At 38.5% G+C, this 136,681-nt stretch overlaps 4 protein-coding genes across 8 annotated transcripts in view; all 4 read left to right on the top strand.

The window, feature by feature from the left end:
• Positions 1-606: 606 nt before the first annotated feature.
• slc25a10b (solute carrier family 25 member 10b) lies at positions 607-14,116 on the top strand. Of its 2 annotated transcripts, XM_026170249.1 has the most exons (12): positions 607-638; positions 1,356-1,575; positions 5,944-6,063; positions 7,759-7,873; positions 8,117-8,165; positions 8,251-8,292; positions 8,379-8,422; positions 8,510-8,580; positions 9,795-9,887; positions 10,176-10,253; positions 10,355-10,411; positions 11,207-14,116. In XM_026170249.1, the coding sequence occupies exons 2-12, from the start codon at positions 1,486-1,488 to the stop codon at positions 11,306-11,308; spliced, it is 861 nt and encodes a 286-aa protein (XP_026026034.1). In that variant the 5' UTR covers positions 607-638; positions 1,356-1,485; the 3' UTR covers positions 11,309-14,116. The 2 variants fall into 2 exon arrangements, with proteins under 2 accessions (XP_026026034.1, XP_026026033.1); XM_026170248.1 differs by lacking the exon at positions 607-638 and having other exon boundaries at positions 664-1,575.
• Positions 14,117-28,864: 14,748 nt separating this feature from the next.
• On the top strand, positions 28,865-84,764 carry gcgrb (glucagon receptor b). 3 transcript variants are annotated; one of them, XM_026170251.1, is made up of 14 exons: positions 28,865-29,146; positions 71,898-72,041; positions 72,159-72,255; positions 72,337-72,444; positions 74,857-74,945; positions 75,227-75,333; positions 75,444-75,600; positions 77,550-77,709; positions 79,507-79,567; positions 79,759-79,828; positions 80,893-80,981; positions 81,186-81,330; positions 82,391-82,432; positions 82,738-84,764. In XM_026170251.1, exons 2-14 carry the CDS (start codon positions 71,988-71,990, stop codon positions 83,137-83,139), a joined length of 1,581 nt encoding a protein of 526 aa, XP_026026036.1. In that variant the 5' UTR covers positions 28,865-29,146; positions 71,898-71,987; the 3' UTR covers positions 83,140-84,764. The 3 variants fall into 3 exon arrangements, with proteins under 3 accessions (XP_026026036.1, XP_026026037.1, XP_026026038.1); XM_026170252.1 differs by having other exon boundaries at positions 75,230-75,333; XM_026170253.1 differs by lacking the exons at positions 28,865-29,146; positions 71,898-72,041; positions 72,159-72,255 and having other exon boundaries at positions 72,343-72,444; positions 74,857-74,940; positions 75,230-75,333.
• Positions 84,765-121,538: 36,774 nt separating this feature from the next.
• Positions 121,539-124,883, top strand: LOC113023846 (tubulin beta-4B chain-like). Its single transcript, XM_026170255.1, has 5 exons — positions 121,539-121,790; positions 122,782-122,890; positions 122,990-123,100; positions 123,303-123,547; positions 123,631-124,883. The coding sequence occupies exons 1-5, from the start codon at positions 121,734-121,736 to the stop codon at positions 124,441-124,443; spliced, it is 1,335 nt and encodes a 444-aa protein (XP_026026040.1). The 5' UTR covers positions 121,539-121,733; the 3' UTR covers positions 124,444-124,883.
• A 670-nt stretch (positions 124,884-125,553) lies between these two features.
• The window catches only part of dennd1c (DENN domain containing 1C), a 15,549-nt gene continuing 4,421 nt past the window's right edge, over positions 125,554-136,681 (top strand). The window contains exons 1-21 of one of the 2 annotated variants that reach the window (XM_026170258.1): positions 125,554-125,900; positions 126,324-126,388; positions 126,988-127,031; positions 127,547-127,596; positions 127,690-127,809; positions 127,930-127,999; positions 128,419-128,499; positions 128,594-128,659; positions 130,322-130,375; positions 130,503-130,613; positions 132,106-132,206; positions 132,311-132,356; positions 132,471-132,572; positions 133,974-134,099; positions 134,306-134,407; positions 134,708-134,798; positions 134,893-134,933; positions 135,016-135,066; positions 135,184-135,231; positions 135,319-135,426; positions 136,505-136,587. In XM_026170258.1, coding sequence (XP_026026043.1) covers positions 125,884-125,900; positions 126,324-126,388; positions 126,988-127,031; positions 127,547-127,596; positions 127,690-127,809; positions 127,930-127,999; positions 128,419-128,499; positions 128,594-128,659; positions 130,322-130,375; positions 130,503-130,613; positions 132,106-132,206; positions 132,311-132,356; positions 132,471-132,572; positions 133,974-134,099; positions 134,306-134,407; positions 134,708-134,798; positions 134,893-134,933; positions 135,016-135,066; positions 135,184-135,231; positions 135,319-135,426; positions 136,505-136,587 — 1,577 coding nt within the window. In that variant the 5' untranslated portion in view covers positions 125,554-125,883. The remainder of the gene's footprint in view (positions 125,901-126,323; positions 126,389-126,987; positions 127,032-127,546; positions 127,597-127,689; positions 127,810-127,929; positions 128,000-128,418; positions 128,500-128,593; positions 128,660-130,321; positions 130,376-130,502; positions 130,614-132,105; positions 132,207-132,310; positions 132,357-132,470; positions 132,573-133,973; positions 134,100-134,305; positions 134,408-134,707; positions 134,799-134,892; positions 134,934-135,015; positions 135,067-135,183; positions 135,232-135,318; positions 135,427-136,504; positions 136,588-136,681) is intronic. The other variant, XM_026170259.1, reaches the window with a different exon arrangement.

The raw sequence follows: 136,681 nt of genomic DNA on the forward strand, positions 1-136,681 counted from the left end.
AGATCACTCCCTCAGCTACATTAGTTTCTTAATCTTTTAGGAGACGCCTGTTGAAGGCCAAATGGTTTGTTTCAGATTTCACTAATGAAAGAACTCTTCGTTTTGTGCCTTGAAAATATGTCGCTGAGATAATCACAATTGTAGCTGAACTGATAAACTACACAAAGGATGCTTCTTCACCCAAGGGCAGGAAGACGCTGCCTTATCTTGGTCTGTACTGGTTTAAACTGATAAATCTGCTGTCTCATGAATTTTACCCTCTATATAAACTGTTGTACTTGTGAATAAAGTTGAGTCACTTTGGGAAGACAATCTAAAGCAGTCTCTGTTTTCTTGTTCTCCCAAGCTGCTCCCGAGCTCGTACTAACACGCTGAATGGCATGCTTGAATATTACTTGAGAATATATTTGACTGTGTTACAGACTAAGGGACATTCTCTGCTGATAGGTGAAGGTACATTCTCTGCTGATAGACGTCCACGCCTCGGAGGAAGCCGATCCACGGAGTAGGCCTTGGAAACCGTTTCCTTCAGTAGCCACAGCCACCCTGGGGCGCACTGACAGAGGTGAGGCTGCCGGACACTGGCGCCACCGAGCCCTCTGACCACCATCAGTAGGCAACGGGTGAAGTAACCAAAGGTAATATTTATCTGTCTAGGGATTAAATATTTATGTTAAGGCCTGCTATTACCCACACTACGCCTCACTTATATTTCGTTTATTTTACAGTCCTTTAAGCGTATTCTTTCTCTAAATATTAATATTTAATTGTCTGAAAAACAAACAAACACCAAACAACCATTCAGAGACACGTGTTTGGACATGCTACCCCCTCCTGCATGACTAAATTACACTTTTTAATCACCTGAAGTGGTCTCGCGTGATAAAACGTTGTCTTATATGAACAGTATCCATCACCAAACTCTTTTTTTTTTCATGGCTCGTTACCGCTTGAGTGAGAATGTCGACAGTTGTCTTCTTAAAGGGACAGTGCGACACTTCGTCTTGTTTGCAGCTGCGCAGAGGACGCCTGTCGCTTTAAAAAGCGTGACAGTTCATAGATGCAAAAGTGGGCTATGTGAGTTTTTGCTGTGTCGGGGGCTGTAGCGTTCTCATACCGCTGTCGACCTTTGGATCTCGACCCTCGGGGACAGTAGGCAGATCCGCCGTCCTCACTGACAATTGGCTGTGCTCCTCTTCTCTTGAGAACTACTGATTCCTATTACGCTTCAGCTCGAGACCAAAACACAGAAGAGATGTGGCGCGAGTGTGCGCGATGCTGCCAAAGTCCCCGGTCCTTAGCGCAGGCCCTTATCGCAATGTTTGAAGATTAACGAGGTTATCCGTGTCCTCTAGACCACCAGAGATACAGCAGCTGTTCCCAGCAGGCCACGAAGCCACCCTAGCAGCCGGACAGCGTGTCGAGTCGGACTGACAGGAAGGAAGTAACCGCTGTATCTGCACGGGACAAGCAGAGCCTGGTAGCATGACTGAAAAACGAATGTCGCGGTGGTATTTCGGTGGGCTGGCATCATGTGGAGCCGCCTGCTGCACGCATCCTCTGGATCTCCTTAAGGTGAGCGGCGTAAGGGGCACAGTAACCTTCCGCCGCGTGTGCAGGCCTTGACACATGGGTACAGCTGTTCCCAGAGGCAGTACTGGGGAACATGACATATTAGTTATTCGCGAATAGCTCATCACAGAGTGGTTTTCAGATATCATTCTGTGCTTTCAAAAGCTGCACACCTTCAGCCTTTATTAAAGACAGACAGACTTCGAGGTACCATGGTCGAAGACAGATGTGTTAAACATCCGGTCTGGGAGCCCGAACTGGGCCGTCGGATTGCTTGCCCCATCGAACGAGTCTTTAAAGTGTGAAACCTGCAGTGAAGGCATCGATTACCCCAATGTTTCATTTAAATGTACTGCTAACCCTTCGGCGGAGATGTTGGGCTTAATTACAGGAGTAAAAATGGGATGAAAATTCAAGTATTACAATATTTAAAAAGCTTGATTAAAATAAAATAAAAACGTACTATTGATTAGCTACAAAAACTACATGTGAAGATTTTTGTTCCTGTCATCTGTAAACTGTAAGCATTGTGCAGTGACAGTAGTCTCATTAAATGTGGAAAACTGAAATATATTTTGGAAATTGTATTTATCTCAGGCTGCTAATTGTTTTGTAAATGGATAAATTATACTTTTTATTTTTATGACAAATTTTAGAAGAGTGGCGTTATTGTTCAGGCCCACTCATGACACATATATGACTTATGAATTAAGATAAGTTGGGACTAGACTTCCAGTCTAGGATATACAGGTCTAATTAGCAAAACATGTTGATTACTTGAGTAAAATTATAAAAAAAGTGGTGTTACGACAGGGTGGCATTAAGTCCAGGGGATACTCCCGCCTCTCGCTTTATGGTAGCTGAGTTAGGCTCCAGCTGCCCCAAGTGTGAAATGGATAAATGGAAGAGAATGTATGTTCGGATATCAATAGATTAAGTGCAATTTAAATCACACTGAGAAATAAAAAAATAAAAAAAACTTTTGCCACATACTCTCCTTGGTGGAGAATGCAGATCTGTGAGTGTTTGCAGGGACATGCTTGTTCACTCTTGTTGATTTCGTCACATTGCTGCATGGAGAAGTAAATTTGTACATCTCTAACAGATTACTCAAATTCTTTCTTATGTTACTCCCTTTTGATTGCACAGAAAAAAGCAGCATGTGAGCCTAATAAGGCCAACTGGTCCTCAGGAAGTCCTGTGGTGTGTAATTATGTAGTTAAGGCTTGCAATTACCCCACTGCAAAAAATGCCATGAAGTGCTCTATGTGTGTTAGCTTGTGAACTGGTTGGAGATGTTTTTGAAGTGTAGCTTCATCTTCGTAGTTGGCACACAAATTATGGGAAAGATTAAAATACAAGTTTATGGCAGAGGAAAAATCAAGGCACCTTTCATGACAGTGATGAACCTTTGACCTCTAAAAGTATTATTTAAAACATAAATTATAGATGCTTCTGTTCAGTTCAGTTCAATTGTATTTATATAGTGCTAAACCAAAACAAAAGTTGCCTCAAGGACTAGTTTTCGGGAAATGATAAAAAAGTAGTCAACATTTGTCCCCCGTGGGGTTTTTGTTAGTAACCTGATTTTAGTTAGTTTAAGGTGATTTTGAGATTTATTACTGACAAGCTATTCTTGTCTAACATGATAGTCTACATTAGTGAACAACAAAGTGATTTCACTGTGAGACAATAGAGTGACTGTGCAAGTTTTTATTGTGTTGTATACAGTACTGTGGTTATTTCCATAAACTGAGGGCAAGTAATTGCAGCTTATTTCCTTGTTGTGGAAATGAAAGGGTGTGTTCTGAAAGCTAATGGTGATGCTGTTTTGCTCCATTGTTATTCTTTGTGTCAGAGTGAATTGGATCCCATGTGGGAGAATTGTTTGTTTACTTAACAAAAGTGAATTTCACTGAATCTGTTTACTTTTGATATACGGTTGAAGTGAGTCGCATTCCATGTTTGCTTGTCACTGCTTGTCTTGCTATCTTTTAGCATAAAAACAGATTTAAAGTATTCAGTCTGTTGTTCAGAGCATTGAGCGGTGTTCCACTGCAGCCTAAATATGTCATCTTTACTCCTCTGTAATAACCTTCATTCCCCCACGAGTTAAATACCATAATAACAACTTTATAGGTTTTGTAGGGAGCTGTCATTGGATAAAGAAAAGAAAGGATACGCTTATAATTAGTGCATATCATACACAAAAGAACTGGGGGTTTATTCTGTAGTTTGTAACCCAACATTAAGGCAGTTTGCGACTTTGCAACTTACAAAGCCAACGCATACCAACAAACCACATTTCCATAAACGTTAACAGCAGGACATCTGCATTTAGGAATGACGTGTATCACCAAACCCACGTCAAATAAGAAAACTGCCTGGTCATGCCCTATCAGCATACTTTTTTTGTATGTGTGTTAATCAGGAGATCTATTACACCATCAGATAAACTGTTTTTTGTTTTCTGAACCTATACTGGAGAGTTGCTAAACAAGATTTTTCTGACCTCACCTAAAAAGACAATAATTTAGCCAGACTCTTATCACCTCATCCTGGTGTAATATTTCAACACGATGAGTGTGCACAAGTGTTTCTTGGCTTGTGAATGCGTGTTGGTTCACTGATAGCTTAAGTATAGTAACCACTGAGGACAAAGCACGTACAGCAGTGTTGGCATAAACAAGGAACAGAATGGAAAAGTTCCTCAAGTGCAGCCATGCTTAAAATAATAAAAATAAGATTCCAGAAACATGCAAAATGTTGTCGAGTCCAGTTTAACTCAGCTTAAGCCGGGGTAGTGCTTGTGCAGTTAACACCCCAATACTACACCAAAAGTTTTCACTTACAAGTCATTGAATTCAGGTGTTCCAATCACTTCCATGGTCACAGGTGTATAAAATCAAGCACCTAGTCAGGCAAACTGCTTCTACAAACGGTTGTGAAAGAATGGGTTGCTCTCAGGAGCTCAGAGACTTCCAGGGTGATACAGTGATAAGCTGCCACCTGTGGAACAAGTCCAGTCAAAAAATAAATATTTCATGTTCAACTTTTAGTGGTATTGTAAGAAAGTGGAAGCTATTTGGAATTGCACCAACTCAGGCCACAAAGTGGTAGGTCACATAAAATCACAGAGCCAGATCAATGGATACTGAGATGCATAGTATACAGAGGTTTGTCATTTTCTGTAGAGTCGATAGCTACAGACCTCCAAACTTCATGTGGCCCTCAGATTAGCTCAAGAACAGTGCGTAGAGAGCTTTGTGGAATGGGTTTCCCTGGCCGAGCAGCATGGAATGGAGTGATGTAAAGCATGCTGCCAATGGACTCTAGAGCAATGGAGATATTTTCTCGAGAGAGACTAATTGTTCTTCTCCATCTGGCAATCTGATGGACAACTCTGGGTTTGGCTACTGCTAGGAGAACGGTATTTGTCTGACTGCATTGTGTCAAGTATAAAGTTTGGCGGAAGGGGGATTATTGTGTGAGGTTGCCTTTCAGGAGTGGAGCTCGGCCCTTTAGTTCCAGTGAAAGAAATTGTTAATGCTTCACCATAAAGAGACAATTTTGAGAATTTCATGCTCCCAACTTTGTGGGAGAGTTTAGAACAGCAAGACATGACTGCGCACCAGTGCACAAAGCAAGGTCCACAAAGACATGGATTAGAGAGTTTGGGGTGGAAGAACTTGGCTGTCTTACAGAGAGTCCTAAGCCCAACCCAACAGAATTCAGTACAGACTGTCAGTAGTTCTCCATGTCACTGCTGATACTTTGAAAAGCTGTGATAAACGAGATACTGAGAGCTCCAAAGTAAAACTAGGAAATGAATATTAAATTTCCCATTTGACTTGAACTGTGCTTAAAAACAGTCTGTCAGTGTAAACCAGCAGGATGGTGATTAAACAAAAAAGCGACTCAAGGAATCATAACTATTTATACATCTATTTTACTGCAGTAGACACTGACAACAGTTTCATTTGAAGGCTCAGTGACCTTCATGGTGTAATCTTGGTAATAACATAGGATTAAAGCCACATTTTGGACCATTGACCTTCTCTGATAAGAAAAATAAAACAAGTATATCTTGGTAACACATTTGGAAAACTTCTTTATGATTGCCTAAATTGCACGTATTATCATGACTTATCCTCCTCTTACGACTGTCTCATCAGAGCTTGGTGAGTGTTTTAGAGCTTTACTAATACCAGAGAATTCAGATTATACAGAGTCACCCCTTGTGGTACAAGTTGTTCTGTAAAACTAAAAGTTCGTGAGGTTGCTGTATCAGCCACAATAGACACACATTATATCAGTTTCTTCATTATTTGCTGTGTATTTACTGTGTGATCTTCATGACTGTCTGTCCAGGTACACTTACAGACGCAGCAGGAGGTAAAGAAGAGGATGATTGGAATGGCTGTTCATGTGGTGAAGAACGACGGAGTCCTGGCTCTATACAGTGGTCTATCTGCTTCACTATGTAGACAGGTATGGGTGCCTGTGTGCATACCATAGGATTCTGTGTGTTTGTGTGTGTTGTTTTCTTCATTGGTTGTTTCTCTCACTAAAACAGAGTGAGACATTTACTTTAAGCATGTAATTTGGTACCTGTAGCACATGCATAGTACTGAGATTAAAAATGTTACTATTTGAACTTACTACACTGTAGTGCTGACTATTATGTGAAGTTAACTGTGGTTGATGAATAAAATAACTGGTTTATTGCAGCAGGATATGATCAAATACGTCACTGGTGAATTGCAAGTCTATAAATGTTGCAGAGGTGTGACCACGGTGAGAACGAAGAGTTGTCAATAAAGGGTTGTTCAAGTTTAATCCTGTCAGACCGTAAGTGAACTAAACTCTCCTCTCAACCACCCTGTAATTAAAGGCGCACGCACCTAAGCCATACCAAATACACCCAAATGTTTAAATGAATTAGTAATTATGAAGTTCAAGACAATTTTGAAAATGTTTTATGTAAGTAAAATAAACTATAATATCTGTATCCATTACAAATAAAGAGAAATATTTCAAATATTTTTGTTTTAACTTTAATTATTATGGATAGAGGCTCATAAAAATCAGAAATCCAAATTATCTCAAATTATTAGCGTATTTTATTTAGAGTTTGTGTAAATTTAAACAGTAGTAGTACTGTGCACTCTATCACATTCAGCCACAGTCATGGGAAACCTGCTGACTTGACAGTTGTCCAGTTGACAAAGGTGACAAAGCCTGGCTGCAGAATGCTGTGTCGATGCATTGATCAATAGAAAGTTGACTAGAAGGGGAAAGTGTGGTATCAAAACGTCAACAAGCAGCCTGAATGACCACAACCGTGAGAGGATTGCCAGGAAAAGTAATTTCAGGAACTTGGAAAAGCTTCAGAAGGAGTGGACTGAGTCTGGTGTCAATGCATCAAGGGCCACCACGAACAAACATCTTCAGGAATGGAGCTACAGTTCATCATGAACCAGAGACAGTGTCAAAAACATCTTACTTGGGATAAAGAAAAAAGAGCTGGACTTTGGTTTAACGGTCCAAAATACTCTTTACAGATGAAAGTGATTTTCATTTTATTTCCTTGTTTTATGTCAAGGTCATACAGTCTGGAGAAAGTGCAGAGGGACAGAATCTAAAGTGTTTGAAGTCCAGTGTGTAGTTTCTGCAGTCTGTGGTGGTTTGGGGTGCCATGTCATCTGCTGGTGTTGCTCGTGGTTTTATCAGCAGAAGGACTTTAGAGGACTTCATGCTTCCTTCTGTTGCCAAACTTCATGGAGATGTCAGTATCATTTTCCCACAGGTCTTAGCACCTCTCTGTACTGTCAAAACTCTTAAATGGTGGTCTGACCATGTGATTACTGATTGACTCGCCTGATATCAGTCCTATGTGAATCCTGAAAATGAAAAAAACAAAACAAACTAAAGGTTTGAACTATTTTACTTGGGACATAATAAATGAAGAATTTATGAAAGTTCACTAATGTAAAGGCTGCTTTTAAAACTGCTTTGCTTTAGGTAGGTAGGTAGGTCTGTCCGTCCGTACGTACGTACTAGTCGATTTACAAAAGAAAACAGAAAAGAAAAAGGGGGGAAAGAACCAGAATACAAAATTTTCAATAATTAAATAAAGAATTCTTTCTCTTCTTGTCTTTTTCTTTGTTTTCTTTCTCTTGTCAGATGTCATATTCCCTCACCAGATTTGCCATCTATGAAACAGTGAGGGACATGATGGGCAGCACGAACCAGGGCCCCATGCCTTTTTACCAGAAGGTCCTGCTGGGAGCCTTTGGAGGTTGGAACATGTATTAGGAGAAAAGCTTTTATTGTTTGAAATCGCTGAGAAACAGAAGAAAACTGCTTTTACAGTTTGGGTCAGTGGTCAGTTACCTAAGGACCCAACTGTTTATAAGTTTAATGGAGTTAAAACACACACACACACACACACACACACACACACACATAAATATTTTGTTACTTTTTTCTATAACTCGGGCTTTCACAAACACGCATTCCAACAAGGTTTCTCTGCCAACAGGTTTCACTGGTGGGTTTGTTGGGACCCCTGCAGACATGGTGAATGTCAGGTAACATACAGTTACAGTTCTGTATCCAAATTACTGCAATCACTAGTTATTGAAATCAGAATATATGAAATGTGCTTGTCCCTAGGATGCAGAATGACATGAAACTACCACCAGAACTGAGGAGAAAGTGAGTGTTGTAACTCATAGTCTAAAAAGTTCGGCTTGAATGTTTTTTTTATTAATTTAATGCTTTTTTTTTTTTTTTTCCTCCAGCTACAAACACGCCATTGATGGACTTTTTAGAGTCTTCAGAGAAGGTAAATACCAAATGGGATATACTATAGCTTCATGTTTAGCTCTCACGGGTATCACGTGTGACTTCTGATTTCTATCCTGTCATGCAGAGGGCATCAGGAAACTCTTTTCAGGAGCCTCCATGGCCTCCAGCAGAGGAGCAATGGTTACTGTGGGACAGGCAAGTTACGGTAGTACAAATGTGCTCGCAGGCTACAATTTCCTATCAGGAAACATTGTCTGTATTTTTTTTTAACAATACCAATTTTAAACAATTATCACAATGTCTGAAAATGTTAGAGACCTTAATAGTTCTCGGGTCAATGATGGGCGATTTGCATCTATTTTAATTTTTATTTTAATATTGGTGGGTTATTGATGTGATATTCTTATTTCCTGATAGACGACATTATTTGTATTTAAAATCATTCAGTCGATTTGTGATCTGAAGAGTCTATTATGTGAAATTCAGTTTAAATGTATTTTCACTGCATTTAATTAATATTCTTTCACAGTCAAGGGACTAAAAAAAACTGTTAAGATTGGTGCTTAATTGATCAAAAATTTTAAATGAATTATTCAGACATGACTTAAATTGTTGGAATAATCAAAATCGGTAACTATGAAAAGTTTGATAGTTGTTTAGATACTTGAAATAATTTTGTCCAGCAATTTGCATGCATTCTAATGTCAGAGTAGCACAACCATAAACATTTCTGAATGATTTTAATTAAAAGTAACAAGGTAAAAAGGATATTTCGTCATACAGTGGACCCCATTTGTTCTTTTCTGGCTGAAAAGGTTTGTAACTCTCACTTAAATAACATTCAAAAAGCAATGTAGCGCTGTTCTAACTGCTCACGTCTAATTATTCTAAAAGTGTAATCAGAAAAATGTAAACTGTAAGTCAGAAAATGACTTACATAAAGTACATTTTATGTTCGAGACAGATCATTGAAGGTCTGCAGCAGCAAAACATCAAGCAGCATTTCTGTTGTATAGAGTGTAAGAAGAAAGCAAGAATATTTTGACAACATGCTGTGCTTGTTACATTGCATTCTCCAAGCATGACTGATCGCTGTGTAACTGTTACAGCCAGCTGTCTTAATATTTTTACTCAACACTCCCACCTGTTGACATCGTCTTTTTTTCTTGTACTACCACTAGGAGGAGCCAAACTCAAAATGTACATTTTTGACTGTATTTTGGACTTGTTTGTTTGTTTTTTGTAAAACTAAATTCTAGGATGTCACTATCTTTTGGGCAAACAGTGTTTTAAATAATCCAAATTGCAGCCAACTATTTAATTCGAAAGTGGTAGGAAATTCAGAAAGGGCACATTATTTCTTTTTACACTAACACTCATTTTCTTCCTCTTATTTTCTTCTTCTGTAGTTGGCATGTTATGACCAAGCCAAGCAGCTGGTGTTAGGAACAGGCATGATGGGAGATAACATATTCACACACTTTCTTTCCAGCTTCATTGCGGTAAGTATCTGGTTTTATTTTAGTCTAATTCAGTTGGTATAAAGTCTTGAGAGCTTTAGTAAGTAAGTGGACTTTGTCAGTTTTTAAAACTGAACGAACCTTTATCTTAAGATGCAAAATGTCTTCATCCAAGAAGTGAAGTGTCTTCACCAAGTTAGAGTTCAGTGGCTTCCTTTTCCAAGCTCTCAAGACTACCACGATCTTGATAACTGATCACACAGACATTTTGCACTCACATTTTTGTTGATTGATCTTCACTCATATGAACTGCATCTACATCATTTGCAGGGAGGCTGTGCTACATTCCTGTGTCAGCCTCTAGACGTACTGAAGACGAGGCTGATGAATTCAAAAGGAGAGTATAAAGTGAGTGGATCATTCATTATCACTTTTTCATTTCTCATACTTTCATCCCTTAATCCTGGTATTTGCTGGTATTCAGTTTTAATTAATGTCTCTGTCTTCAGGGGGTGATGCATTGCTTACGAGAAACAGCCAAACTGGGTCCACTCGCATTTTACAAGGTAAAAGACACACAAAACAAAATACATTTAAAACCTAAATGTATCACTTCAGTTATTTTACTCTCTTTTAAAACAAACATTTTAGAGGTGGTTGTATGACCTGAAATAAACTTTATCAACCTCAGAAATGTCTACGTTTTAAATTTTTCAGAAATCCCTCAGTCAGAACATGGCATATTATTTAATCTTATTTTTTGGGGGGATACTTCCCGCGTACCACTAGAGGGAGCCCATGTACAACCGGTGGTACGCATGCCACAGTTTGGGAACCACTGACCTACAGCAGCTGAGGTTAACAATGGCTGCTACCAGAGGATATAGAGACATGACAGACTTTCAGGTTTCTACTTGCTGTACTTCCGTGCATTTCATCATTTCAGGGCCTTGTATTGATTATGTTGCTGAGATCTGGTGGATGCGGGGGCAGATAATCTTTTACAGTACTGCTTATTCTTGTTGTTGCTGGGGATAATTGTTGATGACGTTGGCATTGTGCATAAACACAAACTGCAACATTTTTATGTATTAGTTTATTCAACAGGGCAGCAAAGATGAATAAAGATTGCTGCAAATGACTGAGATCACCAAGAAGCTATTTTTCATCTACAGCCTCATCTGTACCTGTGACCTCCATGAAATTAAAATAAGAAAAAAGAAATACCCTTACAAAAATAATAAATAAAATATTAAAAGCATTGTTTAGTTTATTGCCTAATCTCATGTAGGAGCTCTAATTGAATAGATTTGTTAGAGGAAACTTGCAAATAGTAATCTCTTGGTAACTTTTGTTTACAGGGACTTGTTCCTGCAGGAATCCGCTTGATTCCCCACACAGTGCTCACCTTCATCTTCCTTGAGCAGCTCAAGAAACACTTTGGCATTCGTATCATCTCCTGATTGCCCTCTGACCAGCCGCTCTTAAGCCACCCTTACTGCCTATCACTACACCCACAGTCACTCTGCTGTTCATCAAAGGAAAGAAGGGAAGGAAGGAAGACACACACAGTTTGTTATGGCTTGTGTATGCTTTCCCTCTCCTTTAGCTCTACCTCTACATTACAGCTAGTAGTTAAATTGTTTTTTTTATTTGGAGCACCAACTTCCAGTAAGGAGCTAATCCTCTTCTGATTATCCATAAATACTAATGATATGATATTAGTTAGAAATGATTTAATCAAAAAGGTCTGTAATGGGTTATTAGAATGACAGATAATAAAATTAATGGATATCCATGATCATTTTAGCTACAGATGGGTACGTGATTGTAATAATTGAATTAAGAATTGTTGCTTAAATAAGTCCTTTTCTAACCGTTGATTGTTATCATATTATACCAAGACATGTTTAGGATTTATAGAATTGTAAAATCTACTTATGAAGCTTAAAAACAAACCCAGCACGGCCTTGTCCTCAGTGTGACTCTGATAGACCGTAACAGTAAATACCAAAGCCATTACTGAAGCATGACTAAACAAGCTGTTACGTAATTCCATAATAACCATTCCAACCAACGTTAACCATGTGGGCTGTACTCTTGGTACTGATTTATTTGTTATCTTCCTTGTTGATTAATTTATATTTTAGAACTGGAAATCGACTTTTCGCAGGTTAAAGTTACATTATCGTTTACCAGATATTTTGTATTTTACTTGGTTCCTCTGTTAGCATTTCACTCTCAGATCAAGAGAAGATAAGGACCAGTCTTGCTAATGCTGCATTTTCTAAGTGAGAAGGAAATTAGTGGAGAAAGTGTGAACCAGAGGAGGAGGCTGTTAAAATCCTAATGAAGATAGAGGCTGTTTTGTGCAGAAGCCCTCGTGGCAAATTGAGGGCTTTGCACATTATCTAAAGTCTTAACTCTCCTGTATTTGACTAATTGGAATTTCTTTTGCCAGAGTAATCTTTCTTAATTTGTTATTTTACTGGGGGAAAAGTGTTTTGCAGTACTAATTTTGGCCACTAGAGGTATCTCTATTCCATGTTATAAATAAAACTAAAGGCCCTCATGTTAATTTCAGCATTTAGTATAAACACGAGGCACTTACATTGTGTGTTGGCACATTTCTAACATTACTTTTATGAATTTCCTTTGGATAGAAATGCATCATAGCTCGTTAGGGGTGTGTTGGGTTTAACTTGAAGTAAAATGGGTCTAAATCACCACCTTTTCTTATCTGATACAGTCATCAGTGTTACTGTTCTTTGCACTCATTCTCACATAAGAGTTTATATTCCATTCAAAACACAGGGACAACCTCTTGACCAAAAATCGTACTGTACAAACACATTGTGAATTTGGGGCAGATTAAAAAAAAAACAAAAAAAACAACCCAAAAACCCCAAAACAGTTTTACCTTCTAACACAGTCTGTTTTCTTTCATCTGTTCTCCCATATGAATAATATTAAATATAGAATATCACTTTTTTTTTCTTTTTCCTGCCTGTTCTTAAGTCATAAATCAATACATTCTCATTCACAGGTGTCAGATAAAGCACTACTGCTAGTGCTGCAGAGATACCCATAAAGTGTCCTTTTGGCATCTGTCCCTTTATGCACTGGCTGAGGCAATATTAGGTGCTGAGACATAATGGGTCCTCTTTTAAAGGGCGACAAAATATGCTTTCTGAGGTTAAAGGGGATGTGAAAGAAGTCACGAGTTTGTCACCCAGGAGACTGCAGTTCGCGCCACATTTCAGAGCTCGGTGTCTTCCACTTCCTTCTTCACATTTCAAAAGAAAATACATTTCTAAGCTTTTGCTTTTTTTCTAAATGCTATCACCCACTGGTTACATCTAACCATCAAAAACTACTTGCTATGGAATGATCACACTTTTTACAAGATGACCCTTCACATCATTAACACTCTACATTCAAGAATAAAACTTACCACGTACATTCAGATGTGAACGGAGTAGTTTGTTCATCCTTATGTGACAAGCTGGGAACGACAGCCACCAACTAATGCCATAATCAGTGTGTCAGTACATCAATGCCAACGGACACTTTGTGCGTATTGTGTAAAATGACTGCATTTGAAGCCTTGGGAAGGAGAATGAGTTGCTTTAACACAGGAGTGACAAAAAAGAAATAGACCACCCTTTTAAAAATCACTGGATTTTTTCTTTATTTCTGTCTGACTGGCTTCTCAGAGCTTCTGTAGTAAAATTTTCAATAACCACTTGATATCTTACAATTCTTTTTAAATCTATAAAGATTCCTGTGAAGAACTGCTGTAGCATTCTTTAATCCTAGTGTTTTCTCTAATTAGATGCATGTCAGAGTTTGTCTCAGGATGCTTCTCTGTTTTATGAGATGACCCTTGAAATCATTATGATTGACCTGCTGCTTAGAAACACATGCTGTATGTTAAAGCATGTTCTAAAAGTAAAGTTCTGGTTAGCAACGTTAATGTCTTATCCCAGTTACTGTTCTGTGACAACTTTCACTTCGGTTCAGAGAAATGATGCATCTGAAGTGCTTTGCCTGCTCTGTTAACAGAACTTGTAAAGTCATGTTGCCTTAAAGTGTCTGTCCTGCAGAGGGCAGCATAGAAACGTGTGAAGCGTCATCCAAGTGTGCATCCAAGTAACCCTGCATCTTCATCCTAGGATGAACTGTGAAAAAATGAAACTGGAGGATCAGTGTGATGAGTTCTGATTTAGATTTTAACAAATGTTTTTTGGAATTAAAGTACTAATTTAAAATTGGTGTTTTGTATTTATTACATTATAGTAAAGCTTTATTTTGGAACAAAATTAAGGTGCTGTTAGTCATGCCGTATTTTTTGTGATGATTATTTTTGACATTTAATAAATTAGCTGCAGACCCACTGGGCTATATTAAGTCTATGTCATAAAACAAACAGGGTAGTCTTTGTGTTGATGCTTTTTCTTGTGCCATAGGCTCACACTGTGAAATAACAGTGGCTGTGATTGTGAAATAACTTCATCTTCAGGGATTTGGCCTCAATAGAACAAGGACATAGTTTAATGCCTCTCAACACCCCCACCCCGAGGCTTTAGATCACTACTTCCTTTGCACAATTATGTGGTTAAGTTATTATATTCGGACATAATCATTAACGAACGAATTAATCTAGGTGCCCTTTACATTAATAATACCATCCTTCACAGTAGTGATTATGATCTTTAACCTCTGCGTTTTCCCTGCTCACGTACATATTCAAGAGTGTTACTTTTCCACAGCTATGTAAGCCATCTGTGTGTACAGTGGTGACAAAAATCCTTATTTATTTTCAGGAGGCCCATCACTTCATTAGCTCTCAGTCAATAAACACTGTTCCTCACAAATGTATTTGTTCAAAAAAAAGATTCAACATTTTGACTAAAGTACATTTTGTACAGGGCATTCAGTACTTCCAGCATCATCCAGGGATTCGAGGTTTGTTCTGTGTCCAACTGTTGTCATATTATTTATTTTTCTCTTTGGGGAACAGCAGATACTTATGATAAATGAGTCTTTCTAAACAGTCAATTTATATTTTTTTTAGCAATTCACTCATTTGTATTCTGTATTTCTGGCTTTTCATTCGTGTCCAATTTATTATACTGTTGTGTTATGTACCTTCTAGGAACATTTCCCCAATTGGAGGACATAAAGTACAGCATCTATTTTTCTAGCAACAATGAAACTTGATGGAAGCTACACAGGGCGAGAGGCAGGGTACACCGTGAACAGGTCGTCAACCTGACACGGGACTAACAACCTGGCTGTAGTTAAACCTTTACTCAAAAAGCCATCTCTAGACCCAGCAGTCTTAGCTAATTATAGGCCAATCTCCAACCTTCCTTTCATATCAAAAATCCTTGAAAGAGTAGTTGTCAAACAGCTAACAGATCATCTGCAGAGGAATGGTTTATTTGAAGAGTTTCAGTCAGGTTTCAGAGTTCATCACAGCACAGAAACAGCTTTAGTGAAGGTTACAAATTATCTTCTTATGGCCTCTGACAGTGGACTCATCTCTGTGCTTGTCCTGCTAGACCTTAGTGCAGCATTCGATACTGTCGACCATAATATCCTATTAGAGCAATTAGAACATGCTGTAGGTATTACAGGTACTGCGCTGCAGTGGTTTGTATCATATCTATCTAATAGACTCCAGTTTGTGCATGTAAATGGAGAGTCCTCTTCACACACTGAGGTTAATTATGGAGTTCCACAGGGTTCAGTGCTAGGACCAATTCTGTTTACATTATACATGCTTCCCTTAGGCAGCATCATTAGAAGACATAGCATACATTTTCACTGCTATGCTGATGACACCCAGCTCTATCTGTCCATGAAGCCAGATGACACACACCAATTAGTTAAACTGCAGGAATGTCTTAAAGACATAAAAATCTGGATGGCCGCTAACTTTCTGCTTCTTAATTCAGATAAAACTGAGGTTATTGTACTCGGCCCTGAAAATCTTAGAAATATGGTATCTAACCAGATTCTTACTCTGGATGGCATTACCTTGGCCTCCAGTAACGCGGTGAGGAACCTTGGAGTCATTTTTGACCAGGACATGTCCTTCAACGCACATATTAAACAAATATGTAAGACTGCTTTCTTCCATTTGCGCAACATCTCTAAAATTAGAAATATCCTGTCTCAGAGTGACGCTGAAAAACTAGTTCATGCATTTATTACTTCCAGGCTGGACTACTGTAATTCATTATTATCAGGATGTCCAAAAAACTCGCTGAAAAGCCTTCAGCTAATCCAAAATGCTGCAGCAAGAGTACTGACAGGGACTAGAAAGAGAGAGCCTATTTCTCCTGTTTTGGCTTCCCTTCATTGGCTTCCTGTTAAATCCAGAATTGAATTCAAAATCCTGCTCCTCACATACAAGGTCTTAAATAATCAGGCCCCATCTTATCTTAATGACCTTGTAGTACCATATCACCCTATTAGAGCGCTTCGCTCTCGCTCTGCAGGCCTACTTGTTGTTCCTAGAGTATTTAAAAGTAGAATGGGAGGGAGAGCCTTCAGTTTTCAGGCCCCTCTTCTGTGGAACCAGCTTCCAGTTTGGATTCGGGAGACAGACACTATCTCTACTTTTAAGATTAGGCTTAAAACTTTCCTTTTTGCTAAAGCATATAGTTAGGGCTGGACCAGGTGACCCTGAATCCTCCCTTAGTTATGCTGCAATAGATGTAGGCTGCCGGGGGATTCCCATGATGCATTGAGGTTTTCCTTTCCAGTCACCTTTCTCACTCACTATGTATTAATAGACCTCTCTGCATTGAATCATATCTGTTATTAACCCCTGTCTCTCTTCCACAGCATGTCTTTATCCTGTCTTCCTTCTCTCACCCCAACCGGTCGCAGCAGATGGCCGCCCCTCCCTGAGCCTGGTTCTGCCGGAGGTTTCTTCCTGTTAAAAGGGAGTTTTTCCTTCCCACTGTCGCCAAAGTGCTTGCTCATAGGGGGTCATATGATTGTTGGGTTTTTCTCTGTATCTATGAAGCGCCTTGAGGCGACTTTTGTTGTGATTTGGCGCTATATAAATAAAATTGAATTGAATTAACAGAGAAACAGGCTGACATTTACACTCACGTTCACAACTACGGGTATTTTAGAACCACCAATTAACCCAAATCTCAGTAACTACATGTCTTTGCACTGTGGGAGGAAGAGGAAGCTGGAGTACATAGATGGAGCATATAAAATGAAAATTAAAAAAGCATCTAAAATGGATCCTTGAGGGTCGCCACAGTTATTGGAAGCTGAGGATGATGAGCAGTTTCCTATTTGGACAATAAAGGTTCTATCTTTAAGCTAAGTTGGAAATTGGTGTCGAGCGTATCCATCAACAGTACAAGAGTCAGAATCAACAGTGCACAGATAGATTCATTCAGCTAGGAGGGTTGGTTTTCTGGAATTTAAGTGGAGCTATGTTGTTGATTATAATGGAGCAAGACATGTTAAAGAGAGTCATGAGATACTGCCTGATTGTGTAAGAGGCATCTATGCTAGATTTTTGAAGGCACAGAAACTTAAGAGTAAAAGCAGCTGGAATAATGAAACAAGAAAGGGATTGTGGCTGGAATGTGGCACGAAGCGTAGACTCACATGCAATAGCCTGAGATACAGATATCAACAGTTTCAAAGTTAACAGAAATGCCAATAAAACAAGATCTGCTGTGTGGCTCTGCTGATAGATGGGACAGATCTACTAAACATACTGTGAACCACAGTATTAGCAAATATTAAAATCCACTAAAATTAAAAGACTGAGTGAGAAATCATCCAAGATAAATGCTCTGAAAGCTCTTGAATAAAGTAACTATTCCCTTTCATTTCCATAAAAGAAAATAAGCTAAGGATAAAGGACTGATTTAGATTCTGTGACAGTAAACGCATCACTTTTTTAAAAATGAAAATTTGAAGAACAGTTTTGAATTTTGTTTTCATAAGATTTCAATTCACTTTGGACCAGTAAGTAAAATTATTAATATGCAAAAGACTTTGAAAGAGGTGACAAAGCTACAGAGGATTGTCACTAATTTAAGAGCTGCAGAAACTTAGTGAACAGCAGTTTTCAACAAACACATTAAATACATTCCATTCAACCATAGGCAGTATGAAAAAAGATGGACATAGCTTCTGGGACTGAAAAATGAAGCCAATGCAGGACTGCCTTAAACTTGCATTCTTTCTAATGGCCTGGAGAGGTTGACTCCTCTGGTTCAAATAGAGGTCAATCTATATAGAATCTTTTGCTGTATGACCTCAGTAAATACTTTCCTGATATGATTTCATAATTTGAAACTTTATTGAATACGCCGTAGAAGTCATTTTAATTTTGTTGTGTCCAACATTAGAGTAAACAAAAGAGGATAAAATAGGGGATGTTTTTGAGCAGGCCTACCTTGTGACTGAGAAGTTTCCTCCATATCATTATGACGCACCCGCTGGTTTTCTCCATGAGATTAAAAAGCAAAGCTTGAGTCTTAACGAGACTTCACTAACAAACGAGGGCAACACACATAGCAAAATTTTAACTTTAGCTAATACAAAGTTAAATGCAACTGTCAAAGGAATAAAAATCCAGTGCTGCTTTTATTTACTCGCCTCTGTTTATCACATGCATCACCTGATTTCATTCAGCAGTGATTTGGCTTATAGACCGTTATGATAGTTTTAGAACTCTGAGGATGGATGAGACAACAATTACCCACTTTTCTGACCACTATGTTGCTTTAAAGGCCAGCTGCGGTTCAGTTTGATCTCAGCATGGTCAAGAGCTCAGTGAAAAGTGATTGCGGGTTCTGGGCTGAGTCTAGATGGAGGAACAGCAGGAAATGATATTAACTCAAAGGTCACGGTGAAACTCTGGCGACAATGAAAGCGATCTAAGAATGAAAGTTTTTCTTCCATGTTACTTGGCACTCGGTAACTCATCTGGTAACACAGTCCACACCACAAATATTCATCCCTCAACCTTTGTGGCTCTACAGGGTTAGCGGTTCAGTAAAAGTAGATTGTAAAATGATGGTTATCTACTGATTGTTATAAATTTAATCATGTTTTCTGACTAGATCACTTGATGATATTGCTTGTCTTCATCCTAAAAAAACCTCTTTGGTTACACTGGGCTTATATTTGCAGCCATTACTGATGATATCATGCACTGAGTTTTGTTGCATTTGGTTCAGTCTGAGCACACAGAAGTCTCCTGCACCACTGCATTCGTGTTTCTTCCACCGGCACTGAAATCATCAATAAATGTCAGGTTCCACCAGCAAACCATACACACTCAGTAACAGAAGCACCACCATATTTGACAGATGAGGTGTTGCTTCGGGTCATGAGTTGATCCTTTTTTCTTACTCTTTCTTCTTTCTGTCATTTTGATCGAGATTTAAAATTTTGGTTCAATCCACAGGACTTTGTTCCACAACTCTACTGCTTTCTCTCTGGTTTTTGTTATTTTCAACACCTTGGCCTTCATGTAACCTTTCATTCATCTGCATTGCATTAATGATTTTTTTTTCTTTTTCCCTCAGTGTCATTCACAAGGAAACATGAATGCTTACATTCAGCATCAGGTACAGATACCCAATAGGTCTTTAATGCCCAAGTTTTTGCTTTATTGAAAGATAACAAAACAAATGATTAAATAAATAAGCAGAAACAAGAGGCAGTAACTATAGATTAATAATTACAGGTCACAGCTAAATAAATGGCAGTAAGGGATATGTCCCTCCTGATAACTTTCATCCTCACAAGTCCTTTCACTAACACACTGTGACCCTCCCCATAGTTATGTAATAACTTTAATTCCCATCGCAATCAAGAAAGTTCATTTAAGTCATTTAAGACTACTCGTATGAACAAGAAATCCATAAACCAGTGATGCCGACTGTATAATAACTCTGAGATAATAATGAACCTTTTTTTTTCCCTCAGTCACAGTCAGTGATGTGTTGCTTTAAGATGTTCTGATTAGACATACCAACATCAGGATTAGCGTTCAGTAAGTCCAGTCTGTTTAGCTGTAGATACAGTGGATTTGTCTTTTTGTGAGCACATCCACAAAAGGCTTTTTAGATTTTGTTACTAAAGAGAAAGGCAAGCCAAAAACCAATGGTGAAAAGCAGATTAAAGTTGTCTTCAAAGCACAGTGCTGTTCTGCTTACAGTAAGAATTGGGTTCATTTTATTTTTCTTGTTAATTTTTTTCTTACTCTGTTTTATTTATTCTTCCATTTCAGGTTTGAAATTATAATGAATTACGCAAAGCATAACTTTATTGCTTTATTTCTGAAGTTCAGTGGTTTAGCACAGCTCCAAATGTCTACCATTTTTAATGGCCGTTTGCCATTTGAAAATATATCCACTCAGTTCACATTATTTAAGTTGCAAGGCCATAACATCTTCACCACAAACACTCTGTAGGACCTGATCAATAGATTGGATGACAGATGTTTCAGTTCTTTGGTCATATTTCCTTTTACATTAGCAAGATGGAATGAGGTGCTTTGCACATACGAGCCGTCAGGCTCTAACAACATTCATCTCAAGACTTCTGCCACTGGCCGTTGGATACAATGAGGTCCTTGCAGCTCAGCAGCAGCTAAGATCACACACCAATTAAAATAGATAGCACACGCTATTGCGTTAGTAATATTTTTAGAGACGGAAACAGCACTACCCCAAGAGCTTCCTACACTTTAAACTGCACGCTAAAACTCATGCTCTCCAGTCAAGGAGATAGCATGTATTAACTGTAACATCAGTAAGTAAAAGGTCTTACATTACTTCAGCTCTATTTTAATGCCTTAGGACGTGTAAAGTACTTCATCATATAGTAAAAAGAAATAATATTAAATCATTAGAAATACAGAATATTCCTGTGAAGAACACAAATCTTGGATGACACGTACTTAAAACCTCTCTGTGATTGAAAATGATGCTACTGACCTTGGTGAAGGCAGATGGCCAAACACTCATTCTTTAAGGTTCATTTAGTATGTTATGTATCACATGATGTTAAATGTACATAGTTGATCATGCAGGTTGACAGTTTTTTTGAATTATGAATGTGACCTTCTCCTGGCTTTTAGCAGTTTACTAGGTTTATTTTCTCTCTCTGTCCTATAACTTGGTTTTCAGCAGTTGTAGCAGACACCTGCTTTTAAATGAAAAGCTCAAAAAACCCAGTATGCAATATCTGCACTGCTAAACAGAATTTAAGCACTGAACAGATACTTCCCCAGGTCTTATTAGACATCAACTGAGCTAAAAGAGAAATAACATTCAGTAACACAACTTAGTGTATAATCATCAGGTATATCTATGCAGCTATTCATTTGTTTGGATCCAGATGATTTTTTTTACCTAGCTATCCAGCTCCACGGGTTCATTTGGAAAATGACATCTTTCATGGTTCTGCCTGAATTGAAAAAACATGATCATGCTGCACAGAGTCGCTCTCCACCACACCTCCTCTGTAATGTTGACCCAGACTCACTCTGCATTCCTGCCACAGATCAAAAACAGCGTCAAGGGTTTCAAGACAAATTGTCTGAGTTTGGTGTTACTATTAGTCTTCTCTTACGTGACACATTTAACTCTGACTGTGTGTGTGCATAAGGAGGAACTGGTGGTGAATCATATTGGTGGTGGTGGGGGTGAGTGAGAGCCTCAGGAAGGATTAGAGGGATTGTGAGAAAAGACAAAAAGGGAATCCATCTCTTGTGGGTGTGCTATATATGTGCATGTCTGCTGGTTGTTTAAAAGAATACTGAGGATTCATCGATGCATATTTCTGACTATGCTATTAGAATTAAAGGTAGCTGAAACAATTTGTATCTGTCAAAAGTCAATCGTTAACTTTTTGATTTTGGATCTGTGCTTTGCTTCTTCCACAGCACATTTCCTTTATCTCTACATTTCCTACTCAGAGTTCAGGATTTTACTTTCATGTAGTCAGTGTGGCTGTAAAGTGAGCTGTGGTAAAGGAAATGTGGGCTTGAGGAATATCATAACATTCTAGGGCATTAATTCAATAAACCGGATTCCTCATTCATGCAGAAAAATATGCACAGGCAAGAAAAGAGAGCACAGACAATTTCCATATATGCATATGATGAGTTTGTTTGGGTTATATTCATCACAAGCAAATTTAATTGGAACTCCATAGTAATAATAATACCTTTAGCAACTCAATTAGTTTTTAATGTATTTCAAGAAACTTCCAGGAGAGCTGGAAGTTGGGCTCAACTTTCAGGAGGGTTGAAGCCCAAAAAAAAATTAGTTGCAGGACTTTAAAAACATGAAATCAAGCAGCCATCTTGGTGGGAAATATGGTTCATTGATGCCTTGGAAGTTTGAAACAAAATTGAATAGAATCACTTAAAATGAAAATGCAAAAGATATATGGAGCATTTTATATGCTTATATTGGCTTTAACACTTTGATATATTTCATCAGTATAATTTCTTTGATAAACCACTTACACTTACACACCAAATACAAATAGGAAAATGTGCTATAACCTCAAAGTGCCTTAAAATGATTTAATGCAGGTTTTACCACATACATCTTTTCATCTGCAAGTAAGTATTGATTACTTGCAGAGGTGAAAATAGAGCATGATAAAGTGTTAACACAAAGATGCTAGAGAGTCACTGCATCAACTGCAGTAGCTACAGACATTACAAATGGGGCAAAGCGTAGAAGGGCAGAATACAACTTAAAGTCATGTGCCAAACACAAGAAAATAACTGTGCCAGTCACAAGATCCTCACTGCCTACGACTGAAGGAAAGTTTTATCAACACCTCAAAATACAGCAAAAAAGAAAACCAGCTGACTCGACACCTCTGGCTGTCCCAGTTTATGTTAATTGATGTAGTACTGTATGACATTAAAGTCATGAAGACCCAAAGTCTTTCTTTTCTTTTCTTTTTTAAATTTGACATTAGGTGCTCATAAAAAGCACAAACCCATAATCCATAATCCATAACAGCAATCCCATACTGAGGATGTGTTTTAGTAGGATGCTATTAGATAAGCTGTAATATATCACAGACATTATTAATTTATATCTTCTTTATCTTTTCAGAAGAAAATGTTTTCATTGCTACAAACACATAGACTTAAGGGGCAGCATGATGGTCTGGTAGGTAGTGTAACTCCCTTACAGTAAGATGAACCTGGGTTCAACTCCACCATCTTCCTTGGCTTTTCTGTGTGGAGTTAGTGTTTGTGTGGGTTCTCTCGGGGTGCTCTGGCTTCCTCCCACAGTCCAAAGACAAGCAGTTAGTGTGGTTAATCTGTGATTTTAAATTGACCATAGGTGTGAAATTAAGTATGAATGATTGTCAGTTTCTCTGTGTTGAGCCCTGTGACAGCCTGGAGACCTCTTCAGGGTGTACCCTGCCTCTTACCTAAGGCAGCTGGGTGGGGAATTGGAGTTCATTATGTTTGGTTTAGTTAGGTTTTGTGTGTTTTACCCCTTTTCCTGTTTTTGTGGGCTGATCAGCCACTATTTAAGTTTCCCCTTTGTCTCGTTCAGTTGGGTCAGTTTGTCTGAGTTATCAGTTGTGTTGTTAACTTTGAGTAGAGTTTTGTTAGTTTGACCTCTTTTATGGGCCCAAGATTTTGATTCTTTTTGCATGAGTTAACCAATTATGTTTTTTGGGTTAAATAAAAAATCATTTTTTGGACCTGTGCCTAAGTTTCCTTCACTGCTCGGTCCATCACACCGCTTTGTAGCTTTTATTTGAAAACCAATGCCCAGCCAAACAGCAGTCTCATGCTCCATCACTATTCCATAACAGCCCACAGGTCATATACTGATGCAGTATAGCCTGATGTGAGCAGGATAATAGTTACAAGTGAGTTTGGAGTAAAGTGGTCTTCATTTTCTGCAAAGGCCCAAACTTTTAAGGTCTCTCCAATAAAAAATATATTTTCACACTTTTTAAGTATTGCAATTAAATTGCAATTAAATTTTCTGTCATCCTTAATCCAAGCACTTTCAGAGTTTTTCAGCGCCTTGTGGTCCTAACACTGGTTTGGAAGCCAATTAGTTACTAATAGTCAAGTGGAAATTTGACTTTTCCGCACCACATACATGGAGAATGGATCATCTAAGTGACCTCAAATAGTGGTTTCCACGAATTGGTTAAACTTTTGAAAGTCACAATATTTGTCTAGTAACTGAATAAGGAAGGGGGGGGGGGGGGGGGGGGGGGAGTTATCCTTTTGTTATGTTCTCTCTTATAACTTAACTGGTAAAGTAACAACACCGTTTTGGTTGTTAGTAACTTACTTTAATAACCATGTTGTGGGAACGCACAGGCATATCAATGCGCACATGCACCACACTTGGTGTTCTCTACTTTACACAGAAAGTAGTACCACAAAACTATAAACTGATTTTACTAAATACATAACACCTTCTTTTGTGGAAAAAATGTATGAGACAAATTTTGATTCAAAACAGAGCATGTCTGGAAGGGGGGGGGGGGGGGGGGGGGCAGAGAGGGACCGATGTCATAAATAAATGATTCTTTGTTCATTGATTAAACTGCTCTCAGCTGACTGGAAACTAGATGTTTCTGGGAAATATTTTTTACACGTTAATCATTCAGCTTCCAACTCTCTGTGAACCTAAACATTCAATTCAATTTCACAGCTTGAATAACAGTTTTTTTTATCATTCGTATTGCAAAAAATAAAACGTAAAACACTGCTGCTAGTATTCGTCCTTGCCCAGCATACGTTTGAGAATCGTGCTTTAAGATGAAGCTTTAGCAGCTCAAGGTCAGAGGCAACACTTACTGATTTGCACCACCTACAATACGAGGAAAGAGGAGGCAGACTGAGGAAGAGGAGAAAGACAATAATGTCTAACATGAAATAAGAGGCTAACTCAGAAAAAAAAATATTCAGACATATCTGACAGATTTATGAAGCTTTTTTGTGACTTTCATGCAAAGGCTGTGGCAGCTGACGGCAGGCTTCTCAGCTCAAGGTCCTGCCATGTGATTTAAAAAATAAGCCTCATCGCTCAAACCCATTCCAGAATGATGAATCGTGATGTGACTGGGCTGGATTTCATTCCTCAACTCTTATCATGGTTAATTAATTACCACGAGGAATTAAAGTGACAATCATCAGAAAACAAACGATTTTAATGGCATAATGTGGAAAAGAAAATTCAGGGAGTAAATTAAACTGGCAGATAGTCAGACATTTTTAAAATCTCTGTGTTTAAACCACTCATTTGGAAGAATAAATGCGCTTCAGTGTACTGTAAATGCTTTTGTATGCACAACAACATTTCGGTTCGATATGTCTTCCTTCTGACGTACTTATTACTCTGCCAAGCAATGTTTTCGCTGCTGTTTGTCTGTTTCTCTTGAAAATTGATTGGTAGCGCTCAAGCCTTCTACAGCAGACCCCTCGCTGGTCAGCTAAGTTTTGGCACATTTTACTTCTTACTGCTTCATTCTCTGTACCATATTGCTTCATTCATTACTCCAGTCTATCCGTGCCTCATGGCCCATTCATTTTCCCCCTGAATCATCGTGTTATCAGTTTAAAATTCACATGGCGGCTCTCTCCTGACCAGCATCACCGATGCCAACGTACAGCACTCACCTCCTCTCTTTACTTTCTGTTTATCACTGTCTGTAAAAAAAATAAAGGCTGCAAATGTTCAAGAGAAATGAGCAAAATTTAATGCTAATTTGTCATTTTTATGAGCATCATCTGTGACAAAAATGTCAGCAGTTGAAACTGTATGTCCTTTTTGACACAGAAGAGGCAAATTTTCTTTTAAAATGAACTGAACTTCCATTTAACCATATTTTCATTTTCCTGATGGTTGAGGACCCTGTGTTACTGCAGGCGTATAGCCAGTTTACAGAGCTGAAATTGAAGAGACGGGATAATAAACATGGTTTCCAGTATCATTTCCCTCATGAATCTTGTTGCTTTATCAGCATGTGGGTTTTCTACATGACCCCCACTTTCATGCTTCAGTGGTCTCAGTCGCCTACAAGCATGTTATCTAACTTGTTTCTGTATTACCACATGGTGAAATTGTTTTTTGAAACAGCTTATTTAAAAAACTTCTGTATGATATAAAATATGAAAACTGATATTGTGTCATTACCTATTCTCTACACTGCCAAACCAAAACTGCCTCATGGACATTCAGGAAGGCAGGGAAGTCAAAGGAATAGCTGCAGACATACTGTCTGTAATAAAATAATAAGAAAACATGTTCATTATTATATTAGGCTCTGGAATACCTAAATAGATTACTTTTGTTTGCTATAGTTATCAATGATGAGCTCAATATCATGAACAAAGTCTTTGAAGTCTTGTTTTATTGTACACAAAAAAAAACCCCATGTAACGTCTTCTGTGTAAAGAAACAAAGGTCAAAAAGAGAAACGAAAACCTTGCTCATATCACACGTTTGCCACACGTTTGCCACAGAACCAAGCAGGACAGCGCTGTCCTTTGATTGGTAAATGCCACGTAAAAGTAAATGCTTAATTCAAAATGCAAACTGACATTTAATATTTCTTACATATAAACTTCTGTCAGAATTCTAATGTAGTGCAGATGTTTAGGTTGTTGTCTAAGTTCATTTACTCTTTCATATATCATGCAACAAAACACAAATCAAATGTCATTTTGGTTGCTTTTGATATTTGACTTTTTTCCACTCTTTTTTACTTCCTCAAGCTGTGATCAACTCCTGGGAGTAGAAAAGTCTGAGCAGTTTCTCAGCTGCTCTTATGAATGCATTGTTCTTAATAGAGAAATCAGATGAGCTATCAGAAATCTTTTGAATTCACACCCCTAATATCCTATTCCTGCTGGCACCCATTGGAAAGGGCTTCCTGTGGTATTCTATATACCATATACTTGCTATTTTCTTTTTCTTTTCTTTTTTGTTCTCTCGTGTTGATGGGTAAATTATGCTTTGTCCCATTCAAAGTATTTCTGTGCAGGTATTTCTGAGTTGAGTTGCCTACAAACATCTAGGATTAGAGGGAGGTAGTATACCTCACACAAACACACTTTAAAACAATAAAACTCGGTTATTTTCTGACCAGTATGACTATGAAAATGACTTCCTCATTTTGCAGTGTATTTTTTATTGCAATGTTGCATGTAATCATGTTTTTAATTGCATCCATGGCTAAGAGTGGACAAGATTTACTTACTTAATTATTTATTTATTTATTTATCAGCTAAATGCCGCCTCTTACTGACGTTTTCTGTTTTTTGTTTCCCTTTTAGGATACTGGGGGCGGAATCGTGATGGATTCCTTACTGCCAGCAAACCACTGGAGCTTCAATGTTACCAAACATTAAAAAGTGCACACAACGAATCTCTTAAGATGTGCTGACTTTGGAGTCATTTATTCGTGTTACCTCTTGAGTCTGCTGGATAGTTTTATTTTATTTTATTTATTTATTTATGTATTGCATTTATTTAATGATGTCTATTTTCACTTCTTCCCACCCACTCCCCACTCCAATCACTGAGTGTCACTGGTAACCATCAAGTGATTACTTATTTAGTATTTTATTTTTATTATATATATTCCAGATGGAAAACTCTGCTGTGATCGCCTCTTCAGGGCCAACACTTGAGTTAGAAAGGAAAAACATTCAATCACATTCAGTTAAAAGTACCGGTGGGAACGGACCTACATAAAGCTAACCATGTTTAGGAATAAGCCTCCCGGAAGTTAAGCGAATTTCGTTTCATAATAAATCAAATCATGCCAAATTAACTTTTGTATATGGATTTACGAGGGAAAGGTGTAAAATTTATAGCCTAAATAAAATATCCATCATACAGTTGTACTAAGAAAGTATCTGCAATCGAAGCGAATACCAGTTTTACAGGTATCACAACATGTTGCGACATTTGGAAAAAGAAAAATGAGGAAAATTAAACACCTTTGAAATAAATGTATGACACGTTATATCGTCGGCTTTACCTAGACCCTGGTTGTCACTGGGTTTTATATTTCTGACCTTTTTTTCTTTTTCTTTTTCTTTTTGAGAACAGCACGATGGCACGGTGTAGTTAGCAATGCTGCCTCATAACAAGCAGTGGGTTCAAATCCACTGTTCGGTGAAGGCTTTCTGTACGCATTTTGCATGTTCTCCATTTATCTGCGTGACTTTCTCTGGGTTCTCCAGCAACTGGTGATTCTGAATTATCCATAGTTGTGAATATTTTGTGTCTCTCTGTGTTAGCCCTGCACAGACTGGCCTATAGTAGCTGGGATAGGCTACGTTCCCACCGACCATGAACTGAATAACTGGTAAGAAATGGATTGATGGACAGTTATTTCCTGGTTTTGTCCAGTCATTTTATTTGTTATACCTGTTATTTTTTTCCTAATTGTTTTTTCTAACTTTACTTGAACAATATTTTATAATATTTTATAATATATATAATATATTTTGCATTTTTATTCATTTTATCATATCATATCATATCTATCTATCTATCTATCTATCTATCTATCTATCTATCTATCTATCTATCTATCTATCTATCTATCTATCTATCTATCTATCTATCTAGCTATCTATCTATCTAGCTATCTATCTATCCCCGCAGGCCTTTTTTTCTCCAGCATCTTTTTTCCTGCTCATTTTATTCGTGCACCTAATGTTAAATCACCTTCTATTGCCACATTCATTTGTTAAAGTCTAATCATTTTTATTTATATGGGTAAATAAATGTCACCACCGAAATTATTACAATTCTGATAGTGCTTGTGCTTATACAGACTGACTCAGGTATAGAAACACACATACATTGTTCCTGCCGTTCATCATGTGGAGTTGTATTTTGAAACTTGACACCGGAAGTTGGAGTCCTTGTTCTACATCGCTTTCTGTGAAATACAGGAGCGCGGAGCGCCATTAAGAGCGCAGCGTTGAGTACAGCGCACAGCGGACCGCACTGCAAAGAGAGCGACATTTACTTTAAAAAGTGATTTACAGACATCAAGAGTGAAAGAAACAAAAAGACCCAGTGCTGCTTAACTGGACTAGAGCTAATTTGAGAACTCACAGGTTGTTTTTTCGTTCTTACTTTATAAATCTGCCTCTGGACACTGTAATACATAGTCTGTCTGCTGTGGACCTACCTGCTGTGATGGGCCGGATGAACAGCGGGCAGTGTGGGGGTGCCAAGAGCGCAAGAGGAGGTCTGGAAGCATAGGTAAAAAAAAAAAAAAGAAAGAAAAGAAAACAAACTGGTTGGAGTTCGCACTGTTTATCTGATTTTCTGGTTTCTGTCATCACAAAAAGTGATGACTGAAAATTCTGGTTGTCACATGCGAGTTTCTCTGTTGAGGGACATTGTTTAAGTGTTATTCATTTATTTTTTTGGAGCCGGCATAATTTTTCTCCGGCATCATTGACTGAAATGTGAAGCTCAGCTTTTAGAAGTGTTCTACAAGCTGAGGCTTTAGGTGATTGTTTCCTTTTTGCTTTTAAAGTGTTAGGACTGTTCTTATTGAATGCATTTACACAGTTGCAATCCTTCTTGTCATTCACAAAGTCCTTCTTGTCTTCCACGCCTCTGTGCTCTTGTATGACTGATTCTCAAGGATATGTGAGTGCGCCGGGCACATGAAGGGACTGGCAAACCTTGTTAAATGTGCCTCTTCTTCCGTCAGTTATCATCGGAAGCACAGATAGCCTTTAATATAAATTCGGACCAGTTAATTTGGGCTGTTCTAAAGGGATGGGACATCAGATAACTAAATAATATGAAATGCCAGTGTTAGTTTATCTCGTGTGGTTTGTTAATGTGGAACGAAAGGTCCGTGATCACTTAAATCGGATTGTGGAAAAGTTGAGTTGTGATAAATATCTCTAGCAAAGCCATGAAGTAGACAAGCTCTTCCAGCAAAGCAAGTTTTAGTGTTTTGCATTAACACAAAACTGCAAAGATGTAAGTTGTATATGAGACGTATTTATATTTCCTTTTGCTTTACGGCAATGTTATTGCTGTATGTGCCTTAAAAGTTCCAGTTTCCTAACATTTTTCATCTGCAGCTAAGGACCATGTAACATCAACAAGTAAGGTGTCTTCTCTTTAACTGTAAATTTATTGTTCTTATGTAATCACTTGATTAAAAAAGAAAAAAGTGACAGTAAAAATCGTCAGACCTTAGCCAATATCTGCCAGGTAATTTACAGCTTTCATCGCAGCTGTCTAATGCAGCTTCAGACAGAGCTCATAGTGCAATATGTCAGTGGAGGCTAAGAGTGCCCCTATACAGATAAACCAGTCAGTGTTGTAGTTCTGTAAGGGTCTAATGTTGAGCTTTTTGTGATCATTTCCTTGACTGTGATATTAAAAAAAGAAGAGAATTACAACTAAATAGAAAACTGTGACTGCAATTTAAATTATATAATGACCTCACAAAACAGTCAAAGCTTTTTATAGCTGTAATAGGATACATTTTAGTATGGTTATGTATTGTAATTGTCTGATCCTATTTAGAAAGAAAATAGAAAGAAAGAAAGAAAAGAAAATAGTTACATAGATGCTTTTCATGGTTATTGTATTTGATGTATTTTTTATTTGTGTTTGCGCCTGAACGCTCTGCACACCGATTGGTTTGCCCTTAGAGAAGCCAACTTGGACTCTTGTCCCGGGGGCATTTTAGATTAGGTTATGACTGGCTACTTTCAGTCACAAGAACACTGTATTCATTTCATCCATCCTTAACACCATATATACTATGCACAGATAGACCTGCTCTGAATTGTAGTCTTCTGAACACAAAATACCCCATGTTTGTTCTGATGCTTGCATCCAATTTCTTAAAAATGGAACCTTTTCTCTCCTCTTGTGTCTTCTTGCCCTCTTATATGTTTTTTTCTCTTTTCAATAAAAAAGAAATGTCTTGGCTGAGGGCTCGGTGCTTTCACCCAGACATCAGACCACTCTTTTGTAATGGTATGATGGCCAGAGATTTGATTTGCCTGGTCAGGATGGGCCAACTGTATGCAGGGAAGATTTATAAAGGACAGATATTGATTCACAGACACTGATCTACAAACATGAAAGCAGGTGAAGTAAGCTAAGGATATTTATCCATTAACCATTTCCACCTGCGGCAATCATCGATGTTAAAGTCTTAGGGCTTCACTGGCAGAACGTTTTCAATCAATAGTCAAAGACAGAAAGGGTTTGCAACCCAAGACCGGGGAAATCTCATCAGTTGGATTTTACATGGAACCTTTCGAGTCATTTATGATATAAGACTGATTTTATTTTATTTAATAAACCCTTCTGTACTGCTAGAAGGTACAGTTAGGTCCATAAGCATGGCAAACTTTGTGTAATTATGCCTCTGTACAACACAGCAGTGGATTTTAATTCAGACAATCAAGATGTGATCGAAGTGCAGTCTTTCAGCTTCAGATCAAAGTTGTTGTTTTTTTTAAAAAGCATTGCATTAATAATTTATGTTTGTGGGTATCTACCTTCAGTTTTCTCTTCAATATCTGAAAAGTATGTTTTTTTGGGTTGCGATCAGGTGACTAGTTTAGCTATAGATGGTCACCTGATCATCTATCCCATTCCTTTTCTTTGCCTTGAGCAAGTCTGGGTGTGGTTTGCTTCCACAGTATGCTTTGGTTCATTATTCATTTTCACAGCATTTGTCGGAATCAGACCAGAGACAGCAGCTCTGTACATCATCAAAAAACACTAGTTCATTGTTTCCACTGGCAGCATTGGCGTTTGTTAATACATTATGTTTGCTAAACTCTGAAAGGCTGCCCTACAGTCACATCTTAAATGCTTAGTTTAAAATCCACTGCACAGTTGTCCAAATCTTGTCAGTGTATGGACCTCTTCATCTTTCTCAGTGGAAGTCAAGTTAAACATATTTTCGGTGTGTGATATTTAGAGGTCTAGCCCTGAAGTTGTACAAACACACTCTCTTGTACAAAACAACACATCTCAAGGACATTTTTACTATGAAAACAGTGAATGTGACTGTGAGGCTGTGAAATGATTGTTATAAAAACTCTTCACAAACTACACCTATGATACTCAAGTAGTCTCACAATTCTTTCAGATAATGACATATGTTAGGCATTTACTTGTATCTACAAGTCAATTATATTTATGTTTTTTTCCATGCTTGGAGATTTCTATGGATTCCTGGACTTTTAACAGGCTTAACATTTGTTCCTCTATTCTTCCTTCTTCTTAAGCTATGCAACCCTGTGCTCTGTTTCTCTTTAGTATGATATCCATACTAAGTGACAGAGACCACTTTACTCCCAAACCCAACTAACTACCCCAAGATATAAAGGCTGTGAAGGTTGTAAACCACAGATGTAAATTGTGCAGTTGTGGTTTGACAGAGTGACTTGTTAGGATTTGCCACTATCACCCCATGTCACAGCATGCCAATTGTGTAGAAAATCAGCGCTTACTCCCTGGAATGTCATATCCTAACCGTCATACCTTGATTGCTTTTTCTGTCTGCGTGGCAGGAACAGTGTGTGGGTGTCAAATTCAAATTCAAATTCAAATTTTTATTTGTCACGTACACAGTCATACACAGTACGATATGTAGTGAAATGCTTGGACAACTGCTCGTGACCTAAAGAAAACAAAAAAGGAAAAGGCTATGAATAAGATAGGAAATAAATATGAAAAATTAAAAAGGGTAAATTTAACTAGGAAGGAATAAAATATAAATTAAGGTTAAAAATGAAATAACTGTACAACACAAATTAGAATGAAGGGTAAATTTAACTGGGAAGAATAAGATAAAATATATAAATTAAAGTTGAAAATAAAATAACTGTACAACAAAATACACAATACACAATATAGAACTATATAAGAATGTATGAAGGAATCTAAATATAAATAAATATATACACAATAACAGCAGCTGTACAAGTATTAACCGGAAATGAAGAATATAGTGACCAGTGTTGTGCAAAACCAAAGTCCAGAAAGTCCAGTGTGTGTGTAAGAACCATATGTGTGGGTCAGTACTGTGTGGTGGTGTGATTGAGAGACCGTATCGCCTGCGGGAAGAAGCTCCTCCTCAGTCTCTCTGTGTTGGTCTTCAGGGAGCGGAATCGCTTTCCTGACCTCAACAGAGAGAAGTCAGTGTTGCAACTCAAGTGATTTCATGCTTAGGGACTGCATCCAGTGAGTGATGGCTGATATGATACTTGATATTTTCCCGGGAAGTACTCCAAGAATGAAGCTAGGGCTACATACAAAGCCGATTAAGGTTTTTAGCCATTCTAAACATGCAACTCTGAGTCAGTATCAATGGAGCTAAATAAGACTTAAGGTTCGTTCACTTTCAGTATAATCACACCACCACCTGCACATACTGGCCATGTTACCTGCCCAGACATACATTCAGCTCCTACTTGTGTGATTTTGCTTTCTTTTCAAATCTTATTGGTTTGGGAGGTGTGATCCATATGCATACAGGTGGGACAGTCTGCGTCTTCTTAACAGATTTAGACATGCATCGGTTTACTTTGTGCGGTTGTGGGATGCAGTGTTTTATTGTTAAAATTTGATAAAAAATGATGGAGTGTGAAGCTTGAACTTTTCTTGTTGGACTTTTGAAAATGAGGCATGTCAGGTGTAAAAAGGTTTTAAACTGCTGTATTAGAGTAAAGCAAAAGACTGTGGAAGGACCCTGAATGTTACTGTCCTCTATGACACTGTATGCTATTATAGTTGTACTTAAGCTGAATGCTAACATTTTCATGCTGTCATGAAAGCGTTCACAAGATATTAGTTAGCTTTTGTTGGCTAAAAATAAAATGCAGCTGAAACTAATAGCTAGGGCAGGGCAATATGGCCAGAAATATTTATCATGATATATATTTGAAAATTTGCGATAACGATATTACTGACAATATAATTGATGCGAGACAAAATACTTAATAACTCATTAACTTTATTTGTGGAAAAAAACCCATCAATGTATTTTCACTTAAACAAGCAGCTGTTTTTTATGTGCATTAAAGCTATATAAAAATGTAACAGTGCAAATGCAAATTCCTTGCTGACAGTTTAACAAAAAGGCATTTCCAGTGGAAATTGGCCGACATATTCTGAGCGTAACCATGCATAATACCCACAAAACTTAAAAGTTGGTTATATACACACAGTGCGGTAATATTATGTTAAAGCACAGTACGTATCACTCTGCGAGGCTCCTGACTACAGTAGCAGTAATGCTCCGACAATCCATCAAGCGGTACGGCTTCGTAGCTTAGCAAAGTCGTACTAAAACATTTTTTGAGCGATTTTTTAGCGCCGCGTACCACATAAAATTGGTTCGTAATAACGACGGCCCGCTTGCATGCTCTACCAAAAATGTGCTTTGGTGTGCATCTGCCAGACAAAAGCCAAACCAGTTCCACACCACTGAAGTTACATCATGTTTACAAACCAATTGTAAACATGGTTCATCTGTTTCATTCAACGATACGCTTTCGCCCTTCTCATTCTCTGTCGCTGCCGTGCTTTTTCCGCCATGTGCGTATGAACACAAAGGCACTGCGCGTGCGTTTTACCCATATTCTATCGCGATATCTCATTTTCTAATTTTTTCTCATTTTCATTGCCTAACATTATACCGGTATTACCGTGAACGGTATGATATGGCCCAGCCGTACTAATAGCAATTGCTTTTTATGACCATGCTTTATTTGCCATTATACTAAGATTTTGAATTGAATATGGACCTGGAGACATAATATTACACTACTCTTTACATTGCTTTCACATTACTTCATATGGTGATCTGAAATGTTTACTCTGGGTTCTTTACTAGCTTTCTGTGCAGATTCTTGCAAAAAGCCGGAGTTGTTTTTGCAGTAAAATCCACTTATTTCTGTCCTGGATCCAGTTTTCACTTTACCATTGTGCTCCTGTTCATTCGACTGTTCACTCCACTCCTCAAAACATGTAGGGGGAGCAGTCTACAAGTTTTTCACTCCTCAAAAGGTGTAGACTGCTCCATTATTTTCCTTCTCCTGCTCTTGAACTAAAATAAGATTACTGTAGCGCAAGATAAAGGCCATGTTTGAAGTTTTTTTTTTCTATCCACTTGCCATGCAGATACAGTAAATTCAGAACCTCTGTAATGCAAGTAACGACATAATTGCAGTTGTGTTGTGATTACTGAATTTAACACAGTAGGACATTACATTACTCTGTTACTGAAAAATGTAATTTGATGAAAGTAATGCAATACTTGCATTACTTGGTGCACACAAAAGCACGGGGGCCGTAAAGTTCAAAACCTGCCACTTGGTTTTCCATGAATTTACAGCTGAGGCAAAACAAACAAACTGCATTTAAGGTTTTTTTTAATGTATAGATTTAAAAAAATATCTGTTATGGGATTGCTGACATTATGCACAGAGAATATTTATTAAATGCATAAAACACCAAAGTCCACGAGGAACAGCTGAGATGTGTTATGGCTGTTGATGAACTGGAAGGCTTAATTAATACTTAAATTACTCCACTCTAGAAACAGCTATAAATAAATAAATAGTAGCTCCACTGAAGGCGATAAGATGTTCTCCTGTTTGCTTGTGCAAGGATGAACTCCAGTCTTTTCAGCAACTGTAAAGTCTAGCAGGTAAACTACAAGGAGCTGTGTTTGACTTCTGGTTTAAGCAGAAAGGATGATATAAACACACACTGACATTTGCCGCTTAGTTGAACAGCCAGTTATTATTCTCACTGTCTTTTTTATCTGTGGCATCACGCAAGAAAAACAGAGGCTCACGATAGCATTATAAGAAGTGAATGGAAGCCCAAATTACAACATATTCAATGATGCAATTAAACCACAGGCTAGACTTGCACTCTTTTCTGAACTCCACGAGACCTAATTACCAAGATTAAATCAAACATCATAGGTTACCTCACATCAGAAAGCATAAATACACACATGCACAGGAGTGCATTATTTTCTGCATTACATTACACGTTCAAAACAAAATAACCAACTGCTTAATGCTGATTGGATGGTTTGTTTTTCTTGTGTCGAACTTCAAAGTCCCTGACTGTTGTTAACATGCTGAGAAAGAGAAGGTTTATGTTAAAGCCAGCCTTGCGTATTTCATTTTTCTTTTCTTTTGTAGAGTCCTGTATTTGATCCTGCATTTGTTATTATTTCATTACAATGAGTTAAAGAACAGAGAGAGTGATTACACTCAGAATCTCTTATTAGTCATTCTCTCCTGCATACAAATGTGCACATGTACATTTCAGTCAGGAGCAGTTTGGTCAAGAGAAGACTGTTCCAGTTCCTTCTGCAGTAATTTATATTTGGCGGCATGACTCTGTTCTTGGAAATAAGAGCACAGAACCCTCATCCAGGACATCGATTACGTTAGACAGCATGAAATGGATACGCTAAGGTGAAGTTGGATTACCGAACCTGGTGGTACATTGTTCAACAAACTTAAATGGTGTGCCCACTATAATATTTGCCAATTGGATTTGTGAAGGGTAGTTAGTTGAGCCATCAGGAGATACAGGCTGGCACTGAGATGGGTTGTGTCAGCTAATGTACTGGGGTTGCTGGCTGACTTGGACTTTGTGACTTGCCTGAACTAATACTGATACTTTGTGTGCCAGCTGTGTCACCACAATCCTGTCACCGTTAATACTGGAGCTCCAAACCTGATGCAGTACTCGGCTGAATGAAAGGTGTCACCACTCAGTAGAAGAAATCAATTCAAAAAGCAAACAACTTTTTTCACAGTTTTCTCCAGAACCTTTCATCTTTTCAGACTGTTCCAGCATCTCCCTCTGTGAAATCTAAAAATCTCTGGGCTCCATTAAACTGGCGACAATGACGGACACAGAAGTACAATTATGTCTTTAACTTGCCCACGCCAGCCTCCCCGCTGCTCTCAGCACTGCACATGGCAGGTTACAAAAAAGTGAGAGGTGCACAAAAAAGAAAAACACCAGCAAGACTCTGGCACAGTTTACAGGGTGACAATGGTGTTACAGGCATTGCTTTCCCTCCTTGAGTTTTCTCATTACATCAAGGGTCCTGCCTTTTTGTTTTCTTCCCTCTGTTATGGTAGAACTCAGTATGAACCGTGCAAAATGTCAATTTCAGCAATGAGCTTGAAAGAAATGTACTAATCTGAGATTCTTGTGAATTTCCATTTATTTCTGAGTGGAAAATTGTACTAAGCTGATACCCATTAACATTTATTCTGTTTTAAGAGGGAACATTTGCTTTGTTTTCATTAGTTATGAAATAAAGACAGGATAGCAGAACATGCTGAAGGGTGAAACTTTGTTGATCTGCGGGTATTCTTTTTATGCATGCGTGTTGAAAGAAGGCCTGCTATATAAACACAGTTGTTTAATTCATCAACACTGACCTAGAGTGGCTCGTGACGCATTCTGTACACACACACACACACACACACGCACACACACACACACACACACACACACACACACACACTATAAGCGCAGATTGCCCCAGCTTGCTGAAACAAAGTTGGTGTACGTCAGCTAAAATCACAATAATTTAACTCCTCAATCTGATGTCATCATCATGAGACACCCTTGTGGCTATTTAACTGGCTGCAGGGCAATGTGGCATGAGGCCTTACAGATGTCTTAAATTGCTGAACTTTTAGTGTGTTTCACAAACACAGTTTGCTTACAGGGATATACGTCCTTGTGACTGTCAAAAATAAATTAATGGGAATGTGTTGGGAATGGGGGTATAAAAGAAAAAAAATGGAATTGATACAATTTTGTTGAACATATGCAATGACAATAAAAGGCTATTCTACTCTATTCTAAGTAACACACGGTGTGTGAACACTGTCTCTGAGTTGCTAATTGCTGAATGGTACAGAGGGAAGTGTGCAAGAGTACCCATGGGATGTTTGGGAGTGTTTAGTGCATTTTTTTTATTTAAAAAAAAAAAGCCATTAAAGAATTATGAAAAGTTACTAACTCTTGCTACAAAGTTTGTGTTATGTGTAATGAAGCATGGCTATCATTTCTGTGAGTGAGAGGGATGTCAGGCAGACAAGCTGAAATGACAATAATAATAAACGCTCAGCCTGTAATTACATCAAACAAAGAATCTTGGCAGATGGCCTCATATCTAATTTTGAAATTGTGTCATTTTCTAAGAAAATTGCCACATATGAGTTAAAGATAATGGATGTGCTGTGATTTGGACTAGAGTCACATCTAAAATGATCCCTGCGATAACAAGTCAGAAACAGCAGAATATCTCTGAAGAAGTAATGTTATGTGAATAGGCTGAAAATGTAAAGTTGTTGCAACAGTATTTTTTCCAAATTGAAAAGCACTGAATTGAAAATGTACACTAAAGAAATTCCTTTCTGCATTTTCTTAGCTGTTTCACCTATTTAGTCTGCTGTGAGGCAACAGTACTAACTACTGCGCCACTGTGCTGCACATGCTGAACAAACAATTATCTGACTAGTCTAATATGTGGGCACAGACCCAGACTTTAACATTACTATAGCTTAAACACAACAAAGAACAGTAAAGGATTTTCCATTTCCAACCTATTTGCATATCCTCATTATATCCCCTCCTGGAGACCACGGCGGGTCTGGGCCCACGCTAGAATAATAGCGCAGGGCAGGATGACTGCTGTGTTTCCTTCGGATTACTCCTCACCCCCTACCCAACCCTGTGGCTTGTCACGTGCTCCATAATGTTGTACTGTGGACATTTATGAGCTCTCCATGCAGAGGAGTTTTTTTGTTTCCTGTTCTCATGCTGTCCTCCTAGGAGCCCAGTATGAGTGGAGGTCTCTTTTTCCTCTTCTACTTTCCCATTGTTGTGTACTTTTTCAGTGTTTTTCTGTAACGCTGCCGATCTCCGACCTGTATTCCCATGTGATGTCTATGTTGTGCGTGTAAGTCGGGGGGGGGGGGTTCTAATCCACTGCGGGGCAACCTGCATGTGGCCAATAAAGCCTTGATTCATTCATTCATTCATAAAGGTTTTATCTTTGCAGTGAATTCATAATGACAAAAGTGGAAACGTTAAAAACTCTGTAAAACCTCATGTTTCCACCACTGTACAATGTTATAAACACATGTCAAAAAAGAGAGATGTGTATATACAGTATTGTCATCAACAGTACATTACACTCCCTTTTCTCTATGAATGTCATTTTTAGAAATGTGGTGCTTAATATAGCACATACATGATAAAATTAAGACAGGGTCATCATTTCATGCTTGTTACACTCATTATAAATATAGCTAACAGCTTGTTAACTCACAGCAATTAACAACAGTAATTTTTGATGGCGGCTATTAGCTATATTTAGTTTTATTTCTTTATTTATTTTATTCTGTGCAGCTAACTGTGACATTCATGCATGTGCCTGTGATGCCACTGTGGCTGCATTCATTAATGACTCTCTGTCCATTCTGGAAGTTTTTCTAACTGGCAGCAAAATTGAAAAGAATAGGACCTTCACATTTATCACTACCTGCGTCATCCCCTGCTCTATTGTGTCAATCTTACTCTTACTGTTTCTGGACTGCATCTATTACCCTGTTCACCCATCGGTGGTAATAACCCTCCCTTTTTAAATCTAAAGGATTGGGTTAAACACACTCCCGTTGTTGTTCGGCTGGATTTCTTCCTTTTTCAGTTTCCCCCTATTTCCGTTATCTCTTCACACTCTACAATAACCATCTCTGTAGCCTCCATTATGCTCTCCCACACCTCCCGCAAGTCTTGCTTTCAAATTACACCACTAGTATTCTTCCAATATGTTTTTTCATTCTCTTTCTTGGTGCGTAAAATTGAACTTCTTCTGTCTCTAGCCATCCCACAAACGGAATTGTATGTGAGTGGGTGGTACCTAAATCCTTGCCCTTGACTTTCATTTGACCCCACAACTGGAAGTTTTGCAGTGGGAGAATGTGTATACAATCATACAGAGCACAAGAACATTTTCACAAGACTCTATTCAGCCTTGTGAAAAACTCAGTATGCCTCATGATTTAATAGCTTGTAAAACTTTGTAGAGAGATGAAGCTTTCTTCTGACAATCCTTCCAAACAAACCATTGTTGTTCAGTCTATTTAAATGAACTGTCATGAACTTTAATGTTTAACAAACTGAGTGTGAGTTCTAGTCTTGTTTTTTTCTGAGCTTTGCATGCAGTGAATTTGCTGGAACATCCACTCCAGGATTGTGAGACTGCATTAACACAGACCTGAGTAAACCAGACCAGCAAACAGCCAAACTATACCAGAGTTTGTTGATGATCTCTTAATCAAGTGGATTTGTAAATGTGCACTTAATCTTTCACAGGATTGCATAGCATTCTGTGGAAATCTTCTTTTCTACATGACTGTAAAAATTATATATAGCGTTCTCTCTCTCGTGTCTAAGCTGATTGACAGAAGTAATTATCAACAACAACTTCATAAAGAGAAATGAGCAAGAAAATCAGCTTTTAAAACTTAAAATGTAAATGTGTTTGTTTCTAAAAACTACATTGTATTTGTTTTTTATGTAGTAATAACTCATGTTAGTGTTCAAAAAAGATGCATTTTTGGATTTCACTGCAGATTTTAATGCTACATTTATTTGGTTGCAATTATTTGTTACAATATTGTTTTTAATATTGCTTCAAATCCAGAAGCCACACAGGAAGCCTATCAGCTGGTGGATAATATAATATAATACACAAGTTCCTCTTCCATTATGTCTCTGTTAGATACTTGTTAGTACACTTTTATCAGGTACACTGTGTATATCAGCGGTCCCCAACCCCCGGGCCATGGTACCAGGCCGCGAGAGTTGAGGCTCGGGTGTGAAATGTATGGTTTTCAGGGTTTTTATTGGTTTTTAGCGTTATTTTGTTATCGTTTTTATTGTTAACTCGGTTTTCCTGGGTCTTTTCAAGTGTGTTATGAATAAATATTCTTTTTTTCGGTACCGGTACTAGTTTTATTTTGTTGTATTTATCCATGACACTTTAAAGGCCGGTCTGTGAAAATATTGTCGGGCATAAAACGGTCCATGGCGCAAAAAAGGTTGGAGACCGCTGGTGTATATGATTCACTTACTAATGTAGTATAGTGATAGGATGGTGACGATGGAGTTGCTAGGCAGGAGGAAAAGAGGAAAACCACAGAGAAAATTCATGGATGTAGTGAAGGAGGACATGCAGAGGTTTGGTGTGACCAAGGGGCATGCTAGGGACAGGATGAAATGGAAGTAATTGGAAGGAAGGATAGAATGGAGTTACACTGCTGTATTGGAACAAATGTACCACATCCTGCCGTAACTGAATTTAGTCTTCTAGTTTGAAAAAGGCTATTTTATGACTTGTTTTATCTTATATCTTAGATATAAATAGGAAACCATGTTTAAACTGAGAGAGAGTCAAAGCTACAGCCAAACATTATCAAAAGATTGGCATATTTTAATGTTTATTGTATGTTTACTGTATTGTTTACTGTATGTTTTCATTGATACTCATTGTCAAACGTTTCAGTGTAGCAGAGTCTGTTTACTTATCTTTGTCAAGAAACCATTAAGATATCCTTTGAGCAGAAATATAGAGGAAAGAGTTTCTTATTCTAAGTCTGTGTTAACTAAATCCTCAGTGCAGACAGTTTTTCCTGCAGCGATGTATCACTCTGTAGTTTTTTAGTTGTGCAGCAACTGGACCAGAAATATGCTGGAGAAAAAGTGGAATAAAGATATAGAGAATTCATCGCTTCAGAACTTATCCATTTTACATGAAGCGCTAATATACATCATAATGTGATCTATCATACATAGCTAAGGGGGAAAGACAGAAGAAGATGGGGAAGAGAAAGATAGAAAAATAGATGAGGTTTGCCTGTGCTCTCCGGCACTTGGCTGAGTCAAGTCGGACATTTTGACACAATCAACACAGATCTGCTGTCACTGCTGTTTCCTGTCAGGAATGAATCCCAATAGACAATCCCCCAGTGCCACTTACTCATTAATTACTGTATATAAATAGGCAGTAAACAAAGGCTGATGAATTAATTCACTGCCAGATGCTTTTCCAAACCAGTGTGGGCACATAAACATTTTTATGTAACTCTATCTCTAAGATATGCACACATGCCTGCGAGTCAAAAAATGAACTGTGATGCGTCCAGGTTTATCGGTGCTGAGATCGCGCAGGTGTTCTGGTTCTGTCCCTCTGAGCTTTACTGAATGAGGTTTTATTTGGCTCGTGCACTCACCCGTGCATTCTCTGCATTGTCTCTGCGCGGTTATGTAAAAGATAGTAGTGCTCGTGGAAACAGTATTTAGACTCAGATGGGCGACCATTTACCCTCCAGGATATCACTTACCCCTCCGCGTCTTTCACAGACACCTAATGTTTTAGTCATGCTCCATGTCTGTCGTCATGACTCCTGTTGTTGGGACAACCAATATTCCAGCTCTCTACAGGACACACAGGGCAGCTAAAGTTTAAGCCATCTACTCTGGTACATGGAAAGTGATGTTAGGTTAAATAAATTGCTAAATTACTTTAATGCTGATGAACAGCCAACAATATTAAGTTGCAAGTTCTTTTTTGTAAGAATAAACTGATAATTATAGATACATATAGAAACCACAACAATAATATGACCTAAATTCCCATCTCTAAAACTACATTCATGTCTAATAGGAGGAGCAGCATATCAAAGACATTACATGCATGAATGTAATGAATATGTACTATATTATTGCACATTTTAGTGGATTACCCAGTTACTTCCAGAGGAAAGTAATTTGTTATCCAACTTGTTACAGAACTTTCATGTTACTCTGTAACATGAAAGTTAGCGTTCTGTTTTAGCTAAAGAGTCCGCACCATCTTGGAAATGTCCTCTGACCCTGCATTCCTTTACACATAACTGTTTCTGTACAGAAAACATGCCCTCTACCCTCTAGAAACATGGCACTGCAGAAGCAATATAAAAACAGTGTCTATAATGAGTTTGACATTGAAAAGATGTCCACAATAAGCACATTTTAGCGTGTACACGGAGGCTGTACGACAACACTAAACGTTCGGTAGATGTTAAACAAAAAGACGTCGCCAGTGTACCAAAATTGAACATACATAACTGACATGTCAAAGACGTCACTTTGACGTCAGTTTGCACAGTGGAAAACTTTGTGTGGCCTTCAGATTAGCTCAAAAAGAGTGTGTAGAGAGTTTCATGCAATGGGTTTCCATGATCAATCAGTCATATCCAAGCACAATGCAAGGCATTGGATGCAGTGGTGTAAAATACACCACTGGACTCTACAGCAGCGTTCTCTAAAGTGACAAATCACTCTTCACCATGTGGTAATCAAAGGTCAAATCTGGATTTGGTGGTTGTGAGGCAAACGGTACATGTTTGACTGCATTGTGCCAAGTGTAAAGTTTGGTGGATTATGGTCTGGAGCTATTTTTCAAGAGTTGGCTTGGTCTGGTGTTCTCAGCATACCAAGACATTTTGGACAATTTCATACTCCCACCTTTGATGGAACAGTGGTGGAAGGTCCCTTCGTGTTCCAACATGGCTGCCCACCAGTGCACAAAGCAAGGGCCTAAAATCCTGAATGAGCAAGTTTAGGCAGAAGAACTTGACTGCCCTGCAGAGAGTCCTGAGCTCAATGTGGCATCACCTTTGGGATGAATAAGAGCAGAGACTGTGAAAAGGAATTAAAAAGCCTCTTGGAAAGTCTTCCCAGAACAGTTGAAGCTGTTATAACTGCAAAAGTTGGGCCAACATCATATTAAACCTTTGGATCAAAAATGAGATATCAATCAAGTTCACATGCATGTGAAGAAGACGAGTGAATACTTTGGCTAATAAAGTGTATGTATTCACAGTCAGTCAACAAGCCATAATTGACCACGTATTTTGTTGCCTTGTTGAAGGACTGCACAGTGTGTTTCTGCATTCCCTTTGATTGAATTCCCACAATCCCTCTTGTTGTATAGTTTGAGAGCTTAACTTAGAGATGTAACTTTTTTCGCAGTAGTTCAGAAAAATCGTTTTCTTTTGGTAAAATTTATGAAAGTAAGAGAAAATATTACAGTTTTGTTATACAAATGATCATTTGTCATGACAATTTTCACCAAGCTCAAATCTTTTGATGAAATAATTACAGCTTTTTGTATTCTGTGTCATTTTGGCTGATGTGGGTACTTGATCAGATGCAATCATACTGTCAGATAAGCGGAATCATTTCAACAAAATTTTTTTCTGATAATTCGTTTAAACAAAATGGGCGTTATTTCACGCAGCCTGTTTGTGATTCATCTAGCAGATGGTGACAAGGAGGGAAGACAGAGTAGTGGCAGGGAGAACGCTGTCAGGTCAATAGAAATTTATGAATGATATCTCAGTATCAGACTTGAGAGGTTTGAACATCTGTTTGACTGAACACAGATGTCCCTGTAGCATTATTACACTGATTGCTCTGTTGCTCTGATTACATTGCAGATAACATGGAACGTGGAATTCAGCTGCATTTTTTTTTACTTCCAGGAAATGCAATACATAGACATTATCTAGTTATGGCTGAAATGTAAAGTGGGTAATGTTTTCATAATGAAGAAGAATGTATGAAATAAAAAACAATATCTGTAGTTATGCTGCGCTGACTGCAATGTCATAAAAGTGCAATGGTGCAATAATATTTTAGATGCTTCATCACATCACTGGAATGCGCTAGAGCCCTCCAAACTTGAATTTTGCAGATACTTCTGTCAGTAAACTTTCATATAGTACACTATGTACACTTCCTGCTTAGGTGATTTTTTTCAAAGTGTAGTTTTGTCATAAATTAACACAACTAGCTGTATGTTTACTGGAAATGACTTTCATGGTTAACATTGGCCATTTGCCTCTGACCAAAGTTGTGGGAAGGTCCTTGGGGGTGTTGAACTGCATCCCTGGAGGAGTGTCTAGGTTCTAAGATATAAAATAGATATAGTATTCCTTTTCACTTGTCACATTTTAATATAATTCTACAAAGCTATGTCGTTCTTGCAACTACCAGAAGTACATACAGCCAAAACTTAACTGAAATGGTCCACACAGCCAAGAAAAATATTCTGGCTTACAGAAAATACTTTAACACTAATGACAATAATTAAACCCCACAGGGCACACATGTCAGGCACAAAAAAGGGTGAGCAAATCCATAATGAAACCTTTAAAACAGATGTCAGTCTTATAAGGCAGACACAGCAGTCAAGGCATACAGTCAACCGATTTGCAAACCACATAGATAACATTTTACTTGACCCAAAAGACAGATTTACACAGATAATCTGGTAACTTTTTGCAAGAAATTTAGGACTGTGAAATTACTGATTAATCACAATGTTAAACTGCATGGTGCCAACTCATAATAAGAGTTACCTTTATCTGTGTGCAGGTCATAAGACTCCAAATGTGACTTGGACATCAGATCTTTAGGCGATAAATACCCTCACGAGTGACATCGATGCCCAAAGTGTTAAAAAGTCTGTGAGGACATTTAACTAGTGATAGGTATTGGGTGATAGCTCATTTTGAAAAAAGGCACCACTTCTACTGATGTCTACTATGTAATGTCATTTGACCATGATGCTTGATACATGGGGCTTTACTCGCACATTTCTACAATGAAAGCCATATGGCACGGCTATGTAGTGGGTAGCATTGTTGACTCAGAGCATGAGGGCTCGTGATTGGAATCCACTGTCTGGCATATTTTAATGTTCTCTCCCGGTACTACAGCTTCCTCCCATAGTCCAAAGACATGCATGTTAGGTTGATGTTAGGTTGACTGGTGTTTCTAACTTGGCTGTGGTTATAAATGTGTGAGTGAATGGTTGTCTGTCCCTTCAATAGACTGACAACCTGTTTGTGGTGGTTGTCCATTAAGGGTTATAAGTGTACAGTATTCCACATTGAATGTTTTGACTGTCACGGAAAGCATTGCTGCTCGGTATCAGCCGATGCCTAAAGCCAATAATTGTATTATATTGAAACTAGAAAAAGTGGGATTGGTTGATCCCTAGCTTCTTTCTTTTTTTTGCCTGTCCCGTTTGGTTCTTTTGCCATTAGAATTATTGTCTAAAGGCGAAGAAAGATGCCCAACGGATTTACTTTACCAAATGGACCATCCCAGCCTTGCCGTAATGATCTATTTGATTCACCTTTTATTGTTTATTTTATTTTTTATTTTCACTTGTTAGATACGGGACAGACTTGAATGAGGAAAAGAAAAGGGAGAAAGAAAGAGGGAAAGAAAAACAGCAGAGAAGAGGGACGGGGATAAAGGGCAAAAAACAAAAACCAACAAAATAAGCAGACAAAAAAAATACATATATCAATCACCTGGATCACCTGTTGAGAAAGAAAGCAGAAGAAAACGAGAGCAATAGAATAAACAACATCACGATGATATATGGGAATATAACAGTAAATACTAAATATTAAACATTATTGTGCAGCACGTAAGATCGACAGTGCACAGTGTACTTTGAGGTAGGAGCCAAAAAGGGTGTCGTTTGTGTGTGTGAGCACCCGTGTGTACACCTGTCAGCATGAACGCGCTTGTTTTTAAAAGGGCAGGGAGATAGGCCTCCATACCTTGGAGGGCCCGAGATGTCCCCACAGAGGTGGCGTCTGATACCCGACCTGACATATAGACACAGACAAACAGGCACACACAGATACAAACATCCATTCCCACCCTCATGCTCTCATACGCAATTACTCAACACTCAACCAACGTGGAGACAGACATAGAGAGACACTGTACACACAATCCCTAGCTTCAAGTTATCTAACAGGATGCTTATGGCTTTCCTGATTAAACTGTATCCACACCAGAACTGTAAAATGGAAAAAGGAAGTTACAATAATAGTTAAAGGAACTGGATTATATTTAGCATCTGTTGTATCTGGGGATTAGAGCAGCGCATTGAGGCGTGAATGATGGAGTGGAACACTATCTGACAAAAATTGAAAAGATTTATCTAAATCTTTCTGAATTAAACCAAAGAGGCTCTTAAACATTAAGTACCCATTTTAGAAGTGCTAGTGTTAAAGTGAATATTTAAAATTTCAATTTAATGTCCTTTCTACAAAAAGTCTGACAGAAATGGTAAGATTAAGCTTTCATTCCCACAATAGCTGCTGTGTGCGCAGGTTTGGCTGTCTTTATGTATGACTAAACTCACAGATGCTTGAATAAGTATTCAAGGACAGCAACACACAGAGCAGCAACTGCATTGATCTTGAATAACAACAAGTCCTCTAATTCCAACCTTGAATCACACTTGAGGTCTTTTGTGAATCACTGATATTTCACTTTATTGCGCTCTTAAAACACAATTTCTCCCAATTCCAAACATGTAATCAGCCGACACGTTCACAACTGACTATCTTCTCAATCACTGTGTGGAACACCTGTCCAGCTCATGTCATTATGCTGCGGAGCTGAAGCATGCCAGTTTAAGAGGCTGATTCACACTGGTGTACAGCCACCTCCTGTCACTGCAACCACAGCGAACAAAGAGACACTCAGTAAAATGAGTACACAATGTTCCATGACATTCAGTCCAGATTACTGCTAAAATCACCCAATTAAGAAAACGATTGAGAAAATAAACTAGAAAAATGTCAAAAACAAGCTGTTCTGCCGTCTGAACCGAGCTTTTAACCAAATACTTTCAGGATATCACTGTCCAAGAAACATGCAATAGTTTCTGACGAGCCTCAAACAAAACGAGAAAGCAATATTGAATGCACCCAAAAGATAGTGTGAGTTGTCTGTAAGAAGCATGTCACTTGACTGATGCTTCTTTTAAAGCGGCTGTCACGGTGCTTTCACAAACTATGACGTCAGGAGAGTGCCATAACCATTTGTGCCCACTCCTGAGGCACACTTGACTCACCGAGCTGTTCTAAACTACAGATGTTGCTGCACAAGATAAATAAATGAAAAATTACTTTACAGTCGGAATAGGAATAGAAGATGTTAAAACAGAAAACAAATTCATAAAGTCACAAAGGTTTTTCCATGGTTTTCTCCCAGACGTCTGTAGCCACCACCCACTATGCTGTCTTGCCCATACTTTCATTTTATCCATCAGAGAGACTGATGTTGTAATGTTTTGAGCAAGATGATCCACTGTGGTCACCCCTAAAGGGAGCAGGTGAAAGAAGAAAATAAAGAGACTGATTTTCTGTAGCCGTGTTAGACGCCAGGTCGCAAAAATTACATTGCAGGGTGCATTGTCAGCCTAAACAGTACCAAAGTTTACTCAATTCCAGCAGTGATGGCATTAATTCTGGTATTTGCCACAGTTTGCAGGAAAAGCAATTCCTACTTCTGTACATCTTTTGTGTCATAAGAAAGCAGAATTAATATTGGAAATCCAACTTGTACTGCTTCATATACACTTTCAAGCTATAGGAAGCTCACTCTCACATTTTGGCACTCTATTTGAGCTCAGAGTTTCCCATCTCTCCTTCTAACATGCATGACTGGATGTCATTTCAGCCGCTTCAGCCCCTGGTGAGCTATTTACTCATCATGTCCCAATTTCTCAATTGAACATATTTGGGTTAGCTTTTGGGGAAGCTGATGAGCTCTGGCCCTAGACAAATAGAAGTAGGCTTTCTTTGCATTTCTGTATTTTGCTCCTGTAATAAATAATTTTGGGTTGTCTGAATGAATTGTGGACATGGTTACTGTATCACAAGAACAGAGTTTTTACTACAATGGAAACATGATGTCAGTGTGATATTTACTCATACAATCATGTGAGTCTTTAACTCTTAAAAATACATTTGATGAACAAACACACGCTTGCCGTCTGCATTTTTTTTGAAGGACGTTATCCTTCATTTACTACAATGAAACTCTGATATTCATGTTTTTTCTGTGCTGAGTACCCAAAGGTAAACAGGTAACACTTGAAGGAAAAACTTAAGGAAAAAGTCAAGAAATTTCAGTTTCACTTGTTTATTAATTTCTGTCTTTTGGGCTTCATTGGAGCATATATCTCCATTATAGAACTTGTTCAGTAAAGATATTTGAAGCATCTAACTGATCTCTGGGACAGGAACTTTGATAGACTGCTGCCTCTGGTTGGGTGAGCTTCATGTTCAAGTTCAAAGAAATCCAGATTGGCAAGAGAGCCATGTTTAGCTTCATGAAAGTGTTTGGCTGTGCAACATACCTAGAGTGCTGATGTTGTACTTCAATTTATGAAATGTTGGACCGGAAACTTCTTACCAGTATGTGGATGGGTGAAAAATATGACTTCGGATCGGTTGTCTGCATTGACTTCTTATTTGAAGTTTCCTTGAAGCCAAGTATGCTTGTTTGTAGTATGCACAAGGTTGTCTGTTGAGCCCATAGAAATGATGAAGGACTTACTTTCAGTGATGCTTCTGCTTTTTACGATCTAACAGTGTCTATTAAATTGATGACCATTGTTCAATTCAGTGGTAAAAGGTTGTTTTTTTGTTTAAAAAAAAAAAAATATATATATATATATATATATATATATTTTTTTATATATATATATATTTATGTCAGAGAATTAACGACCTTACGTCTGAAAATTGGTTGTCAGCCACAGCTCAAAAAGTCCTTAACTTAGAAGGCCGCTGATTTAGAAAAAATATTTAATTTAATTTAAGAATTAATTTTCAGATGTCATAATCTACCTTTTTAAAAAAAAAAAACAGCAGTGGTTTTAAACCAAAATTAAATATTTTTTTAAGGTAAAAAGAGCAAAAAAGCATGTAAGCACAGAACTTTACCATCTCCTGTTTTATATTTTTGCAGCCTCTTTCTTTTTGTGTCTGTGTGGATTTCCTTCTTATTCTTTCTTCTTAATCTGGCAATGAAAAGACCAAGAGGCTGGTTGAAAAAAATGGGTGAGGCATCATGTTGATATCTTAATGAAGCCACTCATCTAAGCTCCTCTGTTTTGACACTGATGGTCTAATGTTATGAATGACAACCATCGCAGTCACAGGAGCTCTCCACTTTGTTTTTTTTTTACTTACTTTCTTATCTGTTATTTTTCATCTGAAGCAGAAAGACATCAGATGATTGGTTTTGTTGTCAAAGCAAAACTCCTGCTGAGTTAGTCTACAGGTATCAGTGCCCTGAACACACAAACATATACACGAACAACACTCTCACAAAGTCTTGCTGTTTTCACCTCATGTGTTTGAGGCAGGTCTGTGTTGGTAATTCACACAGCTTTCTTTACTCTGATACACAGAACACACTATGAACTCCAGCAGGTACATCCTTAAGGCTGTTGTGTGTAAATATTCGTGTGTGGTTAATTCTCTGCAGAGCACTTTTAGTGCCTTTTGATAATGGACAGTATGATGAACCCTGGATAAGAGAAAGTAATCCATGCAGAGTGATTATGGAGGATGACAACAGATTAAGCATAAAGTGTATCCTTGTATGCATCTTGCATCAGGATTTCCTTTTCTGTCACTTTGACATTGCATGAAGTTCAGTTCAGTTCTATTTGAATCAATCTCAGTGTTTTTGCCGTGCAGGAAACTGTGGGACTCGCATCAAAACACTGAGAACTTAGTAGAGAGCAATAGGACAGAGCCAAGGTTTTGTCATTGTGCTCACAGCTTTGAGGCATCCAGGGAGAGATTTTATCAGAATACACTGATTCTGATAACATTTTCCCTTCTTGTTCCAAATAATTAAACACTCCTAGTGGCAACAATCACACACATATCAGATGCAAAATAAGACACGCTTTTCTGTGTTAAATTTAGAGTGCAATTTACAATAAACTGCTTGCCACAAATCTTAGTTACTCAGGTTTGTGTGATTCATTACATTGTATCCTTACTTGGAGAAATAAATGAAGGAGCAGATGAGTTGCTCAGCAGCACAAATTCTGACTGATTATAACGTGTTAGCAATCTGTTGGAGGGCGAGTGCAGTCAGTCTGAGGTAGGATTCCTCCCACCAAGTGACCTGTGCAATTGTCTTGTGACCAAAAGTGGTTTCCAAGAGGGTGAGAGTGCTGCATGCTCAACCTCTAGGTGACCAGTTGGAGGTTGCCATCCTATTTTTACACTAGTGTGATGGTAATCATGTACAAGACTGTTTCTCACATATTGCAAAAATAGTGGATACTGGATTTTGGGCCATTTTGTTAGTTAATAGGGCAACAGTAATTTATAAAATCCCAATGATGGAGAACACCAACAGCTCTGTAAGAGCTGGGTTGAGGTTTATTTATTTTCCCCTATAGTTTTCCCTGCATTAAATCAGATAGTAGAATATATGCAATATAAAAACACAGGGAGCCAAGTTGTATATTTAATGGGACTTTTGTATTGGACAAAGGTTTTGATTCACCCCTCATTTCTCTATGTTTCGTTTCCAAAGAGTCAGACTTGTAATTTAAATAATAAAAAGCGAGTGAGTACATTACAACATTTTCAGCAATCACTCACAATCCTGGCATCCATCACATCCACGCCACACTTTGTTTTGTTGTAAAGGGTGACAGTGTTTGGCTTCCTTTTGGTAGTGTTATCAGTCTGAACCACGCTGTGCTTTTTATTATCATTTGTAAATATGTGTACAAATGGTTGGTTTTTTGTACTGTTTTTATCAATAAATCTCAGCAACAAAGGACATACACCCATGTGTGTTGATTTCTCCCTAAGATGGCAAACTGTAACACTCCAAGTTGGTGACTTTTGGAGATTTATTTCCCTGGATGATTGAGAATGCATCAAGATGAAACACAAAAGGGAAGTTCACAGCTTTTAGCTCACACACCCCCACTCCCCTCCCTCCAGAATTCCTAGGTAACAACCTAATATACATATGAATGACTAGCCAATTTAGCTTCCACTTCCAGCATTTGACTGCTCTCCGGCTTTTAAAGGTAGAAACGCAAAATGATGGCTCCGCGGGGGTTTAAGTCACTTAAACCCCCGCCTGGAGTTTTGAGCAGTAGTTCTCCAGGCTTTCTGAATGTCTTTCAAAAAATGTCCTTTGAACATTGGCCGCTTTTTCGCTCTTTTTAGGATCCCAGTGTTTTGAGTTTTTATCTACCTTGTATATTTGCTGGCTTTACTGCATTTTGATATTCAAAACTTTTGTTTCTCATGAAGTTTTGTTCTGGGTTTTATGTTTATATTGTATCCCTTGAGTCTTTTATGTATTTCTGCCTCCTTTGTGTTCCTGTGTCGGGTTTAGTCCCATCTCTGAATTTTGTCTCTTGTCCTTTTGGGGTGGCTGTAGTTCAGATGGCAGAGCAGGTCAGCCACTAATCAGGAGGTCGGTGGTTCAATCCCAGGCTGCCTCCTGGCTGCATGCCAAATATCCTTGGGCAAGATACTAACCCCATGTTTGCCTACTGGTGGTGGTCAGAGGGCCCGCCTCTGTCAGTGTGCCCCAGGGCAGCTGTGGCTACAATGTAGCTTGTATCACCAGTGTGTGTGAATGACTGAATGTAGTGTAAAGCGCTATACAAATGCAGGCCATTTACCATTTTGTGTCAGTTTATTGGTAATTTCTCAGTGTTTAGTGTTTCTAGTTTCACTCATTTGGGTTCTATTCTGGGTTGTTAGGTTGTGCTCCATTCATAGTTTTCATTATCATGTTTCCCCTGTGTTTTGTCTTTAACTTGTAATTGTCTGCATGTGATTCCAGGTTTAGTTACTTCATGTTAGTGGTTATTTTCTGCTGTGTTTGTATATAATTTAAAGCCTGTTGTCTTATCATTCTTAATTTGTTTCATTCTGTGTTCCTTCGTGTCCCAGTCTCATCTGCTCTTGTCCTTTTATCTTCCCATGTTCCCCTGTCTAGTCATCTTGTTCTCCTCTATGCTGAATTACCTCCATTCACTGTTCAGATAACTGTCTTTTCTCTTTGTGCCAGTTAGTCATGTCTTCATGCTTGTTTACCTTTTTGTCTGGGTCAGACGTGTGCATTGTAGTCCTGGTCTTTGTCGTAGTTACTTCCTGTTTTTTATTCTTGTCGTTGTTTTATTTATCTTGATAATCCCTCATCTCGTGGAGTCACTTAACACTGACCTGCATATAAAGGCAGCCAACTCAAGGTATGAACCTGTGTTGTGTCGGCACATAACAGACAGCTTAACACCCAATTTAAAATTTTATCTCCTGTTACTAGCAGCTTGCCACAAAATATATGGGTACATTAGCAGTAGCATTTTGCGACAACAAGTTAATTCCACAAGAAAACTTGCCATATCTCAGGACAAAAGATGGACCAAAGAAGGTAGGGGCAGGCCTACAAGGCAGATAAACAGTACCTGAAAGTTATGACCTTAAGAAATAAGAAAAAATCTAATAAAGACCTGACACAGGAACTGAAAGTCACATCTGGCCCTTCAGCTGGTTAATCTACGGTTCCCTAAAGCTTCATCAGGTCACAGCAGAAAAGTAGCTGTTAAGAACACATTCTTAAGGAAGGGAAATGGGCAGAAAAGACTGGTGTGTGCCAAATATTCAATTCAGTTAATTTCAAGTCAGTTTTATTTATATAGCACCAAATCACAAGAACAGTCGCCACAAGATGCTTTCTATTGTAAGGTAAAGACCCTACAACAATAAATATTAATAATATAAAAATTATATCAATAGTAAATATAAGGGTTTTTCATGTATGTGGCCAAACTCTGTGGGTTTACACTTTATTAAAGTTGACGAGGAGTAAAACTGAATATTACATGAGCAAATGTGAACAGTTATCTACAACAGCTGAACCTCCTCTCTTTGACACTGTATCACCAAACACCTCATGTTACCAGCTTCGAGAGCCCAACATACGTTGGCTAATGTGGCCAGTGTTTGGAAAGCTGCTAGTTTGATTTTCTAATTTGTTGTTCAGTTGTTTTCACTTTTATAGAACTCAGAAAGAAATAACAGTTGGTAATACTGCAGAAAGCATGTGTGCATCTGTTACTGTGCGTGTTAGTCTGATGAGCTGCCATGTTCAAAATGAAAATGAGAATATTAGCAGAAGAAAGCAGATCATATTTACTTAAGGTCACTATTTAAATGCAAATAGAAAACCAGCAGCGGTTGAAACACTGTTGATAAATGAAAAAATGGCAATGTAGAGACATGGATCAAAGGTTAAAATAGAAGTACATACAGTTTTAAAGTTTTAGATGCAATTTATATACTGCTTTTTAATACTTTTCTCCAAGAGCCAAGTTCAGTGTCCTCTAATTCCAACTGCAGTCACAAAATTTCAGTATTTGGTTATTATTTGGCATTTTTTATGACTTTGCAGCATGTCAACTCACTTTGTAACGTGACGTCCGCTCTGGTGCGTGAAAATACCTACTAATCATGGCTGGAGTTCCACTCCTGTTTCCTTGTTTTGGCCATAATAACAGCTGTCATTCTCAGGTTGTACAGGATCGTTTTCTTTTTACTGTGTCATTATTAAACAGTGTTGTGTGGCATGCAGCTGAAAACCACCCATAACTCTAAAATACACAATTGTGTATGTTATGTGCTGTGATGTGCTCTCAAGTACCACAAAGAATTGGTTAGTTAAGCTCTTAGAATGACATTATAAAATACCTTATTTTACATATTAATTACAGCTTTCTTGACATTGAAAATATGCCCGTTTCTTTGTGGGTTCTGCTGCTTTACTGCTTCAAAGCAAACATTTACAGGGATTTTATGTTATTTTACATTTGACATGTAAAATCAGTCTATTTATGTAAATTTTATGATATTCTAAAAAAGCAGAAAAAAAACTGTAAAATACACAGTAAAAATACTTTTATATTACAATTTTTTTTACAGTGTGCTCCAAACACAGAACAGATTTTAAGCAATAAACCTGGATATGTACAACATTATTTTTAGCTTTCATTTTACTGTCAGTCTGTGCTCATATCTGTCTCGTATGCTTCTCATATTTGTAAATCCAAACATTCATGTGAGAGTCTGACAAAGATTTTTAGCTTGTGCTTTGTAACTGCAGTCAGTTAGAAGCTTCATGTTAAGTGAACTGCAGATGAAGCAAATACTTCCAGGGTGCGGGTGAAATGTGATAATAACTTAATACCTTACAGACCTTGTCTTCGCTGAAGGCATTTTAACTGTAGATGATGACATTAATTATAACTGCATTCCATTTAGTTGTGCCAGCGGCAAGGTCCTGGTATTGCTAATGGTGTGGACTAGGACACCTGAGCTCTTGAAATGCGATCACCTGACATGTAAACTGTGAAAAAATGAGCCAGCTTCATCCTTAGCTAGGGATGGGTATCGAAAACCGGTTCTTGTTGAGAACCAGTTCCCACTGTTTCAATTCCTTGGAATTGTTTGCCATTTTTGCAAACGATTCCCTTATCGATTCCAGTCGCCCCGAATGACGTCATCACGTTGCGGAGCGTCATTTACCTGGCAGGAAACACGGCGCGTAAGCGGCTCAAACGCTCAAAAGTTTGGTTATACTTTACGAGAACGGATGACAACAGGGCAACTTGCAATACTTGCAAAGTAGATATTTAATTTAAGGGAGGAAACACTACGAATATGCAAAAGCATTTGCTCACAAAACACGCAATGACCTTAAATGAATGTCATGTTTTTAATTCCGCTCCGGACTCGTGAATCTCAACCCAGCAGCAGCGGTAACGTTTGCACGTCCTCTCCCGTTAATGCGGCAGGTAAATAATCAACTAACAGTGCATATTATGTTAGCGCGATCTGCCTTATTACAAAACCTGCCATTACTGTGCGTTTAGGTGACCATGATGAGAGAGACAGACAGACAGAGTCTGGCTCAGATGCTGGCAGTTCTCGCTGCAGTCTACTGGTAGCGTCTCCTTTCAGGCAGGATAGATGAATGACACCAAGCAGTGACTAAGTTTGTGGTAAAAGGCTTGCACCCATTTGCCACAGCAGATGATTTTCGGTAAGTGAATGTGTTTAATTGTAGGCAGGGACATTACTGGATATTCTTGTGTAATTGCCACAGAACAATTTATGTTATACTTTGTTATTGCTACAGACGAATATTTATTTTATTATTTTACATTTACAATTTTTTTTCCTGGGGACCCTGTGACACCCCATTGAAGAGCCGTAGGCTGTGGATCTCTTAAGATCTCACTGTTGGGTTTGTAAGGCCATGTTACTCCTAAATTTCTATCTTGTTCAAAGAGAAGATATAAAACAAAGTTCTAAGCTAATCGACCTTAGTGTTCTCCTTTTTTAAAGAGAATCGATAAGAGAATCGATAAAGAATCGAATCGTTAAACAGAATCGAAAATGGAATCGGAATCGTGAAAATCTTATCAATACCCATCCCTATCCTTAGCTCTAATCAGACCAACAACTGTATAGATACACTTGTTGCTTTCTTATAGCCAGTATGTGTCAGCTTTGATATCACCATGTGCTGTCTTTAATTGTTTTTAGATTTAATTTCTATATTTGAATGGGGCGATCGTGGCTCAAGAGTTGGGAGTTCGCCTTGTAATCGGAAGGTTGCCGGTTCGAGCCCCGGCTTGGACAGTCTTGGTCGTTGTGTCCTTGGGCAAGACACTTCACCCGTTGCCTACTGGTGGTGGTCAGAGGGCCCGGTGGCGCCAGTGTCCGGCAGCCTCGCCTCTGTCAGTGCGCCCCAGGGTGGCTGTGGCTACATTGTAGCTTGCCATCACCTGTGTGTGGATGACTGAATGTGTAAAGTGCTTTGGGGTCCTTAGGGACTAGAAAAGCGCTATACAAATACAGGCCATTTACCATTTGAAAGGCAATTATCAGATTCAGAAGAGCTATCTGGTTGACGGAAACTTTTTTTTATGCCTTCCCTAGATTCTGCATGATTATGCATAGCATAATGGCCTTCAATGGAACATTTAACTGCATTTGAAATAATAGTACTTTTCTATTGCATTATGTGTTATCATACACAAATCTAAATTATTTAAATGCCTTAAAGGATGAGGATGATCAGCTAGATCAGAGACTGTTCCTACTGCATTCAGATTTGAGGATAGCACAGTCATGGTTGTCAAACACGTGCTAGAGGTAATTTTCTGAGCCAGGATGTTCTTGTTTGAACAAAATCAGGACCTGTTAAACTTGTTTTTATGATTTTCTGCAGATTTTTATTTGTGATTTGCATCACAAAACAGCACCACAAAATATCTCATTGTGTCAGCACTGACAGCGCTGACTCATTTGGCTATCATCCTTGGTGACAAGAGTTAGGACGTCACACAGTCCTTGGCAGTAGAATAGCCCAAAGAAGGGTGCAAGTCACTTGTGTCATTACAGGAAGGCTCGGAGATTTCTTCAATGTTCACCAAGTTTTGCACCAAGTTTTTGTTGTAACGTAGGGCGTTTGAGGGAGAGCATTAACAAATGACCTGTTGAGATTTTGTTGTGTCAATGCACCCCTTTATCACACGTTGAAAACATGCTTGTTTTTGGCTGCACTAACAAAATCATCATTATTCATTTTGCACTCTTTGTAAAAATACATTTGACACCGTGAAGCTTCCAGTGAAGCATCATGTGATGCACGTGGTGCTTCAAGCACTGAGACAATGGGACTACTAAGTAGCATTCCAAGTTTGGGAGGCGCTCTGGATAAGGCAACTGCTTTAAAGCTATAGGTAACAAACTTTAAGTCAGGTACACTTGTTGCTTTCTTACAGCCAACATGTTTCAACTGTTTCACCTTGTGTTATCAGTATTGCCGCTTTTTGCTGCTACTTGTAAAAGAAAAAGTCAAAGCTGGTGTTTTTTGTCACATTAATACTCATTTTTGAAGGGAGTCTGGTTAAGGTGTTGCTTCTGTAAGTACCCCACACTCTTATTTAGGAAACACATAATTTAATTGAAGCAATAATTTAGTTTTGAAAATATACTGGAAAAGAAAAGATTACTATATTCATGTAGAGTTGCCAGGAGAAGATGTATTTATCATTAGAATTTGATGGCATAGTTCATTCATTTAGATAAATGTGCAGCGGTAAAAATTACATGGCTGACACAGATTGATCTCTTTTCTCAAATAAAATTCCTTTGCAGAAAACTGATTTGTGCCTTTATTATCTTTAATTTAACAGAATTTGTCGCTGAGTTTTTAATGCACTTTATTATTTTTTTTACCCCTTTGAGCTTTTCTCAAGCCAGTTCATTGAATCAGATTCCCTGTAATGTAATTTAAGAGGAATGGGACTGCTCCAAACAAACTAGGTTGAGTTATGGGCTGGCCCCTCAGGATGCAAATTCATGCACATACAGTATAAACACACTCTTTGTATCTTTCTGGCTTGCACGTCAACAGTTAAACTGCATTTTGTGTCTTGTGATGCCTGGGGCGCTTATGGGTCTGTTTAATTTTAACATAATTATGTTTCCTCGTTAAATCCAAAATGTATCTAATCTGACAGAGATGAATGGAGCCACTTACTTCGCTTACTTTTCACAGTTACTGGTTGAGCCCATCAGAGAGCACTGAGAACATTTAGTGATGTTTTTTTCGTGGGTTTACCATTAATTATAGTAATACTTTAAACATATTTAATTGAAGGACAGTCTTATTTACTGTGATTAGAAACGGGCATGCTGAATGAATACGTTCAAGGACCAACATGCAGCATGTAAATCAGTATTTTTTTTCCCTAAGAGCGGATTAAGACATTATGTATGCATCATTCTTCGCTACTTTGTAATTTGTATCTCAACAGCTTAAGTCGCTGATGCAGCTATAGAGCAGAATTTATACCATGAAATCACTCAATCTAAAGATGGTTTTTTTTCTGTAGCAACTGAAAACTTGGTCTTATGCTAACTCGGTTAGAAATATTACAATATGTGAATGTGAGTATTTTATTGAAAAGAACTCTCTTTGATATTTAATGAGACTCGTAAAAGCTTAGACTTAGCAGAGTGCATTTTATAGACTTTGAAGGAGGAATGAATAATTGAAGCAGTACAACAAAATGCAACATCCAACACTGACAGTAAACAGTCCCCTGTCCCTGGATCTGGCAGCAAAGATTGAAGGATTTAAAGATAACCAGACCAGACTAAGCTATTTTTCTACTAACAAATATAATAAAGAAATGTCAGCTGAATTAATTGAGGGGGGAAAAGAAAACTGTTTCAGGACCTCCTGTGTATCAGATGTGGTGATTTTCCTGTTTTGTTATATTACTTTTACTACTAAACTGCCACAATCATTATCTAACACTGTGTAAACCAGAGCATTCCTCCTAAGTAGGATGACATATTTTATAATATAAAATCTTTGATTTTTGTGATTTGGTTGTATAAATATAGAAAAACAGAGACTGAAGCATTTCAACAACTCTTCTGTTCTTTTTCTGGTGTAAACTGAAGAGCATCTGTCAAAATTATAACCTGTATTCAAGAAAAAGATGAATTTGGGATACATTCTTAAGGAGCCATGAACAAAATCAAGGATTTTAAGATGGGCAGACTCTATTTTTCCATTTACTTTAAAAAAAAACAACAACCATGTGGTAACAAAGTTGCTTACCATCAGTCGGGTGGCAATTTAAACTTGGAATCTGACCAAGTTGTTCTTGCCTGAACCTAACCAAAAATGTGATCATTTAAATTTTAAAGATGTCAGACTCAGTGGGATACGCTTGTGGGAAAGTGAAACATGAAAGACACTCATCTCTTTGTTTGTGTCTGGATGCGAGTAGAACAGCTTGTTTGTGTGAAGAAGTAAAAATTCATTGAGTTTAGGCTCAGAAACAACAACTCAACTCAAAACCAGTGATATACTGACTGTTTCCTACTGATACGAAAAAAGGGATCGACAACAGAAACTTTTAGGGAAAACATTTTTAATACTGCACGTTTTGAAGTACCAAGAAACAAAACACAGATCTGTGAAAGAAATTCTCAAATACTTAAACACATCATCAGGCATTTATCCAATGGGGTCATCTAGCAGGTGATGGTGTGAGCTTCTGCAGAAGACAACCTCACCAGGAGGACACAGAAAGCATACTGGCAGCCTGTACTTCAAAACTGTGGGGCACATTTTGACTTTGCCTTGAAAAGAGTCTGTACAGTAAAGCTTAATGAGACTGAGTGGAAGTAGAAAAAGAGCATGCTGCCAAGTTCTGATTGACCAGGTCGCAGTCTGTGTGCAGATAGTCTTTATGCCTGATAGTGGATCTCTTCTCCTAATCAAGAGCTATTCAGAGGATGCCTCTGCTTCAGAGGAGAGAGAACCTGAACATTTTTCCACAGTCAGTTTAAAAGGGAGAGATCATTGATACTGAACATGATTTATCAATATAGCATTTGAGTTATAAACTATTTGGTAATTAGACTGCAATGAAGCAACAGGGCGGAGTCCAATAATGTACAGGACCCCCACCCTCTCAGCATCATTGTCAGTTAAATTAAAGAAAGAAGATTAAAGAAAAATATATAAAGTATATAATTTATGTATTCGTTCCACCAATACACAAAACTGTTGCTCTCTTTTCTTTATTTTGTACTTCAAAAAAGGTAGGAATCTATTCAAGTTTAAAGAAAAAGAATTTAAAAAAGGAAACATGAAGCCAGGAAAACAAAGTTCTGTACAAAATTAGTATGTGTCATGCGGTGTAGTAGGACTCAGGCGCAGAGCAGAGTTCAGGGGAAAACAACGTTTATTTACACAATCACCAGGTGCAGATATATACAGTGAGGGGAACGGGGGTCCTAGGTCCGAAAGGGAAGTCCGGGATTGGAGTCACACACATGCTAGCTCTTCTTCTTTACAGTGGTTGAAACAACAGGTTAGTCACGGGTCCGGGGAAAACTGTGCACAGGAGAAAATAAGATTACACAGAGATCGCAGCAAGTTTACAAAGCTTAAGGATTCGAGGAAGAGGTTCACTAACGTGTCTAGCATAATCATCCAGCAGTGAGTCCAACCCGTAATCAGAGCCTGACGAGATGCAGGTGTGTGCCAAGGGCGGAAGCCTGCAGTGAGCTCCGCCCTGGCGGGGAGGAGAGAGGAGAATGTACACCAAACACATGTGGCCTTTTGGAGCTGGCCGGGCAGACACGGGGACCATGACAGTATGTGATATAAAATGATAAGAGAAATCAGAGCCATAACTCGATAAAGAACTTGATGTTAACAGCTAGCTCAAAATAGCATGTTTAAATGTCTCATATCTTGAAACATTGAGATTTTTGGGGGGTAATTGTTTGGTTTTTGATTGTTGTAATCCTTTATAGATATTCACTTATGTCAGGGGATCTGATTCACTGCTGCCATGGTAACTATAATGAAGAAATTCACATCAGTGTCAAACAGTTCTAGTTTAAGGCTAATTTGGAGAGTTAAGTTCACAATAGACAGGTTTTTTTTCTAATTGTTGTCCTGTGCTACATGTGTAATGTAGAGGTCTAATGACATTGTGTAATTTAAAATTTTCTTTCTTTCCTTGAGTCTTATCTGTTGTGACACTGGTTCAATTGTGCTTCCTCAGCGCTTCTATGTCTTTTTTTGTGTTGGTCACAAGAATCAGACACCTGTGTTTTTACCCTTCACTCACGTCTTTTGTGTTTCAGTGTACCTTGGAGACAGTGCGGGTGCCATGATAGTCCTATATGCCTTTATTTTAATACACATTAATGCACTGACAGTATCTGTGCAGGTGCACAAATGCAGAGTCATGCACAATGAGCAAACATAAAATATTAAATTGACAGTCCTTGACCTCTTAAGCCCCACGCTCCCGGTACCGGGGCTTAAGAGTGAAACTGTAATTTTCCACTGTTTCACTTTAGAAACATAAATCTTTGCACAGATGATGTTTATATGTTGGTTACTGAATTTCTGGAATGAAATGTGAACTGAGGCATATTTTTAAAAGGGTTATATGCTAAAAACAAATTAAAAAATTAGGCGAGGATAAAATCTACTTACTTTTTCTGTGTTCCAGTCTCAGTAATTTTGACACAGTAATATCTGCTTCAATATTTATACCTCTGATGAAATTTCACAAGTGTTAGCTTTATTTTGATACCACAATTGTAAGCACGGAGTTTGTAATTGCAGAGAAATAATCAGTTAGTTTGGGGCATTTCATTTTCGAGCAGGAAGCTCAGAAACCTCTTTGGGGCTTAAGAGGTTTAATATTGCTATGATTTTTTTTAAATCATATATCTTTATTGCATATTTTATGTATCTTCTACACTTCTGAAGAGACCGGGTCTACAATGCAGAGTTACAATGCAATCAAAACCTGAAAATCTGAAACACTGGAAAGGGCTTTCATTTTATACATCTTTCCTCTTCTGAGGAACAACTGTGTATAAAAAGATATTGAAGATGAGTGTTGTATGTACAAAACAATTAAATAGAACAAAATAGCAATCAAAAATACATAATTATTCATTGCTTTTCAATGAGAAGAATAACTCATTGGCAATGGCTCTGCTGTGTCTCTGATTAATTATTGTGCCCAAACTAACCAATTATGTCATGTGTCAGACTAACACCTTAAACACAACCCAATCAGTAGCACTTTTACAGTGTTGTTTTGGAAAAAAAATAGTAATGTCCAGATCTCGTGACATGTTACCTCATTAGTTCCACAAACTAAAATGTTTACAGTGGCTAATATCATATAAGTGCTAAGCTAATGTAACCCAACTAATGTTTTACTTTGATAGAGTGTCCTGTCATCAAAAATATACAGTTATATTCAAATCATACCAGTCATTTGAAAACCTTCTAATAAAGGGGTCTACGTTAAAGTACATGAGATAAGCATATTGTTTTGGTATTGAATTAGTTAGCCAGAATCATGTAATACTACTGATATTGGTTCCAATTACTACATTTCTGGTATAACATAATATGTTTAATTTCAATTCAGTTCAGTTCAGTTGTGCTTATACAGTAAAATGTCACAACAACAGTCGCATCAAGGCACAGACAGCGAGACAACAAGTAAGCATTTGGTGACAGTGGAAAGGAAAAAACTCCCTATTAACAGGAAGAAATCTACAGGAGAACCAGGCTCTGCTGCAGCTAATTGGGGGTGAGGGGGAGGAAGACAGGACAAAAGGCTTTGTCACTGCTGGTCACTGTGGTGTATCATCCTATGTCATCACTTTACGTTACCCTCATGTTGTGGGAAACACAATAAGTCAAAGCCACTTTGTCTGGCTTTCTGTCCTTTTGAAGATAAATCACAGCAAAAATATCTGGCACAACTTCACCTACTTCCAAGGTGCATGGAGAGGATGAAAGAATACACAATGCAGGAACTCCAGCAACACTTAAGGGAAGATGAACAACTTTATTGACTGACCAACGCGTTTCGGCTTGTGGCCTTCATCAGGGTTTTTGTCCTTTTGCACATGAACCTGCTGTTTGTACTCGAATGTGTATGTATCAGCCCACAAAGTTGAGCTGTAATCAATAACTAGAATTCATTATTGGATCCATTACTGGAACATAATTGCAGTAATTGTTTAATGGGGTAAGGAATAATAATTTAAACTATTTAAATTGCTTCCGGGTTTTGCAGCGATTGTTAAAGAGTTTAAAGCGCTGTGCAACATTCTTGAACAGTTTAAAACATCTCCATCTTTAGCCACATAAAAAAAAATGAAGCCAAATAATACACGTAAGCTGTTGGATTCACATGACTTATACTCCTCCAGTTTGTTATACCCTGTTCAAAAGAGTAAAGACAAAGATCGCTAATATTACTATGTCTTCATCGCGTGAATGATTAGACAGGGAAGTGTAACGTGCAAAGGAAATTAATACTAGAGAAAACCCACACAACAGACCATATGCCCAGAGAGATATGTGAGCAAAAGAATGCACCAGCTTGTGTAACTGAATAAGAGCCAAGACACGTTATTGGACTGTTGCTTCACTCCCATTCTGGCTTCACTCCCAAAAAACAACACTGTGACCCAAAAACCCAAACACTAAATCAAGACAGCTTTGATAAGAAGTCACTCTTCGTACACCTGGCAATGAAACTAATGTAATGAGGAAAATATATGATAAATATGTAGTAGCTTGCCAACCTCTGTGCAAAAGTAAGAAAATATGTTTCTAACGGTAACTTCTGAGTTATGTGCTGGAGTATTTTCTGGCTGTCTGCAGAGACTTCAGAGCCAAGAAGTGGTTCATCACAAAACCCTCATAAAATCACAAACTGTCATTTTTGCAGTTTATTTTTTGCAATAAGGTCAGCTCTTCAGTTCTATATCTAGTACTTTATACTTTTGGATGTAGGGGAGCGTGTGGGTCCTTCTTTGACATAGAAATCTACTAAACGAGACATAAGATACGGAGCAACTGTATTGAGCAATTGGGAGCAGATTTATTTGACAATTCAACCAGGTCACTTTGGCTGTTTCATTCCCACTTTATTATTTTTATGTTTTTATTATTTCATTCTTCCATTTTATTATATAAGCAGTCCTAGTGTGGAAGACATGTGCATTGTATTGTAAAGAATAATTTTATGAAGCCCAGAGAGCATAGTTCTGGCATGCTCCACTGGACACTAAGAATGGTATGTACTGGCCAAGCCTTTCCCCCATGTGCTCTCTCCCTCTCTCTGTCTTTTCCTTCACACAACTTTTATGATGCTCATCTGGACACTGCGTTATGCGTCATCCCCTAGTTGGACACCTGCCCTGTGGCGCAGTATTGCCATGATTTGATGACATAAGACAGAAATGCTACCTTATTGTGAATGTAGCAATCAGCTAAAAGCTGCTCAGCCCATCTGCCATTGGCTCAGTGGTACCCAGATTTCTTTCCAACCCAAAGTTGAAGTCCTGATATTTCACATGAATCCCAAAACAGGACTATTTTAATATATGAATAATGGAAAAAGAAAGTTGACTGTCTAGTTTTCTTAAGCCAATACTGAAAATTGTAAACACACGGTGTGAAAGTAGCTGATGAATCTGGATAGCAAAGAACTGTAAGCCTCACAATTACATAATAATAATAATAATACATTTTATTTGAAAGCGCCTTTCAAAACACTCAAGGTCACTGTACACAGTAGAATAAAAGCAAGCAGTTTACAGAATCATAAAAGCATAAGACATAAACAAATAAAATAGCAGAGTGGAGAGGTTATGTGGGATAAGCTATTTTGTACAAGTAGATTTTGAGTTTGGACTTAAAGAGGGAGAAGGAAGAGATATTTCTTAAATTAGGAGGTAGGGAATTCCAGAGTCGTGGGACGGAGAGTGAAAGGGAGGAAGAAGATCTGAGACAACGAGATGGGGCGGTGATCTTATGGGGCGAAGAGAGATGATGAATAGCCTTAAATGTGTACAAGAGTATTTTGAAAATTGATGCGATATTTGACCGGGAGCCAATGAAGCTGCTGCAAGGCAGGAGTGATGTGGTGGACAGAAGGGGTCCTGGTGATGATACGGGCAGCAGAGTTCTGGACGCGTTGGAGCTTGTGGATGGATTTTGGAGTAAGACCAAAAAGAAGTGAATTACAATAATCAATCCAGGAAGTAACAAGGCTATGGACAAGAATGGCAGTGGGGTGAGAAAAGGACGGAGATGATTAATGTTGCGCAATTGAAAATATGCAGACCGAGTAACATTATTAATGTGTGAATTGAAAGATAAAGTACTGTCGAGGATGACACCCAAACTTTTCACAGAGGAAGAAATGAAGACCGGTGAGTTATCGATAGTAATAGAGAAACTCTTGGTTCTGGATAATGTTGGTTTAGTGCCTACCAAGAGGAGCTCGGATTTATTACTATTGAGTTTGAGAAGACCAGTTTTTTTTCAATATTGGGGTGATGCCGGCAATTTTGAGGGAAGCAGGAACAGTTCCAGTGGTAAGTGAAGAGCAGATGATAGCAGATATGACGGGAAGCAAAGAAGGTAGACATGCCTTAACCAAAACTGTAGGAATGGGGTCTAGCTGACAAGTAGAAGGTTTTGACTTACAGATGAAATCTGAAATATCAGTAACCGAGGGGCGCTGGAAAGCAAAAAAAAAGTGTGATGAGAGCTAAATGGAACCTCGGAAACCAGTTCTTGGTGTATTTTGTGAATTTTCTCAATGAAAAATAATATTAAAGAATCACAAAAGGAGGACGAGTAAAGATGAGCAGGTTAAGAATCTGGTGGCCTGAAAGAAGAGTTGAACAGTGAAAACAGTATCTTGCTTGAGTCATCTTTTGAACAGATAATGGTGGAGTAGTAAGCAGATTTTGTTTGATTAATACACTCCTTATAATACATAATATGATTATTAAACATTTCCTTGTGGATATTCAGACCAGTTTTCTTATAAAGGCGTTCAAGTCGTCGTCCTTTTGCTTTCAGGAGCCTGAGTTCAGCTGTAAACCAGGGTGCTGACTGAGAGAATGATACAGATTTGGTTTTGAGTGGGGCAACAGTTTAGAATACTATTGAGACTAGAGTTATAATAGGAAACTAAGTCCTCTTGGGTAAGCAGGTTATGAAAATGCACTTTTAATAGTATGCCAACTATATGTCTGAGGTCCATGCAAAAGATACAAGCCTGTGCCTGTTGGTCACCTCTGTGTTTCCTGCTGCAAAGATTTTCCACATAAGCCAAATCAGACAGAAAACAAGATGGGCAAGAATTCGCCCCCGAGGAGGCAGAAGGAACGATAAGGCAGGGAACAGAGGGAGATTTTCTGAAAACTTGTCCACAGGCATTTGTCTCCTTGCATCTGACAAGCCATTTTGCCTCTAAGTGGTTCAAGGATCATAAAGTAGAAGGATGGAGGAAGCAAAAGGTGAACATATGAGAGAAGGTGAGAGATGAAAAGAAATATGGCACTTGTTCTGTTTGTGAAGCGTAACATCTGCTGAAGGAGCAGATTCTGGATCACTTCCATCACACACTTCAGGTACTCATAAAATACAGGCTCACTCCCTTACATGCACACACACAAAACACACTCAAACACAATCTTATGCCAAGTGCACCTAATCTGATGAAGATAACAGTGATCCCCTCAAGACCATAATTCAAGCTCTTCTATGTGACTTCACCTTCTCTGTATAAGAGTCGAATGGACAGCATGCAGACACTGGAATCGTATTAGCTCAGGTTTTGAGATGCCAACCCAACACATTAGATAAAAGTCTCGTTTTGGCTTAAAATTGATTGAAAACTTAAGATTAGTACTTATTTCCATAAACACCCTTTTAAATAAGTTAATCTGCACAATGGTTTTCACTCGGACTATTTATTTGCCAGAAAATACTTCCAAATGTTCATAGTGAGGTCTGTGAGAGGAGCAGGAACGTTTTGTATGGAAAAACACTGTTATTGCACAACGTTTTGTGCAGCTCAAACCCAAATCCCAATCACTTCCAATATACTGAGGTGCAGACAGAAGTGCTCCAAATATTATAAAAACATAAACAGATCCTACTATAAGTCTAACTACTATAAGGCTAGATGTAGAATTACTGTATGCATAATGGTCTAAATTTATTTCAAAGGTTTTTATAGCACAGAAAATGGTGCTGTAGCTCTTTGATTGCAGGTTAAATTAAATTCTAATGAAGAACTTAACATTTGAAAAACACTGAAAAGAAATGACCACTATTAATTTAAAAAGCCAACTTCTTTAACTCAAGTGATAACCTTTTATGCATCTAGTTTATTAATCTTATGTAGGCTCACGTATTTAAATGCAAGCAGCTTAGCAAACCAAAACCACTCCAGTGCCTCCTTTTCATGCTGTGTCTGAATGAATCAGCGTCATATGCGGTGTCACCGGCGCCTGTTCAGTGCAGGATTCTTATTCTGCCTGCCACAGGCTTTGCAAATGCGCATGGAAAAGCGGGGAGAGCCCAGAACAGAGTCATACCTTCAAAGATAAATCAGTGCAGACAGAAGAAATCTTTTTTTAATAGTTTCATCCTGACTGCAATGTTTTTTTGCATTCTTGGGAGGTACTGATAGAAAGCATTAAAAACACCAAGCAAACACAAAACAAACTAAAATGAGAACTACTTAAAGTCCTGCAAAGAATGTTATTGGAGTTAAAGACCATTTGGCTGTCAGTCACCATATGGGGCTGGAGGGTTCACCAAGGCAGAAACAACATAATTACAGCTCTGCGTTACAGCCACTGCACTCCTGTCTCTGCTACCACCTACATACTCTCCATACTAATTGCCTGCTCCTCCTCACATAGGGAATGATTATTGATTTAAACAATATAATTGGTTGGCACTCACAGCAGATAATGCACTTATCCATAGAAACTATGGCCTGAATACAAATGTACAGTTTGAATTAATGGTGATGGGGAACCATGTGTTTAACAGCTAATTTTCATCACTGGTCATTACTTTGATCAATTAAACTTAAAGTCCATGATGCCCGAGAAGCAGTAATCACAAGGCTATATTTCTTTCCCTCACTTTCTCATCCTGCAGTTTCTGTATGTTTTTGTTGTCGTTGTTGTTTTTGTTTGTCTGTTGTGCGTTTTACACATTGTGCAGTTAAATAGAGATGTGTGGGAGGAAGAGAGTGACAGGCACGGCCTTAGCCTGTATCTAGTACACTGATACTGACAGAAGAGGAAAATGAAAGATGAAATTTTTTAATGGAAGAATCAGATTGACCATTTGACTTTCTTCATTCATTTTATAGTTAACAGATTAAACAAAATTATAAAGAATTGCTGCAAGGCATAAGTCCATATGAAGTACATGGAAGGTTCCTGTAGTCAACTGTCAATAATTTCTGTTATGAGCTAACAACACAGTCATTAGAGAGATGTTACACTTACACCTCTTTCTTCCCTAGAAAGCAGAGGCAGAGAGTGTGTAAGAGCGATAAAGACAAATGCATAATGCAGGTGAAGGCTGACACTCAGTTTCTTCAAGTATATAACCCTAGGGAGTAACAGTAGTACTCACCATACACATGCACATTCACATTGTTTGTGGTCTGTCATTTGTTTTGATTTACATGCGCATTCATATGAAAAGGATATTTTTCAGGAATAATTTAATGGGAAATGTTGGGTCATACAGGCTTTTGTAATACAGATTAGAAGCTGGGCAAATATCTTTTTCACTTTCCATCTCTGGCTTTTTCTCTCTGCTTAATAACACACACAGACTCCTGTATTCATCATATCATCATTGGACAAGAGCGCTGAGCCCTTTCCATTTAACTACCGTGTAAAATGGGCCCAAGCTGGATACTTAAAAGAATGCAAGCATTGGTTCACATACAATAGAAGTACATAGAAAGTTTTTTGTTTTGTTTTTTCGAGTAAATGTATCATATAAATAAAAGGAAATCAAGTAAAAGCAGCATTAGACAGCATTACACAGTGTGGTGCTCACTGCTTTAAATACATCCTGTAGCCTGTGGATACCAACATTAAATTTAACTGCCACTAAATATTCTATCTACACCCAGTGAAAGGCAGGTAAAGTGTTTGCAGGGTTGGAAATTAGGGTATACCTACAGTGCTGCCTGAAACTATGTTTTATAAATGCTGAAATACATTCAAATATCAGCAGTCCACAGCATGTTAATGTGTTTGTGTAGGCGTATGCATGTGCAAGTGTTTTATGCACATGTGTTTTATGTATGTGTAATGTAAAATCTCCCTGTGTGGTCGACAAGGCTATCAGTTTGAAGCAGTCTTGTAATTTGCATTGTCCTCTCCTCACTGCTAATATCTAAAAAGAGATACACAGATGCAAGTAGCCCAGTGGGGTTTGCATGCACAGACATACGCTTATATGCACACTTGACACACACCAACTTAAGCAGGGAAAACAGAATAGAGCGATTGCCAGCAAATACTGGGCACAATATCCTCCATTCAGCCAAGAATCTGAAAATAAGCTTCTCCTACAATTAAGAGTGATCCAAACAGACCACTCGTTGTGGCTCTCAGAGGTCTGTAGAGCATAAACATTCTGTGTGAGCAAGAAAAGTCTAAAAAAAATCATTTGCTGTAAAGGTAAAACAATGTTTGCAATTTGTGCTGAGTACTTTAAAAATTGAATCTAACTGTGCATATGAACGACTCATTGTGCATTTGCAACAGAAGGTTTAGTTACTGCTTTGTGCCCAAGGTTCCCAAAAGTGTCATAAAACTGCATTTCAGATTTAATACTATGTGATTAGAGAACTGGAAACATTAACAAAATTTTCTAGTTTCACTCAGTAGTGGAAAACAAGTGAACATTAAATCGATAAATCCAGTAATGTTGTAGCTTGTGTCAATATTTTCTTATTTTGAAACCCATCTTTAGTAATAATCCCACCAAACTTTAAAAAATAAAACAAGAACTTAAAAACACTGTTATTGATATTAGATCTCTATGGAGTATTTAAGGAACATGTTTAAATTAGGTGAATTCAAATGAGTCGCATGATAATTCCAAGTGAAATGCAAACTTATGCAATTGTGTCGTTCAAGGTAATGTACACTTTTTGGACAACAGCTGTGTTGTGAAGCACATGGAAGGAAGATATATCAGGCTTTGAACACAGGATCCAATTATTGCTGGTTCTTAACACTTTGTTTCACTTGTTTTATATACTCTTGGCTCTTTACCGAGTTTGTTAGAGTAAATATCCACAGTATGGTCATCTCAGGCACTTGGCTGCTGTTCCATTTTTTTTTCTTTCAACCCAGAGAGGCCTCCTCTAACAAGGAAGTTAAAACCCTGATCCTTCATGTTGTGAGGTGACAGTGCAAATCAGTGGCTCACTCATATTTTTAATATTCATAGATTCATTCCGATATTTCACCGTAACCAGTAGTATAGTCTAATCTCTCAGATTGTGTCCTGTATAAGAGCTTATGAACTGTCTGCCCTTCTTCTGTCTGTCTGCTTGACTTTGTTGCTCAGTCAATAAAAACTGCATGTGGTTCTAAGGAAAAATATTGTTCCAGCGCCAGAAGATAAAAGATCTGTTGCAGCAACAAAGCACAGCAGTATTTTGCTGTATTGTTGTTTTTTCCTCAGCTCTTAGCTCTTAAAATGAAGGTGATAATCTTTGTGCGCTGATAATGAAAGGCTATTTATGCCGAGTTTAGTTCACTTTAGATCACTGTCACAGCATTTTAGCGCCATGGGGTAACCACACACAGAAACACACACCCACAGCCCGACGAAGCACTTCAGCAGAAGCAAAGAGACTGGAATAGAATGGAATTTGAAACGTTTTAGCTAAAAATGTTTCCATGCTCAAGGTGTTTTTTGCAGAAACGTTTCAGATTTCGTTTTGTTCTCCAACTGCGTTGGTGAAGCTCGTCAACTGATGCCACAGGAAAGCCACTGCTCGTCGAATTTAAGACATAGACAAAGGATAGGTTTCATTCAGAAGTATATATAGTTGTAGTGTGGAATTCTAGATGTGAGGGTTGGCATGAACAAATACACAAACGTACCAGGAGTGTGAATCAGAATCAGATTCAGAAAACTGCTTTATTAATAACAAATCTTCTTCTTCTTCCTCTTATTATTAATATTATTATTGTGCTAACAAAGTGATAGTCAGCAACTCATTAGCCCATCTTACTGATTGTGTTACAGATTTTATATCCTAATATTGAGGTCAATAAAGCACATTAATGGCAAAGGATGTGTAAAAAATAAAATAAAACAAAGACTTTTAGGTGTTTGTTTTTAACCAGGTATCTCACAGGTGCATATAAATTATTTATGTTGTGATTGTGACGGAGAAGCGCGTCACTGATTATTGCCTGTTTTTTCTGTTACCTGTTTCACAGTCCCTTCGTTATTTCAAGTTATCTACACAAACACACGCCTATAACAAGCTTCTCCGTGTTGTTTGCAGGCCAAGTGGTGAAACAGGGCTGAGACTGCCTCATGAGTTGGGCCTCTTCTGTGTTTTGGTCCCCACCCCCATCCTCCCAGCATCAGTGGGATGTCCCAGGTGTGTCTCCTCTTGGCCTTGCTCATGCTCTGCAGCTGCAAAAAGGTATGACTCCCAGCATTATTCACTTTCACATGCCAATTTTCAAATATGTTTCCTTTTTCTTGATTCACACCATCTACTTCTGAGAGTCATCAAAAGAAATTTCCTCTCTCCCTTCAGGTCTCCTCTGCTAACTCTCTTGAGCTTGTGAAGGAGCAGTGGAGCAGCTACAAGAACCAGTGCCTTGACCACCTCGGTGCCACGCCCCCTTCAACAGGTGATTTGTTTTCCTCCCAGCACGCAAGTCCATAAAATGCATCTGCACCAGCACAGACTAAAGATTTGCTTTCCCTTGTAGGGCTGGTGTGTAACAGAACCTTTGATTTGTATGCGTGCTGGCCCGATGGACTTCCAGGAACCACTGTAAATGTCTCCTGCCCATGGTTCCTGCCATGGTACCATAAAGGTCAGTGTGAATATATGTGTGAGGTAGACAAAAAATAACAAAAGAGCAACTGCTGCGTCACAATGTACTGTTGCTACAGTTTGCAAATGTATGATTTAAATCTAGTCTTATCACTCTTATCTGTAGCATTTCATTATATGCCATAATTTTAACCTGTTTTTTTTTCTCATTTACATGGATAAAATGCTTATACCTAACTCACTGCACAGTTTGACTGCTAATTGAAAGGTTTACTTAACAAGGATATAAGGTGATAATATGTAATTATTGTGTTTGATAGCTTGCTCACCAAAACAAAGACATCCATGTGCTCACTGTGTTGCTTTTTTTAACTATTAATGTGAATAAGTACAAACAGTGAAACAGTGAAAAAAAAGGGAGTTAATAAAAGCTTATGACCACAGCAGCCTGACGCTGCATCTGTGTGTCAGGGTTTAGTGCTGCATTTTCTATTATATTTCTAGGTTTTCAAGGTTTTTAATAATTAAGCGGTCAATCTGCGTTACATGTGTGAATGACCCACTGTAAGAAAACATGTTTCAAAAATTACTCATGCATTTCAGGGTGACACGACCAGTTTTCTAACAAAACATATAATGTATACAAACACTTGACAGATTGGTTTCTGGTCTTCATGTACAGCAGGTAATCGGTTGGCAGAATGATGTACTGAATACAATGTACTGAGGTGCACTGAGGTTTCAGGGAGTGCTTAAATGAGTGTGAAGGCCAAATATTACTCAGCCCTGACTTTACTCTCAACCTATGAGTGGTGTAAAAACTTCACACTGTGTCACCGGTGGCAGCACACCTGTCCTGTGGAGCTTTCTCAGTCATTTACCTGTGGTGTGCGGGCTTTTGCTTCAAACACTTAACAGTTTTGGTTCATAGCATGAAAAGCCTGGATTTTGACTGCAGCTGTCTGTCTACTATCTTTGTTTCCATGCACAGGCTTCCTCCAGGTTGTTTTGGGCCTCTGAATAGGTGTGAAGGGGGGTTTATCTTTGCTATCTCCGGAGGACTCGTAGCCTTGCAGGGGTGTGTGTAAACATCTGATGTGCAGCACTACTTTAGACCCAACCTGTGTTTCACTAACTTTTGTTTGAAAATATATTATTCTGCTGCAAGAAAGCTACAAAGTGAGAGTATGTTAAAAATGTGAAAATTCATCTTTTCGACTTGTTGAAAAGACTCATAGAAAATGATGTCTGTTTATGTTTAGATTTGGTTAAAAACTGCACATTTTCCTTCTCTGCCAAGTCCTAAAATAAGCAGTGGATTCAAACCTGGAAGCTTCATGCTATGACGAAGCAATGCAAACCACTACACCACTATCCCACCACAATGCTTAATGAATTCCTTCTAATTTTTAAGAGGGCCGTACATATATGTTCAGGGAATACTCTGAGATAAAACCCCATGGAAAACATAATTTGCATATCTGAAAGGTAATAACATGCTTTTCAATACATTTTTTAAATACTAGTCAGTGTATCTGAAGTGGAGGTTGTGTGGCTGTGTGAGCACAGTCCCCCCAAAAAATGACCTCTGCCCTATACCTTGAGGTCAAGGTTACTGAGCTTTGAACACAGCCGAGATTGTTAGTAGCTGCACCTATGTAATGAATTGGTCCTTCTTGATTTATCACATTCACAAACTCCCCATCCGCTTGCCCAGCAGGGTGATGACAATACCCCATCAGCTTTTTACAGCTGAGTGGTAAAAAGTGTCAATCAAATATCATAATAAATAAAAAAGAAAGACACAGTCATCTGCATTTCTGAAATAATGGCTATGTTTATCGTAGCTATCAGTTAAACCTTGGGATGAAATTGATCTTTTTACCCTCAGCTGGAAAAGCTTCATGGGGTAACGTAGGATTTTGAAATTGATACCATAAGCGAATCTGCTAAGAGTTGCCTCACAATATAAAATAGTCAGTGTTGTGAATTGGTAAAACTCTAAAATTGAAGTAAAACTGAAATAAAGCTTTAATTTAATTTAATGGGGCGAACGTGGCTCAAGATTTGGGAGTTCGCCTTGTAATCGGAAGGTTGCCGGTTCGAGCCCCGGCTTGGACAGTCTCGGTCATTGTGTCCTTGGGCAAGACACTTCACCTGTTGCCTACTGGTGGTGGTCAGAGGGCCCGGTGGCGCCAGTGTCCGGCAGCCTCGCCTCTGTCAGTGCGCCCCAGGGTGGCTACAATGTAGCTTGCCATCACCTGTGTGTGGATGACTGAATGTGTAAAGTGCTTTGGGGTCCTTAGGAACTAGTAAAGCGCTATACAAATGCAGGCCATTTACCATTTAAATCCAAAAGTGTCACTGTGTTTAGGCGACAGCACTATTTGCATAGTTTACATATGCCACTCTAAAATAAAATCTTACAATCGTTGTTTCTTTGTGTGTATAGTTCAGGATGGTCTGGTTTACAGATTCTGCAGTGAAGATGGCAAATGGGCACAGAAGAATACCAGTGAATGTGAGGACGACCCTGGTGAGGTGTGTGTACACAGTGCAGTACTTTGTTTTTGTGTGTGGCTTTCTTGTTAATTAGTGGCCATTTTTGAAGCTGCCTGCAGTGGCAGATTGTTACACGGTACTGGTACTTAAAACATTAACTCATTATGATCTGAACTTACTGCCGCATGTGAAAATCCTCCATCTGTTCAGTAAATTATTAGGATCTTTTTGTATTGTTTAAATAAAGCTGAATATAAATTGTGTGTTTGTATCTATGTTTGAATGTAGTCCATGTCTGTAAATGACTTTATCTCTTTCAGCAGCAGTATGGCCGCATCCTCACTCAGTTGCGGATCATGTACACAGTGGGTTACTCTCTCTCACTGGGGGCTTTGCTGCTGGCACTGGGAATTCTCATCTTCTTCAGGTACATCATGTAAAGAGGACGTGTTAAGGGGGTTAAGGAGCAGACCTGGTTTGAATTACGAGATCTTGTTTACATCTTCTACCTTCTTACTCTCACTTCTTACCTCTTAGGAAGCTCCACTGTATGAGAAACAACATCCACATGAACCTGTTTGCCTCATTCATCCTGAGAGCTGTGTCCATTCTGGTTAAAGATGCTTTACTGACCCTCACACTGGATCCCAGAAGCAACAGTGACTCACAGGCACGAAGCTGGGTCAACATACCGGTCAGCGAACAAACACACATCCAGCTCACCTGCAGTTGTAAAACCTTAGCCATAGCCACCATATTACAGTAGATATAGAGTGTAGAGGCTGTTAAATAATAATATTAAGGTGATTAGTGATTGGAGGAGACAAACATATAGATAACTTACTTTTAATCCCTCACTTTAAACATCAGTGTTCACTGGATGTTGCTATTAAAGGTCGATCGCAAATGTAATGTAGTGCAGTATGTGCCACAAACACATACAGAGAATATTCTACCACGATATAATTTTTATATTCAACAGTGTGACTTGCATAGCTCGTCCTGAACATAAATTCCATGTAGGTTTTAACAACCACCACACATATATTTCAATAAACTGCTGACTAGATATTGATTGGGTATGTCTAGACCAACAAATCTGTGATAAGAAAGACATATTCTACAAAACATTATTGATGTTGTTGGTGTTGTTTTTCATGTCATTTCCTGTAAATAAAGCTTCCGTAAACGAATATACCCCATGTTGACAAAAGTAATGGGTCACACCTCTTAATATTCAAAATGAGGTGTTTTCAGTCTCATTGCAAAAGGTGCATAAAATCAAACACCTGACCATGCGACCTGTTCTTCTAAAGAGCACACCAGCCCTAACATGGCACTTTATAGGATGTATAGATTATAGACTTTCTTCCAACAACCTGTATAAGTAGTGTTACTGCAAAAGAAGGGAAAAGAAACTACAGCATGTCAGCCACAAAGTGACACACCACGTAAAGTTGAACAGCGGGGTCGCCAAGTGCTGAGGCGTATAGTGCGTAAAAGTCGCCAACGCAGTGCTGACTCAGTAACTGCAGAGTTCCAAACATCCTCTGGCATTAACATCATGTGTTTCCATAGCCGAGCAGTTCCAGTAGGTGTAATGTGTGGGTGGCCCAGTACTTTTGTCCATATAGTATATAGTTTATATATGTTTGAAATTCACATGCTATTCTAACCTGTCATGAGTTCATAAAGGTCCATAAGAATTTAATTTAAAGTTCTGAAATGCGGTTGCAAGAGAATATCAAGAAACATAAAGGACTGATCACTATCTAGGATTTATTACACAGAAGATGAGCGAGGGCAGACACCTGTTGATATCTGATACCACTCAAATGTATACTGCTATTGCCCATCTAATTATCTCTGTTGCTAAAACACACAGCAGAATACTTGCACCATATTAGAGGCTATGGGCAGATCAACATTGCTTGTATTTCTGGATAAATACTTTACATTTCATTTTATACATCTCTCTACAACATAGAAGTAAAATATATGTAACATGAATTAGCTTTATTTGCATCACTGGCAATAAATTAAATGAACCACTGTTTGGATGTTCTGTAGCCACTCTTAATGGGTAATAAAATAACATTAACTTTACAGCTGAAGAGCAAAGTAGCATATACCTTTTACACACTACAGTTTGGGATGATTTTCTACTACGTTATAAGTGGAATAAAAACTACAGTTAAGAAATTTAACATTAGTACAAAAAGATAGTGACTCAATGTATAGAGTGGACAGTGCAAACTCAGCTATGGATATATTCAAGTTCCCCTTGCTTCTTTTTACATGAAACACTCCACATTTGTCGAGGAAGATGTCAGATAATCCACATTTAGCTCAATCATTAAGAAGTAAAAATCACTTAAAAATATTACATTTTTTTTTACTTTCATTTTTGTGGTGTCTAGCAAAGGGGGAACTACCCGTGTATTCCACAATAAAACTCCCACTGTGCTGTACTGTAGCTGTTGTCCCTGAACTGGAACAATGTTAAACTAATTCATCTGAACTGAAACATTTGTCAGCTTTTACCCTGTGAAGCTTTGTTTAAAAGCTGCATTTGCTACATTTGTGCAAGCACGGACAACTTGGCTTATTGTTTGTGTTCCCATGGTATCTGTCTCGTGTCAGGCTGTGATGTGGTGTCGTGGTGCCATGGTGATGATGCAGTACAGTGTAATGGCCAACAACTATTGGCTTCTGGTGGAAGGCATCTATCTTCATAGCCTCTTAGTCATCACTGTATTCAGCGAGAGGAAGTACTTCTACATTTACCTGGCCATTGGTTGGGGTAAGAGCATAATCTGCTAAACAGCAGCTGAACACTTGGCTTTGTGCTTATCAACGTAATGCAAAAGGTCCAACAGTGAACAGCGCTCTGACTTTCAGCCAGTCTTTTGATGGGTGATTTAGTCAGACGACAGAAATTAGCAACAACAAGTCAGCCAACAGTTATGTTAATAGCTCTGAGAGCAAGGAGGAGCTACAAGAAAATCTGCGGTCTCTAGCTATTGTATCCCATAAACACTCGAGACTACTAAAAACACTACACCTTACCTTCTTTTCATGTTTGAAGTGGGAATGTATCCTTAGAGGTTTTCTCTTGCTACCAATATGTTTTGTCTGTCTCCCAGCTGCTAGGTGTAACAACGTTCTTGTATATATAAATATTGTGTAGCACACAGCAGAACTAACTTATCAGAAGGGTGTATTTTACCCCAGACCGTAACTGTTAAAGGCTGATGGGGAGTTCACGTCTCCCCACCAGGCGGGCGGATAAGTTTGAATCTCAGTGACCTTAACCTAAAGGTCAAAGGTCAGAAGCCAGGTAGTCTGAAAATCCTGTGAATGCAATAGCCTGAGAACAAGGCACTATAGAGTTTTCAAATTGATACAATAGGTGCGCCTTCGAAGAGTCTTAGGCGGCTTTGAATCTCAGTGACCTCGACTTCAAAGTGTTTTCTAAAAATCTTGTGAATGCAATAACTTGAAAACAAGGTGACATAGGATTTTCAAATTGACACCTCAGGTGTTTCTGCTAGGAGGCTGAGAGATACCACTGACGGTTACAAATGTTTTTTAGACCTTAGAACTAAGCTGTGACTGAAAATAGAAGGTTTTCAAAAAAGCCCTGAATTCAAACTTCTCTGACTAACCAAATAATGTATTCTTCATTCTTTTTTAAAACCTAAAGCCTGCATTAGTGTGTCTCTCTCTGGAGACAAAGAAAGATTTATACAGGTTTTGTTTTTACATTTCCTTAGACAGTAGCACTCTGCAAGACCTGCAAATTGACTTTGATGTATAACACCCAGTAGTCTTTAAGACTGTGAGATATCTAATTCATACCCACGAGACACTGAAAGAAAATATGTTTTGCTTTTGTTTTTTCATATCACTGTAAACACCTAACGGCGTGGAACTCTGTCAAGTATTGTTTTGAAACACACAAAAATGTAATGAGTCCAGCTGCTACTACTACTTAACAAGTCCTCAGATTCCGTAACAACAAGCATTCAAGAGCAGATGTGCTTCTCCAGTTCAGACTTCCTAGATTCCACCATTTTTACATTTTCAAATGAATATTGAATGTATGATTTTCAGCCTCCTGTTCTGTAATAAGAACTTAATTATACAGCTGTCCATAGTTAAGTTCTTGTATAGCTTTTAAAAATACTCACTGAAGAAAACTACTCATCCATGTCTAAAATAACAACTGTCCAGCTCACCTTGATGTGTTATAGCCTGACAGGCCTGATACAATTCTGAGACCACATTCATAAACACATAGGGATTGAGCTCATTGAAGCTTAGATAAAGGCAGACATGACAGAGATGATTTTAATATTTAGAGACCTTTAAAGTCTGCTTAGGATAAGACGAGAGCGGAAATATTTGAAATGATAATGAGATATTAAATTCACAAGGACAGAAAAAAATATAAAAAATGTTGTATCATGGGCAGTGATATAATAATATAACTTGATACTGATTACTGGACTAAAGTATAAATATTAGCTAGGACTACTGCGTGTGCTTTGGAGGAAATGATTTGGGATCCTTATTCTTTGCTTTCTGTCATTCTCAGGTGCTCCGCTCATATTTGTGTTGCCATGGATCACAGTGAAATACCTGTATGAGAATGAAGAGTAAGTTTAATCAATTCATGGAATTCTCACATCAAATGGAAGACAGTTTAATTATTGCCGCTTTTATCCGTGACCCCTGAGGAGACAGATCAGTGCGGGTCTTTTTTCTCCTGGTTTCCTTTAAAGAATTTATATTGCAGAGGAAATGTTGATAAAATGTGTTATGCCCATAAGTTTGTTTCTGTATCTAGGTGCTGGGAGAGGAATATTAACATGGGATATTGGTGGATTATCCGATCTCCTATACTTTTTGCTTATCTGGTAAGACTCTCTGTATCTCTTTCTCTCTCTCTCACCTTTGTGTTTAACTTTGTCAGTTTACATTTGGATAATGTTTTAAAGACAATTCAAAACAATCTATGTCTTGGCAGATGCTTAGGAGTGCTCATAAAGATACCAAATGCTTTTGTCTGCCTGCTTGTATTTGAATGTGTGTAGATGAGGCAGCTGTTGAAAATAGGACTGCAGGAAAAATGTAAGTCGTGTAAAAATAGTGACTTTTATTTTCTGCAGTTGATATTTTATCAGTTCCTACATTCAGTGCTGTGCTATTTCACTTTGCTCATTCTGATGACAAAATATAACTTTATACAACCACATGTGCAATATTCACAAAATATCAGTATTTAAAATTTCATATAGGACAACATCATTGTGTTTACACTCCCTCTTAACAACATCACATACCAAAACCAGCTGACGCGTTCCTTTTGTGTGTTTCCTGATTCTTGTTCCCAAATAGCATTATGGATGGACACACTTATGACCAGTGCACTTAAACATGCGCAGTGCTGCACTGTGTGGGAGCATTACTTTTTAATGCAGTTGCAGAAAAAGTTGGTAAAAATGTAAAGTTGTTGTAAAGTCTTTCATCATTGTGCAACAACCCCAGAGCTGTTCTGCAGTTCTACTATTGCGCAAACAACCTGATTCACACCTAAATAAACTGCGTTTGTGTACACTCCACTATACATATTTACACAAATACTTGTGTTGAGACAGCACACGCACTTTACCAAACTTGGAGCGCCAAAATCTTGAGTGCTGTGATAATAAATGACCTGCCATCAGTAAGTGTCCTGCACTAGATCACAGTGTGTGCGCACGTGCACATGCTTGTTCTGTGCGCAAGCACTTGAATTGCTCGTGTTGTGGGGACGTTAATCCGTCTGCCCAGTCCCACTGTGAGGACTTCGTTTAAAGTCAGACTTTGTGTTAACTACTAACGCGTTCCAAAGCGGCAGTAATCTTCTCTCTAGCACCATATGCTAAAATATTGCATTGTGTTTGCTTCAAAGTGACTTTCTTTATCCTCTTTCTTTCAGATTAACTTCTTCATATTTATCCGTATTATTAAAATCTTAATGTCTAAACTTAGAGCTCACCAGATGAGATACACTGACTACAAGTTCAGGTGAGAAATGTGTTCCTTTATTTCTTTTCTTTTTTGTTTTTTTAAAGAAAATGCAGACAGGAAGCATTTACTTAGTCTTAGTAGCTTTTTCGCTTGGGAATTAACTTTTTTGGTATTATAGCCATTTTTATATATAGTCCCCTGTTTTCAGAGTTTTCTTGTAATCTCTAATACCATTTGCTTCCCCTTTCTCCGTTCTTCCAGACTGGCAAAATCTACCCTAACTCTCATTCCCTTGCTTGGGATTCATGCCATCCTCTTCACCTTTGTCATTGATGAATCTGTTCCTAAAGGCTCTGTTCTGCGCCTCGTTCGCCTCTTCTGTGATCTCCTGTTCAACTCCTTCCAGGTATAAGTTCAACTTTCACTTGTTCCACATGTGCCCATAAATATAACAGAGGGACCTCAGAGGATTAATACCCAGGAAGACATAAACTGCACGCTAAAGTAATAAATTATCTGTATAACTCAAAGATGTCACAGAGAACAAAGAAATTGGCACTTTTATATGTTGTACATTTGCATATAAAGGCAAACATAGGTGAAGAGCTTGGGTTCGACATTTCTTTTGCCCAGCAAACTCCTTCTTAATCCTCAAATTTTATTTTTTTAGACTATTTCTTACTCAGGCAGCACACAAATCCTACCCTTCTGTCAGATACTGCTGGTGTTGCAGGAAATGTGAACAAGCTGTCCTGGCACCGTGACTTGATGAACCAGATGTGGCAGCATTCATGGCTGAGAGATAAAATTCTTTTTTTGGAAAGACTAGGAAGTGCATTTATTACGGTGGAGATGAAAGGTGGAGTAAGTCACAAGAAGGCACATTAATTTTGAATGCTCTTGTGCTGTTGCTTGTAATTTAGGTCTTTGCACCATAAACTTACCTGATTAGTTTTAGTGAAAAATTACTTTGTGGTACAATGCGCCCCCTCATAACAATAACTCTACACATTAAAAAATGGCGGTGCATTTAAATGTGGCTTCACGTGCTTGTTTGCAAGCATCCATATGTGACAAGCTGGGAGTGAGAGAGCGTCTCTCTATTTCTATAAGACAGGTTTCGGTGCACCTGTGAGATCCCAGCGGCTCTGACAAAATAGTAATAGAGATTTTGACACCCTAGGAATGAGATTGGGCTGCATTAATTATATTCTCCATCATTCATACTATGCCTCTGCCTTTGGCAGTTCAGTGATCAAGTGTTTTAGCTGTCCAGTGCAATAAAATGACTCTTTTTTTTTGTTTGTTTGTTTTCCTCTTGTTGAAAAAAAGTGTTTTTACTCTTTTATTGTGGGAACTAGATGAGAGTAATGAGGCAAAAATAGTGATTTTCTGGGTATTTGTTTCTAATAATGAAAAAATGTATTTTAAGTACAATAAGCATATTAAATGTTCTTCCATTTCAGGGCCTGCTGGTTGCCATCCTGTACTGCTTTGTCAATAAAGAGGTGAGACTGATTCATTTGTCAAAAGCCACTTTAATTTTAAATGTATCTTCTTTGTGAGGATACATTTTTTATTGTCTCTGTCTCTTCCTTTATTTGTTCTTTTGTATCTCTAAAAACATCTTCAAGTTCCACTTTTGTTTCTTTTGTCTGCAAAGACCAGCAGACACGACAGGATCCATCTGCTAATATGCAGTCTTTTAAATGCAGTTTTTGGCAAAGAACATCCATCTATTGATGTCCTCTGTGTCTTGTTCAATCTTCATCACCACTATCTCTCCTGTCTCTCCCATCACTTCCTCTCTCAGGTGCAGTCGGAGATGCTGAAAAAGTGGAAGAGGTGGAAACTGGGTAAGGACATTGATGAGGAGTACCGCCACACACACAGCCAAACGCCACACGTTAAAAGCGGCAGTATCGCCACTGGTAATGTGCCCAACACCGGTGACCCAAATGTTGACTGGCCTCACTTCAACAAAGCCAACAGCGGCCCGGTTTGCTCCACTGCAGCTGAGGAGAACCGCAAACTCGTTGTCTCCTTTAGCAACGGGACAGGGAAATGCAGACCTGCCAAAAGCAGGCACACCCTGCACTTCTCTTTGCAATCGCACAGAGGCGCCACCAGCAGCACTGCCACAGAGGATGTGTGTCTGGAAGAGCGCGTGAAGTACCGCTCATATACTCTGGAAGGAGAGGAAACTAATGTCTGACTTCCCTGGGACCTCATCGCAAAAACTCTCACTGATTGCGCTTCTTGCTTTGGATCCGTGCTTATCATGTGGCAGTTGTATAGCTTGAGCAGGAAGAGGATGAGGAAGTAACAAACAGGGATCATGATGTTCACTGATTCAGAACATTGCAGGAAATGCCACTGAGTCCTGCCCAGCTGCATATGAGTATTTATTGCTTCTGGGAGATGGAGGAAAAAACACTTATTGACTTCAGACATTAGGAATGATCAAATAAATCAAAACTTTACTGGCGTTCAGTGTGCGTACGTGTGTCTGCCTGTGCACATATGGAGGACAGCTATTTCAACCCTTCTCACATCTTATCCGGTGTAACCATTGTGGGACATGCTTGTGTCGTGTGTGTTTGCAGCAGTGTGCACTAATCTGTGGTACAGAAGAACCTCTTGGTGTCAAAGTATGATTTTATTTAAACTTTTGGTTCGATGGAAATGAATGTGAATTGCACCATGAGAGACTCTTAATGTCTGAGTGGTCAGGAATTGCAATTTACTGGAGACCTCTCTATCTTATCATGCTGTGATAGGAGTCAGTGTTTGCTATGCTGAGGCAGGCACACAGAATATGGACTCTTTCACCTTTAGAAGGAACATGATACAAAGTTTAACTTATTCTGGTTTTAACAAGCCAAAGCCAAACAAGAAAATAATAATATATCACAGGTTTGTTATTGACTGCATAAAGCACGAAATCCATATTTTTATTCATCTACTCCATTTTTAAACAAATTTTGATTGAATGTATATGGACAGAGGAGTAATTTGGTTGAACTGAATTTTAATTGAATATTTAACTGTATATATATAATTAGATGTACACGCTCTATCCAGAGCCTCTTGGATTTGTCTGACACCTAACTCAAATTCCTCATTTGCCTTCATTGCCTCATTGTAAGATTCATGCTTACACGGTTACAGTCACCGTCAGCTGCACAATTTTTCAGGCGTACTTTAATTTTTAGAAATATAATTTTTGCACAAAATCTACAGCTTGTACAGATGTCCAAAGATTGTTTTATATTCCAGGACGGTTTTTAAAGAAAAAGGTTTTGCATTTAAAAACACAATGTATGACTAAGATTTTTTGTTAATGCACCACATTGACAATGAAAGTTAGATTGTTGTTATGCTTTCTATGTCAAACTTAGTAACGCAGAACAAAAATTGTGCCCCACCCACCATATTTATTTGTTGCTGGGTTTTTTTGATACCGTAAATAAATGAAGCCAGCAATGAAACACTGCTTAAAAAAATTAAGAGAAGATACAATCTTCACAGTATAATACAAAACCAGTGAAACTTGTGCAATATCAATTTGTCTAGTTGGGAAGCATACGTTTTATAGGGCTGTAGCAATGATGGTCATCCTAATTTATCCAAAATTATTAAATAAAAACAATATTAAACTCCTCTAAAATGTGTGTTCACTAAGTGTGAACTATTGCTAACAGGCATGATGTACACATGAATTTGAAAGCTATCAGTACCTCTATTGTAGCAAAGGTATTTCCAAAATTAATTCTTGTTTCATTGTAGTTCGTGCAAAGAAAGCAGAACCTGACACTGTGTTTTTTTTTTAGAATAAATGTGGACATTTATTACAGATATTTTTATTAATACGTTTATATATTATATGTAGATATATAGGAAACCATATAAACAAGAATTAGCACCTTGAAGTGACTGTTTTGGTGTAAATAAAATTGACTTGAATTGAAGAAACCATTGTGAATCATTTTCAGCTGATTTCTCTCCAGTGCATCAGTGCTAACACTTGCACTGGAGTGGTAACACCAAGACACCTCTCAAAAAGGAAGTAGTAATAGCTGATGTCCGTGGACCATTGGCATTAGATGGTAACTGCAGCCCATTCTGGTTGAAAAAGCAGCTTCTCTAGGATGGTACATCCATATCCTGTCATAAGAGAGTGAAGGACATACCAGGAGGCAGGATGCTACATAAGGAGAACTGGAGGGGGCTATATAGGAGCAACAACCCAGCAGCAAAACCAGCATGTTTTCTATTACGCAAAGAGCTATAGGAGCCCTACAAAATTACCTCCAGCAGGCTACTCATGTACATGTCTCTGACTAAAATGTTAGAACGAGACTGAGGAAGGCGTGAAGTCAGTCTTTAGCAGGACCTGTGCTTACAGCCCAGCATTGTGCAGCTGTGTAGGAATTCACCTGAGAACACCAGCGATGGCAGGTCAAACAATGGATCTCCAATTTCTTGATCTATCTGTGACAGGCGTGAAAGCTTCTGGATACTCTGGCATCTCCAGATGTTTTGTCACTCTCATTTGCACCAGAGCAGGTGAAATGCGATCATAGCGGTTTATGTGTGTCAGCTGGTCAAATTGACAGTTTACCTGATTATGTGTTATACTGTGATGAAGGTTCCTTTGTTTTATTGAGCAGCATATATACCTAAATGACCTTTTTTTTCTCTTTAAATTCAGAACAGAAAATAGACACTCTTTAAAGAGTTAACTATACATATCAATAAAGCTAAATAGACAAAAGCAGGTGGGTGATTGGGTGTATTGTTATGCTAATGGTTACAGTGCAGGTGACTCAAAAATGAAAGCAGTAAGAATTATTATGAGAAAAGACTTTTCTTTCACAAAGCATGTTTGTAAGTATCAGATTGTGTCTCTTTGCTTAAAGTATTGTAGTTGTCAAAACAGCCCTAAAGCAAACATTGTCATTAAGAAAAGGAAGAGGTTTTGTATAAAAGCCACATCATTGTGTTTCATATGCCTCTGTGGATCCAATTAAATTTGATTCTGTCAGCAAAAAGAGTCTCAGTGTATGTTGTGTCAAACAGAGTCATTGATGCAACTCTGACTGAAAGGTAAGTAATACACCTGTCTCGGTTTTGTGACATTTAAAAAGAAATACTTGGATTTAGCTGATATTTTGCAGTGACTTTCTGTAGAACTGCTCCTGTTCAATATCCAAGTTCTAACCTTAGTTTAAAAAAGCACACAATAAGCTACTGAAATGGTCTATGTGCACACATGCAGGAATAACACTCTCAGTTATTGCTAATTACATGTGACATAGCAGATTAGTGGCCTTATTGTTAACCATGTTTCCAATGGAGATTACTGCAATGTGAAATGGTTACTCATATATCTGTGTATTGTTGTGCAGAAGGTAATGAGTTGATGAATTATGTATTAGTTAGTCATACATGTCTGGGAATGTGTGCTCATGTGTGTAATTGATCTCGAAGTCTCTCTGAAAATATTGCCGTGCCTGTGTGTGCATTTACATATAAGAGAGAACATAAACCACCAAAGGCAGAACGCTGCATTCCAGCATCGAATATTGTAAGTGCAATTCTGATTATAGAAAAAAGGGATACAGGGGAAATTACAGGGTTGGACAGGCTCACAACAACCTAACATTTCATTTCCAGGAAAAAAATCTGGATTTTGTCCCACTTGGATTATCAGCTTCAGGAAGTGAGTGTGTGACTGAAGGTTTGTCCACAACTCTGGAGCAGAGTTTACCATGAATTATTTAATTGTGTACTGTTGGCAAGCAAACTGTACTACATCAAGTATAATAGGAAAATTTACCCTTTGGTTCATGTGCAAGCCATCTGACATTGGCTACTGACTTTCTTACCTCACTTAGTAGGAAAGGTATAATTACTGATTACAACATGTCCAATAAAAAACACAGTTTTTTCTTTTTGTTTAAAGCAGAAAATCTGGTGTGACGTCAACACCGTGAGAGACACAAGGATGCACTGAGACCCTGCCATTAGAGCTAGCTTACAAATCCAATTTCAATCCGTCTATTTAATTTAATTGTTTTTCTTGTGCAGTTTTACTTGAAAACTGAATGTCAGAATTTGTCCCAAGCCAGCTCATAGCCACTGAGAAAGAGGGGAGACAAGACAGACTGCGATGTCAAAATAATAAACATGAGGTATGAAGAATCAGTCATGGTATGCATGAACGGACAACTGACATATTAGTGCAGTGTGTCGGCAAAACAAGAAAAAAAATCTAAAACCCAGTGGTTTCATTCCTTGGCATTTGCCCAGTGGGCCAAAACACTTGTGGGCTGATGGTCAATATGATTTTTTTTTCTTTGTCAATATAATTATACAGGCTACTGGGTAGCTTGAATGGCAGTTGCACACCAGCCCTACAAGCATTTCCAGCAGCCCTTTTTCATAGCTGACACTGGATTGCCCAATCAACAGGTTAGTGTGGAAAAAGTGATCTATAAAGATGGACAAACAAGTGAAAAGTTGGAGCTGAAAAGCTAAAAGAGGAAAAGAAACTAGAAATAAGTGTAGAAAATGACCAACATATCAGCTGTCAGGGCTGCTGCTGCATTCTCAACAGTAGCACCAGCAGCAACTAGTAAAAAGCTGTCACAGCTACTACCAGCCTTGGAACCTGATCAAACAAAATCTATAAGCAAAACACAGTTTTACTGTTATTTATGTGTTTGTTGGGGAATAACACAGTTATTTCCCTTTTTTTGCATATACTACTAGGCTGTACCTGTTGTGAGCCTTACACAGGTAAACCCCAGTCAGTTTAAACATCTTCTCCAACATACGGCCTCAGAAAGAGAAAACCCTGCAAAGTATAAAGGAAGTGGAGGGAGCATAACACACTCAAATGAAGAGCTACTTAGAGCAGGGGTGTTCAAATCCAGGCCTCAAGGCCAGCAGGTTTTAGATATCACCCTGGGTCAACACACCTGAATCAAATGATTAGTTCATTACCAGGCCTCTGGAGACCTTCGAGACATGTTGAGGAGGTAATTTAGCCATTTAAATCAACTGTGCTTGATAAACAACACATCTGCAACCCGCAGGACACCGGCACTTGAGGCCTGGATTTGGCAAACAGTTTGTAGAATAGAATAGAATTAGTTTTATCTAAGCAGCACCGATTCACAACCCTCATCATCAGGGAGCTTTATAATCCAAGGTGAAGAATGTAGAGAATGTTCCCCAATGATCAGACAATTCCCTGAGAGCATGCACCTGGCAAAGGAAGGACAAAATCCCTTTTAACAGGAAGCAACACTCTGCAGAAGCAGGCTCAGAGAGAGGCACCCATCTGTCATGACTGGGTGGAGGTGAAGGGAAAAGATAAGAAAAACAGAGGAAATAGGGGCAAACAGGGACTGATCACAAAATTGATTTCGTTAATTGGATTTTGAAGCCCAAAATTTGCTTTCAAATTCTGATAAAGAAGCTTTTGTCTCTAATTGGTGTTTAAATTGCAACCATAATCTCGTTAATTGATGCAAAAATAAAGCGAGACCAAATGTATTACAAAAACAGAACAAATACTCACGCTTTCTCGGATCGGCCCACAGTTCTTAAAATGTCTGTTTTAAGAACTCCTATAATATTTTAACTAGTGGGACCCAATAATATCCCAGATGGGCATTTGTGATGTTGCGAGTCTACAGGGAGGATGTCTGAAAACACATTATATGTTTGGGGTCACTGAAAACATATTACTGTGGTCAAACTTCTTCCATACATCCTCCCCAAAGCTTCCCCACAGGATGCTGAAACCATCTGTGTGTAATTTCAGCTGACTGTGAAAAAATCTTACAGCAATAATCTGAATTTCACTCCCAAACCACAAACCCATGATAGCAAATGGATTGTAGATGGTACAAAACAATTTCTGGAACTAATAAAATTGCTGCAACTCAAAAAGGATATAATTCAAATAAGCGCAGTAACTGTTATCTACCTTTTTTTTTTTTAACTACAGTTAGTCTGCGTTCTAGTTCAGTATCATTTTTTAACCCTCAAAATAAAAATCTTATGAAAATCCTTAAAGCAGAAAGAATCTCAGACAAGGCTGCAGTAATTATTTAATAAAATAGGAAATAAAGTTATATCTAATACTGAAGGAATAAATATCCAAAGGCTAAAATCAGTTTTCCTCTGGGTTCACTGACCTTTTGTGGTTGGTATTAGATTTGAAATCACAGTCTTCGTTATATCTGTGCTGTGTGTCTGCGTTGTGTGTGTGTGGGGGGGTGTTAGAATCTGCGAAACTGGTTTTTATAATCTAATTTTTATCTGTTTTTTGTGCTGTTGAAGTCTCCGAGTTTACACTGGACAAGAAGTAGTGTACATGCAGTACACAAAGTTATGAGACATTATTTTGAGATCAGGACAAAAACTTCTTGAGGAGCTACGTGGCGCGGGAATCAATCAGCCGTGACAGATCTATTGTGAAAAGTACTTGAGTCCAAAAACAGGCACAGGCTGGGTTACAGTCCCACAAAAGTGCAGTAAGAGGAAAAAACACTGCTCACATGTGTACAGAATAAAAGACCATATGTTTGTGTGTACTATAATGGGAGGGGTGTAGATATTGCAGAAAAATAATTATCTGCCTCTTGAGCACAAAGCATTTAGGTCTCATGTGGATCAAACTGTTTTCCCACTGTAATTACTGTCATCATTCTTCTTGTGTTTAATAGCTACACAGCCAGATTTGGTCTTTCTGAGAGCTATCCTTGTTTTTAAAGGAAACGTCATACTGTAGCTGTAATCAGTTACAGTATGATAGCAAAATGAAACCACTGCCATAGAGTTATCCTTGTTCCTGCTATTGTACAAAAGATCTGATATTTTTACAGTTAACCTGTGACTCAACAGATGTTGAACAAAGCTAAAGCCTTTCAGAGATAAAGAGAGATTAATGTGTTTTTGTAATTGTTGTGTGCTGCATAAAGCAGTTTTAAACTGTGGGCTCAAAATTGTGTTTTAATGGCTTTATTTATATTGTTTGTACAGAGGTTTGGCTGGTGTAGGTGAACTTTATTTACTTTATCCACCATTTTTTCTGTTCTCCTGAGTACTGAGATCCTGAAATGTCATTGCATGAAGTGGTTTGACAGTGTTGGTACTGCAGGCTTACTCACCAGTACAATTCAATTCAGGTTCAATTCAGGTTTATTTCTATAGTGTCAAATTATAACAGTCAACTCAGGGCACTCATTTACTGTAAGGACTATACAGAATTTTGAAGAAAGCTCCAGCAGAGCCAGGATGAGGGAGGGGGAGCCATCTGCTGAGAATGGATGTGGGGTGAGAGGAAAAAGCAAAGATGACACAAAAAAAAGAAAAAAAGAGCCTGGGGAGACAAGGTGAAACAGAGAATAAGGGAGCGAGGGGAAAATATTTAATGACATGCTGCATGTGAGCAGTGGAAAGAGGTGAAAGGCAAAGAAGTGCTAAGTGGATCACAGTGAAGTCCTGCAGCAGTCTGAGCCTATAGCAGCAAGGTAGCTAAGGGATGGTTGATTGTCCAACCTAAACTATAAGCTTTACCAAAAAGGCAAGTTTGAAGCCTAATCAAGGTATGGAGGGTGTCTATGGGTCAAATTCAAACTGGGAGTTGGTTCCACAGGCGAGGGACCTTACAGCTGAAGACCCTGCCAACTCTATTTTTAGACACTCTTGGAACCGCACATAGGCAAGGCAAGGCAAGGCAAGTTTATTTGTATAGCACAATTCAACAACAAGGTGATTCAAAGTGCTTTACAGAGACATTAGAAACAAGAACAAATAAAAAGCATGATTTAAAATTGAATAAAACAAGCAAATAAACTAACTAACTAATTAACAAACAAACAAACAACAGTATATAAAATCAAAACAGATAAAATCTGTTTTGAAACCTGTAGTCTGGCATGGTGCTCTATTACAATAATAGGATAATGGCAGTGTTAATGTTTTATCATGTATTTTATTAGCTTGGTTTTGTAGTTGCATGTTTTTAGAAGTTTGCATGCTTTTATTTTGAAATGTTTTTACTTCCTACCCATGTTTTTCTAATCCAAGAAATTATGAACACCTGCTCACTACACAAAAGGATTGTGGGGGGTCAGAGAGCAGGTAACAGCAGAGCAACAACATGGGCAGTACAGGTTGATGCCAAAGAGACCTGAGATTGGAATTGTTGGTAGACAATTGGATGTGTAGGACTTGGACCCAGTAAAAGACTTTTACCAGTGAGAGACAACCAATAAAAAGACTGATTGCTGTACTGGCTGCTTGTGTAGTGTTTGCCTTAATAATGTTACACCCATGCAGTTGGGCTGCTAGTTTTTGTTATTTTTTGAGGCCCTGGGCTTGTTGTTATTGTAAATGTGTTCTTAACTACTACAGAGTTGTAGTATTCCTTGGCATCCCTTTCTGTTTTTTATCCTGCTCTCAATTGGACCTCACTCTTCCTTTTCTCACTTTTTACAGTAATACAAAATGCAGATATATAGTATGTAGGTGTAATTAAAGATAGGACATTTTCGTTTTATAGGAAACAAATGATCTGATCGTTTTCTCTTTTTGTCAAGGACCCAAACAGCTTTAGCTTACAAATAGTTTTCAAAAACAGATGCCACGCATAGATGTGTGAGGATGTAAAGAAGTGCAATAAAAACATTTTATTAAATGTATTATTTTATTATTAATCTTACTGCTGTTTTTATCTTCTTACTAGATGTTTTGTATTCATGACCTGACCTTCCTTCTGTATTGAGGTTTGATACCTGTTTTATTTAACTCTTTTGGTCTATTAGTGCCTCCATTCTGTCTGTGCTAGTGCTGATCTGTACCCTGTTATTGACTTATGTTGTTTCTCCTTATTACTGTGAAGCACTTTGGTGTGCCTCCGGATTTTTAAACGTGCTATATAAATAAAACTGTATTGTATTATATTGTATGTGGGTGTATCTAATACAGAAAACCTGTGATCTCTTCTAAATTAATGTTGTGCTGTTTTCTTTTTGAATACGTCCAACTCATAGAACATTTCTTAAGTTTGATAGGTTTCAACTGAGTCATGCAGTAAAGGTTTAAGAAATGTGACAGTCCAACCATGAACACCAAATAAATGTGTTTCTTTTGCAGAAAAATAGTTTTATCTCATAGAGGTTTTACCCTCTCAACACTTTTTCCTGAAAATATATCCAGTTTTATCATTTCAGAGAGTATTTTGCAGCTTGAATTTTGAAATGGAGAGTTTTCTATGTGGTTATTACCCCTCTTCCAGGGCCCTTAAATAAGAAGTGAGACTGACCTTGAATAAACTGCTCTGTCGATGCCTCACAGCTCTTCCATCCATCCATCCATCCATTCGCTTATCCTTTTCAGGGTCGCGGGGGGCGCTGGAGCCTATCCCAGCTGTCATAGGGCGAGAGGCAGGGTACACCCTGGACAGGTCGCCAGTCTGTCGCAGGGCTAACACACAGGGACAGACAACCATTCACACTCACATTCACTCCTAGTGGCAATTTGGATTATCCAATTAACCTATCCCCACAAGTTGCATGTCTTTGGACGGTGGGAGGAAGCCGGAGTACCCGGAGGGAACTCACGCAAACACGGGGAGAACATGCAAACTCCACACAGAAAGACCCCGGCCTAATGGTGGAATTGAACTCAGGACCTTCTTGCTGTGCGGCAACAGTGCTAACCACCGTGCCGCCTCACAGCTCTTAATATATATAATAGCAAATGGAGAAGACAAGGGTAGATGCTGATTCGTTCCACTCTTGGCTCAGACTTTGATAACCACTCATAACTTGTCGGCTCATCTGCCAAAAAAGAGCCATTGCTTCACTTTTCACCAGTAAAATGAATTTTCCTCATCCTGATGCTGTACTCTTCTGTCAAACTAACTCTTGTTTTCATGTGTTACACTGTCTGAGTAAAAGAGCTGAACATCTTCCTGTTAACTGTGTACTTGAATAGACTCTGAATTTAAGTATCTAAGTAGATACCCACGACTGTGTTGCCTCCAGTAGGGAAAACACCATACTAAAGTTCACGGATGACACTGCAGTGATTGGTCGCATCACTGGAGGGGATGAAGTGGCTTACAGCAGAGGTGGCCGGTCTGGTGTCATGGTGGGAGGACAACAACCTCACCCTCAACACTGATAAGACAAAAGAGATGATGGACACAAGGAAGAAGAGGAAGCCTCACCAGCCGCTGTTTATCCGGGGCTTGAAGTGGAAAGGGTGAGCAGCTTTGGACACCTGGGCGTCTACATCACTGAGGACCTCATCTGGACACTGAACACCACACAGCTGGTCAAGAAGGCTCAGCAGAAGCTGTATTTCCTGAGGAGGCTGAGGAAATTCGGTATGTCGGCCAAGATCCTCAGCAAGTTCTTCAGCTGCATTGTGGAGAGCACACTGACCAGCTGCATCACTGCATGGTACAGCAGCACTACTGCTATGGACCAAACACCTGCAGAGAGTGATAACACCTGTGGAGAAGATCATCAGGAGCCTGCTGCCCTCTCTGCAGAGCATCTACCATTGCAGAGTCCATCCCCAAAGACCCCACACACCCCCCAACACGGACTGTTCACACTTCTGCCCTCGGGACAAATTTGCTTAATTCTAAGATTTAACAAAATCCTGGAAACATTCCTCAGAGAATTTTGTTCATATTTATATGATAGCATTACAAAAAATATGTGCATTAAGTTTGCACATCAGTGATGTGACTCTCCTATTCCACCACATTCCAAAGACACTTTATTGGATTCATATCTGTGAATTATGAGGAGTACAGTGAACTCAATGTCATGTTCAAGAAACCTTGCGTCACATGATCTGGGCTTCGTGACATGATGCTCAAATCATGCTGCGAGCAACCATCAGAAGCAGCTTGAAGGTTTGACGTGTTGTGCATTCAGAGATGCTCTTTTGCGTGTTTCTGTCGTCTTCCTATCCGCTCAAAGCAGTCAAGCCATTGTCCTCGAGCCTCTGGTTTCAACAATTCATTTTCATCCAGAGAACATTTTGATTTTGGTTTTGTAACTCGATGCATCATTTAGTTAGTTTTAATCTAGTTTTTGTTTATTTTAATAACCATGGTGCGCCTGTTTTGATGATGAGTTATAAATTAAACTACAGTAGATCTCAGATGGGGCTAGGACCCATGCAGGCCTCTGCTGTGTTAAATCACTGTGCTTATCTCCTCTCTCATGCTGTGGTCTGTATAAACAGTGGCACATTTTAGGAACAATCTGTCCACAGAGACTGTGCAGTGTTTGTTCAATGTCTTATTAATGACAAGCAGTTTAGCCCTATTATCAATTACCCCATTAGTCTGTTTATGTGTGCATCTGTGCATGTCAAGGGTCAGGGTTAAGCTAAGACATGATGTAGTTAAAGTTCAGTTTGGGGGCTTATTGTAAACAGTGGAAACTCCCAACAAGTCTAGTAAACTTTATATGTTTGTTCAGAATTTTTGCTTCCTGTTTCATGGTTTATCATCGCAGCATATTTTGTGGATTAAGCAAATTCTATAATTTGTGATGCAAAGTCAAATTCTGCACAATTATGATTTGAATTTTGAAGAGTAACAGCAAGAAACAGAATCACAGTCCATGAACAGAACTGAGTTTGAAGAAATATCTGGATTCTGCTGGATCAAATAAATATAAAAATCTAATAATTATTTCAACAATATGCAGAACAACATGCAAAATGCTGTACTCAGAAATTACTATACTTAGTATGATGTTTAAAATATGGAAAAAGAGCTAGCTTGGCTCTGCCTTGAGGGTACAAAATTAGCTTTAGAAGTAGCACAAATCCCTGTGCTTTTCTAAGACAAGTTATCAACATATTTGATAAGTAAAATAATGCGTGTGTGTGTGTGTGTGTGTGTGTGTGTGTGTGTTATTTATATCCTATATTTTCTTCTAGCATTAACTGCTTTTGTGCTGCCCCTTGACTTTGTGCCTCCAGCTGAGTAGGGATGGGTATCGAAAACTGGTTCTTGTTGAGAACCGGTTCCCACTGTTTCAATTCCTTGGAATTGTTTGCCATTTTTGCAAACGATTCCCTTATCGATTCCAGTCGCCCCGAATGACGTCACCACGTTGCGGAGCGTCATTTACCTGGCAGGAAACACAGCACCTAAGCGGCTCAAACGCTCAAAAGTTTGATTATACTTTACGAGAACGGATGACAACAGGGCAACTTGCAATACTTGCAAAGTAGTTACTTCGTTTAAGGGAGGAAACACTACGAATATGCAAAAGCATTTGCTCACAAAACACGCGATGAACTTAAATGAATGTCGTGTTTTTAATTCTGCTCCGGACTCGTGAATCTCAACCCAGCAGCAGCGGTAACGTTTGCACGTCCTCTCCCGTTAATGCGGCAGGTAAATAATCAACTAACAGTGCATATTATGTTAGCGCGATCTGCCTTATTACAAAACCTGCCATTACTGTGCATTTAGGTGACCGTGATGAGAGAGACAGACAGAGTCTGGCTCAGATGCTGCCAGTTCTCGCTGCAGTCTACATTCGTCTATCCTTTCAGGCCAGGATAGACGAATGTCACCGAGCAGTGACTGAGTTTGTGGTCAAAGGCTTGAACCCATTTGCCACAGCAGTTGCCCCCGATTTTCGGTAAGTGAATGTGTTTAATTGTAGGCAGGGACATTACTGGAGATTCTTGTGTAATTGCCACAGAACAATTTATGTTATACTTTGTTATTGCTACAGACGAATATTTATTTTATTATTTTACATTTACAATTTTTTTGTAAATGTAACCCCATTGAAGAGCCGTAGGCTGGATCTCTTAAGATCTCACTGTTGGGTTTGTAAGGCCATGTTACTCCTAAATGTCTACCTTGTTCAAAGAGAAGATATAAAACAAGTTCTAAGCTAATCGACCTTAGTGTTCTCCTTTTTAAAAAAAAAAAAAAAAAAAGAATCGATAAGAGAATCTATAAAGAATCGAATCGTTAAACAGAATCAAAAATGGAATCGGAATCGTGAAAATCTTATCAATACCCATCCCTACAGCTGAGACGTATTGAATGTTTGCATTCGGACTACAAACACTCCAACAGCAATATCTCTGCTGGAGTGAAACCTGCATGAACAGGTCTATCATATAAACAGACAGTGACACCGTTTTCAGAAAACAAATCTATATATGTTTTTATATTTATACATAAAAGAAGTGCATAGTAGCAGTTCAAAGGGAGATATGCACAAAATATCATATATTTTTGTTATTAAATATATAAGGAGTTAATATGTGCTGCATAACTTGCAGAAAATGTAAATATTTTTTCTTACTGAAACGTTTTTCCCGTGATAATTAAATAGTGAGTAGTTTTCTCTCCTTATATTCAGGCCTGTCATGGTCCTGGGTCGTGCGACCCAGTGTTTTGAGTTTTAGTCTATTTTGATGTTTATTGTTTGTTTAGGTTCATTAAGTTATTCTAGCTCATTTGTTATTATATTACCCTTGTGTTAAGTCTCCCTTGCCCTTCATGTGTTTATGTCTGTGTGTCTTATGTTGTCAAGTTCATGTTGTCGTTTCTGTCATCTTCCCCTGTACTCGGTCTCCCTGGTTCGTGCACCTACCCGTTATGTGTCATGTCTGTGTGGCTCTTGTTGTCTAGTTCGTTTCATGTCTATGCCTCTGTGTTTCCTGTTTTATTTTGAAAGAGTCTGTTCTTTGTTCACTGCATGTTATTTACTCTTTCCTGTGCATCATTATGTATATCCAAATCAGCCGTTTCCTCATGTGTCTCCACTTCCCCAGATCGCCTCATGTGTGTATTTAAGTCCTCAGTTTTCTGAATGTCATTGTCAGGTCGTCTGTTATAGAGTTGGATGTCTCGAGACCACTTTTAAGTGGTCTTGGTCTCGACAGACTTTTGTCTTGTCTTGGTCTCGGTCTTGGTCTCGCTGTTTCGGTCTTGCGTTCTCAAATCGACATAGTGTTCGGGAGATTTGGAGTCAACCATCAGCGGAGCAGGGGGGTGGCTTACTGGGCTTAAGCCCGGGTCATTTTTTCAGAAGCATGGGGTCTTTTGGAGTGTAATTTGTTAGTTAGATGCCTGACTGACAACTGTATAAAACAAAAACAACACACGAAGCACAGAGCGCACCGTCGTAAATTCCCCCTAATTTTGGTATGATCCGAGCTCAGGCACTAGGCGACTGAGCACAGCACCCATGTGAGCGAGGGGGGAGAAGCTGCTGCCTGCGAGTTTGCTGCAGACAGAGGAGAGCTTAAGTTTGACCAGGTACCAAAGCAAATCATTCGTACTGAACTAATAATGTAAATATGTAAATGGTTGTTTGCCAAAACTCATCAGAACATGTATCTCGTACCTAGTGTTTCTTTTTAGATACCATTTGTTACTTTTCAAATTCATATTTATTAAGTTGTGCAGGCTTGTTTGCACAACAAGGCTAAATAATTATATAAACTTTTCTCAATCTAAATATTGTACTTTGGTAGAATTAAATAAGTGTAGTGCAGGTCTATGATGATTTTTTTAGTGCTACTATCATCTAGTTCTGATTCTGGTTCTCTCTTGGTTACTGTTGTAGTCCTGTTTTAATTCCGGATCAGTTCTGGGTCTGGTTGAATTGGGGTTCAGTCCCTGTGTCTTGATACAGGCCCGACTTTGTTCTGCCTTGCTGCTTAATTAAAAAACTACATATATATATATATAAATAAAAATATAAATATAAAATTAGGGGTGCAACGATATTCGTATCGATATTGAACCGTTCGATACAGTGCTTTCGGTTCGGTACGCATATGTATCGAACAATACAACATTTGTAATTTATTTTATCAATTTTCCTTCTGACGATGCTGTCTGTGTTGAGCGCTCAGTGAATCTGTGTTCGACTACTCCGCCTAGGCTGCACTGTCGAGCGCAGATCCACTGAGCGCTCAACACAGACAGCATAGTCAGAAGGAAGAGCGCAGGGCAAGCTAGCGAGACAGAAGTTAAGCTCTACTTGCAACAGGCAAATTGAACCTCATTCAGATCTGGCGTTTGGAATTATTTTGGTTTTCATGTGACGTATGACCCTGAAGGTAAGCGAGTCATGGACTAAAGTAAAACAGTATGTTGGATGTGCCATGCAATGCTCAATTACATTGGTGTGAACTAGTGTGTTAGCGCAGTTAGCTCGTTAACGTGTTGGCCGTCTAGCCCCATGCACGGAGCGATCGGCGGTAGCTCGTTAACGGAGATTTGCCGTGTTGTGGCGTTAAGGTCATTTCAACGAGATTAACCTGAAAGCACTAGTGGGAACACAACGAATATGACTGCACATTTACGCCGACATCATCCTAGTGCAAAGACAAGTGGAAGCAGACAAAAAAAAGCAAGCATGCTACTAACTTTAGCCGAGTCATTTAGACAGCTGTTAGCACATGATTCTCCTTATGCTGCTGAGAATATAGCCCAGAAGAAGCGGATAGTATAGCTTTTATTTTGGAAAGAGCCATTTCTCTGCAATAAACTCTCTTTTCCAAAGATGCATGATTCCTCAATCAGATACAGGGCTTGCAATATCGCTAGCCCGACGTCCTGGGGCTAGCGATTTTTTTCAGACGGGCTACCAAAATCTATCTCTTCCCTGCCCGTCGGGCTATTGTAGGAAAAATATATGTCAATGCTTTTGCATTCTTTCAGAAATGTAGCTGGGTAATTATGTCATTGGCATCGGTGAGCCACTGTCAATATGTGACATATTGAAGTCGCGTTTGAATTTGCGCTTGTTTTTTTGCTTTCACTTTGCAATCGTGCGAACTGTGTATAGAGAGCGACAGCACTGATCTGTGAGTGATGATAATTTGTGCACCAATTCCTCTGACATCGTCTTATTAATCGTTAGCTTACTATGCAAACATGACAAGTGAAATCTCCGCAGCTTAAACATGTGAGAGGTTGATCGCGCAGAGAATCGCTGAGCTTATGTGAGTGAGCGTGTAAAAGCATTTCAGTTCTGCTGAGCCAAATAAGACAGGTCAGGGTGAAGAAGTGACAGCCAAAGAAAAGCTTACCACAAAACGGAGAAGTTATGACAAATCAGACTATAAGGCAAAAAGAAAGTGCAGCTTTATGGTTTCATGGACAAAAGAATTTCTGTGGCTGCGATATGATGAGCTAAATAACCAGGGCTGCACATAAGTGGTCCGCAGGTGCGCATTCGCTGTCAAAATAAAAAACACGCACAAGGGTTAGGGTTAAATTTAAAAACTGTACTTTTGAGTTAAAATATATATTTATAATTTTAATAAATGACAAATTAAAAATGCATGAACATTTTTTTGTATCGAAAAAATATCGAACCGTGACACCAAAGTATCGAACTGAACCGAACCGTGAATTTTGTGTATCGTTGCACCCCTAATATGTGTGTGTGTGTGTGTGTGTGTGTGTGTGTGTGTGTATATATATATATATATATATATATATATATATATATATATATATATATATATAGATAGATAGATAGATAGATAGATAGATAGATAGATCTATCTATATATATATATCTATATAGATAGATAGATCTATCTATATATATATATCTATATAGATATAGATAGATAGATAGATCTATCTATCTATATCTATATAGATATAGATAGATAGATCTATCTATATATATATATCTATATAGATAGATCTATCTATCTATCTATATCTATATAGATATAGATAGATAGATCTATCTATCTATCTATATCTATATAGATATAGATAGATAGATCTATCTATCTATATAGATATATATAGATAGATAGATCTATCTATCTATATCTATATAGATATAGATAGATAGATAGATCTATCTATCTATATCTATATAGATATAGATAGATAGATAGATCTATCTATCTATATCTATATGAAGTCATTCTTTTTTGAACAAAACTCAAAACAGACCATAATAATCTTTCAGTCATTTCTACCCTCACTTAATTTCCTTTCGCTGCTCAGCTCTCACAAAGTGGCTCAGTTATGCTCCAATCACTCTATATTGTGGCCAATCACATGCGAGGATATAGGATAATATCATTATGTGAAAAACAGAGAGGGTGAGAGACGCAACAGTCAAGTGGAGCATCCGTCTGTACTCTCAGTAAGTGAGTGAGACAGTAGACAGCGGTGAGGAGGGCTGTGCGAAAGCAAAAACACATAAATATGCCTGACACCTGTAAACGAAGCAGCATCTGGCTGCAGTTTAAAGCCTTTTTTTGTCTCGGTCTTGGTCTCGTCTCGACTCGGTCTCGGTCTCGTCTCAACTTGGTCTTGGTCTTGTCTTGGTCTCGATACCCTCTGGTCTCGGTCTTGTCTTGGTCTCGATACCCTCTGGTCTCGGTCTTGTCTTGGTCTCGGATTAGGCGGTCTTGACTACAAGTCTAGTCTGTTATCCCCACCATTGTCTTAGTCATTGTTATACTCACAGTCATAGAGCTTCATAGCGTTTGTTTAGTGTTTTTTAGTTTGCTTAGGGTTACATGTTTAACTCCTGCCATCATCCAAGTAAAGGATTGCTTTTGTTTAAACCTGCAACTCTTTGTCCACAACTGCTTTTGGGTCCTGTTTCAAAAAACACACCGGTGCAACTCGTCGTGACACAGGCCTATAAACAAAAGATTTTCTCCTGCTCAAACATTAGATTGCAACCAGACTTTTATTTAAACACACACTGTTATTGGAAGATATGCATAATGTGTTAATTAGTGCAGTTAATATTTGGTGATACATAAACTTACTAAACTGAGAAAGTGGTTTGTTGCATGCCTTTGATATTGGCCCGCCACCTTCCTTTCTTCTTCTGTCAGCGTTCTAAATCTGAGTCTGTGGATGTGACCCCTTCCAGAGGTGCAGCCACCGGGTCTTTGACTAGCACGCTTATTGTTCAACACTTGCCTTGTGCTTGCATACTCCCTTGCTTGCAACCTGCAACATTTGCTCTATGCCTGACATCTCTGTGTACTGCTTTTTGGAAGTAAAACATAAAAATGTTGAGAGGGTAAGATGAAGCCAAGGATGTAAGCACAAGTTGCATTTTAGGACTTTTTATCCATCCAATATTGAAATCTAAAATGGACCGTGAGCCAACAGTAAATCTATGCCGAAATGTTTGCTAGGATATCACTCCCATTATTATTAAACTACTTAGTGACCCCTTGTGCCCTATGGATGAGGGCAATACATTTTGTATTGATCGGCAGCAATGTAAACAAGGGTATCTAACTATCCAGAGCCAGTGGAACCTCTTAGTGCATTCAGACCTGTACTCTTCTTCTAGTGTACACTACAAATGCACATGGCCAGTTGCCAAAAGTAGGAGATGACTCATTTGACCATATCTCTTTATTTCTCTTTAGACTAGTTTCTATGGTTTCACACCAGTAAGCTCTCAAATGTGCATTTATCTTTGTAGTGGGGAGTGAATGCACTGCAGGTCTACACTAATATTGTTTTTTATAACTGTTAATGGATTGTTCTTGCTGACTCCAAAAAGCTCAATTTAAGAGAGGAAGAGTTACTCTTTCTGTTTGAGTCATATATTGAATTACTATACATGTGATATACATTCTTTGACTGTATTTGTTGATGCATTTTTCATAATTCTAAATGGAATTTTAACTTTAGTCACTGTTCCTAGTATAACATGAGCCAGAGCATGACACATAACACAAGTTAATCTCAATCCTGACACAACAATGAATGCTTGGAATCCATCTATTCAGATTTTCCTTGATTTTCTATATACCTTGGACAACTGAAATATGAGTATTCCTGTGTTCGGCATCGAAATAAAAAGAATTTTACCAAAACGTTTTGCTGTTCATTCAAGTGAGATCCATAGTGTATTTGTGTGCTTTGGTCTTTGCCTGTGGATGGCATGCATTTGAACACCTGCACAAAATGCTAATGTTAATGCAGTTTCCATTCGAATCTCAGGTATATGAGAAAGCATGAATAATTAATATATACCCATCCACCCGAGTATAACACCTGCACCTGAGACGGCAAAGATTTAAAGTTCATTACTGTAACTATGCAATAAGAAGGACTTAGTGTTGTTAATCACAGTAGTGTAGGAGTGGGAGCTTCTCACCATGTGTATGTGCAGAGAAAAATGAGGGTCCTCATCATGTGTAAACACTAATTAAGCAGTGTTACTGCAGTAAACAATCTTTTAGGGGTCTTCAGTGTCCACAGGACTCTTCCGCACTTCCGTACAGTGAGACTGACTGGACTTTAATTATTAGTATTTTCTTTTAGCTTTATTTGTATGCCACTTTTTTAAAACACACAGTTACAAAGCGCTTCACAGCTGAATAAAACCAAACCAAAAATCAGTGGTTTATTATCATTTATTCTGATTATTTGTTGTACATGCTTTGTCTGTGTTTGTGTAGCCCTTTAGAAAGATGTAAGTGTGAAAATTAAGATTTCTGTAAGTGTACAGCTCCAAGGTTAGCAGCGACTAATAAAGAGAACAAAAATCTGTAGAGAAATAAAAAACACCAATGAGCCAAACCAACATGAATTAATTAAGAGATAAACAGAGCGTGCAGGCGAGTTTTATTACCCAAAGCTCCTGTGGGATAGAAGCCATCCCTCTTCCTCCTCTTCATTCCATCATCCCCTCTCTGTTTCACTTGATTACTTCTGCTACTCTCTCCCTTAATGTCTATTTTTTCTCGCCTCGGTTTCTCAGTACCCAGTGTCCAAAGGGAACTGAGCGCACTGAGGAGAAAAGAGGAAGCCTGCAGCTCTTTCTGTTTGCACCCCCTCATCGAGAGGCAGATGAAAAGTTCAGCTGGACTATGTGTTCACACCTGTATCCTCCTCTTCATCATCTCTATTGTGCCTCTCGTTCCTTCACTGTGCTAGCCAACCTCACTTGAATGTTTTAGTTCTACTTTATCTATAGATTAGTGATCATATATTCTAATCTATTCTTTTTCTTTCCTCTGATCTCACTCCACCTCCTCTCTGCATGAAAGGTGAAATCATGCTCATTACAAACAGAAAGCAGGGTTTTGATTAAAGGGCAGCTTTAATTTTAGATCTTGTGTAATTAGGACCTCTGCATTGGTATGCTCTTGTGTGCAATATTGCGTGTTTGAATACGTTGGCGTATTAAAACAAGACCACAGTGGAGGCTTGAATATCTGCTGGAATTTTGTGTCACACCTCTGATCCTGGGTCTTTGTCTTAATTTCTCTCTCGCCCAGTGTGACCCATGAACGCATCCGCCGACGCACTCACTCCTCATCTCTTTTGTTTGTTCTTCTGTTGAAAAATATCTTTCAGAGAAAATGGAAAATTTAGCAGCAGGCTTTGACAACAGTCTTACACGCTTTGAATGTTTATCTGCTGCATTGTCACTGAATACAAATAAAGAGCTGGGGTTGTAAATTTGTAAACTTTAGAGGTACACAACCTGCTGTTAGTCATCTTCAGCAGAGATAGCTAATACTCAGATTATTTAAATAACACCTTCATTTCTTTAATTACACTAATGCATTATGTGTGCAGTATGTTCTGTTATCTAAATTTTGAACTGTTTGTAATACTGATTCACTGATTTTTATCTGTTGTCTATGACACTGACCTTTTTAGTGATGCTAATTGGACCATTTCACCACACCACTTGTTACTTTTCATTTGAAATATATCACATTATTACCACATTATATTATTTTAATAAATAACAAAACTAGCCAAATATTAGATTACAAAACTAAATTAAAATTAGTCTGATGATTGATATCATCGATGATGCTAATATCTGCTGTTTTGTTTAGTATATCCAGACAGCTCGCTTGCCTAAACCACACAAAGCTCCCAGCAGTGAAAATGTGTCTCAAGGGTACGATTTCCTGCTGTCCTACATATGAGAAAGAACCACTGTGAAATAGCCACATAAATCTTAATAAAACATTTTTGTTTCATTAACTTATTCTCTTTTTCCAAGTTTTATTTCATACTGATGCTAAACCCACTTTTGAGTGTGGGTGTTTGGAGGATGCTGTCTAAAGTCTAAAATTGCAACCTAATTGCATGCAATCAAAATTATATTTTATCAAAACTACATCTAAAGTTAGCAAGGCATTAGACTAAAAGAAGAAACTATTAAAAAACTAGCTAAACAAAAACCAGAATATGAAAAATAAAGCTCAGCCAGTGAGCTAAATCTGAATGAACCAGTTTCTGGAAGAAATCTTTCTTTAAAATGGATAATTAACAGTGTCAGCCATTCCCTGGAAAGGTTTTCTGGCAGTAATCCCTAAATAAAAATGATAGCTAAAAGGAAAATAAGGATAAAATGGAAAACATGCAATAAGTTAAAAAAAAAAACAGAAATTGGTGGTATTAATAGACAAGTAATAGAAAGTAGAGTCATGTTCAGTTCATCATCAGTCCATGCTGAAATACTGGATGCAACAGTACTAACAAGAATCAGTACTACCCAACAGTACCTTATATTGTATATTAGTACTTTATTGTTTCTTTATCTATGGTCTTTTTTCCCTCTTTATTGACAGATTGGCAGTAAAGAAAAAAAAAAGGAAACAGGGGAGAGTGTAGGGGAGAAATTAGTTAGACTTGAACCTGAGGTATTTACATACCTGCTCAACCATCGAGATAAACTACCACCCATACTGTATATTACTTATTGTAATATAAACTTATATTATACATATTATTACATTATATTCCAGAATAATTTCACCTTAGCCTGATAGTGAGAATAATCCTTTATGTTGTTTCGTTTATGATTTAGCTATTTCATACTGGCTGGTAAAATATCCAATGAATTGTCTGCACTCAGAATCTACAATGTCTGCTGGAAGCAGTTCATTAATTTTTGTCACGTAAATCAAAGAAAGAGTGCACAGCCAAGCTACAGCAGAGGTTCTTACTCCTTGTAGGATTATGTTATAGCACTTCTCACACATGGAAACAGATGTCGAGCACAGCAGCAAACCTTTATTCGAATAACTTAAAAATGGAGATGAAGGCAGCAGTTCATTGATGAGTGGTTATTGAAATGTTGGTTAGACGGTGACTTGTATCTTTTTGATTTTGTTATTGTACAACTGTTTGTATATCTTCACAGTAAAGTGCACAGTGTGACAAAACATTTTTTTCTAAGAGCACATGATCCCATGAGCATACTCAACACTTAGATTTCATTTTCATCTTGTGGCCAAAACATCTTGACTTAGGCAGCAGCTTTAAATTTGTTAATTAGCTCTGTCCACTGTCGTTTGTTTCTGTTTGTCTCTGTTTGTAAACCATTTTCATACATGAGCCCCAGACAGTCGCTGGAAAATAATAAGTTCATTTTCCAATTAGAATTAATTGCACATTTGCATTCAGAGCTGCAGGGTATCTGTGAACACAACTTTAGAGGCTGGACTTGACATAGACTTGACTTTTTGGGGCAAAACAATTTCCATGGCTCAGTCACATTTGTTCTTTCAATTTTCCTTTTGAATTTGTATCCTCATCAAACCTAAATGCTGATATTATTCAGCTAAATCCATGAAATGTAAAGCTCCCAAGTAGTCCTGATAAAAATCTGATTTAATGTCAACAGCGTTCTTTCAGCAGTATCTGTAATTGTGGCCACATAACAACTGAAAATCAAAGTGACTGTATCTTTGATAAGCAGAAGTTAAATAGAGAGATGTTGAAAGTATCTGATAATGAAGACGACAGATGATTTACTTGCTTTTATGCTTTTACTTATGTTTATTCAGGAAGGACATGAGAAACTTGACATTTGGAAAAACACATTTATTCAATTTCAGAACGCATACATGGTCAAGGTCAAGGTCAAATTTATTTATATAGCACATTTCAAACAGCCGATGCTGCACAAAGTGCTTAACAATATAAAAATGGTATTAAAAAGCAACAATGTAATATAATAATAACAATAAAAAACAATAATAGGACAATAAAAGAATTAAAACAATAACTAAACTAGTTCAAATTAGACCAAAATGCTTGGGTCATAGTGTGTTAAAAGCCAGGGCATAGAAATGTGTCTTTAGTAATGATTTAAATTGCTCAAGTGTTTGTGCAGATCCCAGACTATTCCAAAATCTGGGACCTGCCACAGAGAAGGAAATATCACCACGGCATTTGAGATTAGTCCGTGGGATGGACAGCATTAGTTTTGAGCTAGACCTCGTGTTTTTTACTGGAGCATAGGCAGAGAGGAGCTCAGACAGGTAAGGAGGGGCTCGGGCATTAAGTGACTTAAAAACAAAAAGTAAAAGTTTAAATTGGATCCTGTAGGAGACAGGAAGCGAGTGTAAAGAAGCTAAAACTGGGGTTATATGCTCTCTCCGTTTGGTACCAGTGACCTTATACAGCTCATGCTGCTGTAGCGGCCCCTCCCAAACACACATATACACTTAGGAGCATGACCAAATTTTTCATGTGTTAAAGAAACATAATGTATCACACATTATGTTACTGAAACATATAATATTCATGCCAGTCAAGTCAGTCATGATGCATTTGAGGTGGCTGGGATTAGCTGTGTAAAATGATTCCCTTGGTATTCACAGCATGCCATCTTCATATTTTCAGTGTTTTGTCCTCTCTGTCTATTCTTTTGTCTGTCTGACTGTTCATAATAAAAGCTGTGTCTACAGAAATCATTAAAACACAAATATGAGAGGAGGAGAAGGTTGAGGAAGAAACACTATGCATTTGTTTTTTGCTCTTTCGTGTACTTTTTCACTTTCAGTGAAACACCTGAAAGAGAAGAGAATGAATACACATCAAACAAGTACACAGAGACTGCAGACGAATTTGGCATTTCAACAGCAGACATTGAGCGATCTAAAGCAGATTACAAATGTACGTTTTGTTTTTTTTTATTAAAGCAACAGACCGCTATGAAGATATTTTTTTAGTTTGTTTTTGTTGTTGTTGTTTGTTTGTTTTTAGTTTGGTGTTTCTATTAGCCATCAGGTTTAATGCTGCAGGCTATCGAAAACCCACTGAATAATTTATGTGCTTGTGCATAAATAAGAGAAACATGCCATTTTGAAATCTGAGCTTTGGAAAAGTGAATTACGTGAGCACAGATCTGGCTGCACACTCGCTCATGGGCACAACACATTTTTCTCAGTGATATACCCTGAGTAAAATTCATTTGTTTCTTCTCTTTAAGACAAAAGAGACGGGGGGGAAAAAACCAGTAAACAAGAGAAAGTGTTTGTATTCTGTATAGACATAAACTTTCCCTTAAAACATTCTTCATCATACAATTAATTCCATCTATTTGCTTTTGGGTTGTTTAGTTGGATGTTAATTTTGTAGGTTTTGACTTCCTAATGGCTGCAATTATGATAATATACCAATGTGCTTCACATGTGCCTGGAGGCCCCCACCTCAATAGCATCTTATTCACTACTTTCAGCAGCTGTACACTATGTAACTCTACAAACATAAAACATTACATCTCAATACACAATCAAAGCCCACCCAAGCTTAATCCTCCAACCACTATGGCCTACCACTTGGCCACTCTTTGAAAAAAGAAAACAAAGTCTCTTTTAACAAGGAGACACCTCTGGCAGAACTAGGCTCAGGGAGTCAAACCATTTGTCAATCATCTGCCACAAGTGGTTGGAGGGTGAGGGAAAAGATAATAAGGTGAAGCGAAAAGAAAAAGCACAGAAGGTTAATGGCATGAAATAGGGGCATATAAATGAATAAAGAGTGAAAAAAAGGATTTAGAGATGAGCTGTCCAGTGCATCATAAGATCTCCCCCAGCAGTCTGATGATATAGCACCAATAAATAAGCCATGGTTCAAGGACAAATGAGCCAGCCCTACTGCATGAAGTACAAAACATGGTGGGAGAATCAAGTCAGGACACAGATTGTTGTGCTTAAGTCTTGAGCGTCCCCTCTTCATTTAAGTTATTGAAATACTGAAACATGGATATGTAGTATTTATGCAAAAGTTTTTTACAATTTTAATGAGCACATTTATGCTGAAGCACAAACTGACCTCTGATAAGCAATCTGTATTCAAGTAGTTTTCAGGAATAGGTCTCCAGGCTTCTCTAAGTACGTTACTAGACTCTTCTTTCGATGTTGAATGCCTTTTGTTTCATTCTCTGTCAATATGATCCCACACTTTTGAATAACATTGATATCCAGTCTCCGGGAGACCAATTCATGACTGATAGTGTTTCCTTGTGTTTTTTTAATCTGGGTAGACTTTTACTGCATCGGAAGTTTGTTTGGAAGCATTGTATTGTTGAAAAAAGAATCTGTTCCCACTCAAGACGCCATCCAGATTCTGATATATGGTGGACTTATTGTGCACTCCTTTTGTTTTGAAAATGTTTCTAAAAACATTGGTTTAATAACAGAGAAAGACCTTTAGCTCTTTGGATGTAAAATATAAAGGACTGACATCAATCCTACATTTGTCTTCTGCTCCTCTTTTGGCTTCAGAGCTGTAGTTCATGTGTGAATGTGAAAAGTGGCTTGAGTCTGATTGGAAAAAAAAAATACTACAGTCAGAAAAGTGTCTAATCGATTTATGTTAAAAACCTATAAATAACTGTGTAAACTGTGTATAACCCCCTAGGTGGATCTTTCATGTGCTGCACTTGTCCACTAATCCAATCAAATGGAGAATTTAAAATGACTATTTTGACTGAACTGACTGAATTTAAAAATGTGAAGGAATCACACCAGCTACCCCGCCTTAAAAAAAAAACAACACAACAAAAGCAATTATTTATAACAAATACCAATTACAAGAACATATGGAAGTTATTTTAACAGTTAAAAAAGCCTTCTGGAGTAGAACAGGAAAAAAGGCAGTCTCATCAGGTGAAAATTTTACGTCAAGCTGTTTGAATTACTACCTGTCTTTTTCTTTGTTGTTATGGTTATTGCGAGTAACAGAGGATGAATTTGGTAGGGAACCAGTTAACATCTTGATGCATGTGTGTGCTAACGAGCAGCTTTGTCACTTTTGTCACATGATTGACAGTTTCATAGATCTCCTCTCTTCCTTTTTTTCCTTGGTTTGTATAGTGCCACACAATATCACCATTTAAAGTGAGCTATATTTGAAACACACGTTGGGCTTTAAACACACTCAAGGATACTTTTTATTTACATAATGATGGTTTATGAAAAGTCAAGTACTGTAAGACATAAGACTTGGACTGAACCCATAATCCACTAATGAAAAAATAAGAGTTTCCAGCGTGTCGTTTTCTCATCTGTTAGGACTTGAAATTTAAAAATTGAGAGCAAATACATCAGAAATCAGATAATTGTATTTTAAACAGATCCACTGTAGCCAAAACATATGACTTGATTATTTAGATGACTAGTACAAAATGACCAGATAATGCAGTATTGGTTTCTGATATTTTAAGATAAAATAGACTGAAGAGTTTGTTTCTGACTCATACATTGACCTCAATGCTGAAGAAACAAATGGCATCATAGCATTGATGTAAAATACTTGCTCTGAAGGAGTCATTGATTTTTCCATCATTGCCTACAAAACCTGGGAATATTAAAACAGTAATCTCTGTGATAGTCCATGTGTATTGCATATCATCATATTACCTAATGTGGTCTATGAGTCAGAATCCAAGCCAAAAGAGAAGAAAAAAAGGGGAAAAAAAATCATTAGCTGACAAATATTATGAAGATATTGTTCATGCCATGCACTTTTTATTTCCTTTTTTAAAGGGTCTTATTATTCCAATTTTCAGTTGAACCCTTGAAATAGAATAAATAAGTCAAATTGAAAAAATCCGTATTTATCTTGGTAGAGCACCAAATGGTTTCCAGCTAGAAGGGAATGTTGAACAGGCACTATGCAAGGATCTAGAGATTTCAGACCTACCATTTATTAGCTCAAACCTCAAAAGACATGAATGCTTTAAAAGTATCAACATCAGCTTCTCTCTGAGAGCATGGTGGGAGTTTCTAAAAATAACGGAGTCTTCATTAATCCCATGCAAATGTACACCTATCTGGAATAACCCTGACATATTACAAAACAATAATATGATTAATTTCCCAGAATGGAGTTGTAAAGGAATTAAATACTTAGAACATATATTAAAGGGAACAGAATTTATTCCATTTGACAGACTAGTTGCACAATATGGGATCAACAAGAAAAGATTTTTAGAATATCAACAAATTAAATCCATAGTAAAAAAGAAATTTAACCTCAGTCAAGTTGAATTACAAACACCACTAAGTGCGGCACATTTCCTTACTCTTAAATCCCCCAAATTATTATCTAAAATATACAGAACACTTTCTAAATTAGATGAATCAATATTCCTTCCTATTGCAAAGTGGGAAGCAGATTTATTAGTCAGTTTAGACCAAAACTTCTGGTCTCAGATTTGCTTAAAAACCTTTAAATTGATTAAAAATCCCAGTCTGCAATTAATACAATACAAAATACTACATAGAGTGCACTATACAGGTCATCGGATGTTCAAGATGGGCTTTACATCTTCCAACAACTGCTCACACTGTCAAGGCAATACACCAGACAATTACATTCACGCTCTTTGGTTCTGTCCACCAGTGCAGAAGTTTTGGCGCGAGATATGTGAAGACTTATCAAAGTGTCTGAAATGTAACATTCCAACTTCCTCCTTAGTGTGTTTGTTGGGCAGCTTAGATAATGTCACTTCAGAAAAGAATATAGCCCATATGGTTTTCACTGCCCTATGCATAGCCAAGAAAACAGTCCTCATGAACTGGAAAAATAAAAACAATCTTAATTCTAACCAATATAGAAATTATCTATTAGATTACATTAGTCTTGATACAGCCTCTGCCACCACATCAGATCAATTGCTCTGGGCTCCTTTGATCAGCTCCATCGCCTAGTGGGGGTGGGGGTTCATGGTTTGGTCCCGCCTTCACTGTTGTGATTGGTGTGGGGGTAGGGACAGGCTTAGGGCGTCGGGGGGTTCCCCGGAGGAGAGAGAGAAGAAAATTTAGAAAAAAAAAAAATAGAAGGGAATGTTTCCACATAAAACTAAAACGTAATGTTTTGACTGTAACATCCTGAGAATGTTGCTGAGATGTTTTGTTATAGTTTATGTAATAAAATGTTATTTTATGAAATATTCCGACAATGTATATTCCAAAGCAATATGCCTTTTTAATTTAGGATTTAGGTCATATTGTTACATTTCACATATTTTGTCAAATTTCACATATTTTCATTGGTTAGCACTGTTAGCAAGAAGTTTCTGGGTAAGAATCTACTCGCCAGCTGGGGCAATTTCTCTGTTTGTGGGATCTCTCTATTTAATCCATAATTCGGAAGTTTACCATAGAAGTTAATCTAAGTGTGAATGATTGCCTGCCTCAGTATTAGCTGTCTCTCACCAAAGTCAGTCAGGCTTTATTAGTTTCAAAAAAATAACTCTAATTTGTTTTCTAAAATGTTAGGTCATAAAAGTCCAACTGAAGTAGTCAATGGTAGTGACTCAAAATGGCTTTAGAACAAACATTTTCTACCTGTATTAGCTCCTTTTCTTTTAAGAGTCTTCTCATTGACTGCCACTCCCAAACAGAAGGCTGGAAGAGCAGATAGATGAAGCTAATGTACTCATAGCCAGAGCTGTCCCTGAGATCACCATATTAAAGGTAGCTGCTCTCCCTGTTATCGTATGGCTCCAACTGAGAGTTCAGACCAATCCAAAACCTAAACGTTAGCCTCATATAGATTACTTGCTGATATGATTACCCATTATTTGAAAATTTGTCCATGTTCAATACAGTACCAACATCCAATCACTGTAATAGGGTAACAGAAAAAAGCAAAAGCACACTGGGTCACCTTCAGAGTTTTTTCTATTTTCTTTTGTTTGTATTTTTGTGGATGTAATCTGAAGGAATACTACGAAATAGCTAGAGTAAGTGGTGAGAAACAAAAAGCCAAAACCAGTTACCATATTCTTATCTATTTTATCTTATTTAGATAAATAGCAGATTTTTTTTTTTACCCAATCCAATTTATACCAAGAAATCAGGCGATCTTCTCTATTTTGTCTTAGTGTGTATGTATGCGCACATTTTGTGTGCGTATATATGTGTGAGTGTGTGTCCTTAGAGCTGAATGCCCTCTTCAGTTATCTAGGTGTTTCCGACAGACTAGCTTTTATGACTCTCATTAACGAGAGGTAATATATCCACCAGCTCATGCATCAAAAAAGGAGTGGCTGGTCAAGTGTTCATTTCAGTGTACCATATTTAAACAATTAAATTCATGAGCCATTAGAAGGATTAAAAGGTCTGGGATTTAGTTTCAAATGTGGGATTTGACCAGTGCGCTATGGGAGAGAATGGCTGGTAGGCCAGATAAATGTGGAGGAGATGCTGTTGATGATGGCAACAGCTGCGAAGTGAACGGTGAGACTAAGAGAGAAAGACAATTGTGACCTGAGGTGATGTATGTGTGTTGGAATGCTTTCAATATACGAGGAGGCATTTACAGAGGCAGGATGATCTCTCCCTCTAAGTGTGTGTGTGTGTGTGTGTGTGTGTGTGTGTGTGTGTGTGTGAGAGAGAGAGAGAGAGAGAGAGAGAGAGAGTGTGAGCTTATGTGTTTAGTGTTAGTCTCTTAATGTGCTACTTCTCTCCTTAGGCAGCCAATGCTACAAAAATAATGGTATATTTAAAAAAGAAACAATGTAAGAAGAGATAAGACTCAGTTAACCAGAGGCTACATTTTTCACCATAATTTAATCAGCCCAAGAGTTTAGGATCTCATAATGGAGGAAAAAAAAAAAAAAAAAAAAAGCTTTTAGCTGACCATTATAAGATATCTACCGCCCCTTTGTGGATGACTGTTAATACTACAGCCAGATACAGTGGGGCAAAAAAGTATTTAGTCAGCCACCGATTGTGCAAGTTCCCCCACCTAAAATGATGACAGAGGTCAGTAATTTGCACCAGAGGTACACTTCAACTGTGAGAGACAGAATGTGAAAAAAAAAAAATCCATGAATCCACATGGTAGGATTTGTAAAGAATTTATTCGTAAATCAGGGTGGAAAATAAGTATTTGGTCAATAACAAAAATACAACTCAATACTTTGTAACATAACCTTTGTTGGCAATAACAGAGGTCAAACGTTTACTATAGGTCTTTACCAGGTTTGCACACACAGTAGCTGGTATTTTGGCCCATTCCTCCATGCAGATCTTCTCGAGAGCAGTGATGTTTTGGGGCTGTCGCCGAGCAACACGGACTTTCAACTCCCGCCACAGATTTTCTATGGGGTTGAGGTCTGGAGACTGGCTAGGCCACTCCAGGACTTTCAAATGCTTCTTACGGAGCCACTCCTTTGTTGCCCGGGCGGTGTGTTTTGGATCATTGTCATGTTGGAAGACGCAGCCTCGTTTCATCTTCAAAGTTCTCACTGATGGAAGGAGGTTTTGGCTCAAAATCTCACGATACATGGCCCCATTCATTCTGTCCTTAACACGGATCAGTCGTCCTGTCCCCTTGGCAGAAAAACAGCCCCATAGCATGATGTTTCCACCCCCATGCTTCACAGTAGGTATGGTGTTCTTGGGATGCAACTCAGTATTCTTCTTCCTCCAAACACGACGAGTTGAGTTTATACCAAAAAGTTCTACTTTGGTTTCATCTGACCACATGACATTCTCCCAATCCTCTGCTGTATCATCCATGTGCTCTCTGGCAAACTTCAGACGGGCCTGGACATGCACTGGCTTCAGCAGCGGAACACGTCTGGCACTGCGGGATTTGATTCCCTGCCGTTGTAGTGTGTTACTGATGGTGACCTTTGTTACTTTGGTCCCAGCTCTCTGCAGGTCATTCACCAGGTCCCCCCGTGTGGTTCTGGGATCTTTGCTCACCGTTCTCATAATCATTTTGACCCCACGGGATGAGATCCTGCGTGGAGCCTCAGATCGAGGGAGATTATCAGTGGTCTTGTATGTCTTCCATTTTCTGATGATTGCTCCCACAGTTGATTTTTTCACACCAAGCTGCTTGCCTATTGTAGATTCACTCTTCCCAGTCTGGTGCAGGTCTACAATACTTTTCCTGGTGTCCTTCGAAAGCTCTTTGGTCTTGGCCATGGCGGAGTTTGGAGTCTGACTGTTTGAGGCTGTGGACAGGTGTCTTTTATACAGATGATGAGTTCAAACAGGTGCCATTCATACAGGTAACGAGTGGGGGACAGAAAAGCTTCTTACAGAAGACGTTACAGGTCTGTGAGAGCCAGAGATTTTCCTTGTTTGAGGTGACCAAATACTTATTTTCCACCCTAATTTACGAATAAATTCTTTACAAATCCTACCATGTGGATTCATGGATTTTTTTTTTTCACATTCTGTCTCTCACAGTTGAAGTGTACCTCTGGTGCAAATTACTGACCTCTGTCATCATTTTAAGTGGGGGAACTTGCACAATCGGTGGCTGACTAAATACTTTTTTGCCCCACTGTACAACCATTATAAACACACTTTGTATTTTGCCATCTTAAGCTACGAACAATACAAACAGTCAACACTCTGTATGCCTGCCTCCGTGGGTGTGTATCATCACAGCAAAACCTGGTCCTGAAAACTCACAGCAGGAATTGCTACAAAGGTGTGTAGCTGTATATCTCTGGACAGATCTTTTCAAACTGAAAGAGAAGCTATAGAAATACTCACGAAACTTCACAGATTTGCAGTAGTTGAGCGCAAAATGAAGGTCAAGATGAGCATTAAAAGAAATCCTCAACATATTTTTCAATTTCTTTAGATTGCCTACTGTATATGAAGTATACTGTGTGCAGTTTCTAAAAATATTATATTTTGGAAAATTGGTATTGTTGCATCCTAAAACCTTTTCTGTAGTTTGTAAAACAGGGAACACTGTAAGACTGGAGTAGCTGCCTTTCTTAGCTAAGTTGAAAACCAACCTAGACCGTTAAGACTGCAGTAAACCTAACTGTTAACAATTTAATTAATAATCTAGCATCACCTTTGGGCAATAATAATAATGGCAATAAAAGGACATCAGAAACATTGAATGGAGTGCATTGTAGGTTGGCAAAAAAAGAAAAAGAGGATAACAGTACTTTCAGGTGTCTGTGAAGGTTCTCAGTCATCCAGCTTGCACAGAAAAGCGTCTGGACTTCTTTAAGTTACTTGAAGACGTTTCACCTCTCATCCGAGAAGCTTCTTCAGTTCTAAGATCAAATGGTGGAGAGTCCCAGATATAAACCTAGTGGGAGTAACCCCTACAGAGGGACAAAAGGACCCCCTGATGATCCTCTAATCGCCTGACTACTTTCAGGTGTGTTACAAAAAACATGCAAAAGGTAACATGATATATAGTAATCATTAATTTTATATTAACATCTGATCCAGTAACAATCTGGACAGGCTCACATATGAAACTCAATGAATGAGTACTATCTCTGCAGTTATAGTATACAACCCTTTTTCTAGAAACTGCAAGCAGCTGTTTTCACAAACTCTAATAAACCCAGACAAACAAGGTTAGACCAAAGGTTAGATTAAACCATGTAATCAAAGCTAACCAATGATCCAGGCTGATGTTATTTGTTAGTCTGTTGGCTTTGTTTCAGTGTGTTCCTGGCTTTGGTTGCCTCACTGACGGGTAACTGAAATGTTATTGACCAGTGAGAATCATGTAGCTGAAGGTCATCTGAGGGAAAGACAGACAATGTGAAGCACAAAAGGACCTACAACAACCAAACTAGCCATAATATTTATATTCTCATGCGTTTCCCAATAGTATCTTGAACCCAGTCTTCATGCAGCTTATCACAATTGATTCTAAGTGCCATTTCTCACCAGATTTCACCACCTCATTCACATTCAGCATTTTCTTTAGAAAACTATGACTGTTGGAAAAACAAAAGGTTGAGGAATGCATTCCTTTTGCAGAGTATCTCATACAGCTTCTATTTCCTTCCAGTCTCTGTTTTCTAACTTCCTGTCTCTATGGGCAACAGCACAAACAAAACAAGCTGCTTCCTAATGATGGACAAATGTTCAGCCCCAAAGCTGCCACTGAAGACACTGACGTCATGTAATGTTTCTTAGGAATTCTACTGCAGGGAGAAACATCAAACAATGAATACAATACACTTAGGAGTAATTTTATAAAATGATTCCATACTTTTTGTACAAATGACATTCAAACCAGAAAACTTTTAGAAGAAAAGAGGAAATCCATCAGAACAGGACAGTGCAATGTACTGTGAAAGCTATGTGCACTCACCATATTCTAGGCACATGTAAACCTTCGTCTTCGTTCAGTATACCATTTTCACAGTTTCAAATGCCACAACACGACATAACCAAATGGAATTAATGATGGCTCAGTTCCACTAGATATTCCAGTTCATAACAGCACATGCAAACACAAGAACCTGCACTGCTTGGAATGCAGAAACATTAATACACCTGAACTGTGTCTAGTGTTACAAGTCTGCTATGAAGAAGGCCTAGTATCTCATCACTCTTGGCAACAATACAATGCATGACATCATGCAAATATAAGTCAAGAGTTTTAGTTAGAGCTTTTTTTAATTACCCTTTCATCTCATCTGTCCTCCTGCCCGTGACTAGGAAACCAATCTCTGTGTGTTACATTAATGAATACCTAAGTTCCTATAATGAGCCTGACCAGCTCTAACTATGAACAGGTTTTGGCTCAGCCCACCTAAATGGGCATATTAGAAATGTATGATGTATTTGTTTATTAATTAAAAAACACAGGTACCATTTCTAAATGTTGACTGGGTTGGCAGCCTACAGATGCACAATGTCTTCCACTACATGGATACCGTCCTCTGACTCTTTGAGTTTGACAACTGAGTCAATCTGTTGTTCATTTTGATTTTGTTTTTTTAAACTGTAGTTTTCTAACCTGCTGTCTCTGATTTTGAGCTGCCATGGATTACAGATGAAAAGTAGATTCTAGCATATCTAACAATATTAATAAATGAATATACCTCAAACGTGCACTATGAAAAAATGTCTCAGCCTCTTTCTTCTCATAAGTCATGACACTGCTTTCCTTAAGTTGCCTTTACAGTTTAACAGTATCTGTATCAGTCTCAGCAATACTGTATTTACTTGGTATTGGATCATTACTAAAATTTGCAGTGTTGCACATCACTGATCATTATGCAAACAGGACTAAATGTATTTTGTATGTGTAACTTATTTTTAGTTAAGTTTATCAGCTGCATGATCAAACTTCTCCCCTACATTGTAAAATAAAAAGATGTACATATATCTGCACATTCTCCTCATATTGTGGCCTAGTTGTCATGGACAGTCCTGCATTCAGCATTAGGCTATAACAAAAACAAAGAAAATCCACAGGTGATGGCGCTGTGCCAAACATCATGTTTAAATTAAGGAGAAAAGATTTATCATGTTGTTGATGTTGTTGGCTTCTGTCTGGATCTCTTCATCAACACTTCCGCTTCCATCTCTTATTGGAGAAGCTAAGATGTACAGAGAGGAGGGAAGGAAAATAAAAGCTTTGTAGCCTTAGTGATGAGAACAGGGGTTAATGGTCTCATCATGCCATCACATGTGAGCTTTGACTGTGGTATGATTGTTAAACATTTGTGTTGACAGAGATGCTCACAACCCGTATAATGACTACAGCAACTACAGAAAAAATGCACATCTAACATATTCAACCTCAAATAAGCAAACAACACCAGAAGTCTTAAGATTTCAGGTTTAAGTCCTGTGTTCCAGGAACCAAGGCTCTAAGGCTGTAGTGGCACATGTCCATCCAAACAAGGCAGATGAAAAAAATATACTATGGTCTGATGACGTTTTCCTTCTGCTCAGGCTACAGATGGGTATGACTCAAATTTGGCATCAACAACATGACCTCATGTGTCCTTGTGTCAACAGTCAGGCTGCTTGGTAGTGGTGTAATGGTGTGGAAAATGTTTTCTTGGCAAACCATGAGCCCTTAAGACCATCAGTCATGGACTGAATGCGTGTGAATAATGAAGCCAGCCATGTGTGCAGTATCTCCTTACGGCCATCTTCTTACAGCTACTTCTAGCAATGACAATGTGGCATGCCAAAAGCATCCACAGAAGTTTCAAAATGATAGTGCTTTTATTGAACTTCAGTGGCAACATCATTTAAAGTTCAGCCCAATGTTAGTATGACATTCACAATATAGTGTTTGCTGAGACATTGTGTAAGAAGTTCAAAAAAATTTTATTGGAGCTTTACTTCCTTCATCTCTGAGGGATTATTTTCGTGTGCATGAAATAACCATAAATCAACTTTTTTTCATTTTTATTTATTCATTTATTTCTTGGAAGTGAAAACATATTTTGGATTTCCAAATCTGATGCCTATTCATTGTACGTTTTAATAAGATCGAACAGATGTGATGTAGCATGATCCTGAATTATTTGATTCTTCACAGTAGTTGTTGGATTGTGTGATGGACCGAGCTGAAAAAGCAGGAGGAGTCAGGAATTATTAGAAAATTAGGGTTTTCATTTATTTAACCCCAAAAATTATATTTACAAAAGTAATAAATGTTGAACTCATATAAGAGGTCAAAGAAACGAAACTAAACTCAGGCAAAAACTGAACTTAACAAACCAAATGACTGCCCAAACAAACACAACTGACCTATACAAGAAATGACACACAGGGATATATATATATATAATGTCTGATCAGACCACTATGACACACGAGGGGTAACTACACAAAACACAATCGCAAACAACAAAAGATGCAGTACAGTCTGGTTTGTTAATAAACTAAACACTAAAGAAGACAATCAAAACTACTGAACCCTAATCTCAAATATTTAATTAAGTACAAATACTTTGTTTTTAATTAAAGAAAGCACACATTCTCCCCCTCAGCAGGAACTAGCCCTCTTGTATTTAACAGCTTCAAACCCAAGCCACTGCCTTTTGTCTGACAACTCCCAGGGATCATGGCAGGTAAGAAATAAAAACAAACAAACAAAGTAATGAACTATTATGAATACATAAGTAAACTAAATGTGCACGCTTACAAATAGAAGAAATGTCCATCCATCCATCTTCTTGGTCGTGGGGTCAGCAGTCTAAGCAGAGAAGCCCAGACCTCGATCTCCCCAGCCACCTCCTCCAGCTTATCCGGGGGAACACCAAGGCATTCCCAGGCCAGCCGAGAGATATAATTTCTCCAGTGTTTCCTGGGTCTGCCCCGGGGCCTCCTCCCGGTGGGACATGCCCGGAACACCTCACCCAGGAGGCATCCTTGTCAGATGCCTGAACCACTTCAGCTGGCTCATTTCGAAGAAGAAATGTATCCAAACCAAACAATAAACTTATTGAAACTTAAGTGTGTTATTGTGTTCAAATAAAAAAAAATAAAAATACATAGAAGTTACCGACTTTAAAGTGTGGCCATGGGTTTGGCTATTACAGATTGGTTGTGACAACTGCATATTCATATGGTCTAACCTACTCTGGAGAAAGTTTATTTACACAAGATTAAAGGAAGAAGTTAAGCATCTAATATAAAAACTGTTTCATTCTTGCACAAAGAATGTATTTTGATTGGTGCACTTCGATAACATAGCTGCAGTACGAACAAAAGAAATGCAATCACAGACTTTTGATATGACACAAACAGGATAAATGCGATGCACTGGTACCATCTCTGAATATATAGGATAAGATTATATCATATATATGTACTAAGTTTTAATCGCATTCTTGATCTTGTCCTGACGTATGGCATAGAAACTGAACATTTAACAATAGTTCCCGAAAAACATCTTTTATCTTACCATTTCTTAATTACATTTAAACTTAACAGATTTTTTCCTATCCAGGGACTGAAGACAGTATTTACTGTAGATGGTGGTGATGGTGGTGGTGATGGTGGTATTTACTGTACAGTGCTAGGTGCCAACATATTGATCCTCATGGTGTATGACTCTGGATACTGTGGCTTCATAAAGGCCTCAATGAAGCTTGACATTTTGTTAGGATCAGATGAGCCGGAAACATACCTTATGCTGCAAAAGGCTTATGTTCGATTTTGTGCTTGAGTGGGGGAGCGGAAAGGAAGTCCACAGGGAGTCGCAAGATGCTTGTCTACGTATAGTGTTTGCTATCAGTGGAGGCAGAAATAAAAGTATGTGGTACAGCCAGTCTGTGGACTACTCCTGGTTGTGCCGTTAGTGGTCAATCGGCCAACCATGGAGAGGAATGGATTTACAAATAGCTGAAGTGAAAAAAAGCGTTAAAAACAATGAAACGTGAATTACTGCAGCAACGGTCTGTACTTTTATGGTTGCATTTTTGGTGTACTTCACTCAGTGATCACAACAGCATGCAATTATCTCAGGTGACTGAGTTCTGTTTTGGTAACCTAATTCTCTTGTGCCTTTGAAGAACCAAACCTCGATTAGCTTAACCAAGAGCCAGGATCATCCCATTGAATAAATCAACGTTGAATGGATGGTGAATGGGGCTATGCATAAGGCCATATCTGAAAATGCTGGCAAACTTGTGTTTTGTGATTGGTGGCCTGTTATCCAACATAGGTTAAGTGCTCAGTTTCTTCATGTCTGACTTAAAACCCTGTGCACAATTATCGAGATTTTTTTCAACCTTTATGTTATAATTTATTCACTTAATTTACTATGACACAATACACCCTGTAAATTAAATCATAATCCAATGTGACTACAGTAATATATTATATTGAAAAGTAGCTGACCCTCAGGATGTGCTGCTAATGCTGACACACTGACATTTTCAAGTTATTAACAAGTTAACTAGTGACCTATAAGAGCAAAATCAGAGACCATTTAACTAGTTAAAGCCCCTGAAGTTTTTAAAGAGAGCAAAAGGTTGGGGGTCAGAGGGAGAGTTTACTGGATTATGGATTGTGAGCCACAAAAGAGCTTATGACTTGATCTTGGCTCAGTGCAGCTGAACTCTTTCTGCAAGTCCCAGCAAGTAGATCTCTGAGCACCGTTATTCTTTATTACCCAGGAAATTGGTACTGAATGCTAACACACAGACAAACACACACTGTTGCTCAGTTGTGCTAAACAAGCAGTGCAACATGCAAAACTGTATTTGTCACCCATCTTACCCATTTTCATCTACGTTTTGATCACTCTCAGGCTACATTTAATTCATTATTCCTTTTACATGATGCAAGCTAACCTAGACTTTACCCTTGGTGTCGGCCTTTAACATTTGACTCGATCTTTAGGACTCAATCTCTGTAGTTTATTCTGTGCAGTGTTATCTCTCACAGGCATGCCACCGAAACAACAAACGGTGTATTATCCTCGTTTTTCAACTTCCAGCTAACCAGCCAGCACAGGCAAGCCAAATTTTCCGGCTGTGCCCGGTTCCCGTTGTCATGGAGATGACGTCATGCTGCAGCACCGGGAGGAACGGCGCAGCCGCGGACGGAGGGAGGGGACGAGGAGCTTAAACCGCAGCCACAGCTCCTCCGCCATTCAGCCAGACTGCCGACTGATCCTGGAGGGCCAGGACTGTTCAATTGCAAATCCGGAGCCCACCGCAAGCTTCCCCCTGTTTCTCCAGCAGCAGCTCTCTGTGAGACACCCCACACCGCAGCGACAAAATGCGTGAGATTGTGCACCTGCAGGCCGGGCAGTGCGGGAACCAGATTGGAGCCAAGGTGAGAAAAACAAACGGATCCTTGTTGGCATGTCGTCTACCTGTTAACTGTAGTCGGTTTTATGTAACGAAACACAAGTTTATCCTTGCTGCTGCTGACGTGTATCCAAGCAAGAGGTCATGCTGCTCACAGGAAATACTAAATAGGTCAACATAGTGGGGTGGAAAGTCTTGAATAAGCGTACAAAAGCATCCCTCAGGATGGGCGGTGGCAAGTCGAGACGTCCCCATTATTGTCACTTGATGCACTTTTAAATGAACGACAGCACATAAACGGGGACCACGGGGTGTTATCGGTGTAACACAGCATGCTGGATGAAGCTTATCTGTGTGTGAGAATATATTGATTTAGGCTGACAAATCATTATTCGGGAATTTAATGAATGAACTGACAGCAATCGTGTGTGTGTGTGTGTGTTTGGGGGGGGGGGACACACTGAGAGGGGTGTGGCTCAGACAGCGAATTGACAGGAACACCGGCAGACGTGCTGCCGTGCAATTTTTTTTTTCCACATATGCAATCATATTTAATTATAATAATAAGTAGCGCTTTAGGCTGATATTGTATTACCCATCTTTTAAACCTGTCCTTTAAAGGTGTCTGTGAACCAAAGATGTAAGATGGCTTGAGAAATGTATTACACAAGATTCTGAGGTTGGATTGATAAAAATACTAACAAGGATAATGATTTTAATTCTGATTTTTTTTTTCTAATTTTTCAATTCATTATTCCCAAATACCATCAGAACAGAGCAAAAGCAGCACACGTCACACCTTAGGAAATATTTACTCTTTAATATTTGCCCTTTGATTAAATTTGTTGTCAATCTTCTAAGCAATTAATCACGTGGTTGAGCTTCTATGGTTTAACAAGTACAGCAGGATATAAATAGCGTTGAATTTAGCTGTCGGCATTTGAATGTCTCGACACTGCCACAGCACGCATTTAACTGCTCTCTGGCTTGTCTGTCTCTAATCGACCTGTCTGCAGTTCTGGGAGGTGATCAGTGATGAGCATGGCATCGACCCAACAGGAACCTACCACGGAGACAGTGACCTGCAGCTGGATAGAATCAACGTCTACTACAATGAAGCTTCAGGTTGGAACTTTTGAAAGGCAGCTATTCACTGTATGTGTCGATCTTTGCTTTCGAATGGTCTATATTTGACCATTTTTAACACGTGACTTTGTATTGCAGGTGGAAAATATGTGCCGAGGGCCATCTTAGTAGATCTGGAACCAGGCACTATGGACTCTGTCCGCTCTGGGCCTTTCGGACAGATCTTCAGGCCAGACAACTTTGTCTTTGGTATGGGATAAACCACACAGACACACACAAAAACACACATAATTACATGCCTTATTGATTATACAGAATATAATGATAGCTGAAGTACTGGCTTTGACAAGTAAACAGTTTAAATAACAAACTTTGACATTTTGATAGCTAAATATACTTCTAGACAAACAAACCCTAGCTCAGCCGATCACAATGAACTTGTTCCTTCCAGGTCAGAGTGGAGCGGGTAATAACTGGGCGAAGGGCCACTACACGGAGGGAGCCGAGCTGGTGGACTCTGTTCTGGATGTGGTGAGGAAGGAGGCTGAGAGCTGCGACTGCCTTCAGGGCTTCCAGCTCACACACTCTCTGGGTGGCGGTACTGGCTCTGGTATGGGAACTCTGCTAATCAGCAAGATCCGTGAGGAGTATCCAGATCGTATCATGAACACCTTCAGTGTGGTGCCCTCTCCTAAGGTAGAGTGATTATGCAAACCATCTTTGCTGGCATCCGTTTGTCTCCCTTTGGTTTTCCTGATCTTTGCCTTTTCTGTCTCCAGGTGTCAGACACAGTGGTGGAGCCCTACAACGCCACACTGTCTGTCCACCAGCTGGTTGAAAACACAGACGAGACTTACTGCATTGACAACGAGGCCCTGTATGACATCTGCTTCCGCACCCTCAAGCTCACCACTCCCACTTACGGAGACCTTAACCACCTGGTCTCCGCCACCATGAGTGGGGTCACGACTTGCCTTCGTTTCCCCGGTCAGCTCAACGCTGACCTCCGCAAGCTGGCTGTCAACATGGTTCCCTTCCCTCGTCTGCACTTCTTCATGCCCGGCTTTGCTCCCCTCACCAGCAGGGGTAGCCAGCAGTACAGAGCCCTCTCTGTGCCCGAACTCACTCAGCAGATGTTCGATGCCAAGAACATGATGGCCGCCTGCGACCCACGCCACGGCCGCTACCTCACCGTGGCCGCTGTGTTCCGAGGGCGCATGTCCATGAAGGAGGTGGATGAGCAGATGCTGAATGTGCAGAATAAAAACAGCAGCTACTTCGTGGAGTGGATCCCCAACAACGTCAAGACAGCCGTGTGCGACATCCCGCCCCGTGGCCTCAAGATGGCCGCGACCTTTATCGGCAACAGCACTGCTATCCAGGAGCTGTTCAAACGCATCTCTGAGCAGTTCACGGCCATGTTCCGCCGCAAGGCCTTCCTCCACTGGTACACTGGCGAGGGTATGGATGAGATGGAGTTCACTGAAGCGGAGAGCAACATGAACGACTTGGTGTCCGAGTACCAGCAGTACCAGGATGCTACAGCCGAGGAGGGAGAGTTTGAGGAGGAGGGAGAGGAGGAGGTGGCCTAAGGCTGAAGTCACTCATTGTTTCTCATCTGCACTCATGACTCCATCCAACCATCCATCCGCTCATTCCGGTCCTACTCTGCTCTCTTTTTCTTTTCCTAGAGCACTGTCCTTTCCCAGTTTTCTTGTTCCTGTATTTTCTTAGTTCTTCCCGTTTCTGTCTGCCTCTTCTCCTCATATCTCTTGACCCCTGTCCCCCTTTCCTGCCAGAGTAGGACTCACACTTTAAACATGTAAACACAGTGCTCTTTTAGAGGTAGCTAACACAGATGTGTGCTTGTGGGTTATTTGTTAAATTGTTTTTATTTTGGAGGGTTTGTTTTGCTTAGTGTTTGTTAATTATCATCGGTTAAACAATTGCATACCTGGAACACATTCACTTCATTCAAATATTATGACTTGTGTAATTTGACATTGATTAAAATACATTTGTGGGAAAAATATCCATTTGTGTATTTACTTTTTTCTCTCACATTTGAAGTTGGTAAATGGCCTGTATTTGTATAGTGCTTTACATAGTCCCTAAGGACCCCAAAGCGCTTTACACACCCAGTCATCCACCCATTCACACACACACACACATTCACACAAGTTCACTCTGATACACTATTATTAAAATAATACTTCAGTCTGGAAGAGAAAGAACTTGATTTTAACTTTCAGCCTCGATGTCACAGGAAGTAAATCAAAATGGAGCCCTACAACAGATTTAGGCAGTGTGGCTGCAGCAACACAAGGAGGCAGTATGACATTTGTGAGTGTGGTTCTTGTCTGAGCAGGATGTGCATGTGTTATTGTCGCCTCACTACTTCAGTATTTTGTTATGGTGTTCAGTTCTAATTCCTGCTTATGTGAGCAGTATCAAGAAACATATTTAGCTTTCTATGTCGGCTATATGATTTATACTAAAGTGAAACCAGCACCTTTCAGTTCCTCAGTAAAGGCTGCCATTACGTTGGCACTCGGGGAAAGGTTTAATACAGAGTGATTTATCAACAGGTTCCTGGCAACTGTTCTAATGTTAAAGTAAAGACTTATCAATTTTAAAAACTTAAATATGCAAATTTCCCAAAGTTTTTTGTAAGTTCTTTACTTTTGCAGCTGCTAATGTGAATATGTGGTTTTTGTTAAAAGTCAAATTTGCATTTAAAATGCATGAAGAACAAAAAACATTAAAAGATAAAGGAATTTTAAGCCAAGTGTCTATAAATGGCCTGAATTTTGATAGGTGGTCTTATAGCAGACGTCATTCACACACGAAAACCACACATACTGACATAGATCAGGAAGTGTTCTGTCATTCCAGTGCTGATTGAGCAGGCTGCTGTTACTGTTGCAGTCTCTGTCACTGTTACATCAGAGGTATGGTTGTCAACTAGTACACCTGCTGAAGACCTCTCTCCTCTTGGATGCCACACATGGACACAGTCGCATTTGGACAGTATGGGCTCCAGACTGAAGTAAGTAATTATGTCATTTTTGTGTGTCGACTTCCATCACCATCAGTATGCCCGTCAGTCTGTTCTTGCGGTTTCTATTACTTCCTCTCGCAACTGCACAGGAAGTTTCCTGTAGCAGTTCTGTCGCCTTCTATCTGTTGCCATATGCTTCACGGTACATTTGTTCTTGTTCACAGCAAAGAGAAAAGTTCCTCTTTCGTTCACACATATGACTCGTTTGTATTACTTGGCTGTTGATTTGTTCTCAACATTACACCTGGTTTATTTTTGTTTATGCTCAGAATCTTCTTCGTTTTGAGAAAATTTATGCTAGACGTGGTGTCAATTCGAAGCACTGTCTCAACATGTATATGACTATATTTGGTGGTTAATGGGTTTTAAGAATAAATTTGTGTCATTGCTCTTAAATCTCTTTCCTGTCAGACAAAACCCTGAGCGAACCTTCTACTGGTTCTTTGAAGCAACTTGCCCTGTAGCCAGAGACAAAGGTGAGGCCTCTGTGGTTTATCATCTGTTGCAGAGCAACTTAGCTACGCAGAGTGATTTGTCAGCACTGGACAAGTTGATTAAAATTGCTCTTCCATTATTTTCTGTAACTGTATAAACCTACCTTTTGTCATTTTCCTACATGACACACAGCACCGATTTGAATTTCAAGCACTTGGCTTCAAAAATAAAAGATGATGTTTTTTATTTATGTATTATAAAATCATTAAAACGTCACCGCTAGTCTTTATAAAGGTGTTTCTGCTTGCACTGAGAATTGTTCATGCTTCCTGTCATGTGATCAAAAAAACCCACACAGCCTGTGTAGTCAAACATGAACTACATAGAAAGATGGTGTAGTGATCCCTCTGACTGAGCAGCTGAGCATGTGCAGAAGACCTTAAATGCTAAATAATGTTTAAAAAGCATTATATTTATACATTTGGAATCATTTGCCACTACTTTTACCTCATTATTTTCTTTATTTTCATCATAGTTATTTTCTAAACTTTTAAAAGGCTGCTACAAAATAACTTCTAAATACATTTTAAATGTAGAATTAGCATTAGTATTTGTCCACTCACTTATTTTAATGTTACAGATCCTGGACTGCTGTTTCAGTTTCCAGAAGACTTCAATGATGAGGTAGCTTGTGTTTTCCTGCCCTTGTGAACAAACGTAATAATATTTATGCTTTAAATAAAAAAAATAGCCTTTGTTTTGTTTGTGGGGTTTTTTTTACACAAAGTGAGAACCAGTGTTTTAAGTTGTTCAATATGAAGCTTTACTTCTTGTTTCAGTTAAATTCCTGAAACATCAGCTTACTGACATTCTCATCTACAATAGGGGAACACCTTAAAATCATATCATAACATAACATTGTATGTGCTTGTTAACTTACTGGTCCTCTAAACTTCGATGGCATGCCCCCCTCCCCCACTCAGGCCTGAAAACAAGCAAAAAAAAGGTTCATGCCCCACAATTTTTTTTTAAATCTTTACAACAACAAAAGCACTTCCAAATTGAAATTTAATGAATTAAAGTGCTCCACTTGTGTGGCCAAGCTGTAGTTAGATTACTTTCTGCTATGCACCCTGACAGAGATCACAGTATGCATCTAGATTATTTGTCCTGTTTCAAAATTGTTTCCCACTTTCTAGGAGTCCTGTCAAACATTGCCCAGGTTCTGCTTCCCGTATGATATACAAAGGTGAGTAGAATAAACTTGTTGGTTTACTTCAGACTGCATTTCTGTATCATTTGTGTTTCATATGTTGTCTTCTCTCTACATTTGTCTACTCAGAGTGAGAGATGGGGTGGCTGTGCAGCACTTTACTTTTGTTCTAACTGACCTTGAGGGATGTCAACGCTTTGGCTTTTGCCGTCTCACCAACAGCACACATACCTGCCTTTGCATTCTAAGGTACATTTCAACATGTGTTAAAAATATTTTAACACCAATTCTATTTGCATTACTTTCATTTTCAGGATACCGTTGTTAAAAAGTGTTGTGGTTGTGTTATTTTTATCAATGTTATTACAGCTATCTTCCATGGTTTGAAGTGTTTTACAAACTACTCAACAACTTGGCTGACTATCTCTCAAAAGGGCAGGTAAGATTCTCATGTGTAATATTTATCTTCTCCCACTTGTCTCTTAACCGCAGTTAAACTGTTAATAAAAGATGGACAAAGCATTTGTTGGTTTGTAAGATCGTATATTGAGACTAATAGCTGAGCGTTTTGTCCATTTCCATTTTCCTACACAAGGATTTGACTGAGAAACCAAGGACAGTGAATACTCTTATGGTAGTAACTTGTCAACTACAACATAGTTACACGTAGCAAATATACTTGCTGTATTGTATTCGACTCTCACAGGATTCTTGAATAATTCTGTATCAAATAAAAGAATGCAGGTTTAAAGCAGTTCTACATTAGCTTCACATTTCCAAGCAAGAGGCTTCGTCCATCTGTGTCCATGTAGCATCTATTTCAGTATGCTTAACATGACCACTTCATCTCTTCAACAGACCAGTGAAATGAAAGTTCTTTTGGCATCACTCTACAACCAGCCCCTTCCACTGGCTGCTGGATCCGTCACCCTGCAGATGGTAAGTCTCTAATTAGCCAACAAGAACTTGGAGTCACACAAAACTATACTGCTGTTTTCTGTCAGTGGTTAGTGTGTTGTTGTTTTTTTCTGAGGGAGAGCAGGTTTTGGTCAGCACAGAAGTGTCCCATCCTGTTGGACACTCAGAGAGACAAAAGGGGGTGAGTCCCACAGGAGTTCATGTGGTCTGGAATCACAGCTTTGTAGATACAGACTAACTCCTGCTGGAAAACTACAGTTGTCTGTGCTTGGTGGCTACAGCTGCAGACTAAAACCTTGTGTTTAAACCAAAGCATGCACAACATGCACTAATATCTGGCATTCCTTATAGCCTTTGGAACAATTTGTTTATTAATCCAAAAGCCATAAACATGCCATTATGTTACTGACCCCAACAACTGTTTTGTCTTATAAGAAATGCCTCTGTGTGGCCGAAAGCTGTAACAGGTTTTATTTTATGAATGTTTGTGCTTTTTTGAGTTTCATTCCAAAATAAATTGGTTACCTGAAAAACACATTTACTCACCTTGTGCAATTCCTTTGCATTTGCAATGGAGAATATATTTAGAAAGTTTCAGTCCTGGTTGATGGGGAAACTCTTATGATTACAATGGAAAAAGCAGGTGTTACATTAGTAGCATTTTTTTATGTAGTTCTAAATGTTAGTTGAGTTAAGTCAATTTAAATACATTGCTTTTGCAGAAAAATGCTAATCTTAAAGAGCAACAAAATTAAGTTTAAATCTCATGAAGGATTTCAAGAGTTGAGATTTGAGTTGAGTCAGAGGCTGTATATAAAGGATGGACAAAAACACCGTGCTGTCGCAAACCAACAAACCATTGGTTTGTTGACTTCTGTTGTGAAACTTCAGGCTAATCATTTTTCATCAGTGTCCTAGTTTTTCAACAACACCCTATGAGAATCTCCACGCTTGTAAAATAGTGTCTTGTCAAATACTAGCCAAATGCCAAACCATATGCTGATTATTTTTATTATTATATTGGATTCCTAGGTGACTTTAGGATTTATATTTGATTATGATGCTTTGTATCAGCCTCAGATATGTATTTGCATTTATATGCTTAATCAGTGCTGTATGTGCCTGCTTTATGGGTGGTTGGGTTGGGGGAGGAGAGTTTTAAGGCTTGCTGTGTATACTTGATTATATTGCTTGTATCGTGCATCTCAGACATATACTTGTATCTTATAGCCTGTTAAATATTGTTTACTTGCCTAGGGACTGCAAGTGGAACATAGGTAGTAACTAAATATGGTAATGGCATGTGAGGTCAGTAAGTTTGTGCAAAGTTCCTGACAAATACAAAATGCAACTAAACCTAAAACTATTAAAGATGATGTGAAACTGGTGATTGTGGCCACAAACCTATTAGAAACATGTTCTCTGAGGTCATGCATTGAGTAAGTAACAGAATGACTTTCAAAAAGAATCCTACATAAATGATTTCATTTTGCAGCCAGATGTGCCATTGTCCGCTGCCCCCACCCTCCCCCCACTGGCTTCATTTTTAAGACCATGAAGCTACATCCATCTTTTATATACAGTCAGTGATTATTTTTTAGCTCACATAACTGTGTGTGCATGTGTAATTGATTGCTGTAGAGGGAATTTTGGAATGAAATACTAAATTATATGTCTATAACCTTTGATGTGTGCATATATGATGTGGAAGACACTAATCAGCATACTAAACCGTGTTGCTAAATGCAAAAACACTTCCCAAAAATTTCAGAGATATTATCTCAAGGATTACTGATAGTGTTGATAAAGTATGAGCAATGTTTTATTTCATATGTTTTGGCAGGTTCCATACTTCATCGCTCCAGACCCCAGAAGTCTCCCTTCCATACCTGAAAACGTAAGCATGGTTAGGTTAAAAATTTAAGGCTAAATTTTAAATTTCAACAAGCAGTGATGGATTATGTGAACACGCCTTTCCCCACTTCAAGCTAATATTTCTATCTGTTTCTTGTTTTATACACCAGAGGAACTTGACCGAGTTGATTGTGGCAGTAGACGTGGGGAACCTGCTTCAGCTGTATGCCAGTATGCTGTTTGAGAGACGCATCCTCATCTTTGCCAGCAAACTCAGCACTGTAAATTACACAATTCTCTTTTATCCATTGCTTTACTTTAAATGTATTTACATCAACTTTGTGGTATAAAAGAGAACTCCCATCCCCCTAACCCATCCATCCATGGTACATGACTAACATGAATTAATTTTCACACATCAAGCATAATGAAAAGTAACTAGGCCTTATCAGGTCTTAAAATGATATAATTACCAGCTCAGACGAACAAAAACACATGCCATATCCTCCAGAGAACCGAGGAAACAAAAGTATCTTTCAGTTGAACTGTTTTTGTCCACTACAGAGGACATGATGAGTAGGTCGGATCTCAAGAGGATATTAAATGCCAAAATGCAGAAGCAGCGTGTGTGAAAAACGAACTATACTCAGTGATTCAAGAGATTGTTTAACCACTTTTGTCAGCAATAACTTGAAGGAATTATTTTATGTATGACTTTGTCAGTCTCTCACATGATTGTGGAGGAGTTTTGGCCCAGACTTCTATACAACATTGCTTCAGTTAATTAAAATTTGTGCTGGAGTTTGATTGGGCCATGACAACACCTTCACTCTTTTATTTTTTATCCATTCTACTGCGCATGTACTGTTGTTCGGTTCCATAACCCAGTTTTGGCTAATTTTGTCCTCTCAGTGACCGCAAAGTTCCCATGCCCTGCAGCTGCAAAAAAGCTCTAATCATCAATTTTATCTCTGTGCTTGATAGTTGCTATAATGTGTTTGTGTTTGGGTTGGTATGCAGTGTTGTGGCCAAACATCTCCAGTTATGTCTACTCTGTCCAAAGGACATTGTTTCAGAAGTCTTGTGATTTGTTTAGGTGCAGTTTTGCACTCATGCCGTCATGTTCTTTTTTGTCTTAAGTGTTTTCCACTTGTGAATAACAATGAGACAATATTATTGTCTCATTGTTGAGTAATGGATGTCAAATTGTTTGGAAATGGCCACATAAGTCTCCCCAAGCTCATGGGCAGTAATAGCTGCCTCACTATGATCATTGATGATGTCTTATGTTTTTTGGCATTGTATTAATACACACTTAAATACTCCACTCCAACAAACTGCCCAAACTTCTGATTTTGTTGATGATGAAGCAACATCTGCAGGCTACTTAACCCTTAATTTAACAACATACGTAGTTTTTCACACAATGCTTCTACGTTTAAGCTTAGTTTGTTGTAAATAAATAATGGCAGGTCATGTTGCTTGTTGATGTTCATCAGGTTATGTTTAATGTTCTGATATGTTAAAGCTTAGGATGGAGAGGGGCTGTGCTTTCCCTTTATGATTGTACAACTATGTTTGGTCAGCTGCCATTAAAGTCAGTAGCAACACTAGTATCTGCTGAATCCATGTAACTGGAAGTCAGACGTAGAGCAGCTAGAACATGTTTGAATCTATAGTTTTGTAGTCATACCTTGACCACTATTTTTGGCATGTGTCAAACCACACAGGAAGATTTGTGTGCTAAAGCTTTTCTCCATTTTGTGCGTTTAGCTGACATCCTGTGTGCATGCACTCAGTGCTGTGCTATACCCCATGTACTGGCAACACATCTTCATACCTGTCCTGCCACCGCACTTACTGGACTACTGCTGGTGAGATTTGTCTGTTTACGTGTTTAACTGCCTACCTATCTATCTACAAATCTGCCTTCCTGCCCACAGCTGTTTAATTGATATTTGTTTTTTAATGGTCACAGTGCACCCATGCCTTACCTGATAGGAGTCCACAGCAGTCTATCTGAGGTAAACTGCTGACCTTATACTTCAATATAAAGCCACTGCTAAACTCAAATCCTCCAAATCTGTCAGATTTGTCTTGAGATATTGAAGCCTAATCTGTTACTGTCTGTCTGACAGAGGGTGAGGAGTCGTGGGTTGGAGGAAGTTGTTATTCTGAATGTGGATACTAACACCCTGGAAACCCCTTTTGATGACCATAAAAGGATACCTTCAGATGTGGTAATAAATAGTCTTAGTTTGTGTGATGATGCATAAGCTGCTTCTTTTGTTTCCACACTTTTTTATTTTAAGCAGGAAAGTGTGATTTCACTAACTATTTTCGCCCATTCACTGCAGCCCTACACGCTACTTTGATCTTCAACATTCATAATCTTCAACTGGACCCATGTGAGAATAGCTTAGATGACTGTCTGGTAAACTTGATTTGCCTGCTACAAAATCTGACAATCAGGCAGCATCCTGGCTGAAATCAAACACTGGACTATTTCAGGGGTGTCAAACTCATTTTACATGGTGGACCGCATATAGCCTACTTTGATCTTAAGCGAGCTAGATCAATGAAACTCCCCTTTCTGTCAGTGTCAATTACATATTTAACTTTGTTTTTCCACAATGAAGAAAAAAAAGGAAATCTGTCAGCACGACTCTTCAGACTTAAAGTGAAAGAAATAAAATCACATTAAAAGTTCTGGTAGCTTTATTGCCCAGACATTTTTGTTTTAAGCTGTAATCTTAAAAACTGAAATTTCTATACTAAAATCTGAAAAAGTGAAAAACAGAAACTTTTATGTTTTTCACAAAGTTACCGAGGTTTCATTAGGGACATAGCTAAGCATTTTACAATTTAGCATAATTTTGTAAGTTGAAATTTCTTCAGTACTGAATAGCAGAAATTAGGCTTTCATGTCAGCGGTTATATTTTTTGGGGGGGACTCAGTGGCCGACAACACTGTTCACAATGGTGAACTGTAATAAGCAAGCGAATAAAGCAGGAAACATCACTGTCAATTTTTTTATGGGAAACTGGTATCAAAGCACAGCGAGAAATAGATATAATTGCACACGTTTGATATCCCATCCAACTATTTTAAACATTTCTGAAGCGAACTAACTCACGTTATGTACTAAAGTAAGGACGGGCAGGTTTGGACAATTCCCCAGCATATTCTCTTGATTTCACCTCCCTTTTAGTGGTAAAAATGTCAATAGAATATAATGATGCTACTTAGGGGACAGGTGTTATGATGAAAACTAGGCTCAAAACCTATAAAAAGGAAACAAGAGTCCTCTTAACACATTTGAAATAGTGTTTACATGTGAAGAACATGAGACAAATAAGACCACTAATAAACATAGTTTACTAGTTATGGTTTAAATACATTTAATTCACAGTATACATTACAGTTGGACCAATCAGTGCTTTTTAGACTGCCTTGGGTACTGGAAAATCACAAAGTTTTATCTCTGAGCAGGGACATACTGGGCCCAGAAACTGTGCTAAAAGAACAAAATTTACACCATGCAAGATTGTCGAGTTGGTCAAATAGTTTTTAAGCCCCTGAGCGCATATATATTAATAAACATATTACAGATATAAATACAGATGCTGTATGTGTCCAGATGTCCGGATTGAAGATGTGTTTGAAGCGCCAAGCGGTGTCACCTGGATGTGGTGTTTCTCAGGCCTTCCTGAAGGCTCAGGCTCTGCTCTTTGGAGGCTACAGGGATGCACTGCAGCCTAATGAGGTCTGTCATACATGAAATACATATCGGTATTTATATATGTATTTAGAAAATCAATTTAGGCACTTTTATTTCCACATTTCCCAACATGTTTAATTTAAATTCTCTAAGTATTCTGCAGCTCTGCACATCTGTTATATCAGTATTTATTTTTAGGAGTAATTCTTCTTTTGTTGTTCATGGCCGTCTCTATGTGTTGCTTATTGCAGGAAGGAGAAATATGTTTCTGCGAAAACCTGTTTTCAGATCACAAATCTCCGAGTATGAAGCAGTTTCTTCAGAGTGCTGTTCATTTGCAGTGCTTCAAACAGGTAAACACTGCCCTCTGCTGTACACTTAATGCAATTGTAATAGTAGCTGAGCAGTGGTTGGACAGAGATTTAGAAAATGTTCGAGGTGATTGTATAACAGCCATTGATAGAGATGTGTAATTTGATAGATTGTGTTATGCTAAACAGATTACTATTTTTTAAAAATAATAATAATCATTATTTTTTACATAATTAACAAAAAAGATTTTGAATTTGGCGTGAAGTCAGGCCAAGCATCTTCATGTCACTATAAATGAGTGAGCTGTTTTATTGATGCTGTATATTTGTTCGTTTTTTCAGTTCATCGATGCTCGTCTGGATATTCTGAATAATAAAAATGAACCAGATGATCTCTTTGAGGAGGAGATTATAAAGTGTGAATCCACAGCAGGTGTGTATCTGTATCTTTACCTGTGTGGTTGTGCATGTGTATGTGTATGTCCATTTTTTTCATTGCTTGCTTATGAAATTATTTCTTTATGTAGGAAGAGGTAAATCCTATCAACAGTTAGTTGGTAATTTAAAGGTAAGTTCACTTAATCTTCAAAGAAACACTAATGCATTTGGCATCATCTTGGCAAAAATTCTTGCATTTGTACTTTTGACAGAAAGGAGGAGGTGCTCTCATCCTCAACATGAAGTCCAAAGCAAACATGAGAGTGAGTACAGTGTTGAGGTGTTTTTTTTTTTTTAATTATTATTCTGAACTAATACTATGATTATGTTGCGCTGCTGTAGGTCTGCTACTAATCTGTTTATCTGCTTATCTCTTCTAGGCCAAAGTTCTTGCCAAGTCAGGTCTGAAAAACCTGCTGATACATAAGGTGAGCGCATGTTCATGTGGGCAAATGCTTTGATGGATAAAAATTATACTGTGTTTTTAATAAACTTTTGTTTTGTGTTTGATGTAGGTTAATGATGAAGAGCACACCCTTCAGAGAGGTGGATCGGTATCACACCGCCGTGCCCAATCTGACTGCCTGCAGAACCGCCTACCAATCACACAGCACTTCGGGAGGGTGAGATACCACAATTTAATCTCATGCACCAAACCCACATCTGAAAAAAAAAAAAAAAAAAAAAAATCACTCTTTTAAAATCTAGATATCTACACTCACTGGCTTTATTAGGTACACCTCATTGCATTTAGGCATGTAAAAGTGATCAAGATGACCAGCTGAAGTTTAAACCCAGGATGAGAATAGAAGAGGAAGATGGTTTAAGTGGCTTTATAGATGGCGTAGATTGGTGTCAGATGGGCACCCCAGTGTTTCAGAAACCACACAGCTGTCTGTCCAGTTTTAATGGTCTGACAAAGAGAAAATATTTAGAGAGTCACAATGCTCCACGTAAAAATTGCTTGTTGTTGTCACATCGCCACATTGCTTAAAGCTGAGAGGAGGGCAGCCATTATTCAAATAACCTTTTATTACACCCAAGGTATGCAGAAAAGCATGTCTGAAATAACAATACATTAAACATTAAAGCAGATTTAAAAAAAAATCTTACAGCAGAACATGACCACACGGTATTATTCCTGTCAGTTAAGAACAGGAAACTGAGGCTACAATTTACAGACTCACCAAAATTGGGAAAGAGATGATTGGAAAGGCCTTGACTAATCTGATGAGTCTTCATTTCTACTGCAACATTTGGATGGTAAGGTCAGAATTGCGCATAAACACCATGAAGCATGGATCCATCCTGCCTTTTTTCAACAGTTCAGGCTAAAATTGCCTGCACAGTCACCAGATCTCAATCCAATAGAGGATCTCAGGGATGTAGTGAGATGGATTTCCAGCACTTGTGTGCAGCCAACAGATCTGCAGTAACTGCAGGATATTATCATGTCAATACAGACCAAATTCTCTGAGGAATGTTTACAGCACCTTGTTGAAGTTATGAAAGCAAAAAGGAGTCTAACCCAGTACTAGCAAGGTGAACCTAATAAAGTGGCCAGTCAAGATATAATATAAATATAACCCTGTGACCTCATTTGCTTCTGTATTGTTTTATATTATTCTTATAACATCTGAATGGTTTTCTTGTGGAAAAATTGTATTACCAAACCTTTGCTTTGTTGTTCCATCATGTCAGTCACGTCCCCGTCGACCTGCTCATAAATCTAAGACTCCTAGAGACAAGGACATCATGAAAGACAGTGAAGATACATGGGATGGGTAAGCTGTGATGAAATATATTCACTCATCTACAGAGTGTTTTAGAATACACTGAGGCTGTTACAGCTTAAGCCAGCATTGTATTAACTGCCTA

Source organism: Astatotilapia calliptera, chromosome 6 (assembly GCF_900246225.1).
Source record: "Astatotilapia calliptera chromosome 6, fAstCal1.2, whole genome shotgun sequence".
NCBI lineage: Eukaryota > Metazoa > Chordata > Actinopteri > Cichliformes > Cichlidae > Astatotilapia > Astatotilapia calliptera.

Coding starts and splice junctions, on each gene's coding strand:
- slc25a10b (XM_026170249.1), top strand. CDS start 1,486: ATGACTGAAAAACGAATGTCGCGGTGGTATTTCGGTGGGCTGGCATCA. Junction 8,423..8,509: donor TTTTAGAGTCTTCAGAGAAG/GTAAATACCAAA, acceptor CCTGTCATGCAG/AGGGCATCAGGAAACTCTTT. Junction 9,888..10,175: donor TTCTTTCCAGCTTCATTGCG/GTAAGTATCTGG, acceptor CATCATTTGCAG/GGAGGCTGTGCTACATTCCT.
- gcgrb (XM_026170251.1), top strand. CDS start 71,988: ATGTCCCAGGTGTGTCTCCTCTTGGCCTTGCTCATGCTCTGCAGCTGC. Junction 72,256..72,336: donor TGCCACGCCCCCTTCAACAG/GTGATTTGTTTT, acceptor TTTCCCTTGTAG/GGCTGGTGTGTAACAGAACC. Junction 72,445..74,856: donor CCTGCCATGGTACCATAAAG/GTCAGTGTGAAT, acceptor TTGTGTGTATAG/TTCAGGATGGTCTGGTTTAC.
- LOC113023846 (XM_026170255.1), top strand. CDS start 121,734: ATGCGTGAGATTGTGCACCTGCAGGCCGGGCAGTGCGGGAACCAGATT. Junction 122,891..122,989: donor CTACTACAATGAAGCTTCAG/GTTGGAACTTTT, acceptor TTTGTATTGCAG/GTGGAAAATATGTGCCGAGG. Junction 123,101..123,302: donor GCCAGACAACTTTGTCTTTG/GTATGGGATAAA, acceptor TGTTCCTTCCAG/GTCAGAGTGGAGCGGGTAAT.